This window comes from Pocillopora damicornis, chromosome 3 (genome assembly GCF_964200805.1).
Source record: "Pocillopora damicornis chromosome 3, jaPocDami1.2, whole genome shotgun sequence".
In the NCBI taxonomy this organism is placed as follows: domain Eukaryota; kingdom Metazoa; phylum Cnidaria; class Anthozoa; order Scleractinia; family Pocilloporidae; genus Pocillopora; species Pocillopora damicornis.
Window position 1 is genome coordinate 27,209,009 of NC_142672.1, and position 139,132 is coordinate 27,348,140.

The window sequence follows — 139,132 nt, forward strand, 5'->3', positions numbered from 1 at the left end:
TGGAAGTGGAAAACGACAGTAGATGCAATTGAGGTTCCTTTTTTCTTTACAGGTGAAACAATCCCCTAGCAAACGTATACTCAAGTGCTCTTCATTTTAAATTCAGCTCAGTAACTCTAATTTTCAAATGAATTGCACTGAAGTAAAAACTTAGGGCTCCGGCTCTTTTAAACTAAAAAGCGCACCCACACTAAACGAAGCCCTCGTCTTTTAGCCGCAAACCAAAAACTGAATTTTAGCTGGCGACTGACAGCTGTTCTCTTGCTCGTCAATTAGTTCGCTTAAACCATTTTTTTCGCGAATCTCGACTAGCCGACGTGTACCTGAACCTCCTTAATAAGAGTTATGCTGACCTGGCTATTTCGTTCGTTTTGAAAATAAAAGTAGATGCGTTGGGCAATAACATCTTCTTTACCTTAGAAAAACTTCAAAAGCAGCTCGACTTTGCTTTTTTTCTGTTGTAAGGCACTCGATCATGGGGTAGAGTATTCTGCGGTTTTATAAAAACACCATACTCTTTTTTCTTGCCAAAACCGTTTCCGAAGCGCTTTACAACAAAGCACTCAGGACTTTTTAAGTTGTTGAAACATGGTGGCAGACGCGACACTTTTAAACAAACTTTCCTACATTTTTTTCAATCGAAGTTTTTAGCAATGACAATGTACCAGCATAAATTATAGCACTGAATATTTTTGACCATGCATGATTATTCGAAAGATTAGTTTTGGAAGTTTGCCGACTATCGCTTGGCAGCTTAAAAAGGATCAATGACAGCTGCCATTACAGATGTAAGATGAGTTCTAAAATTTTAAAATTTATGACAAGAGAGAAAGATGCAAATACAAAGCTATCGTCAATAATGCATCAGTCTTAAGTCACTAAACACCTATATTTTACCTACTCCACTTTCTTCCTTGCACATTTATCCAGTTCAACTCACAGGAAACCGCCCAGTTATCGACTATCGTTACCATAATTGATCGGTTTTTTTCGCCGGAGAGGACAGTAATATAACGTAAGCAACGACATAGTGCGCTGCGAATTAACATGAGTTCCCTGAGGTGAGTAAATCGGATGAATATTATTACATCTTTTAGCACAAGAGCTTCTATGATGACGAGATCGGTCCTCTCTAGCGTGCATCTTATGCTTTTTGGAAAGATAATCTACATACATGTTCTCTCCGTTGGTTTAAGAAGAATGCGGCCGCGATCAAACATTTTTCCTTGTAAATTTAATGCACCGTAAGGAAAAAGCAGATGGCAGGCAAAAAAATTGAAGGTTTAAAACTCGCATTAATGAGAGGAGAGAACTGTTTTGACCATTTCAAGTTTGATCTGCGTTAACAAAGTCTCTATGTATATGTGTTAGTTTTCTAAGGTAACATTTGTCAAAGTGGAAAATATTGTTCCAACCACCATCAGCTACTTAAAACACTTTCCCTCCTTTTAGGTAAAATCGCGATGTTTGATGATTGTTTGCCGAGGGCGAAGTAGAGTTTGCCGGATAATCTGAACGCTGTCGAGAGGATATTTTAGCTTTAGGACATTAACATTCATTACGCAGAAAATCATAAGGGAAACTGCATTTGTTTTTGATGCTCTGTTCCTCGTTTCTTCTGCGCTAAGAGACATTGCCAGCTGAGGGCTCCAATTCGCATTGAGGTTTCTCGTTCAAGCGAAAGTGTACACAGTATCCCTTAACACTGTGGCTGGACATTTTATTCAAGGCAAAACCGCCTATTTTTAATTATTTTCGCAGGGTAATTTCTGACACAGAAAGTCCTGAGATGAAGAATATAAGCAGCAATTTACCTCCAACCTGGGAAATGTGGATTTGGAGCACGTCATTTCTGATGGGAAGCTTAGCCACTTTAGTAGCAAATCTGATCACGTTTCAAGTCTTCTGGAATCAAAGAAGAAATTTAAGGCAGACTAGCTTTGTATTAGTCAACTTGGCCTTGGCTGACCTCAGCGTGGGTTTGTCAGAGGGATGTTTTGCTGTGGAGAACTTGCTGTCAAGTTACATGGGAAAAAAGCCCACTGAAATAGGATGTTTGGCTGTTGACGTTTTCTCAGAAGGCGCTTCTTTGACCTTCCTGGGTCTTATGTCGCTAGAGAGAATGCATGCTGTGTTTTGGCCTCTCCGACATCGCATGACCAGACCTCGCAGTTATATTTATGCTATCTGTACATTATGGTTCTTTACCACCATGACGACCGTCCTGTTCATTTTATCTTACGTAGGACTTGTTAACCAGATAATAACGATTGGTCTATTTGTGTTTATTATGGCTGTTATTCCCATTAGCATCTGTGTTGTTTACTCAAAAATCTGGCTTCATTTGCGACACATAAAGAAGCAAAGCTTAAGAAAACACCGCAGCCCGACAACAAACAAGCTGACCAAGACTTTGTTGATTGCTTCTTTTCTTTCATTGGCTGCATGGCTTCCTTTAGGCGTTGCGTTACTGGTTAAGTTCCTTTGTGTCGGCTGCTTGTCGTCAGTGAATGTGACTCGATTGGTTTACGGAGGGAGAATACTTCAGTATGGCAACTCCCTTTTGAACCCAGTTGTTTATAGCTTACGGATCCCCGAGTTTAAAGACGAGATAATTCAGCTATTTTGTAAGCAGCGTCGCCGGAAATTACGACGAACTGCTCCAGAAACGGCATGCCAGGTGCACGCGTTAAGATCAGCAACTCCAGTGTTACTTTCGTTTACATCGTCAAACTCACCACTGCATCTAGAACGGTCAGGAGTAGAAACATGCTTCACGATGACAAGTAATTTATAATGGTAATGGGGTCGAGTGGAGCCCAATTGGGTCTGTGATCATACGAGTGATTGACAGACGGAATTGGACGACAGGAAGTCCTGTTACCAATTAATCATAACCATTTCAGTTTCCGAAAAAAACAAATACACTTAGAACAAATATCTCCCGTGGAGACAGTGCCTTGATATAAAAAAATTCCTCAATTTTGGAAATTCCCCAGTTTTCCTTTGAATAAGTGGTTTCTGCTATGGTTATTGCGATCAATTGAGATTGGTGAATATAGCTAAGTGGATTTAGTATGATTGGCTGCTTCAACTGTTCGATTACAGGTATCCGATTACAGTCAACTATCTGATTACACTGTTCGATTACAACTATACAGAATGATCAGTGAAAAATGAAGCTGCGAATGCATCAATAACATTTGAGGAATTTGTAATGGTTATGATTAAAGGAGTATCAAGGGTATAATAGCTTATCTCGAGTCCCTTCAAGTATCCTATCAGGTAAAATTTGGCTATCTTAATCGATATCGTACTGAGATTAGTGTTTACCGAAATAGTAGTTCTCTACAAGCATTTATTTGACATCTGATGATTTATGCTATGTGGTAGTGTGGAATTACAGCTTGATTGATAGACTTTAAATTCTCAAGGAAACGTGAAAGGAAGTCTTGAAGAGGCTTAGATCTGGGAGGGTAGAATAGACAGTTGTTGAATACTTTAGTATCTGTCATAACAGTCGTTGTTGGTGCCTCGCTTAAGAACGATGACTGATTACTGAGCAAAGAGTTATGAAAGAATTGGAATGAGAGTGAGTTTTTAACTATCAAATAAGGCTGAGCTAGCTGTAATTGCTATAATTCTGGCAACTCTTGAGAAGTGTGTCTGTAGGACGTAGCCTATGCCCACCATATGTCATTTGGGTCATGAAATAGTGAAGTATCAAAGATAATTACATATTCACTTAAGTAAACCCCTCCGCTTAAAGTGTTATCGTTAAGAATGGCTCACAGTTCCTTACACAGTTAATTACATTTAGCTTGCTTAAAAATATTTTCCAGGTCCCCCCTCCCCCACCCCCTAATGAAAACCCACCACTTAAGCGATATTTCTTTTTCTTACAGCGTTTTTAGTTTTATTTGGTTGTTTTTTTCCTCAACTTAATTCCTTTTCCATATGTCTACCATAGTTCCGTCGGTCCATTACCAGTTTCGTTCAGTTTAGACTGGAACCGTTCTTCGTTGATGAGAAAATGAGATTTATTTTCCAAAGGATTGGCTAGAATACAATTGATTTTCAATCAACTATTTCGCATGAAAAGAAAAAAACCAAACAACCAAAAAAAGCGTATGGCGCAAAAGTGGTTTTTTGCACGAACACTGAGAATTTTATATTTAAATATTCTCTGTTTTCCTTCTTCCCTTCTCTAATAACGGCCTAGGAACCAGCCTACGTGTATGATAAAAAGGAGAAAAGTCATTATACTCAAATTGCTAACTGCTATTGCTGATTTGTGTCAGTTTGAGGTAACAAAAAATATAATTCGTTAGAGGATTACATAGCTGTTTAGCCTAGAAGAACAGGAATAACAAAGGTACTGGCTGGCGCGCATTGTGCTCTCAATGCACAAAAAGCAGAATTTCCATTGTAAGTAGATAGAGATACTCCCTTGTTGAGATATCAATGGAATGGGATGTTAAGGTTCGCGAGGTGATAAACTCTGAAGGGAAGTGTTCTTAAGGGATTTTTAAAAGTTTGTTGTGTTCAGAGAAAAAGGAAGGCTAATTCAATACGGTAAAGTTGCTCCTGGCAACAGGACATACGGTAACCAATCAAACTGATCGCATGTTGTGACTGACTACATGCATAGTTTTTTTTTTTTATCTCTGCAATAAAACGCTGATATTGCAGCCGATGTTATATATACTTGAAGTAAGGCAAACTTCAAAATATTTTGGAACTGTAGTCTAATCAATTACTTTGCTTTTTGAATTTAGAAGGTCTCACCACAGACATTGAAAGGCGAAAGACAAACAATTATTTCAAGATTGACCTTATTCATTTCGTTCCAATTTCGTTTAAGCTATGTTATTTCCCACAGAAGGGCATCTGTTTTTGTCATTTATTGTATTGTCCGATAATTTTTTTTTGGAAAATATGGTATTTATTTTCATGTCGAGTTTCAAGTATTGTGATACCACTAATTAAGGATATCTTTTATAACGATGAAGCTGAATGCAGAGGATGTAGCCCCCCAGGACGGAAATCCACGCGGCAAATAGCTTGAGTTATTCACCCACACTAAGGGCAATATTGCTGGTGTTTCTCCAAATAATTCAGGGTGTATTCAAGTCATTGCTAATCAAAGTACAGCGAAGAAACACCGCCTATCTGCTGATGTGTGAGTTCCCCGATATTGTGACAGTGACACTTACCATCAGACAAAGTAAGCCTTGAATTGACTTTAGCTATATTTGATTTGTCATGAAATTATTTGGCATAAAATTGGAAACTTGTTTTTTGCTGGCAAAAGATTTCGACGGTACTTCAAGACTTTAACACGAGTTTTGTATTGCAAACAAGAGAAAAGAAACGCAAATTCAAACTAAAATTCGCTTTACATCTTATCAATAATTGATCCTGATGTTTTATGCTTGTTTTCTTCAAAGTTCAATGTTCTCCGTTCAGCGTATAGTTGACCTTCAAGCTTGGGAGAAGAGGTTCTAAGAGCTCATTTGTCATAAAAACAAGCTATACATCGATGTGTTTTGTTATCGCGAGGAAATAATATTTTGTAAGAAACGCATACTCTCTTCCCAATATTATTTCTCAGTTCGGCACGACTCTTTATGATTAAATTAATTTTCCTGCATTATTTAGTTGAGAATTTTAGAGTGAATAAAAACTGAGGAACACTTCTATTCGAAGAGAGCAAAATGCAGGGTTGTAACTGATGACTATCGGAAATATAATGGAGGGCAAAAGATATCATGTCGGTTAGGCATAACAACTGACGAATTATAGCGAAACATTTCTACAGTACATTTGAAATTGCGCTATATTGATAATTTTCAGTTAAACTAAAAAGGTGAACTATGGTAGGATTCCACGGCTCGTCTTTAGAATATATCAAATATTTAAAAGATTTGAGGTTTTCCTTACATTTGCCGTAAGTTTCAGGGCTCTCTTGGCATTTTTACTTCTATGAGATATTTTGTACGCACTAATGAAAAAATAAAACCTTAGGCGAGCTAAAAGGATTTTACCAGACAAAACAACGTACCATTTGGCTATGGAGATCATTCCTATCTCTTGACCGCAGCTCAGAATCAATGGCGTCATCCAGATGGACGCTGTAAGTAGTAATAATATATATATATATATATATATATATATATATATATATATATGGATAAATAATTGCTTTTCGCGTATTCTTCGATTCTGTTTCGGTATAAGTGTACTTTAATGTCAAGCTGCTGAATATTCTATAAACTTGTGAACATCAGAAAATATGAACATGACTAATTGATTTTCATGTAGTATAAGCCTTAAGTTCCATTTGCACTTGAACTAAGGCATAGATTTTGTAATTTCGATTGTTTTTGAAAGCAGAAATATAAAGAAATTCTTAAAACTTCTCATAATGAGTAGAAAGTGCAAGCACTGTAGAGAGCGAGTTGTTCTTGTTGACTTTTTCTTAATAAAACAAGTCATATCTTACAGGTTTACATATCATAAATCTTCGAACTTTATTACTAATCAGAATAAGGGGAGACGAATTGAAGAAAGAAAGTCATGCTGTGTTTTAGCGTAATGAAAATTGAAATAAACACCGGTTTCAATATAATACACTTTAACAAGATTTATCAACATTTCGACTACCTGAAACAAAAAAAAACAAAACAAAACAAAATAAAACAAAACTAAACCAAACTAAACAAAGCAAAGGAAAACATCAGCAAAAAACAAATATCCGAATGAAAGAAAGTAAGAAAAGAAAAACACGTAGCATTTCAGCTTGATAAGAGTGAAAATAATGATAGGCAGGAGACCATGACAGGCACAATGGTAAGATGATGAAATCGAATACTTATTTAGGATAAATCAACACTTGACTCATAAAGAGCAAAAAAAATCAGACAAAAACAAGCAGCTCACTACGTTATATATAGAATACTGATTGATTTGCTTAGAATTTCCTTTCCGTTCCTCTATACTGCTGGTAGGGATCAAGTAAGATTTATTTCAAATACAAATTAAAAGCGAAGCGAAGCGACGCACAACTTTATAGAGTGACCTTGGAAATGCAAATTTCAAGTTAAATGAAAAATAATTTTGAGACAGATGTTTCAAAAAGGTGTAAGTTTCCTGCCCTTGTCCTTCCTACGATGACACTTATCATCGTGTCATACTCTTCACAGTTTGTACACACACATGCAGTTATTAAGAAACAATAGTTATTTGACATATTTCTTTTGTTTATCTTATGTCATTGAGGACACTTAACGAGCAACTGGCAGACGGTTTCTTTTTTGTTTTGTTTTCATTAGAACTACATTAAAGAACTTTGAATGTATTTGCTTCGTTGAATAATTTACGAGGAGAACTTTGGTGTTGCTAGGACACGGATATTACTCACCTCAATTTTCAGAGTCGACGATAGCTCTTTTTACCTGAAATTTGCATTTCTATTAACGCTTTTCTAGCTTTCTGGTGTTTTTAATGGCAATACTCTAACAACCCAAGTGTGCCAGATTGAATCTATTACAATTTAACCTCTAAATAATCTATAACGGTATTCTGCAGATCTCAAGCCGTTAGTGGAATGAATAACAGCAGCAAAAATGCCACACATACCTCAGAAACAGCAGAAATTACGAATATGGAATTTTCATCCTTTATTTTGTGGTGCTCTGCTTTCGGAGCAGTGGGCATTATTGTTATCATCGCAAATATCATTACAATACTGGTTTTTTTCTCAAGCAAATACCTCTTACGCAAACGACACAACCATTTCTTGATCCTATTGGCAATCTCTGATATAATAGTTGGGCTGGTTGTGATACCGTTGTACATTTATCAGCTGGTGTCTTGGTGGACCAACGAACACAGCGTGCTGAGAAATACCCTTTACGACATCTTCACATCAATGGACATCTTATGTGGATTTGCTTCCATCTTCACATTGGCAGTAATTGCTGCAGATCGAGTGTACGCTATCGTATTTCCGTTTTACCACAAAGTCCCTCCTAAAGGAGTTTATCCTTGCATGATAGCTACTGTTTGGGTTTTATCCGGCCTATTAGTAGTGTACTTCTTTTTGTTTCGGATAAATATTCTCCCCAGAGAAGCTTTCGTTTATCTGTTGTTAATTAGCATATCGCTCTCCCTTCTCGTTATTTGCACTTCTTATTTACTAGTGTGGGCTCGTGTGAGATGTTTCGCAATCACTCATGGTTTGAAGGGAGCTTCATTCAGAGAGAGACGCTTAGCAGAGCTGTTGTTTTTAATCACTGTTATTTTTATGTTTACCTGGTTACCTTTCCACGTTGTGAATTTTATATTTCACTTTTGTGCAAATCCAAAATGTCAGCCTTCGACTAAACTTGTTTATTTCAGCAAACTTTTGCACTACAGTAATTCGTTTTTCAACCCCATAGTTTATTCTTACAGAAATATCGAGTTTCGACAATGTCTGAAACGGCTCGCGAAAAATGTAACGTCTCAGTCGAAACCTTTACTAGCAGAGAGGAAAGAACCAAATCTTAAAGGCGATCAGAGAAAAAGAAGGATGCTGCTAGAGAGGCAAGAAGCGTTTCGTCGCATTGTGTTGCAAGAAAGCAGAGTTTAGAATATACGATGATTGCGTATATAGCTATGAAACGGTAAAATTACTTTCTAGTTATAAAATACATAGTCCACAAATGATGACGTGTAACTCCTTAGGTGAATAATTCTTATCGTATTCCTATCTTTTAAATAATGGAGTAAAAATAATCTCGATGGAATATCAAAGCAACAATAACAAAAAAATACATGAATCTATCTATTGGTTAGCTGTAAAAAAGAAATAAAACATACCCGCTAAACAAATGCGGGGGTGGAGCCAAAAAACAAAGAGATAACATTTAAAATTCGCATTTTATCTGACTGTTTACAGAATGCAAATAGCACTTTTGGGTAGTAAATTACCATATCTGTTTATGTATTGTAAAAATAGAGACTTAAACATCATCAGATGTAAAATTGAAAAAAAGGACATGCACTAAACAAAAGCTATGTCAGGTAAATCACAACAATTTGTCGAGAGAAAAGGCACTTTTCTATCTCGACCCAGCAGGTGTTCTCACGCCAAAGGCAACAATTTTTTTTTCAACACCTTTCAACGTTTGTCTCCGTCAAACCTCCCTCGTGGCTCAAAAATTTCATTCTTCCTCAACTGACTGGATTGTTTCCTTTAAATTTTATTTCTTTTGTTCGTGATTATAATTCTTGCTTTCTTTTTATTTCTTCTATTTCTAATCAAACAATTTTTTAGCATTCCAGTCAGGCTCTCCACACACGTTCTGAATCTTAACGGAACGTTTGCAATGATATGCAAATTTCCTCAGCGACCACTGCCGTTGGACGCTCTAAAAGTGGTGTTTGACAGCGGGAGCATGTCTTAAGTTAGAAGCTGAATGGAAGGATTTGAAAATTTTTATGTAATCACTCCCGCCCGCTACTTTTAGGAATCTTAAGACGGGGAAATTGTAATTTAACCAATGTTGTGATAATGTTCAAAAGTTCTATGCTATTTAGAGCACACCTCTGCTTTAAATATGATACAGTAATTAGTGGATGGTTGTTTGTTTAATTCTTTTATTTCAACCACAATAACTAATAGTAATTGAACTGGGTGAAGTGCACTTTGTATAGGTAATCACATAATTTCGAGTGCAATTTGGTATAATTAAGCACGAATAAGTTTTTTCAAAGGCTAACAAAACTGCACGAGCCTGCAGGGCCAGTGCAATTTGTGGTTTTGAAAAAAATTACTGGTGCTTTTTTACTGTAAATTGCACGAGAAAAATCATGTGATTACTTATTGATAGTAAACATGAAAAAATACGAAATAGCTTATCATAATTACGCAGAAGCAAAGCGCACGAATCAAGTGCAAAATAATCTATTCAAGTGCGTTCGGCAAAAACAACCGCGTGCGATCAAAACAATAATATACAATGATGTTTTCACATCTTAAAGGCGCAAGAAAGTTTAAAGTCCTGCTAAACGGTTCAAGGAATTGTTCAGTCTGGTTTGTTACTTTTTTGCACTGAATTAACCCTCTTCTACATCGAATTACCCGAAAACTGTATTTATATTAACCAATCAGAACTGAGTAATTTTTTCATGTATCTTACTAGGTCTGAAATCATATGCGTGATTTGAAATCGCAAGTATTTTATCAGACCCAAACTGCATGATACAAAGTTCATTTACCACTTTATTACACCAATATTTAAATCGCAATATCAGTTGTTTAGACATGGGATTTTCTAGTCTGTTCAAATATTTTGTTGATACAGTAGTGAGCTGGTTTGAAGAAGTTGCAAGAGCTTTTGTTGTATTTTTATTATTTTCGTGCAATTTGATTGGTATCTTGAAACAAGCGATTGGTTTCTGTATTTTAATGAAGCTTCCTCATTGGCTGGGGAAAAGACACGATTTAGAGCAAAAAATTAACAAATAAGAGCCAATCAGATTGCAAGGATCACCACTGATTTCAAAATCAATGTAATAAATCAATTAATTAAATTGATTTCACGGTAATTCATAATAACTATGATTGGTATCATTGGTAACCATTGGTACAAAGTTTTACTACTAAATCGGATGGTATAATGGACGTAATAGCCCTAAACACCACGATATTTAACAAAGCTGATGTGTTACCCTCTTTTTGAAATTTATCCTCTTTTCTTAGTCTTAGCACTCTTGATGTAGGCACATATAATTATACTTCAATGATAGCCTCTCGCAGCCCAAATGCTGTTTGTTGATAGCAAAGATGACCACTGGAAGCTCAAAGTTATCTTCCTTGACTTTAACTTCACAGGTCTTCTGCACCTCCAATGTTATCCAGTGGTATTTCTTCAATTTTGGGCGTTTCCTCCACGACGACAAATGTCTCTTTGCACAACTTTCTACCAAGTGCTATTCTAAATTCAGGCATTTGAAACGAATAGATAATCGGATTTATGAATGAGTTGGCATAGTGCAGTAATTTACAGAAAAACAAGGCATTGTGAGGCAGCTTGGTCGTTAAACAGAAATCGCAGAAAAAGTTAATTATGTTCAGGAGATGGAAAGGTAGCCACGTAAGAACAAAAGTCAATGTGATGGTCAAAAGCATTCTTGCTACTTTTTTATCGCTCCCTGAAGCGCGGCCCTGAGAGGTAAAATAGAATTTAACCCTTATCCAAATGCCTAAATATGATGCACAAATGACGACCAAGCATACGCTTAACGATGACATCATAACATAAAAGAATACGTCGAAGGAAATAGCATGAAACTTGTACAATAAGTGAAGTATGGTGATAGCGAAGGAAAGAATCCACACCATTCCAATCATTAACAGGCATTTCAGATCTGTCAGAACGTGGACTCGGTAAAGCGGTCTGCAAAATGCGTAAAGGCGCTCCAAGCCAATGGCTGTTAGTGTGAAAACAGACGCGAAACCTGAAGCTATGTCCACAGAAGTATATACGCTTTGATATGTGACGTTGTCAATGTGATGGCTTAGCAGAATTATGTACATGGGAACGGTTATTGCGCCGACAAGTAAGTCAGCAGCGGCCAAGTTGAGTAGGAAGTAGCTTGCACGCATCTGCATCAGCTTTTTACAACCACAGAAGGCGACTATTGTTAGGACGTTTCCTGACACGATGGCAAAAGCAATCAGGCTAAATGCTACACTCCATCCAATAGTTTGCGAAGACATCATCGTAAATGATATCGATAATCAAAACTGCAAAAGGGATGAGGAAAAAAATATTGTTAGAGGAAGTAAAGCTGTTAAGGCCAGTACAGTGGTAGATCATTCACTATTCTCTTGGGCTGCACTAATAGATTCTAGACCCACGAGTCTTTCGCCCAATATAGTACTGGCCCTAGGCCGGGAAAGACTGGATAAAGGTGATAAGTGCAATGAAGGTTATTTTCCAGAGTTTCAACTAATATAGTTGACCTATCACACTAGGCATTAACACAAGGTACTCGAGCCTCCGTGAGAAGAAAAGAAAAAAAACGGCGACAGGTGATGACTGAGTATTTGGCTGCGTTGTGTGGTTCCCTGTCATCAAAAAGTTTACCAAAGCATCGAGAATAAACCTCTTCCTTAAATGGTGGTCCTAAATTCTACTCTTCTGTATTTGTGTGGTTTGCTTCTCTTGCCTCAAAGGGAAATTATTTTGAAGACAGTAAAAGTATCTCTCAAAATCGAGGCCAAAGTCTCATGTGCATGTACATGGATGAATAAAAATAAGCTCTGCCGTTATGAAAGAGGTTTGTGGAAAATAAAATTTTAAAGGCATATTACACTGACTCATGCCTATCAGAGGGCTCGAGAAAGAGCTGGCTGAATCTGTGTTTCCGTTATTGATGAGGGTCCTTAAAGCCTCGATCATAGTGTTTATTCATTCGAAAATTGACTGCCTTTTTCGGGATCATTAGAATATTCATTAAAATATTAAGGAACCTTACTGGGGCATCAGGTAAATGTGACAGGTAACTACTATTGTGACACAACTAAAATCCTACACCCAACCCCCCTCCCCCCTCCCCCCTCCCCCCCCTTTAAAATAATAATATTCATTTTCAATAATTTTAAAATGATAAAAGAGCCGAGTCAGAATCTTGACAATAAAAATGCCACGTTTCTTTGAATCAGGAAAAATGAAAAGGAAACTGTTATTTATTTACATGAAAAATGGCAACACCTGAGAGGAACAAATTGGATCATGCTCAGTAATTAGTCAGAAAGTAAGCCTTTCTAATATTCTCTAATTTTTCCTCCGCTATTCTAGTGTTTTTCCAAAACTGGACAGACTAACACGTTCATTCTATTACCAACTGTTCAACATCAAATTTTAACAACATGGAAATATCTTGACGTTTAGTAACGGAGCAATCTTTCATTTAGCATCGGAAATTTTGCTTCCGATGCAAATTTTCGAGTGACATAAACAGAAAGTATATTTAAATAAACTACATTGTATTCTGATCTGTATAGTCGATGTAGCGAAATGATTCTCGCAAGTGAGCCGCAATCGAAGAAATTGTAGCAAATTAACTAACTAGCATATTGGGTTTAGAAAAAAGTCTTTCTCAGTCTTTAAGTATCACTGTGCTGTTATTGAAACATATATTTTCTTTTTTTAAGTGTGCGTAAGTAATTGCGAAATTTTTCAACACAAATAAGAGCTTGAAGGAATAAATATTTTTGTCAACTCATAAGAATGCTCTAAAGATAGGGAAACAAATTAAAGTCGAAGTCGTAGACCGATACATTACTTATTAAAGGAATTTTTTCGGATGGTCTATTAGCCATAAGAGACTCCAAGGTAGCATCAACTAATATGCATTCCGAATTCAAGATATAAATCAGGTTTTACGCAAGAAAATTCAATTATGGTTTTCCTAAGAAGCAATTACTGCAGTTGGTGTTATTTTTTTTTTCTGTTTTTTTTTTTTTTCCAAGTAGCTTAGGCGAAACAATGTGGACAAATTACAGCTTCTTTCAAAAGCTTCGCTTTGGTCCAAAATAGTTCACCTTCAATTTCCCTCACAATTGACGGGAATCAAGATATTTTATTCAACAATGCAGTCTTTAGCAATTCATGAATAAACGGTAGCTGGAGGCACCCCTTCAAATAACGTCTTTTCGATGTGTTTTACTCGAGATTTCTAGCTAAAATAAAAATCAATGGATCAGGTTAAAATTCGGTTACTCTGTGTTTCCTCATTCCTGGCCAACTTCTTTGTAACACTGATCGATTTTTTATGTTTTTAAAAAATGCATTTTTGCTTAATTTCCAAATGTACTGAGTCAGAAGCTATCAGTCGGTTATCAATGACTTAAAATGTCATTCGGATCTACGACTACATTTAATGATAAAAAACCTTTCTATTAGAAAATCCCATCTTCTAGTTCCCGTTGTAAAGACGAAAAACCCAATATATCATTCACAGATCTAGAGGATCTTTTCGTCGACAGTTTCTATAAATATAAATGCCATGATCGTTAAATACGGTTGGTCTATGAAAGCAGAAGGCGTCAGGACGTTTTAAGCAATACATCACCTTGGAATTGTGGTTAATCCTTCTTAGGTAAGTATGGAGAAATTTTGAAACGGCGCTCAGTTTCTTGCGATCGAAAGCTCTCGATCTACTTTCAGCTGCAACTTCCTGTATTCAAGTTTAGAATGATTAGCTAAGTTTACAGTGTTTGGTGCCTAAAGGCTGAGCGCCCTACTGGGAAGAGAAAAGTTATTAAATCGATCCCTCATATTTGTGGGTAGGTGAAATTTGGATTTTTTTTTAATCTATCATAATTGAATATTTCATTTTGTTGTATGTTTCACACCAATCCTCTGATTTCATGCATTCTTCCAAATTTGAGCTAAAATGGGGTCGGAAATAAGCCAGTGTAAGGGATTTAGAGCTAAATTCTCATTAGGAAACAGCGGAAAAGGCCGAGTCAAATCCCGCTGAACAAATTAACGGGAAACGTTCAATCAGCGAACTAAAGGAACATTACTTCTTTCCAGCCGGCATCTTCCAAAAAAGAACTGTTTTACCAAGCACCCCCCCGAAAAAGAAAGATAAATTCAATGAAGTTTAGTTTTTTCTTCCTGCAGTTCCTGTCTAATCGTGTTTTAAATTTTAGGGGTCAAAATAGAATTTAAATCAAACTAAAAGGTTTGCGACAGCTGTTCTATAAATTAATTGACGCGATATATTTATGAAAATAGGGAGCAACTTATCGGAAAAATTGTTAAGAATAACAAAGAGTAACACTAATTAGAAACAGCAGCATCCTTTGAAAAAAGGCCTGATTTGATAAAAAAAAGCACATTATTTGGAAATCATATGACTTGAATAGTAGAGTAGCGCGTGCGTAAGTCAATATCACTTCTTTTTAAAGATTTTAAGTAAAAACTTACGAAATCAATAAAACAATATAGAAAAAGAGGCTACAGCAACATAATGACCGAGAAAAACCAACATAAGACAGTGAGGTGTCCTAAAGATGAACTAAGAGCTGGATTCTAGCATGCATAAAGATGATGGTATTAACAACAACAACGACGGCAAAAACATTAAAAACAAAGCAAATGATGATTCCGAAAAGTTGCACTGAGCAGTGGGTTCTTAGAATGGTAATAGGGGATAGTGGAGCCAGGGGCTGGAAGAGAGGGGGTGGGGGGTGGGGTTAGTTAGCTGTTGATTATTGCAAAGCTTTTGGACACGAGACAGGTATACGTTTCGATGAATTGTCTCTTAAATGTGTCTCCTGTTGTCATAAGATTTCAATAGAAAAACAGATGGTGGAAATATGGATTGGTACAATGTATACATCTAATTGCGGAAAATGATATTTAAGGAAAAAGGAAAAAGAAAAAGGAAGGAACCAAAAGCAAAACACATACGAATCAGCATATATCATAACCAAACGGTACTACAATATCATTCTTTTTTTTACTTTTACGATCGATGGAAGTTTCTAGACAAAATCCGATACCCTCACGCGGTTTACAAGAATTTACAAAATTATTCGGCTGGCACGTATATGGCCAACGTATATAGCTAGAGGGGAGTTTTGTATGCTAATAAATATGTATTTGGCTTTTTCCTTTTTTTTTTTTTAATTTTGCTTTTTGCTATGATAACGTTATTGCAATTGAGTACATATGTTTATGTACAAATGTTTTGTGAGAGTTACGTTATAAATCGAAAAGTTAATAAAGCGTTCCCTTTAGTACAGAATTAAGAATTCTATCCTTAACAAAGCGAGGCTTTTGACCAATCCCATAATTCCAAAAAGAAAATATTGATATCCAATTCCGTGTCCGATTTGGACAGATGTTACTAAAGTTTAAATAAATTACTGTCACAATCTTTAATGAGAATTGCAACATAAAAGGTTCCTTTCACTTTTATTAATCATTTCATGTATACCGTGTTCCTACATCTAAAAGGGAAAGTAGAATGAAAATTGCTTCTTAGCGGAAGACTAGAAAAATTGTTCGCTTTATCCAATTGTACGTGGGATTGGAATATCCCCCACACAACAATATATTTAAGCGCGACTTCCCCTTGTCAAAACCACACAAATTAAAGCTTTTTCCCACAAAATCACCGCAGGCGTTCCACTGATATGAAATGCTGTAATTTGAGAAACTTGGCAGGTGGTCCTATTGGTTAATTCTTACTACACAAACATATTTCGTTATTTGCGCGACTTTGCGTGAAAGAAACTACTAGAAGCTACGGTTATTTGCAGAAGTTGAAATATGGTTTTGCACAAATACAAATTGTGTTCGGGTGTCGTTTAAATAATAATCGTTGGTACAATGGAAATCAAATGACATGGATCCAACCGCAACATTTTTGCTTAGGGCAGTCGGCGTTTCAAATGAATTTGCACGTCTCAAATCTTTGATACCACGATTCATGTTTGTATTGGTAAAATGATTGTTGATTTTACGTGACAAAGTGCACCAGAACATCTTCTCAATTTTCTCGTGAAATTTTGCTAGGAAAATGTAGCATATTCAAAGTCCAACTGATTGACGGAGCTTTCCTCGTTTTTAATTTAAAATTTGCAGACAAGTGCATCATCAGATTTTTGTTGTTTTCTTTTAGACTATTTAAGCTTAATTGTCGAATTTCTAAAATAAGAATTACTGCTTTGCCTTGTATCAAAATATGATTTGAAGAGCTGTTTTGGCGAAGTTTTATCTACTATCTGTAATTGGCCTAAAAGAAAGGTGACTGTATTATTTAAGATGGTAGATGTAAGCCAAGCCCGACGCTGAATCATTTGCGACAATATTCAACAATTTTCACAATTAGCATATTCCTAATGTAAACATCCTGATATGAGATATGAAACATTGAAACCTCAAACTGTGGACTCCATTATCAGTTTTCCTCTCACAGCGAAGTTAAGGTCAAAAGGATAATGTCTTTTTGAGGTAAGTCTGCAAAGTAAATCTGAAAATTTGTATCAAATTGACTCGTAAATATGCGAAAATTACAAATTCTTGAAACGAATCAAGTAAGCAAGAGGATCAGGAGTTCGACCGATCGAAATATTCTAAAACAATGTTCTTCCTGTTTCCCCTTTCTGTTTTCGGAATTTCCCATAAATGAAAAGAATCCTGTCGATGTAAGATCGAGGCCTGAAACCAAAACATACACTTGATTTCTAAACACTTTTGTTTCGTGAATTCTCTTACTCGACTCCGTCTAGAAAAATGTAATTCTTCTGTAATTTATTCCCTCTAAAGACATCTTTTCAAATTTCGTAATACAAACTGCAGCTGTGGTAACATTACTGGCTTTTGTAAATCTACTTGTCGTTCAGCGAAAATCGAGACGTAATTCATGGTAATTTTTGCAGTGGATGCAGTTTAACCTATGTCGGCTTTGTTAATCTTTCATAATTCAAAATGCTCTAAGACATATTAAATAATTCGTTTTGCGCAAAAAAGTTCTAATTAGCGGTGTTTTGTATCTCAAATCTATTAATGCCATATTTGGAAACTTACATTTATCACTGAGCCATATAGGATATGTGTAACGTTTTCGAAAGAGACGATGAGAGGATAATTTAGTCTATTTTCACGGACACACAAAAAATAGCAGATGTTTTTCTTCGGTTTGCTATTCATTCTTTGGATCAACTGAGACAATTTGGCTGTGTCAAATCAATTTAATCATAGCTATGTTTAACTATGAATATAGTGTCATTAACGAGCAGAGAGGTAGATTGAGGAACTGAATGAGAATTGGCGACATTTTGTAATCAACTTATAACTATAATTGTACAGGGCAAAATTTGTCGCTTAAAACTTGACAAGCATAAAGAAAATAAAATGTAATAAGCGTGAAAAGATAGGCTAGCGGTGAGGAGAGAATTCTTGATTTTTGTCTGCGGTTCATTTCTTAATTGTTGTTTGCCAAACATATAAGGGATTTTTTTTTTTTGGTTTATCTTTAAAGTGTTCTCTTCTTGAACTGAAAGCTTTTAAAATTGGATTTTTAAGAGGTATCCAGGATATACATGGAGTTTATTCAAAACATCGACGTTATCATGCTACATACACCTGCTGTTAAATATTTGGTGCTTACTAACGGCAACCATTCAAAAATGGAATAAACATTCCCTGGGGACGCTTTAAGCTAACGAGCTAACGTTTCGTCGAATAAACTGACGTGATAGTTGAAAATCGGACTGTATCGAAATTTACACCCTATGGTAGATTACATAGCCTTAGCTTCGATTTATTCAGGACGACAGGTCTTTCTTTCAATTTCAGATATTTTAAAGGAAATATCAGTGTAGGAGGATGGCAGGTGCGGAACAAAAACATAATTAATTTGAAATGAAAGCATTTAATCTAAACGGGATTATTCTTCCATTTGATGGTTCTGTGAACGATATGTCTGACTGATTTTCTCGACGTTTAAATATATATTCTGTCTATATTCTCCAACGTAATCATTTGCATGCACCCAACAGGCAATTTATTCTCCTTGTGAGAGCTTCCAACTGGGATTCCAGTCTGAGTGCAACATTCATATGCAAACAGAATAAAACCGCTGAGTTTGTATTTGTTGGTAACGGCAATGAAGGTTGATTGGAATGAATGTATTTGGTAGCGGTAATTCGATGTTCTTTATAGTACTTTGAGCCAACGAATAAATAGGATAACAGGTGAAAATGTATATGTGAATTCCACATCTTACTCATAATTTTATGATTGAATCGTCGAGCTGAATTATACCATGGCTTGTAGCTGGCCTAACCATCAAGTGATTCAAAATCATCTTCCTTTTGGAAAATATTTGATAATCTTCTCCTGTTGAAAATATATTCTTTGTGCTGCTGTCAAAAATCTAACTCACTCTAACGCCAGTCAGTTTCCTGGTGTACAGTCTAACCCCTTAATGACTAATCCTGTACAAAAAATCAATCTAACAGACCTTTATAAGTTCCATGTACATGCAGCAGTTAGGTAATGATTTATTTCTTTTAGACTTTGAAGAAATAAGAAGAACACTCTATTGCAACTTCCGGAGTGCAACAAGGAATTTCTCAGATTTCACATTAAGCGTGGAATTTTACAAAAGGAGGAAAAATGGTGAAAAGCCACGATGCCTCCCTTTTAGCTCAATTTACTCCACGTTTGAATTATAATGGAGGGTCATTCTGCTGCTGTATTTCATCCAAGAAAAGTGAAAAACTGCACCGTGTTCATTTAGACTCTAAACGTAATATGTTTCGAAAAGTTAAATTGTTTGGGGAACCTCTTTCAGGGGCAGTTTCACAAAAACTCGCCTTAATCCTGCACGGACGGAGTGAGCGATTTCCCTTCCTCGCGCTATATTGTTTCTCTAACGCAATTTACTGCATTATGAGCGATGTAAGTTCAAGTTTAAGCTCTTAGTGGCCGTTTATCCGCCCTAAAAAGTGCGAACATTTCCGTGAGACTGTGTCGTGGAGTTTGCGCAGTAGTAGTGTTTAAAGGCTAGGAAAATAAATGATGCCAAACAAAGAAGCCTCGTGGCTCTCACTGAGCAAGTAAAGTAGAAAAGTAATCAAGGCCCTGTATTATCATGAGGTAATTTTCATCGACACTGAGAGGACTCACTAACTTTACATACTTCGACAAGCAAGCTTATGATATGACCTTCACTGCGTTACACATATTGCCTCGAAGCTTTTGATCTACTTTACATTTTGGAAGAACAATTAGCGCAGGGGGAGGGGGGGATTCAAGGGTCGGTTTATTCGACTTTCAAAGGATACCGCTATTAATCGTGTAAAAAACATCGCAATTTATCGATCGACACTCATACCTGGAGCACAATCGTGTATCCAGATAGCATATCAACAGTAATCGAAGAGATAGTCAAGCAATGCTATACAATTTTTCACCACTGAAAAGTGTTTTCGGAAAAATTTCGGGATTAAAATACAGACGCTGCAGGTCATTATCAGGTCTATCAATCATATTTACTTTGTTGAAGGTATATTGTTATTTGAAGTCCTGGGATTCTCGAGCAAAATTATGTTTATGTTAATTCTTTGTAAGAAATCTGACTATATTTCAGTTCCCCAGATAAGTGATGATACCTGCTCTTGTCGCGAGAATTTCAGTCTGAGAGTGAAAAATGTTTGAAACTTTATTTGTAATTAACAAAAATCAGTTCCAAGGCAAAATTGCACTTGAGCATTCTTTTGAGAAATTCCTCACCCTTTTACAATTTGAAACCTTGTCAAGTAAAATTTGAAATTACTTATGGCGCAAAGGCGGCGGGTCGAAACAAAACATTAACGGAGGACTAACTGAAGAACATTGATTGAAGATCCACCCCTGCACTAATCCTTTAGAAAAGGTTGCTGTAAATAATGAATCAACATATTGCTGTTTGGGGAAAATCTCTTATTTAGACAAAATGTCTCAGTTTTGAGGGCTATTAATAATTTCTCAGATCAAACCTGAACTTATGAGTGCTCAGTTCTACGTCAAAAGAAAACAAACAAGTCTACAGAAGTTTTATTTAAGTTATAAACGCAGCTGTCGATCAACGAGAGATGTTTAAGAGTCATTTGCTTGGGAACCGAACGATTCCGGAATTGGATGCTCTTCCACAGAGCTAAACAGACCTTGTTGGTGAGTTAGCTCATTCGAGGGGTGAAACAGTTAAAAGAATTTCCTATTTCTTATTACTTAGATTGTGATAACAATTTCATTGCTCTGCCACTATTTTGCCACAACATTTTGTGAGAAGACAATTTCGATATGTACAGCTGGGTTTTAGTTGAATATTATAGATTTCTGGACGTAACATAAAAAATATCTCTTGAATCCTGCCGAACGTACATGGTAAACTCATTATGCAAATTGCACGAAAATAACTAGCAAGAATTAGCAGCAGGCTGTGAATCATAATTCATGCAACTTACACGTTACGAATATAACTTTAGTTTCTATAATAATTATACTTCCTTTGGTACCAGTTTGCTGTTTTTAGACTTCGAAAAAATATGTGTTTTAGATTACCGATTTTTAAGCAGGTTGGCTTGATTGCTGATCGTGATTGGACAGGCACTTACACAAATTTTTCAAGATACTTTCGTATACATGACCCCATAGGTTTTGCGAGAGCCTAAAATTGATGAAATACAGGTAATTTAGAATGAAATTTAATTGCTCCTCAATCAAAAATATCTCAGTTTGTATTAAGAAAACTACCTACGCTACCCATTGAGAATATTTAAGTGAAAATGATGCATTCTTTGCTTGATTGAGAACAAAAATAAAAAGATAGATTGCGGGTGAAGTAAAACTAATGAACTATTCCAAAAGGGGTCCCTTTATTTTTTCTTTAGTGAGGGCAGGTGGTCTTAGCTTTGTAGAAGGCCTTAGTTGTGGCAAATCAAAAACAAAAATCTTCGGATAAAAAAAATAAATATTTGATGATGGCCTTATTGACTTCAAGCTGCATAATATGACAAATATTAATCACACACTTGTCTTATCCTACGTATCTACTTGTCAGGTATCTCTGTGAAGAGGTCATCTTATGCCGGCAAAATAAATTGAACTTGAACTTTGTTTACTTAATATTTAATATCTCCAACCATAACCCCAGGCTATTATTAAGATTTTTTTCACTGCTGTGACTCCTTTAGGTGAATAAAATCCAAGAATTTTTTCTGATTCAATGATTGGTGACTGAAAATATCCTAGTGGGAAAAACTGCATGGCGGACGCGCTATTTGTAAATTGTGTTTTTGTACACTTGGAGGGATGCACAAAAAGATAAAAATGTGGTTCCGCTTTGAACAATAGTGTTTACAAATAGGGCTTTTACGCTTTAACTCCAAAGCAATTTTAGGTATAGACTGACGCCTATTCATTCGACCACACGCAAATAAATAATTTTAACGTCGCGCGGAAGGTTAGACTAGAAGATTCGAAACAGTTTGGAGACCAACTGTTAAAACAACCAGCGATCAAGCAACATTGTAAGTCTCGGTAATAGTTTCACACGGTTTCCTTTACCTTGGTGATTTTAGCAGAACTAAAAGATACCACGGCACTGGTAAGTACAGATTATGTTGTTCAATCGTACACTGCTGTGTCCCGGTAGAACGCTAATATTATTTGGGAGAAAAAAGTTTTACACAGCAACCGTGGTAAATGTACTTCATCCTATGCACCCAGTGAATAATTTTTATCTTTTCTATTATATTTTGCGATTTACAAAATCGCCTAAAACTGCCTCATTCAAATAAAACAAGCCCCCCCAAAAAAAAAACTCAGTAGAACTTTTTCTAAAGATAAAAGAAAAACAAATTACAAAAAGTTACTTCAAAGCCCCCAATCGGGACCTTTCAATTTTTCGTTGATTTGAATTACAGTTATTTCACAGACTTACTTTCATGAATGACTAACAAAATTCAACATTTTGAGATACCAGCTTTAACATAGCTGTTATGACGATGAAATTACTGCTTTCTTCTCAAATATCAAATAAAATATATAAGAAATGATAAAGTACGACGAAAATGGGACTGCATATGGAGTTCCATTAGCAATGTACATATAATTCAAAATCATAAGAGATATTTGGTAAGTTAAATAATTAAAAACGTTTTAGATCTGCAATTTTTCGTCATAATTTGTATATCTAATGTATTGGCCAAGAAGTTAGCATTTGTGTTTACTGTCCATATCAGAAAATCCGAAATGGCTCTTGACAGGAGCAAATATTTTAAGGTCATGGTTTTTGACAGATTTAATTGAATTGAGAATCTACTGTCACGTCATTTGCTCGTTGTTTTGACTGCTGTCGTGTTTTAACTGTTTCTGTTCATTTTACTATGACAAGGAGAATAGCTGAAAGACAAAGGCAATAAAAGGCGTATAAAAAACACATATTACTTCTGCTAAGTTCGGGTGACATTATTTCCTTAACCGCTTTGAAGCAATCCTTAATTAAAAATAGACTCTTCATATTTTAAGATAATCGCATTCTAGTATCTGTGATATGTTCTAAAAAAAAAGACCAATGTTTATCACAAATTTGTAGTGGAGTGTAGAAATTTAAAAATTCAGATTTTACGTTTTTTGTATTGTAATTTTTCTAAGGAAACACCTGTGTTATTATTCAGTCTAGATCACGAAAACTTTTTGCATCCTCTTTTTATATATTTTATCTTTAACGTTTTATTGGGTAATGGTACTACCACTGTTTCCTTACATTGATTTTGTTACGTTTTCATTCCTCAGAATGTCAAAACATCTGCTACTATGGGAAGCATTTATCTTTACTACTTTTGTAGTCATGCGTAAGAACATAGTCTGTTAGGCATGCTTCGAAAAAAAATATTGGGTATGGTCTAGAAAATACGTAACGTGAGACATATTTCAGAATGTTTTCAAGAGTATGTTTTCCTGTATTAAAATTTATTTTGCTCTATGTTTTGGGAAACAACATGATTATTTTAGATCTTCATCATTATTATCATTATTATCGTTATTATTATTATTATTATTATTATTATTATCATTATCCTTATTATCTCTACATGTTATCACTGCCACTATTAAAATCATTAGTATTATCAAGCCACTTTCTCCTAGACTGTCCAAATTTCTCTGGTAAGGGATGCCAAATATCACACTAAGCACAGCTCCTTTTCAAGTTATGTTACTCGGCTGCACGCATAAATTAATGCCGTGAATGAAGTTTGGCTGAATATTTGTCTTGTATGGCAACGCTCTGAAGACACACGCCGAGATCTTTTGTTACCTTAGCGTCATTTACTAAATTCAAATGATATGCGTTGATTCTTGTATTTCCATCGCAGTAACTAATTAGTTTGCACCTTCACTTTGTTCTTGTTTGATCAAAAATGTGCATGACTGGAGCAAATATGGCCCTCTTTCACTTACTGTGCTCTACACTTCCTGAGAAATTTCGTTTTTAAAGATTTAACACGTTGAATGTGTTAACAATTATTTGAGCGTTTCGAAAGATTAGTATTATTAATGAATGCATATTGGAAGCCAAACATCCGTAACAGGCTGCTCTGAGAAAAACTTGATCAGAAATGGTAGGTAGAAAATGCGTATTCTTTCATTTGAGTTAGGGCACGTAGCTTAGAGAGTAGAAAACCGACTTTGACTTTGCTTGATATTCTTTCAAGCGAAAAGGACGAAAGTTATTAGCTGAATTGCAAACATGCTCGCCGGTCATGTTATTCCTCTAATTTGTGCGTTTCGTTTCTTCTTTTTTTTTCTAAATCTGATTTTTAAATTGGCACGGCTTTGATTACAAACAGATTCCAACGCTAGATGACTGAATAGAGCATTTCAGTCATTCATGACCTGAAGAAAAAAGATTTGAATCGTCAAACTGTTTGTAGCGGTACGATGGTCAAGGGTTGCTTAAATTTCACCCAGAAAGGTTTAACCATGTTCGATAAATGTCTTACGCGTAAAGCTGCCCATGCATGAACAGGCATTAATTTGAAGAAAAAAGGAAGGAAAAGAAAAGAAAAAAAACTTTACAACCTGTAAAAAAAGGTCCGATAAAAGCTAAGAAATTACAAACCTGGAAATGATTAGCGGGCGATTCCGATCGAAAAATATGTCTGAGTAACACCCTATTTCTGAGCGGCTTATAGCACTTCCACTGAACTGTATGCGTCACCTCATTTAGCGGCCGTTACTTCCCCTGCTCCGGTGGTTCATAGCCAGATTTTCAACACTGCATCGAGACGTTCATCTAACTCTCAGCTTTCTAACGTATTCATTATGCAATCATTTGCGGATGAACTGAGCTTATGCTTTGGAGAATGCTACCATACCACTTTACACCACTCCTCTTTATCAATTAAGCTTGTTTCTTATTTAAACAAATCCGTTCGTCGGCGGATATCTGGTTAAGAATTGATTAAACATGTAAAATTAAGATCCCTTTTCTATCAAATGTTTTATTGATCTTAGACAATACAGCCGACGGTTAACTCTCTAATTAATTTCCTCTCCAAATATATCTCAACAAAGATCTCCTCGAATAAGTGATTAAATTTGGGTTTAAAGATTTCAATGACCGCCCTTAAGGAGATTGAAGTGTTGAAATAATGATATGGTCAATCTTTATATATTAACAATTGAGAATTTTCCAGATCGTCGATAAGCAGTCTGTTGTTGTCAGGAAACGCATAAAGCTTTGCATAAGAAAAATAACATAAAAATAGCCATGAAGATTGTGAGAGAGGTGTAAATATAAAGTAGATTGAAAGACATGTCAGTCCAAGACACGAGACTGATCAAAGGTAAATGAATATGCGCAATGATTGCGCAATAAATGCGCAAACTAATTTTCCGCTTATCATACAACCACGACTTTCGTCAAATTGGTAGTCCCTAAGCCATTCGATTTTTGAATTTTAATCTGAATTCGCTTTGTTGACCTACTAAAGATTTTTCAAAGAAAAGAGACAGGGGAGGGGAGCAAAGAGTTGGCTCACATCAAGACGTTTAGAAAACGAAATATGAATTCAAAAGCCTGAGGAGGATGATGTCAATATAAGTATAGCTTGGGATGAAGTACTGTTTAAGTTATCAAATCATGGATAACAAGTAAAAAAGTCACTGATTTATGGAAGTCATACTGGATGAGGCATTGAGCAAAATCACCCTGTCGGCTAATGAGAAACTGAAATTTGTTTCTTATAGCGCTTAAAACACTGAGTAGGATGGGGAGTTTCAGGGTTTCTCCCTGGGTTCCCAAATTCACCCCCTCCCTCCTCCCCCCCCTCCTCTCCCCCTCCCTCCTCCCCCCCCCCCCCTCCTCTCCCCCTCCCTGCCTCTCATGGATATAAAACCGAAAAACAAAGACTTAAGCAAAAAAAAAAAAACATAAACAAAACGAGATGAACTTTCCAAATTCGGAGTTGATATGGAAAAAGGAAATGAAGAGCAAACTCGTTCAATTTCCTTCCGAAATCGAATTTAACGGATATAATCGTTTCACGGATATAATTATGCACTTATACGTTTAGCTGGCGACTCAACCGCCTCTCATGTTCGCTTTCTTTCCTTGTTCGCATTTTAATCTTGATCTTGTTTTCTAGACAATGTTTGCTTAAGGTTTCTCCGCTTCATGTTAACTTAGAAATGGTTTTTAATTTTTGTCAGTCAAAAGATGGTTTCGACAGACAGTTCTGTATTTAGTCAGCTACTGTCTCGCTCCTAGGGTCTTGGCAACCTTTCATCACTAGGCTGATTACGTCTGCCTTGTGGTTTGCGTGTGATATTATTTGCCGTTGAAAAAAGTCAGGAAACGACTAGTAGTTTTTATATTGATTCCTTAATCCTTTTTACGATAGACATGTAGGAAAACGAGCAAATTGTGAGGCTTTTCTTAGAGGACGCTTTGTCGTAAGAAGGTTTATTCACTCATCACGAAAAGATACCGAAACTAATTATTTTTCGTGGTATCAATGCATTTTTGTCCTTGTCCTTTTTGCCGTCATCAGACAATAGTGAACTCAAGTCAGTGTCAACAATTTAGCAATTAAAGTGGTCAAATGACTGAATTTATGTCTCTACAAGACAAACTTTAGACTTTGGGATGGAAAACTGTTTGCTTAACTATTCCCTCAATGTTATCTTTTTTTCTCTGTCATAATTGTTTTGCATATTTTAAATTCAGCGATGTATAGTCGTACGAAATTGCGGAAATCGCGTCACCATTATTCAAGCCGTGAATGAGTAATTCCAAAAATTTATAAAATGATCAGTTTTCATGATATATGCTCCGAAAGCGAAAGGATAATATTCGACAGCCAGTCAGGGTAAGTTTGGATGCGCCTCATAAGAAACAAAAGTAACAGATTTTGGAGGTGAAACAGAGAACTATTCACTAGTAGTTAGCGATAAATATTCGGAATGTTGTTTTTTTTCCCCAGCGCAAGTCCTATTGTGAATTCTAGCTAGAGATGTTTACTTCGCTAAAAATGCTTCAATTCTATGACTCTTGCTTGTTTGAAGAAATGAAATAAGTGATTACTGCGCGAGGTAATTCCATGGAAAAACAACTCCATTCATAAGTGGACCAAAGTAATTCGATTTTTTTTCAGTCAGAATATCTCCTTTCCGCTCACACTTCCATTGGACGACAATAATTAACCAGGCAACTGAGTTTTACCAAGAGATTACTAAAAATAATGCTGTGGGTATAGGAACATTACTAACAACCCAAATGAGAGGGAGTCAGATTACCATTGCGGAAAAAGCCAAAAAATTCAATTAAATTTTTTGAATGCTTGTTTGCTTCTTTGTCTGTTTTTGAACCATAGAAAAAAAATAAACTTCGTCGAATCGAACGTGACTTTAAAGTGAACCTGGTAATGTTGTCATGCACAGAATCAGTTGTTAACATAGCAACGAATGAGTAATTGATTCATTCACGCATTTTCAATATTACCTTTTTCCCTTTTAGTGGTAAACCATGGAATATCAAATTATAATTTAAAAAAATGTGTAGTATTTCTTCAAGTTACTTAAGGATAGAGAAAATCAAGAAAAATTTAGTATTTTATCAGCTATGTTCTTCTTTAAGTTTCAATCCGGAGGTAAATGATAACTTGACTTCATCGCAAAGTTTCCTCGGCTAAAAATGATTGTTTGTTTTGAAGATATTAACGATTATAATAAGTCCCATTACTAAGAATTTTACCTTCATTTTGCCAAACAGTAATCAACACAATAGGTTAGGCAATTTAAATAGTTTAAGAAACACCATCGTAGACAATTAAATATTCCCACACGCTACTTTCTCATTTAAATCATTTTCTCTCAGCGGCTTGCTTTTGTGCCAAAGTGTCGATTGCGCAAGAAAGTGAGAGATGATTCCAACAGCGTTAATTTTGTTTGCTTGTCTTTGCCCCAAACTGCTTGTTTGAATGGTACTGTCAAGTTCTAATTTTTCATTTCCTTCTATTTTTGCGACCTAGAAACCGGTAAGTTATCACCTCAAAGAAAACTTAAATATTTTCTCCACAAAAGGGTGCAATGTAGAATTAACATGATTTTTTTTCTTAAGTCAGGGTTTTAATAATCTAGTTAAATACAGCTTAAATCCTGCTTTAGTAGAATCCTCCAGGAGGCCGGGTTAACAAGTATGTAGTGAATGATAACATGTTACTGTTGTGCGCCAAAGTCAGAATTTGACAGCAAGCAAATGATTGCAGCTTTATCCCGTGAATGGTACAGAAGGAAAAATATCGATATATCCTGATATATGCACTTGCTTATATGCATTAATTTATCATTCAACGGAGTAGTTACTGATCAAGGATGCTTTACACGTACTCAATGTCATAACGGAAGCTACTTTTGCTGGGCGTCTTAATAATAATTTTGTAACCGAAATTAAATTTGTCATGAAAAGTTTATTTCGCGGCTATATTTTATACTTCCTTAATTTTTCCGCACGCACACAGTTTTTTTGAGTCGATTTATCTGATTTTTATTGTTGTCATTTGTAGTTCGTCTACAAAGCGAGGTTCATCAAAATGAACAACTCCTCCATCTCCACTCAGGGAAATGAGAAAGAACCAAACATGAAGTTATCAGAATTAATGGCATGGAGTTCTGCGTATGGATTTGTCGATGTTGTCATCCTTGTTGGCAATGTCCTTACCCTAACCGTTTTTTCTACAAACAAGAAGCTTCTTCGCATGCGTGCAAATTACTTCCTGATAAATCTGGCACTAGCGGATATGATGGTTGGTACGTTCGCTATACCCATGTACCTTTACCACTTAATTGCGGCGTGGGAAAAGGGTCCCAGCGTTTGGATGCAATATAGTTACAAGATTTACAAGGTGGTCGATGTTTTTGTTGGCTGCGCCTCCATATTTACCCTCACTGTTATAGCCTTGGAGCGAGCATTCTCAGTTTGTTTGCCTCATGTTCATCGTCACGTCAGAAACAACAGCTACTATGGACTTCTTGGCCTAATATGGCTGTTGTCTATTCTGGTCTCTTGTTTGCGATTCCTTTTTGAGGAAAAACTCCTTTCACTGCCGTTTTTTTTCTACTTCATGTTGGTTTCCTTTGCCGTCGCCCTCTCGATAATTTGCGTATCTTATGTGGTAATATGGTTCAAAATGAAATTTCGTTTCGCCAGGAGAGACAGCGTACATAAGCGGTCCGGTGAACATGACAAACGACTCGCTGTAATACTGTCTACAGTAACTGTTGTGTTTGTTCTCACCTGGATGCCATTTCAAGTCATAAACATTGTAGCATTTTTCTGCATGTCTTGCCAGAAAATGCCCAACGAGATCGCTTACTTTGCAAAGTTTTTGCACTATGGTAACTCGTGCGTCAATCCTATTATTTACTCATTCTTGGTACCTGAGTTTAGGAAGACAGTTGTCAAAATTTGCAGCAAAATAAGAGCTTAATTTACATTGAAAGTTGAAATGAATAATACATAAAACTTAGTAATCGCGAAGCAATTTTTCAATTTTGCCGATATATATTTCCAGTTCCTGTCTGAAGATAAAGGGTATTGCAGTCTGGTACATACAAACTATTGTAGGGGTGATATTTTAGTCAGTGAAACCACCAGTTCTAAACTAAACTCGACTCATGCTAGTTAGACGAAAAGTATTGAATGTCCGTCTATTATTTTAACAGCGTGAATTCCATCAATTTTCATAGCTGGAGAAAAGTTAACATTATCGATAATGAAAAAAATCATATCATAATTTCTTATGGTAGCCTACCTGCTGATTATTAAAATAAATTTGGAATGATATTTGGATGGAGCCTTCGGCAGTGTCCTCTGGTTTTTATTGCTTGTCTGTGGAAAGGTTATTGCCACAGATATATATGCAGAGTATTCAACAACTTGACGGCCAAATAAGAAGCCTCTTATCAACAGACACTTATCAAAGAAATAATTTTTAGACCAACCTTTCTGATTAACTAAGTTTTGTGTTTCTCTTGCCTAAATGTGGTTTCGAGTTACCGCTACCAATGTTTTAAATGGTTTGTTATCAATAGCTGAGACGGTAAAGAATTAAGCAGAAAACCGCGATTCGTTAACAATTATTTGGGATAGTTTTTAACAAAAAGATTCCCAGACATCACTTCTATGTCAATTGCTATAGAATGTCGAGGAGGGTTGGCCGAAGTTGATGACTTAGGGTCTTTTTAAATGGTCTCAAATACCTGAGATTACCCCCCCTTCCCCCCCCCCCCCCCCATAATTACATTTGCTTCCCCTCTTTCCTTGAGAATATTCAACCACCAAAAATGGCGCACTCGCCTGAGGGGGGAGGGGGGGGAAGAGACTATTCGGCAGAGCAAGCTGTCTCGCCTCAGCAGGTAGGGCAACCCTATCAGGCGGGACAACTTTTCCTCATATACGAAACATTTCTGCTCGCCAGCCCGAGCCAGTCTTAGCAGAGACATCAGCGGAAGACTGAGTGAAAGGAGAGCTGTTACAACCCACAACTCCATATAAACGCGCTGTAAAGTTGTCTCACATTGTTTTTATTTCCCCTCATGGAAACAGGTAACGACTCTCTTTAGTTTAGTTAGAATGATTTGGTGTATTTTCATTTGGCAATAAAATGAAATAGCCGTTTCGTGAAGATTCAAAATTTTTTCAGAAATTAAATTTAAGAAACTCAAGAAAAATAATATGTTTCGACAGGTCATGTAATAAGATAGGTTAAGGGGACCAAAACTTGTGTTCTTTTAAACATGCTGGGGCCTATTACGTGTGGAGAAAACTTATTGAATATTTTGGCTGTCCTAAAAGCATTGCATTGAGGTTAAGACAACGGTTGCGTGGCGGCAGCTTAGTATTTTTCTCCTTCCACTTTTTTTTCTTTATCATTATCACACTTTTATTTATCCGTCTTAGATCCAACGAAACATGGTAACGCAAGCTGGCATTCGTAGGATCCTTTCCCACCCCTCCCATCTATTCTCGATATAATGTTTTTACACACCATTGACGCCTTCTTATCTTAAAAATACATAAAATTAACATTTCAAAAATGCTTAAATAAACAAATTTTAGACGCCTACGTCGCCTTCACGGATAGCATGGTTTCAAGAATTCATGCAAAATGCCAGAAATGACCTTTATACCTACGAAGAATTGCATCTCAGGTGAAACAAGAGATATTTATTGTTTCAGAAGGTTATGTGAGTGCCGTACAAGTCGACCTATTATACTAGTTGCCAAATTTGAGACTACATGCTGCTTTGTTGTTCATTGAAATACCTCTCAGGGTTCTGAATGATCACGCACTTGCTAATTTATTAACAAACAATCTACAGATGCTCATCGAAAATTTGCTGGACATTCTTTGAATTGCGAAGGCCGATGATCAAAACACTCAAGTCACGGATATTGCCGAACGTGTAAAATGCTCTAAAAGCGAGGTAAGAAGAAGATACTGAATGTTCCGTTCAAGTTCACTTGATAAGCAATTGTCATCCATGTAATGAGTTGTGAGCGACAAAATTACGCTGGCTCTAATACAATCGTGTAGTAAGTCTTACATTTACACTAAACTTACGCCTCGCTAATCATGTCATCTCTAGTATAATTCCTGCAAACCAAGAAATTCCTTTGACGCGGGAACTAACGTTTTACATAGCTAAACAACGCCAACGACGGAATCCAAATACGTCACATAAGGAGTCGGAACTTCATACAGTTTATTTCGCCTATCAAATGTTTCAAGAATTTCACTTATCACGTTCGAAAAGATAATCTACCTGCGGCATTTTGCTCAACGATTAAGAAGTAATCCTAAACAAAAGTAGATTTGGACCGGTTGTCTTGACAAGCTCTTCAATTAGTGCGTCACGGTTTATGTTTGACAATCTTTGTTTTAACAAGGGGGAGGTGAGGTGCTGTAAGGCTCCGAACTCGACGGAAATAATATCAAAGGTTAACTGTTTGCCACCCAGATCTTTAAATCACGAGCCTCTTTCTTTTTTTCCACACCAATTTCAGAAATGTCCTATCTTGTCTTAAAAAATCCATTTCCTCGTTGACATCACTTAATTTATCGCAAGTAAAGTTGCAGTTTCAAATTTCCTCAAAGCCTTTGTTTTAAGCTTTCGTTAGCGCTGCGACCAAGACTTGTAGCAACTGAAAATTCTAGCAAGCTTCTCCTTGCAATAAGATTGTGGATGTTAAACACCTCTCGGTCATTTTTAGTTAATTTTCTCCATTTTGACGATTTTATATTATGAAAATGTCATATCGTGGTTTGCCACAAGCTGAAAGTAAATCTGTAAGTTACAAGTAACGGCTCATGATATCGTCACGTACGCGTAACACAGTCTGTATAAGACGTAATGAATTACGGAATCAGTGGACAGCCGCTGCACAGTGTGAGTTCAAACTGATTAAGTTAGTCGCCAGATCAGCAACAGTAAAGCAGTTTGAACGGAATGTGTAAGCAAGTTTAGGAGATTATTATTCACTTTTTTGGGAGGAAGAGAGGAGAACTTGACCAGGTCATCGACGTCAAAGAGTGTAATGTTCTTAGTCGAGCAATACAAGGAAAAACGTAGGGAGTAACTTGGAAGGTGATTTTTGCCGCTCGGTTATATCATCTCACACCTGCTTAGTTAAGACGCCAAAAAATGAAAGGAAAATCTTCGCTTGTGCCTTCATCGTAGTACTGCAACGACAGACCGAAGAGTTGATGTGATGATTTCTTACTAACGAGCGTGAGGACAGTTTTCTTGGGAATGTTAGCACGAGGTCGAGGCAATATGGGACGAGTGCATCAGGGTCCATGCTAAACGAGATTGAGGGGCTGATGTTCTATACATGGTTCACAAAAGCCCATGTATATAACAGTAAATGGTGGCGAATGCACTTCCGGGCACTTGAAGTCGAGGGGCTTCCGTGATGACGTATTTTTTATGACGCACGCAATCAGGAGATATCGGACTAGTACCGCTTGTCTGTGATCAGATTTACATAGGGTTATTTCATGTGGAGTGTGAGCAAGCCTTAAAGAACTATTAAGGACTTTCGAAATGAAATTTGTCGAAAGACCCAATGACCGTATGCTTTGTTGAAATCTCATGAAGGTTTTTGTCGCGTATTTTCTGAACAAAATTCAGGTTGGCAAGGTGCCCCATCTCGAAAACAGGTAGGCTGTCAAATCTTTCACTAGTCACGATATTAAATTTCATGAAGCAGAGAAGAATTTCGTATTTGTGTTTACCCGTTTGTCTTTCTAAAATCGCCCATGGTTCCCTGGTTTTCGTCTGCGCCTGTTTCGATCTCAACATAGAGAAGTTTTGAGATCTTAAGGATAAATGTATTTGTCACGGAAAATTCGTCTTCGTATTAAGCTTTTTTAAATATCAATGTTCAGGAAGATTATTTGCGACAAATGAGAGTATCTGTGATTTCATTTTAAAAATAAATAATATATAGTTATGGCCGCTTTCGATGAAATGATCTAACTGACAAAATTCCGACCAAGAAAGAATTGACTCTACTTAAGACTACTTTGCCAATTAAAAAAAATATATTCCATGGCACACGATGTGCAGGCGGGTGTCACTAGTGTTCTTACCACGTATCCTGTGATTTATTACTGAACCGACGCATGGGACAACTATTTCATTTACATAATAATGAAGCAAAAGGTTTTCAATGGTGACTTCGTCTATGCATTTGTCCTACAATCGATCGTTAGTAAGAATCATCTAAACTTGTATAAAATTAGTAAAGCAATATTTTATAGAACGAACGTCTGTTTTCTATTGGTTTACCAGTGCAATAGACGGTAGGACTTTGACCAATCAGGGTGCTCGTAGTTTCTCAGTTTTTTGATAGTATTTTAATTATGACATGATTTACAGAGCCCAAAAGAAAGTACCTTTACCTGTTTATTGCACCCGCAAGTATGGATCCTTTTAGATAAAATATTTGAAATTACCCCCACATTATCATGACCACCTTCCTCGTCCAGGGACCCCCAACCGAAGGGCATGACCAATACGCTGGTGAATACTTCGTTCTCTTAACTCTAGTTCCCTCGTGGGGCGGAAGGTAGAGAGACCCTGACTATTCTTAAAAGGTGGTTTTACAACCTCTTATCCCATTCCCTTGCTTCCCTGGGCCCATTCAGTGCAACATCAGGACATAAGTAGGTATGTAAATGAAACGTATTGAGCAGCAAAGCAAGTTCACTTATCCAGTATATTGCAACATGATCTCACCTCGAGCAACTAAAACGTTCCTTAAAACATTAACAGTTGACTGATGGTCTTATTTTATGCTTTATTCCACCAGGACAAAACGCCACCATCTTAATGAACAACTCTTCTTCACAACATGAAGGCAATGAACAAGCAGCTGGTTCGCTGGTGGCGTGGAGCTTAGCATACGGATTGCTGGATGTCGTCGTAATACTTGGGAATGTCATAACGCTCCTTGTATTCTTTAGGAATAAAAAACTTTTGCGCACACGCGCAAATTACTTCCTAATAAATCTAGCTATAGCTGATATGATGGTTGGTACATTCGCCATACCCATGTACGTCTATCATTTGATTTCCGCGTTGTATAATGGTGAAGGTGTCTGGAAACAGTTCAGTTCTAAGATTTATACGGCAGTTGATGTTTTTGTCGGTTGTGCTTCAATTTACACATTAACATTCATCGCCTTGGAACGAGCATTCTCTGTTTGTTTACCTCAGATTCATCGCCATGCAAGACTAAAGACTTATTATGGACTTCTAGGCTTGATATGGCTGCTGTCTATTTTGGTATCCTGTTTGCGGTTTCTGTATGAGACAGACCTCCTTAAATTGAAATTTTTCTTCTATGTTATGCTGGTTTTATTCTCTATTGCCCTCTTGATAATCTGTATCTCTTACGCTGTAATATGGTTCAAAATGAAGTTCCGGTTCGCCAATAGAGAGGGAAACAAACGTAAGAGGGAACAGGACAAGCGACTCGCCATTTTGCTGTTTATAGTGACTGTGGTGTTCGGTCTCACGTGGATGCCATTTCAAATCATAAATATTGTGGCGTTTTTCTGCCACCCGTGTAGGAAAATGTCAAACGATGGTGTCAATTTTGCAAAGTTCTTGCACTATGGCAACTCTTGTGTTAATCCTATAATATACTCCTTTTTGGTTCCCGAGTTTAGGAAGACTGTTGCCAGTATTTTTAGAAAACTAAGAAACAATGACGAAACTGGAATTTCGACGTTTGAAATGCATTCGGCTAAAACGTAAGTAGGCACTTACTTAATCTAGGTCATTATACGCACAGATTTTACATAGTGATCGAGGGAGTTGGGGCGATTAACAGCTGCAATCTTTCAGTCCCGGGTTAGCATTTGCAAAGGCCAGACTGGATGTCAAGGTGTTGAAAAGTTTGTTCTCACAAGCAATTTGCTTTGTCTGGTTCTTAAGAAACGTCTCATATCTCCGGCGTACACTCCGTTGCAATGCAAACTTTAACTTTCCAACAGCGTCGGTTCTCCCAGACTTTTCTCGAATTGTCGATCAGGTAACTTGATGCCTTACCCTCACCTGAATGCATCGTCAAGTGAAACGCTTACGCCCAGCTTAGAAAGTAAATTTCGCCTCAAGCTTTTACCTTCTTTATAGAATTGTTATTCAATACTTGAAAGTTAGACTTTGAGTCTCTTCATATATCATTGCTTAAGATGTCCCTGTCAAGTAAACAAATTGAATGTATCTCATCCACTATTTTTAGCTAAGTAATGATTGTTCTCGATGTAACTTCAATTTTGAAGGTCTGAAGAATTCTTTTGACGAAAACACATTCAACAATTAGAAGCGAAAGCAGGTGAACAGAATCGTCCGAAAAATGCCGTTGGACCCGAATCAGTGAAGTGACAAGTTAATTTTATTATGAGTCTTTGTATTAACACGTAACGAATAGACCTTTAGAGCCATCCATCATGATTTATTCAAGATAATCAGCTGCAAAAAACTGTTTGACCTGCTACGAAATATGTTGTTAGACAAAGGCACGAAGGCTTACAGACAGCATTAGCTGCCGAGTTCGTCAGAAACACATTAAGGAAAGTAAAGGTTTCGAAAATGGATTCTGATAACCTTATCTTTCTATACGATACATTAGGCAAATTAACACCTAGCACAATGTAAATAAAGATTGTTATAAAAATGTGAGTTATGAAGTCATCCTTATCGAAGTGACAAATATGGTATTAATTAAAATCGGCTTATTACACTAAATTGGTAAATATGAGAATCCTTGCTGGTTTTGTGTTTCTTTTCAAGTTTACGTTCCTTAATGAACTCTCAGCGGAGATTTCAGTGCTGGTTTTTCAGAATGATCCCAACCAGATATCTACCAGAAGTGCCCCAGTTTAAGAAAACTGACTGAGCGTTTCTAGCTTATCATTCTCTCAGAAGGTCAACACTCTTAGCTACCAAGGTGACAAAGCTGATGTCGTCATTCATATGGAACTAAATGATGCGAGTCGTACTTTTCTTCTTACCTATTGCATGGTGAGTGATCAGTCCCACTTATCTGGATCCTTTTGCAGAGATGCTGGAATTGCTTCACAGAGAACTCTAAACTTTTATCTGTCAATCCTGTAGGATAATATTTCTTGTTGCTTGATTTGCACCATTTTGGTTTCAATTCGTAGAGCAATCATTCCAACTGCGCGATAGAATGATCGGAACGGTGCAATATAACAAAGATTAATCGCATTAGTGCCTACCTCAGAGCCTATCAGGTTAGTGTCTACAGTTTTAGTTTGTAAAATGTGCACTGTTTTTAACGATGATTGAGGTGATTTCCCAGTGAGATTGCTTGTTCTATTTTCAGAGAGGTAATTTTTGAGAATGTCATGATCACTGAATTTAGATGATCTTGATGAGGTGCCTGGTTCTCAGACCAAGCAAAATAACGTTTACTTGACCCAAAAAATGGCATACGGCCACAATTTGATCTTATAATTTAGTGATTTATGTGGACTCGTAAAGTTGTCTTCATCTCTGACCTTCAATATCAGTTGCGTCTCAAAATTATGCCTTGATATTTTGATTTATTATGATCCAAGATCACGATATTTCCTAAGGAAACGATCTTGTTCTCTTTAAACCCCAAGAATGTTACTTTTCCTTTTAAATCTTCACTCTGTTACTTTAATGCAATTATGGCTGTTTTGTCGATTTTTTTTTTCTTGAAGTGTGATCTACCACCACAGCCGGTTTTATAATCAACTTAGCTAAGTAAACAATCTTTTTAAAACAAATTTACAGACAGACAACCTTCTAAACTAAATCTTACAAACCCATCTTTCCGGTTGATTAGCAGATGAGCGAGTCGAGGCAGGAAATTGAAACAGCATTCCTGCCAAACGGACGAAACCGAACACAATAGTATGACTCAGCGCGATTTGTTGACGTGTGAGTTAAGTGGCTATGACATACTTTAAGAAAATTCTTTTACTTTTTCTTTTCCCATGCCCCGCTCTGTTGAGGTTAAGGTTTCTTAGAGAAGTAATTAACCAGATATCGTAGAACGAACCTTTGAAACCAGATCTGTCGGTGATGGAGAGAAGATTTTACTAGTGCTTCAGCCATTCGGTGCAAAAATTTGTAGGTATGTTTTGGATAAGTATATTTTCAAACGTAAACTGACGTTTAAATTGCCATCATTCCACGCTCCAGCCCCACTTGTCACTCTCTTAAGTCAAGAAAAATAAGTAAACTCTCTTGATACAATATTTTCCTTAATCGTTGTCATTTTCTCCATGTAGTTTGTTTCTCACATTTATCATGTTATGGATAACAGATTGTTTTATAGTTTTCTCTTTAAGAAGGATAATGAAAATAATGATGATAATAATAATGGTTATGTCTTCATCGTTCTCTCGTTTGACTTCAGTTGATTCAGTGGCATATGTTTACCTGAAGGCCACTGACAACACAACTGTTCCTTCGAAAGTTCGCCACCAGCCAAAATTATAGTGACTGTGACATTTTTACTAGTTATACGTGCGTAATGTTATTCATATCTACCTTACATTTCGTGGGATGTTTTAAATGAACCAGTGGAAGGAAGATAATTTTAAAATAAAACAGCCCCTGGTGTTCCTCTTATGTTAATCATATTAACGTTGATGTGATCCTCCACCTCAGCGGAAGGCGAGCTATGCAAGAATGAGCCGAATGGAGTTCAACATATCATCACTTTGCTTAATTTTAACCTTTTTAGAGAGCACTCTGTTCCATTTGGATAACCATTAAAACAGTAAGGCAAAAAACAAAACAAAACAAAACAGAACAAAACAAAAAAAGCCTCTGACAGTACAACATCAACGGAATTTTCCAGCGCGCCACGAGTTTTGAAATTCGGTGTAGAACTCACCGGACAAGTCGAGGGGAAGGAGTAATTGATCTCAAAACTGACACTTATAAGTATATGGCGGCTCGGCAAATTATTGTTAGACTTAATCGCGAAACCTGCAATTAATGCCAGTACTTTACCATTTAATGCAGCACTCTGCGTTACTGCTACTATAAAATGAGAAGTTTTTTTTAAATACAGGCTAACGTCTCAAAGGAAATCTTGACCTAGCTGTTTGTTACGTGCATGTATACGGATCTTCAAATTAGTATCCGGGCAAAGGTTATAGACGTAAGTATTCCGTTTAAACCGGGAATTTTCAGAGTCTCTCCGTGCAACTATTGAACAGTATGTCATCGCATTGGTCTTTGGCCTTTCTTTAGTTCTGGAAAATCATATGGGGTCTAAACAAAATCAGCTTGATCGGATCAAAGAGTGTCAGATTAACTTTGCCTGTAGAGGTTCTAACTCTGTAACACGCGATATTCTTGATAGTTATTTGCTATTGCTGAATAAATCCTTTGGATATACCTACAGGTAGATCATTATGTACTGTGTATGATTGTCGACCATTCAGTCAAAAATATCTTCGTTCTGTAGCTCTAAAAATACGAACCAGTATAGCCTTCCAGTAAAATCCTTTTTAATAGTATCGTATATTTAGATGAGACACCGGCGTGTTGTTTAACTTCCCAGTGAGGAAACAGCTGATAAATTTTAGATTTAAAAAGTGCAGAGGAATGTGTTGCACACAGCAACAGTACAATTTAATACTGAAGTGATGACTATTTGACTATTTAACGGCAAGAACTCGTAGATCTCCAAAATGAAAAATACAATTCTTAGAAGTCATCTAATGACGAAATGCGCATTTCCTCCTGTCTGTGAAACATTACCGAAAATCCGGTGGCCAATCAAAAAATGGAGCAACAGAGATACTTTAGAATAATGTTTTGGTGTGAATTAACTGTAATCGATTTTCAAAGTCAAGAGCCCTACAACTGAAGTAAACCAATTGATCCAATTTGGTCCTACGCTAAACAGTCTGGTGAAGGTCCCTTGTAATTGATTTAATTGTTTTATCAGTACTTTATGCTTGCTTCTGAATATAAGCCTCGCTCAAGTTGACTGCCATTTTCCTTACAGAATGAACATGTCAAACACAAACAACACGCAAAGAGATTGGAAACCAAGTACCCCAACTTATGGAGTTATCTTATGGTGCATAACGTACAGCCTCACAGCAGTTGGCATAATCTGCGCCAACGTGTTCGCCGTTTTCGTTTTCACAATGAAAAGGCTTTTGCGTAAGAGGAGCAATATTCTCCTATTGAATTTAGCCATCGCTGACTTGATGGTTGGAAGCATAGCGTTCCCAATGTACATTTATATTTTCTATAATTCGCACAAAAGCTTCTTATGGAGAGACATGATCACGAACCATGTGTACCTCGGCGTGGACGTCTTTTCAGGATTATCCTCGATGTTTATTTTAGCAATGATTGCCTTAGAAAGGGCGTATTCTGTCTACCGACCTCTAAAGCACCGCTGTGTTTCTAGGAGGTCAAGGCTCTATTGGTTGTCTGCAGCTTGTGTTTGGGTAACATCGGGAGTCCTTACTTCCATGAAGATTCTAACATCACTTGGAGTTCTGACCTTCTCATATGACAAACATGTTATCTTCATATTCGTGTCCATCGCCTTGATGACCATAATAGCCGCCCACGCTTCTATCTGGACCAAAATCACAAGACGAAAAGAGAACCTCGATTTCATAGTCAAAGAAAAATCCATTGCCCTAGCAATGCTTATAGTAACTGTCGCCTTTATTGTGATGTGGCTGCCGTTTTATCTGCTTAATGTAATTTACAGTTTTGATCAAAAAGCTTTGAAATCCGTCCCCTTAAATTTCTTTTACTTTGCTAAACTATTGCAGTATGGGAACTCCGTCGTGAATCCAGTAATATATACATTGAAGCTTCCACAATTCCGTAGGGCTCTGCGAAAATTACAAAGCTTCAAAAGCTTAGTAAGAACAGACAAAGACGTACCACTGTAATAGCATCAGTATATTTGCAGGAGTCTTTTAAGATAAACTCAGTGAGATAAAATCGAAAACTCCAATCTCACTCAATCAGACGTACCACTGTAATAGGGAATAAAACTGTAATTTAAGATGGCAGGTAATTTAGAGTTAACAACTGAGTTGAAAACGTAAATTAGTCAATCGCTCTGACGAAGGGCTAACGCTCGAAACGTCAGTTTTTTTACCCTTTACGGTGGCTAATTTACGTTTTCAACTCAGTTGTTAACACTAAATTACCTGCTATACTCTCCCACCGACGCAGCACCACAGTTTCTTTAGAAACTTACCCCTTTATTCATTTGTCTTTTAAGATACACTCAATGAGACAAAATCTAACGCGTTAATCTCACTCTTTGCAAGTAACGTAAGACTCCCAAAGAACTGATAGGTTACCAGCGTGAGAAAATGTACATTTCATGGTCTTGCTTACCCTATTTCGCGATTCATTAGGCCGTTTCGTTGATTGGACATTTGAAAACTCCTCGATAAAACGACATCCCAGTTTTGGAATTGTCCACCCTTTTCGCTATTGGGTATGTTGATAGGAACAGATAGCCTACTTGTAGTTGTTCCCTCCCCCTCCCCCCCCCCCTCCTTAGGGTGAAACGGAAGCGAGGGGCGGTTTACGAAATACTACTATTAATAGATCTCTTTGTAATTTACATTAAAGGACTGCAATTATTGGAATATCTCGAGTTCTGCCAAAGTCGTCGATCGACCAATGATGATATAAGTGGAAATAAACTGACTGCACGGTGCTTCCGTCAAGAACCACAGGACGCTTAATTTGCTTGACTAGCTGTAATTTCTATTAAGTTTAGCTTTAATGTAGGTTTCACCACAGTACCACGTGCGTATTTTTGGTCAATTGTTTCTAAAACGAACATCAAAATTTTTCATGTGCGTTAAATCAATTTTTTCTCCAACGACTGCAATGATTGCCATCCAGTAGAATTCTCTCGGTGGTGTCGTGTTTCCAATATCCAAATGGCATAATGTAGAAACGTTCTCTACAACAGGACCTATGCAGACGTCCATAACGAAGAATATAAATCTAATTGCCATGTTTTCCTGATTTTGATATCCAATGTCAAAATTTGCTCTTCAGCGAGCTGCATTATTATACCGTGTAATCGCTAACTGAAGTCGGCCTATTTCTCACCGTCTTTGATTAAAAGGAAAAGGACCGGAAAAGTGTAACTAACAGTGATTTGAAAACGTGAATGACCTTATAACAATAATTGAATTGATGTTAAATTTAATGCAAAACATATCATCCCCACCTTTCTATTTCATTGTCTAAAAAATACACGGCTCCGTCAGAAAAGATTAAATTTTAACACATTCTAAATCCAATATTTTATTGGACAGTTACTGAGAAACGACGTATTCAAGTTTGGCATGAAATCGGTAGCAAAATAGCCGCTTTAAAGTTACAATTGGCAATTTGTTTAAATATCACGCAGCTTTTCTATATGACTTCCGACGGGACAGAAAAAAGAAAACAATCATGATAACATTGTTATTGTAGCTTTATTTCGCTCGATTGCTTGGACATTGTTTTTTTTCTTTCTTATTTTGACTGGCTGATCAACAATTGCTTCGATCATTTCGCCAAGAAAATATCAGACTTTTTTTTCTCTTTATTTTGGATAACTAAGGCATTGTGATATATTTTTCATAGAAAGCACCGAAACAAATGTTGTGTTACGTTTTCGCATGCATAAAGATTCGTCGACCCGAACTTGCTAATAAAAACTAAACAGAACGAAGATTATTTGAATAAAGTTTTAATTGTCAAAGGGAGCAATACATTGGCAAGGCGAAATACTGACGGAAATGTTCACATCGAAAAAATAAACATAAAGATATTAAACTTATTAGTTTATCACAATACACTCTCTTGATACGAGAGCGGTGTGCCAATTTGACGACGAAACAGGAGTCCTCGCTACTTACCTAGTCATAACACCTGCAAATCCAATTGCCAAATTTGCTTTTAGTCAAAATGTGAAGAGGCGATGCACTTTACTGGCCTTTCAAACAGCGCATTTAAGCCAAAAAAATTGTCGTTGCTATTTTTAACTACAGCTAACATACATACAATAACAGGGTTTTAGTTTGTGTTAATGGAAGCATGCCGCTGTGATGAAAGGACACCTAAAGGCGCTTTAGTCAACGCGGATACAGGGAGAAAAACATCACCGAAACACGACCGTGAAATTCTCATTTCTGGAACTAATTTCACCCAGGTATGTAAATATAGATTTGTTAGGAGATTGCAGTCGTTCAATAATGACGAGTTCAATGTACACTTTCACGCTCTTCATAATAAGAATTTTATTTTTTTTCTTTACCCACAATCCCCCGCTGTTACGGTTAATAAAGAAATATTTAAGGAATACATTTGCCGCAGTCTTGCATAGTTCGTAAGACGTTACCGCGTGAGCCAAACAACAAAGCACAGATGGTAACAGCTGCTTTAGTAATATACATGTGAACTCCGCTTAACGGATTGATCGTTTCTGTTGCCTTTCAGATTGAAGCTCGATGCTAACCTGAAGAGTTCCTGTTAGGCTGGCAAAGCGAAGTTGTTTGCACCATCCATCTAAATACGGTCAGTATTTGACTTGCTCATTTACACTTCTTTCGAGAGAAAGTTGTGAGGCGAGAAACAAAATATCAGAATGCATTGTTCATCTCCTTTATTCCTGTTATCTAAGCTTTGACACGTTCGGTGAGGAAATCGTTAACGATGTATAAGAACAGCTCAAGACAATTGGAACAAGTGAACTACAGTTTTGAACGCCGGGCAAGACAGAAATAAGAATGAACTTATCGCCGCTTGTTCTGGCAAACTCAAAATAGACAGAACCAATTGATGTTTATGCAAAATGTGTTGAACACGTCGACAAAATAACTCATTTAATGTAATGAATACCACTAATCTGTATTTTACTGAAATTTGTTCACACTTGTGTTTTAGCTTGGTTTGGTCATGCTTACTTAGTTAGACATGAACCGTGAATTTTACATACAGCGAGAACTTATGTTAAAGCTAAATCGTTAAAAGATAAGCCCATTACTGAATCACTCGTATCAAACTCAAGATAAATGTGTCTGCAGATTTTAATGTTTTATACAAGTCTAGTAATTTCGAAGCTTATCTTGGTCCACAAATGGTTATGTTAAAACGAGAAGAACAAAATAAACTAAATGACGTTGTTTCAACTCGCCATTTGGCGATCTTTGCCTTATTACGAAAGCAATCAGTATCTGCTCAAATCTTCATTGTGCAAAATGTGAATTTCTATTTAAACATTAGCCCCCCAATATAAATTCCGTAGTTTTGCTTTCTATGGACATTTTTAATTGCTAAAACTTTCTTCGGGTAACCAATAAATTTAGCCACCTCATAAATCATGCATTGTTTATTTTTTTTATAAAACTTGACCGAGATTTACGGTGTTATTCACGCTGAAAATTTGCATAAATCTTTCTTCTGTTAAAAATCGATTAATTTTAAGGAGGAATATTACCGGAGCGAAAGGTTAAATTTGTGCTTTGTAATAGATGAAAGGCAGGAAAATTTATTTATGTGGGTCATGCAACATAAAAACGTAGGGCGAAACCTTGTTAGAAGCCGGTGAAAAGTGACAATACTTTATCAAACAATTCCGCATAAACTAGTGAACAACATATCATCCTATTGAAAAGAAAAACACACAGACTTCGTAGGTGAAAGCTGTCACAAGTGTTTGTCGCTACGTATACGACATATGAGTTTCATTAACTAACTTCTCCGGAGACTGCGTTTGAACGTCGTGTTTTTTTTTCCATATTAAAGGAAACTTCTGATTCAGAATATTTACGTTTATACGACATTTAATTTGATATGCGTCAAACCAAATGAAGATTTAAAAGAAAATGTTTTTGCCATTTGTTTCAATATTAGAACGAGTGAGCAGTTCTCGGAAGCTTTTGTGAAGTGTCTCTGAAAATTTTAAAAAGATTTTTGTCTTGTTGACGCACTTGATGCAAGAGTGCAACTTGATCCTTCTGTGATCCTTCCTCAGAAGGTGTTACAAAATTTGATGCATTAAAATTGCACGAGACAGTAATTGTTAGAAAACGCTTCAGTAAACTGAATTTCGGTATCATTTTGCGTTATTTGGTGACAACTAAGCTTTGGCGATGCCTCAACTGTGAAAACAAGACCGATATAAGGTAGTACAACAAATATTTATAGCCTGCCTTGAGCCTGAGCATACATTTACCCAAAGGTATCAGTCATACATGACATGTTTCACTCCCGTATCGTGAAATCTTAGACATCAAAATCGGATGCTGAAACGAACCTTGAAAATAAGGTTCTTTTATTACTACAAAACGAGGCCACCCCTTCAAACATAAAAATAAATGATAAAAAAGACCTTATTACCAAAACGAAATGCTTTTGAGGATGATAATATAGGTTGTCTAATGTAAAACCACAAAGTTGCCTATCACAATTGCTTGCTTGCGTAAGTAAAATATCAACTAAGATTAAATCTCACTCGTTACCTTTCAGGAAAACAATACTCTTATAGAGGAATGAATAATAACACTTCAGGGCCAGGTAATTCCACATCCACTGGGGAAGATAAACAGGTCATCACCTGGTGTGTTGCATATGCACTCGTAACAGTCACTATCATAGTGAATAATGTGGCAGCCATATTGGCATTTACAAAGTCACGCCTTCTAAGGAAATTTGGAAACTATTTCCTTGTTAATCTGGCAGTGGCGGATTTGATGGTCGGGACAATTGCTTTGCCGTTGTATATACATTTAATCTACATATCACCGCCTAAAACATCATTATCAACCAAACCAGGGCCTTTTCAGATCGTACAAATTGCTTTTGATGTGTTTTCTGGAATGGCATCTGTCTTCATACTCACCGTTATTTCTTTTGAAAGGGTATGCGCCATATTTTGCCCTCTACGATATCGCAGCCTTTCAAAAGCAACCTATCTCATTGTATTAACAGAGGTATGGATTCTTGCGGGAGCTCTCACAGGAATATGGCTTTTGACTGTGTTTGACTTCATCCATCATAATATCTTTGCGTATAGTTTGGCTATTTTATCTTTCACATCGCTTACGTTGATGATAGCTTCTTACGTCGCTCTATGGCTGAAGATCAAAATCTGGAGCCGCAAAACTCAACAGCGAGCGACAGGAGAAAAAGAACGCAACTTAGCAATGGCCATCGCTATCATAACTGCAGTATTCTTGTTAACCTGGTCACCATTTCATATCATGAATATCTTGATAAACTTTAAAAAATCTCTCCTAGATGGGATTCCCTATGAAGCCATCTATTTTGCAAAGTTTTTACATTACAGCAACTCGATTGTTAATCCAGTGATTTACTGTTATAAAATCTCTGAATTCAGAAGAGCATTGAAGTCCTTGATTTCAAGAAAACAAAAGAAAAGAGAAACACGAGTTTGATTCAAGTTCAGTAAAAGTTGAAGAAATATTATAATAATAAGCCCTTGATTTCAAGAAAACAAAAGAAAAGAGAGACACGAGCTCGAGTTTGATTCAAGTTTAGTAAAAATTGTAGAAATATTATGTCTCACGAAGAGGAGGATAACGATACGATTCAACGCATATATTTATCGAAGGCAGTGTAATAACTAAGTTATTTACTCATGAACTTACATTTACTCATTTCCCAAATGTACATACCATACGCACGTTCCTGATCTATACAATAAATTTAAAACAAAGGCCATTTTACTTTACCCGGCTTCAGAATTTATGCTTGTTTTTAGACTTGGCTTTTGCAAGTTGTACCTGATTTGCCAATCCATCAAACTTTGCATGATAAGCTGAATGGCGTTTTAATTTGTTCTTATCCATGATTCGTAAGAGGACAGACGCAAAAATAACGTCACCATCAAAAACTCCGAAGCGCTAACGTTGGAAACGTCAGCTTTAGAAACTCTTACGGTGACCAAATTACATTACCAACACAACCGAATTAAAATTAAGTGGCGAGAACTTCACAGACTTACTTTACTGCGCCTCGTGCATTTTTTGTTCTTACCAAATTCTGACGTCAACTGTCATCACTGAGCAGACGCTCGGCAACATGGAATTACAAAACAGACGCACAGCATCATGAAATCTATTTGTCACTCGTTAAAGTGCAAATAAACTTCTTATCAGTGCCGAAGTCAGGAATTGGTAAAATCTTCTCGAAACTCAGCCCGAAGAGATATCCTCTGGTTACTCCTTTTTCTCTTTCTTTTCATTTGGAGTTTTAAAGACAAATTCGCTCACACGCTTTCGCGGTATCGTTTAAACCATTTTAATGGTAATCTTAAGAGGATTATCTTAAGACTTTAAGGGGTTACAAATTATACTTTATGGGTGGCGGAGAGACCCAAGTTCTACTGACTCCGGATCCGTCTTGGATTAACTTACATCCTCAATATTTAAACTCCAAGCTTCAGAAATTCGGAATCCGAACTTTAAAAGCTTGTATTTCAATCAGTCTACTTTCCTCAGCTAAAAAAAGTTTAATTACTAATGTTGATGAAGGTAATTTGGTTTTATCAACTAGTACTGAGTTGATAATGTAAATTGGCCACGGTAAAGAGTTTCTTCAGCGGACGTTTCGAGCGATAGCTCTTTGTCAAGGTGAGGTGATGACGAATATTAAAACTTCAACTTTGGAGTTTCATCCCTTTGCATTCTCTGTTGGTTGCCAAAGTAACTTAATATTGATTACACTGCAGAATTCAAGAACTCTTCTGTTTCATAGGCGCCAGATACAACAACGTAATGACATAAGAGAATGGATAGACCGATCACAGACAAACAATTCCGATTTCATAAACCTGAGAACAAAACATTTAATTCTCCGCTTTCAAGTGATGGAGGCATTCATGATTGGCCGAAAATCACTTTATTGGTAATTCATAAGGATCCAGCCAAGTTTGATATTCCACTTGCGAGCGCGTTGTTTCACCACCTACGTCAAAAAGGAGAAATATGTAGGTATGACAACAATAATTTGGTGATTTATTAAGTAAAATCTATCCCTTATAAACATCTTTTTGTTCACACCTCATAATCAATCAGACCTGTTATTTCGAGGTGATAGGTTTACCAACAAAGACTTCCGCTCTAAAATTAATTTCCTTTAAGGTAATTGCTCAATCAGGAGTTATGAAAGCAATTTCTAATGAAAAATACACATTCGTATTTGAATAATGCTTGTGTTCAGACGTAAAATAACTCTAGTCGTCTGTTTGTGTAATCAAGTTGTCTCTAGAACATTGTCGATAATAACATCAACAATAATAGAAATAAAGTGATGCCCCAGAAATCCGTGCGAATCAGTCATATTGCACTCCTTCAGGATTAATCCATCTGATTGTTTATTAATTGTAGTAAAACATGTCCATGAAACACCTGTGACATCTAAACCCTCCGACTGATGAAGCACGATTTACCCTAAACTATGCTAATTAAAAGTCTCAGGGCGGCATTATTTGGGCACGATTATAAAGAACTTGTAAGAACAAATAAACAGATATAGAAATACAAACAAATAGCTGCAGATTAATTAGTAACTCGTACACCTTTAATTGGAAAAGCAAATGACACAGTTTGGTGAATCATTTTCTCGGCGAATAGATCCTTCCACGGTTTTAGCGGCCATATTGGTTGGGGGTCAAACAAAACCTCGTTGCTAGGCAACGAGTCCTAGAATCTCTTATGATAATAAGACGCGCATCGCTACCCTCGTTAAATTTTCGCTTTGTTCAGGAACAAGAATCAATATCCATCGCTAAAAAAGATAAGACATTGATAAAGGTGAGTGACCTTTTTTCTCTAGGCGAAAAACCTTTTATTCTCTGCGTTTTATGGGAACACTGGGATCGTTTTCTTAGAATGTGACCTCGCAGCTGACATAATGCCAGAAGGTCACAGTACTGCTTTTTCTAAAGACTTTTTGCGACTTAATTGGGCAGAGGAAAAATTGAAATAAATATGTTTACGTGCCCTTAAAACTTTTTCGTCCAGACAGGCTAACATACTATTGAAAAACAATTAACTCGGCAAAGAGAAACCCTTGGCTAAATGGGTTTTGGAGATAAGTGTTGTGTCGGCGGCTGTAACAACGACAGAAGATATCCGAAAAAATGGGTCATCCACTCGCATGTAGAGAAGTTATCGTTCCACAAGCCCAAGCAATCGTTGATTGAAGCATGGTCTCGACAGGTTCAGAAGGGAAGAAAAGATTTCTCAATAGGAAAGTCAAGAGAGAGTGTTGTCATCTGCTCTAATCATTTTCGAGACGGGAAGCCTTCTGTAAGCAACCCTATACCTACTCTTTTTTTGACTCCTTTTGAGCATTCAAATAGTAAGTCACCCAAAAAGCGGCGTCGATTAGTGTATCAAAAGGAGACTGCAACGTCAGCAGTAACTAAGTCAGTTGTACATGCTGGCCCTTCAGAGGTGACACCGGTTGATAATAGTGGTATACCTGCAAGTGATGAATTGATGAAAAGTGGAGACGATTCCTCGGGGTTAACACTGTGTACAGCCTGTGCACAAATAACCAGAGATGCTGATGTTCGACTCTATACTGGCATGCAAAATACAGATGCTTTCAGAACCTTATTTGAATATTTACTCCCTAAAGCTAAGAATATGAATTACTGGAAAGGGGATAAGCAAACTGAGGCAGAGAAGCCCAAAAGGTACTCTGATATGACCATGGATGAGTCCCCAAATGTCAGGAAACCTGGCCCCCAAAGGAAACTAAAACTTGAGCAGGAACTTTTACTGATAATGATGAGGCTTCGCTTAGCTTTGTCTGTTGGGGAGCTGGCATTCCGATTTGCAATATCATACACTCTTGTCAGTTCAATTTTTATCTCCTGGGTAAAGCTAATGAAATGTGAGCTCTCATGGCTTATCAAGTGGCCCTCTAAGGAGCAGACGAAGAAAGTGCTACCAAAGTGCTTCGAAAAATACTACTCTAAAGTTCGGTGCATTATTGACTGTTCAGAAGTATTCATCGAAACACCATCAAGCTTAGAGCTACAGGCTATTTGTTGGTCTGACTATAAACACCATTGCACTTTTAAGTTTTTGATTGGAATAACTCCAAATGGATTAATTTCTTTTGTGTCTGATTGCTATGGGGGTAGAGCATCAGACAAATTTATTGTCATGGACAGTAGGTTCATGAACCACCTTGAGCCATTTGACCAAGTTATGGCAGACAGAGGCTTTAAGATTCGTGATGACTTGGCCATGTATCAGGCTACCTTGGCCATTCCCCCAAGTACTGTGGGCAACTTCCAAATGCCATCACAAGATGTGTTAGAAACATCAAGGTTGGCAAATGTGCGCATTTATGTAGAGCAGGCAATAGGTAGGGTCAAACACTTCAAGATTTTAAGTCATATAATGCCAATGAGCTGCCTTCCTTTGTGTGATGACATCCTCATTACATGTTGTAGCCTATGCAATCTTCTTTCTCCCCTATGTGAGTAATAAATATTTTAAAGAGAACCAAAAATACTAGTGCCTGTATTCTTCCTAGACAGTCTTGCAGTGATATGTAAAGTTGAAAACTGTTATGCTCATTCACTGCATGTAAAGTAAGCAGAGAGCTGTTCAGTCGCTAAGAAATATCCACCATAACTTTTAGATACCTTTATAATATAAAAAAATTCAACAAAAAGGACTAGAGCTATAGTACTGATATCTGTCTTACATATTAAATGACACTGATTGATTTATTCGATTAAGTAAAGCTGTTTGCAAGAGGAGCATAGCCAGTGAAGTTCTTCTGGTTCAATAGTGAGGTCTTCACATTCCCAGTGATACCACAGTGCACACTGATCACAGCATACACTATTTTCACCATCCTTCTCAATTTCATCAGGTTCCAAGCACAGGCATTCACATTTTGGACAGTAAAAGATACCTACCAAACCCAGCAAAACCTTAACAACATAGCCTTTGTAAAAGAAAACTAAATCCTGCTCAACTGTTTGATAAAAAACCTCATCTCGCTGAACTTCTTCCACTAAAGGGTCACCTACTTGTGTCCACACAACAAAATACCCCTTAAAGCAATTTGATAGGACAATTTCCCCTTGTAATTGGGTGTAGTACTTATGTCCTTTGTTCAGACATACTTTACCACTATCCATCTGTAAAAACTCAGTTCGATTCCAGGCATCAAGAACCCTTTCACCTTTAATGCTGTATGGACATTTGCATTCAACAACAAATGTTCCACAGCAATCACAGGTGCCAATAGCATCAGGACTTGCCCCAATGTAAGGGAGATCCCTTTTTACAAATAAGCCAGCCTCAAAAATCTGCATGTTGGTATGCTTAGGTCCCTCTGTTGTTACAAAAGCATCTAATGCCTCCTTCTCATGTGCTCGCCCCCATTGCACAGCTGGAACATTATTTAGGGACTGGTGATGAACAATCCTGGCAATAAGGGGTTTGGTCTTGACCACCTTTTTGCGTCCAGCTAAAAGTGTTTTCACTTTGGTATGAACCTCATGAAATTTTGAGGCAGTTATCCTTCCTTTCCTCTGCTCCACCCATTCTGTACATTGGCTTTGAGCCCTAGTGGCCTTTTCAATTGAATCACACTGATTCTGGCTCAAGTGAGGTGACTCAAGAAACCCTGTCACAATGGTTACTTCCCCTTCCCCCTTATGTTCTGAGGCAAATTTCTCTGCAACTTGGTTCAGTGGAAGAGGTAAGTCTTGTGCATCATGACTTTCTTCTTCCACTTCGACAGCCTTAAAAATCACTGACTTATCAGTAATTTTTTTCCATTTTGCAAGAAATCTATTTTTGCTTTCTTCAGTGGCAGCTCGTTCACACTCTCTGCGAGGATCAAAAGTTTTCTTTAAATCTGAGTTGATTTCCCTCCTTTCTTGGTTTGTGTTGTTGTGTGAATCAGTTCTTATTTTTAAGTCTCTGATTTTCTTAGGCTCAACTTCTCTAAAGGTGCGATCATTCCATCTGCATGGTACAGATGTACATGAAGGATTAGTGAAGCCCATAGAAACTGCATGCTCCACTTTGTACAAAAGTGCCATAACATGATTGCAACTTTGGGAGTAGCCTGCTGTACAGCTACACCATGCAGACAGGACACCCCCCTGATTTGTATCAATGGCTACCCACACCTCCCGTGGCTCATCTCTGACTCGTTGGGATGGTGTAACTTTGCACTTTAAAATACACTCTCCGGTAGAAACAAATGTGTGTGAATACACCGTACCCACGAATCCACTGACAAAGTAGGAATAAGCTTTACAAAGCTTGTACTTCCCTACATAATCCGAGTCAAATTCTTTCTTTGACAAAATAAAAGAGAACACTTTCCCAAGGTCTAAAGCTGGCCATGTTGTCATATCGTTTCTCCATTCATCCTCTGCAATATGCCTGGGGTCTCTAGGAAGACTCTTAATTCGTTGTTGGTACTCGACTGTGAGTCTCGACCTCAACTCCTCGTCGGATACCACAACCCGAACATTACGTTCACAAGCAGAAAAGGCTCTGGCGACAAGCTCTCTTTTTTTACCAGTTACACTTAACCCCCTTAAACTTAGGTAATCTTTTAGTTCACCCAAGCTTTTCTGGAGGAAATTTTCGTAAAGATCTTCTGGATTTACACTAGAGGGCTCTTTCGGAACACGCGTAGCCATGGTTCGAAATAAAAACAACTATTGAGCTTGAAAACACCTAAAGTACAAAAACCAAAACCAAAATTTTAAGTACGTTGTAATGCTACCACCGTAAAGCCTAAAATTTAAAGCTACACAATATCGATGGCTAAAAAATATATTCTAATTTCTCAACCGAAAGAGGTGCTTTTTAAAATGCGATTTTCGCATCATAGCGGCCGCGAAGTCAACTTCGAACAACATATCAATCTGCCCATAAAACGCAGAGATAAAACGGTATTTCGCCAAGAAATTCGGCACTTACTTTCAGTAACGCCTTATCTTTGTTCCCGCTAGATTTGGAGACGAAAATAAGCAATTTTCCTTCAATAAAGTTAAGATATTGAGCGAAGGTACCGAAGCACGTCTAATAATTACAAAAGAATCTATCGCTCGTTGCCTAGCAACGAGGTTTTGTTTGACCCCCAAACAATATGGCCGCTATAAACCGTGGAAGGATCTATTTGATCAAGGGGTTGACGGTTTTGCAACTTTTTTTCATCCAAGATACGAGACGCATAATTGACTGAGCCAAAGGATTATTTTTACCCTCGTATTCACAGCGGGGCGTTTATAATGACTATACCTACCCGTATAGTATAAAAATAGTCGTTGTTACCAGTTTGGGCGCTCAACCCAGAATGCTGCGTCTCAGCTGATAAGACTAACGCAAGGTATGTTCAGTCGGGAACATATTGTGAGTGAGAAAGTTAATCGAAAGGTAGTAGTAGTAGCCATTGCTTAAAACTAATACTCCGCAACACTGCTAGGTAAACAGTGTGTTTTGATATTACACATCATACGCTTATGTAACCTATCTGGCTTCCGTTCGTTTGGAGGAAATTTGGTAAGAGAATCTTGATATTTGTTCATAACCTCTTTGTAATTCTTCCTAACCCGTTCCTTAACGATAACAAGCATAGTGGGCCAGTGCGATACTCTCAATTTCTCTATGATAAATAATTCGTTCATTCGAGACTGTATTTATTCCGAATTGCTTTTGTCTCCTTCACTAATTGGCCATTTTACGGATGTCGTATAAGTTCAACTCCTTGCAAACAACGAGAGTTCATTTATCCGTGCGTATTCAGTCGCACATGGCTAACTCAGAGAGAAGGATACCTGGATCTACTGACATTTGCATCTTCTCAGACTACGTAAAAAATTTAATTCTGATTTACAATGAGATAAACTCAGAGGTTACATGTTCTGAGCACTTCGATGCAAGAACGAATTTGTAAGGCCTTCCGGCGATAAGTGAAGGGCGAATTATTTTCTTTCCACCGGATACAAAATTGCTTTGCCTTCTTAAGTTCCTGAGAAGTGTTGAACATATGTTTAGTTTCATTCGTGAGAACATCGTCATGTCAAAATGCTACCGTTTGAAGTGCGTGTTTATCGCTGCACTTTTCAAAATAGTCTAAATATTTAAGTTGATCAAATTATTCCATAATTCCACTAACGTTGGTCTAAATAGTCAAATTGTAATAACAAAGAGCAAGATGGATTAGAAGTCCTTTAACTCTAAAAGGAGTAAATAAACTTGATTTCCGGTGAAGAAAACAGAATGCATGCAATAGAATTTAGTCGTGTGTTGGTTAGGCCAATATGTAACTCCCAGGCAATTATCTGATACGAAAGCAGGCATCAGAAGAAAGTATGGAAAGTATAATAAGAGGTATTGCCGCTTAAAAACTTCAGTGGCCGTAAATTTTGCTTTAAATCAGTTGATTACTTTACCGTGACTAGATCTTGGGAAATGTTACCCCCTGCGGTTGTTTCCTTGAAGGGTATCAATGCTGACCGCGAAAAAGAAATTTAACGTTTTGAATTTAAAACACCAATGTAATTTTAACAAATACATATAAATAGCTCTCAACATAGAAAAATTTCTGACTCCTGTTGCCATTCGTTAATCCGTTTTGAAGTGAAGGAAACAATTGTTATATTTAATGCTTAAATGCGAATGAATAAATTCCACTCTCAAGTTGTCAAAACAGATTTAAAATAACGACAGTACTGAATCGGCCAGACTTAAGGCTAAGAAAGAATTATAAAAATTGTTTACACCGAACCATTTCCTAGTTGATGTCAAATCTTGCAACGGAATGGTTCGGTTAGAAACCGGTTTATTTCTTGTGATGGACTTGATATCTCGCATAGACAATGTCGCCCGGCCTGCATAGCGTAATGTTATGTGTTAAATGATAAAATTACAATTATAGTTAATCTACAATATCGTAAGGGTTTCCTTGTTGGAAAAAAGGAATGGAAATATTTTATTATTTTAAGTCATTTAATGCAAATTATAATCAAAGTGCTCTGTGAGCAAACTCGGATTATGTTTAATGTTACCTGGTTTAGGGAATTTTGTGGTTGATTGTCGTATCAAGAGTACGAGCAGTAGTTCAGTGTTCGCTAATGTAGCAAAGAAACAAAGTAACGTTGGGATAAGAAGGCATTACAATTGAAATGATCATGCTATTACATTTGACAAGGGTGAATGATGTCATATGTTTTAAACGTATATCATTTTTGTTTCTGGTTCAAAAGAAAAGGTTGGAAGTAAATGTGGGTGAAAAGTGAAATTTACTGTCTATTATTGTAAATATTAGAAAATCAAGGCAATACTGTCTTAATGAAAACATTAACGATTCCCTCTTTATCAAATGAGACAAACGGGAAGTTTTGATCGACATAACTAAGCCAAGACTGCCACCGTCATTTTGGATCTCCGCCTGGGCAGATTTTAGTCACGTGCTAGGCATCTTATAATCAAGAACAAGATAGAATTTCATTTCAGGCCTATTTATCAATTTTGTGGTGTATAACTTTCGCATTTTAGTACGTTATATTTATTTTGAATCTTCAAACTGTCTTGAAACTTTAAAAAATTTTGCTTTAAAAATTCGCTGAAAATCGGTAGCTAAAATTGTTTGTTTAGGTGTTATTTGATTTTCGTGTAACTTGTACTTTCGTCAGTCGCGGCATCTTCTGTTGCTTCACAAAGGAAAAACACACGATACGAAACGTAATGATCGATTTTGTCCTCAATCTCACGCCATAACAGAAAAAGCTTTTGAACATCTGTAAACTCAGAGCGCTTCGCAGTAAGTGATATTTTCAATGAATCTTCGGATTGTTTTCGAGTTCAAGGATTGTAAATTACAATTTTATGAAAAACGAAGGTTGTTCTGTTATTTCAGTGTGAACCCTTGCATGCCTGCCAGTCGCTGGCGCCGCTTGTTGAAACTAAAACGAAAAAAAAAACTCTTTTAAGATTATCATTGGCTTCTTTTTCAGCCCACCACTATTCTTAGCAACAAAGGTCGCCATTTCATTTGTTTATTGCTCGCCAAAAACTATCAAATGCACTCAAAATCCTAAAATCGAAAAAAAGTTTACAGGAATCGACCAATCGAGCGAGCGCCATTCTCCACATCATATCTACGACTCGCTCTTGCACATGCACGCAATTCACGAGTTAAAAAAGGGCAGGTTGATTACTTCGTACTCCTTCTTGGTAGTCTTATCTCAAAGGTTGAGTTTGGTCACGTTCTTCTTGTGAGTTTGGCCACGTTCTCCCAGTGAGTTTAATCACGTTTTCCTCGTTGTGATCGTGAGGTTGATATGGAACTCGTGATAAGCCATGTTCTTAATTAAGTTAATTTGTTAGTCCAGGAAGAGTAAATCTCCCTAGTAATAGGTCGCGTTCGACACCTTCTTGTTCCCAGAGGTAATTTAAGGTGTAAACAGGTGATACCCCTCATGTTTCGCGACCAAAAGCAATTTGGGGGCGGTACTTGTGAGCGTTTTTCTTCTTTAACTCTTGTGACCAAGATGCTGTTATGTAACAATCTTTAAAGGTGATTTCCTCTTAAGATACCCTTTCAGGTATAAATAATACTCGGAACCAAGGTTATTTGTAATTTTTATATTCTCGATCTCGTTTCTGTTCTGGCCGATCTCAACCGTAAGGATATGAAAATTAAGGTAGAAATTGATTTTGTAACTGCGTGAACAACTCGAAGGTGCATACTCAGTATGTGGGAACTGTAGTACGTAGTTAAGCGTGATTCGCTAGTTGAGATGGTACGATGACGACACAAGAAGATTGACGGCTTAGAAACGTCATCCGTAGTGTCACCTTTAGATGCGGAGACTTATTTATGTTAAGAAATATGTTAAGAAACCACTGTGATCAAGCCCTAAAATTCAGTATCTTGAGCTTATGTTATGGAAGCGACAGTGAACTCTGAATTAAAAGAATCTTTTGATCACTTTCGAAGAAAACTTCCATCTTTCGGATGGCATTCTTGAGCCTGAAGGCAACTTTGATCTTGATCTTTGAGAATGTTTCAATAGCGTTGATGCCAGTTTGATTCATTCAAGTCAGAGCACGTTTATATGAAATCAAATCTTAGCTATGCCTCATCAATGTTTATACCATTCGATAAATCATATTATCTGCAAGATGCATACCCCACTATCTCTATTGACCCCCCCTTTAAAAGAATATCGAAGGCAACTTAAAGAGAGTTTAGAGTTCTATAAAAAAAACGCTAATGTACGAGTAATTATACATATATATATATATATATATATATTCTTTCAGTCATCCCAAGTTTGATCAAACGCTATTCGACCGTGTTAATACTTCGACAACGAGTCATCTTTGCTGGGGATTTCGTGTAACCCAACGTGACACACTTCTTGTTTGTCACCTAACTCATCAATATGTTCATCTTTAAACGATTAATGCCTGCCCCTGAATTACTGAAATCATTTTATCATGTTTTTTCCTTTCAGCAAAATCTCCCTGGTTTAGCCACATACTAACATGAACTATTCATCAACAGTGGAACTGCCATGAACAATTCAACAACCGAGAACTCTCTTCCCACAAAACATCTTCGAGTCATTGCATGGTGTATATCATACGGAATCGTAGCAGTACTCATTACCATTGGCAACAGCCTTACCATTGCAATTTTTTCAAACAAGAAATTTCGAAGGAAATTCGGCGGCTACTTTTTGATGAATTTGGCTGTCGCTGATCTAATGGTGGGTTCTTCTGCTATGCCAATGTACATCTATATTGTGTACGCTCTCAGTTATTCGTCAATCGACAGAAGTCTTTTGCTCTTCCAAGAGGCTTATGTGGTTGTAGACGTCTTTACTGGTCTTGCTTCTGTGTTCACACTGGCTTGTATCGCACTCGAGAGACTCTATGCCGTACTTTACCCAATGACATACCGCTGGAAAAAAACCAAGACAGGTTATTACAAGGCTATAACCATGGTATGGGTTACATCAGGAATAGCGTCTGTTGTTTACATTTTAAGCTCTCGAAATCTTCTTTTCATTCTGCCTAGAGCAACTTTCATCTATTATTTAACAATTTTGTCTGTTCTGTCTGTTTTTGTCATTTCTGCTGCCTACGTGACCGTTTCCGTTCGTGTTCATCTATGGAACAAGGCTAAAATGGATATGTGTGTTTCCAAGCAGGAAAAACGCTTAGCAACCGCGTTGTACATAGTTACGGTTGTTTTCGTTTTAAGTTGGACTCCTTTTCATGCCATGAACATTATTGCGAACTTTACAAGCACAGCTTTGGAGAGAATACCTGTAGACCTTGTTTTCTCTGCAAAGCTGCTTCACTATGGTAATTCACTAGCAAATCCTGCCATTTATTCTCTGAAAATACCTGAGTTCAGAGTAGTAGTGAGGCGCATGTTTTGTAAAAACTGGGTCAGAGAGACTCGAGTTTGATTGATTGTATTGATTTGATAGTGGTTGACTTTACACATAAAGGAAACGGAGCAATAATTAGTTGGGGCCAATATCTGAAGTGCCAATGAAGAAATTAACAGCTTCCTTACAATTAAAGTACCAGTGGGTATGGTGACACCTGTCGACGCCTGACGCATGAAAATAGAGAAAAAGATTGAATATTTAGTGGAGTGCCGCACGCACGAAAGAGTCACTAAAAAGAAAAAAACTTATTTAAAAACAGTTAAAAAGAATGTCAGTTTAAAATACCTCAGTCATATGGCATGAGATGAGTCTTTTCGTCTAAAGATGAGGTAACACATTTTGAAAGACCAAGCAAACGAAAGCAAAGCTTAACTTCTATTCAGTAAGCTTTAATTTTTTATGAAAGTCACGTTGCAATTCTTGTTTCATGCATTATACAATCCCTATGGGATTGGGAAAACCTGAAATGAACGTTTCGTGCTTCCTACTGAACTTTATTGAAACAAACAGTAAGAAAATAAAGATATAAATTGCGTGCTTTTGTTACCAAAGCTGCTCGTCATCTCACAATGATAATTTTTCTTTTCAAAGGAATCAATTTATATTACGAATTGTCATTGCGTTGTGCGTTTGGAAAAACCTTTATCAATCGGTATCAGTTATAACGTTTTTAACTAAGACGTTATTCTTTGTGGGAGTATAATCGAGGCTATTGAAATTCAGGTAATTTGGTGTTAACGACTGAGTTGAAAACGTAAATTGGCCACCTGAAAGAGTTAAAAATTGAAATTCAATCCGGTTGATTATCTTTCATTTGGAAAAAGCTTTAGTAAAACGCTTCGTTCATAATTAATAAAGTAGCGGAACACATAATTTGGGAGTGCCAGAAAAGCAGTGACCCACATTTCGATAACCTGAACGGAAGTCATCACATTGACTTCCGCCAAGGTTAGTTGCTAGCGACAACTGTCGATTAGATCGCACGATTAACTGTTACCGCGGGATGAAATAATTAAATTTTGGGTGTTAAATAAGATTGATGTTCTTTTTTTTTACATCTATTTTCTTTCTGGTAGCTGGTTCACCTATTTTTTGGAATTTTTTTTGGAGCAAGCTTCAATTTTTGACAGACACCTCCAAGTGTGTGAGAGCAAATAGCCGCAGCTCGATATAATTAAATGAACGTAAATTAACTGAACCTTTGGATGATATGGAATCAACGGTTATTCAAACAAATAAAACGCTTTACGCTCAATGTCATCTATCAGTTGTTAATAATCAGTATCTAAAAATATAGATCCTTTGGTCAGAAATATCTGCGCGGTATTATTAAATATTCGATTGTTTTTGAGTGTGCAGATGATCTTGTATATTTATGAATTAATAGTTGCAGCGGGCACAGGGCTGTAAAAGAGCGATCATTCGTCTGCTTTGTGCTTAGCTACGGTTTCTAGAACGACAAACTTCTTGTTCCATCAAATCTTGACCGTCCAAACCTCCAAAAGGTACATAACCTCAAATCAGTACTTTGCCATACGGTAAAACACGTGCCGCATTAGCTATCGGTGATTAACATCAGCAGGCTGCAAGTGGCGACCAACTGCGTCAAAAGCCAAATTCCCTAATAGGAGACCGGGTGCATAGCCCATACAGCTAGGTGATTATCAGCCAAAAGCAAATGAAAAATGCAGACGTCATTACTTGAAGTGCAAAGGCGAGTAACGCGTTGTTAGTTTAAAAGTCGGTCTGCCCGGGGCCTTTTCCCCGCCCGCGTAAATCGCTTGCGTTCACAATGGAAATGGATCAAACTTGTTCAAGTTGGACGAGAGTACTTGCATCTTGTGGGTATCACTAGAGCAAAAAATTTAATCATCCAAGCATTAGCTGATATTGCCCCAGGTGGATAACGCTTACACCGTTACGTTCACCCTTAAATTTTTTACTATATCTCGCTTACTTTGAACCGAGGAAACGAGAACAACTACCAACAGGTGCTAACGGTTAACTGCGCTTCAAAGTTGGAAAGCACAAGCGTCTTGAGTCAAGTAAGGAGTAAAGGTAGTGCTATAAACAACTTTTTCAGGTATTCAATCAGCCTATTGTCCACGTACGTAAACCAACACAAAAGTATAAAAGCGGCTGAGCGATTTGCATATGTCACGACGCGGTCGAGGGTCCATTTTAGCACAAAGTGACAAGGCAAAAGTACATGAAGTGTTTGCCATACTCAATTTAGATGATCACCCGAGCGGAGGGCAGGAGGTATTAACTCTTCCTTTGATAAAGTTTAAGGTAAAAATTTTTGATAACTAAATTTTCGACGCTCATTATCCTGCTTACTGTCGAGCCACCGCTGCGATCTTCATAATTTCTAGAGCCCGCCCGCGTTGTGCCATGGCAAGTGAAAACGATTGTGTGGTTATCATTACAATTGTTCTCACCAAAAGGGATTTGATTGAAGATGCCACAGCGATTGTCCATCATTTGGCGTTCTGATTCATTTTCAACTGATCATGACGAGGCCATAGGCTGCACTGTAGTGCTTTATATTTATCTTACTATTTAACTGCTATAACGTGAAGGTTGTTATCGTATGAAATTGCTCGGACACCCCAGAGTTGCCATAGAAATGCCGTAATTTCTAGGTTCCCTTAAATCGTATTATTTCTGGTAACTTTATGTAGCCGATATATACCTTTTGGCTTTTATTTGAACTTACTGCATGGCTTAGTCTCAAGGCAGGGTAAGGTACAAAACACGACGCAAAATGATGCAGCAAAATTTCTTGCCAAGGATCAATGTCTTTTAATTAAATAGCCATAACAGACCCAGATAGACAAAATTACCTGCAGGGTTTCATATTGGCGAAACATGACGGGTAGCCTGAGAGCGGGATATTTTGAACACATGTTAAAACCTCGTAAACGAAAACCACAATCGGTCTATCATGTCAAAATTCACGCCACGTCCAGCTGTTTTGTATGCATGAGTTCCATTTGTTTCAAAATAGAGCGGCACAATTAACTGTTAGTGTTCTTACTTCCACGACGTGCGACACCTTTTCGAAAGTAAAACGAGGGGAAAGTTCAGAACAGATCTATAAAGAAATTAAATTCATCAATGTTTACAAATAATATACAAGTTTTTGATACCAAAGTAATGAAAGGTGAAAACGTCTGTGACCTGGAGAATGCTAGCATCGTCGTTAGACAGTATAATTATTCCTAAAAAAAATTGAAAAATAATACAGATAATACTAACACTAATGATGAAATCAAATCTTCATTCAGAGGTTCTATGTAACACTTGGCTTAGGGGCGATGTACCATTTGCTCTTTGGAAGTAAATACACAAAGCAATGTATATACCATGATTAGTCTCTTTGAATGGGCAACGATTTTAATCAAGTTTGTAGTTTTATGGGCACCGCCGACGTGAAATCATGGATCATTACCAGACAAAGATGCTCAAATGCGAATGTTTATGAAGCAGTACTCAGAGAGCACGTATACATAAGCAGTCACCTTTTATTCCGCACTGAATTTTCACGCAAATTTTTTATTGCCTGTTTACAATTTGTAAGTTTATAACAGGCGACATTGATAAAGCCTGCGTCTTTTAATCGTAATTGCATAATAATAGCGGTGTATGAATAGTATTCTGTCGATGTATTAAACTTTTCCGGAAACCCTTTCCTGGAACTGTTTTCTTACTCATGAAGATTGCAATTAAAACTGCTAAAGTCATGCATAAAGAGACTGCCAAATACACACACGAATTTTAAAATGCCAGGTTCTAGAAGAAGACTTAAGACCCTTAATTGAATATTCATAGATGATCGGCTCACTTCTGCATCCAAGCTTCGTCGATCGAAGATTCCAGTCGTGTTTTTAATTTCGTTCTGCCAACCTATTGTTAGATTCAAGCACGTACGAAATACATTTCAGTTTGTCGACTTTTAGATGTTTTAATGCGTTTAGAGAAGTTTCTTTTACGACTGGTACAAGTGTGTTTACTTCAAAGACGTTCGCAAATATCCGGCATTGCGGCGATGTTATTTTCGAAATTTTGATAAGACCTCTTTAGGTGAAAATACACAGTTTATGACAACAAGTAGAAAATTGAAATTTTTCCTAATTTGTGTCATCCTTAGAACTCGATGTAGTTTTCCGAGACAACGTCACATTTGGAGGAAAATGATCAAAGTTACTACAGATAAAAGGTTACGAACATGTTATTGAAAAAGTCATTACAACGGTAAACAAAGAAATCTTATGTCGAGTGAAATTTGCATTGTTAATGTTCTTTGGAAAACCGCGAAACTGATAAGCTAGCGTAGCGTGCACAAACATCGCCCTGGATACATCATGTCGTTCTCTTAGAATAAATTGTCTCTTAGTACAGGCGCGTTTTGCAGACATTAAGAAGGCTTCCTACTAATATCTGTTTTTAATCAGTGAATTATGTTGGTTATGAAGTTCCACAGTCAAGTATTTTTCTCCGTTGGTTTCCACCGGAAAAGGAAACGAGCGAAGTTTATAGCATAAGATACACTTTACTTAGTCTCTGACTAAGTGCCCATCAGTTGCAGAGCCTGAGCACGGATGGCAACCATTAGTTATATCATATCACCCATGAGTAGGGTTGAAAAATAGGCTGAAAATTGATACTGTTTTCTCCTGAACTGGTGAGTATAACATTGATTCACTTTGTATTTTCAAGTAGAGCGTTTACCGAAAACAAACGGGAAAAATGAACTCTGACTTTACCCAATTTCACTATCAATATTACCGAAGGAAAATTTGAAAATATTTCCTGCTCAAATTATATTCAAATATTCTCAATGAAGTGCAAAGACAGCTTGAAGCATTCGAAAAGGAAGTCATTTTTTTGCCGTGAGGCGTTTGCCTTTTGATAAAATTCCCCCTAAGAAAATCCAGAAATAAAAACGCCCTATCCTTTCGTGCATTTTTTAAAATTTTGTCGTTGTTAAAGCCAATAACCAGCCGGCGTGGGTAGTCTGAGTGGTGAGCCAAACCAATTTAATAAAAACCGAATAAAGAACTATCTCCATTTTGAGAGATTGCAGATGGCGGGAATGTGGGCGACTCGCAATTGATGGTCACCGCGGGCTTACATGTAGTTAAAATTTAGTTTTCTGTCGCGTTTCGAAAAAGCGAATGTAAATTTAATGGGCCTCTAGTGATAACTAGAATTAAATCGCACAATTTAGATAAATTGCTTATTTTCTCTGAATACATTTAAATTCACCCGCTTCTAAGCCATTTTTTTAGTGCGCTTTTGTCCTTTTACTGTAGTAGGTGTAGTTTCAAACTGATTTGCAAGCAGATTAGACTTTGATTAGGCCATAGCTGCCTTTACAAACTTCATGGTGATTTTTGTTATGGAAATACTTATCCAAAATTGTCTCATTTTTTTTATATCATACATCATTATTTAAATATATTTTTAACGATAAATATAGTAAAAATTCAATCATAATAGCACTGAAGATCCTTTCGTGGATTTGGTTTAACACCGGAGATGATAAAATTTTCATAAGTTTAATCAAGAAAAAAAAGTCAGACAACCACATCAGATGAAGGTTTTTAAGGATTGTGTTCACCTGCAACTGAAAATAGAACACTGGGCAGATAAAACATGCAAGGAATACAAATTGTAGTTGGCGTGGCAAATGGTCTTTTTCGACAAAGCATTAGGACGACCGCAGGTAAATTGCATAAGATAAGTTCATTTTAATGCATTTACACGGCAAAGAAAATGAAAACAGGAAATAAATTGGGATGCCGCACATTAAAGACGCGTCCAGTTTCCCTTAAAACTTAAACAAAAACGAGAGATGTTAAAGAAAAACAGGACCACTGCGCTGGCGCTCTTTTTTAATGTACCCGTTGGTAACTAAGAGGTTCACGAACGGTTTCTTAATGCGCGTTTTTCGTAATATTTATGGAGAGTGACTCAATGCAGTTTTGTCTGATTTGAAATGCTGCTAAAAACTAATTTTCTTGAAGTTTCACTGCCAAGGCCTACAAAGATCAAATTGAGATCCATTTTAATCTCGGTTTAAGGTTCAAGTAGACTGCTTTATTCGAAAGCTACTGAATAAATATGTGAGGAACTGATGAGAAATATTGTTTTAATTATGCATGCAGGGGGCATTGGTCAAATCATAGCCTTCAGCTATTCTATGAAAGCTATAATTAATAAAACAGGGCAGTCCATTCATTTTTCTAAACATTTGAATGTTCTTTTTTCAATTCCTTCATAAAGATAACAGAAGCAGGTGTCTAAGATGAACAAAGCTCTTTTAAATAATAACTTCGACCCATACTTCTGCAGGATTTTTATCGGTTCTTCGAGCTGCAAATATCTTGAAGTCAATCTTCTTTATCGATCTCATAATGTTAACCATGTAAACCAAAGAGATTAACCAAAGACTTCGACTGTGAGCGCGCGTCTAGAGTCGTTGGTGCAATTGAAAAAGAAATCGATTAAGGTTCCTCAATCTCAAGGTAATTCAGACTCAGTTGTCCTCAAGAGAAAACGATCTTGTATAGTTTTGTACCGTTTGCAAAAATTATGAGACAATCTCTAATTAGCCAAACATAAGTTTGGTAGAGCATTCATAAATATTTCAGCGCCTCATAGTTAATCAGTAATATTTTTTCTTTTTGATGAAGTACTTGTTACCAATGAATAATTACCTGTAAATCCACGTATTTGGATTGGTTTGGCTGCGTATTTTCCTGAAAAAAGCAAAGATAACGGCGTGTTTCACAGAAAAAAAAAAAAACAAAAACAATCTAAGCAGAGAAAAAGGGTGATAAGCACGAGAATCGATGAGAATGAAAACGCAATAATATAGGCACGGGCGGGCCACCCATCGTGGCTGTTGACATGCATGAACGAAACGAACTGTGGGAATCAAGAGAACCATGCGAGAGCTGTGAAAAAAACACTGAATAATGCAAATATTACACCTGATGCGTCATGTCTGGCTAAAAAACTCAAAAAAAGCTTCCTCCTTTTACACATAGACTTAACACCAACTCTCGTACTTTTATATTAAAATACAAACAAACAGACAAACATTCAGATAATGCGCATTAGTGGAATAAAGTTCACTATATTATACGATAACCGAAATGTTTAGACCAAGAACAGCGTATATAGATGTCATTCAGGGCTGTCTTCATAACCGTCAATTTTATTTCTCTTGATATCCACGGATTGCTTCACTTTTAAGGAACGCGTAGGGTGGCTCGCCTATGGCCTTCGAGCTAAGCGCCCTCTCTAAAGATTAACAACTCAAATCTCAAAACAATGCAAGGTTAATCTTTAAGAAGACACATAGGAGAACTTTTTTATTAATCGGATCAAATGAACCGAAGCCGTCACGTAATCGCTCAGTTCCTGCTTTAGCAAAGAACAGCCATCGCTCATCTACTCTGTTATGTAAGATGCAACAGAATTCTCGTGAAAGCGTTGGATTCACAAGGGGACATGTTGGATTGGTAAGTTGAACCCGCTCATAGATTCACTTAAAGTTTGGGCAAACGTGAAATTCTCCAGATTGTGTTATTTATCAAACTACAGCTGTCGATACATGGCAGTGTGCTGTTCTATAAAAAGCTTAGTGCGCGCATCACACGGACGATCTTGGCAAATGAATGACATTTTCCTCAATCATAGTTTTTTTTTCGATGCTTTTTACCTTCTTCTTGTTTACTTTCGCAATTATCGAATCATCAAGTGAGCATTGAAGCCATTTCGGTGGATTGCGCTCGAGATATCTATATCATTTCCATCGAGTGAAACACGAGATGAAAACACGGTACGGCCGAATATTGATAGTGTCTTCGCTTATGGTTCACAGTATGCGACAGTGTACAACTAAACATTCCGTCGAGTGCTTTGCATTCTTCGTTGACCGTTTGAAGACAACCCTGCGAGCCTCATCGCGATGTTTCTGAAAAGCAATGTAACCAAAGCGTATTATTTTGGCTTGCGAATACCCTTAAGATTGAATTTTCCGTAGTATTAACACGAGAGAGACGTAAATAAATAGACGACATTGCACTCACCTTTGGCCCTGAAATCATTGGTAGGCTTTTTTTCCTTGGGTCGCTTTTGCTGTTTGAGACACTCAACACGGTTTTCTCCAGTTTTAAATGTTTGAAATGAACGACAAGGAGTGATTCTTAGAATATGCAGACTATGATCATATGATCGATGGTTTTTTTTGGAAGGTTTCACCCGCAGAGTTCAGATAATAAGACTAAACATGTAGGCCAGCACACCTTGTTTATGATTTAAACTTTCACATAGGCGTTTGGATTCCATTTGCTTTTTTAGTGATTGAAGATAATGATAAAGCTTGTTTTTAAGTAGTAACACGAGGTATTAATTCGTAAAACAACTTAAATGTTAAAATGAATTTAATCGTCGTTTGGTGTTGAATTTCTCCGCTGTCAATACATCTTGATCGTCATCGCCAACAGGGTGTAGACTAAAAATTCGAGTTTTGACCTTACCTCCACTAGCGTAAACTACGATCTTATTATTTACAGGAAAACTCGAGTATCTAACGCTTAACTTTAAAGCAAATTCTTCATGTCAGTTATCACGTAAATCTATTCAAAGGCAGAGCTGTAGATTATCAGGAAAATAACATAACTTCAGCGTGTCTTAAAATTGTTTACGACCAGTGGGTGAAATCTGGAGAATAAATGTCATTCAACGGCAAATCGTCTTAAATATATTAAAAAAAACTTATCCAAAAAAAATTATCCATCGAAAGTGGTGTCAAATTCAGCTCCGCGAAAACGGCTTTAATACTCTATTGCGTGCTTCGGATCTGATTGTTTCATCAATTTTCTATTGTGCAGTATTGGTTTCACGTTCAAGTAGTCAGGGCTTTTTCATTTATATATCAGTTCACCTTATGAAAGATAGGAAATATTCTGCGCTAAAAAACAAATAAGTAAGACAAACATAGGTCTATGAAAAGGGGGCCAAACTGCACCAACGCAATATAGGAGCCATTTATTGCTATCTCTTCTTCCTGTTTGGTTAGGTTTAAAAAGGAGAAGGGACGTCGTCAGTACAGTCTTTTGAAGAGAGAAGAAAGCGTGATCATTATAATGTTTTGACAACTATAGAAGCTTATCAAACCACTTATATTCGCTTTACCATATTTCATTTTGCGGCTGACGGAAATGGTTACAATTTTAATCGTTTCGAACTACAAACAAAAAGCATACTGACTCAGTAAAAAACCCAATTTTAGCGTGGTCGCATCATTACTTAAAGTAATTAGGCTCTTGGTGACAATAGAAGCCTTCTCTCTTTTGAGGAAGAAAGGATAAATTTATCACGGAATAATGTGAAGATACGTCAAGTGATTCAAACAGAACGTCAACAATCTTGGCATGATTCCGGAGGTTAGAGTGCAAAATATGTTTTTGTACCACCGACGCCACAAAACCGTAACCTAAACATTCTTGACTGCTTCTTTCGTAGTTTGCTTGCCATCTGAGGAACAAATGTCTAATCTAGTGGCTTTTTGGGCGTATATGTATACGAGAGTAAATTCTTAATATGCTGCGACGGAAAAGGCACGTTTTGCACTGTAAGACGGGCTGAAGCTTTCTGCGTAGGAACAAAGAAAAGCTTTTAGAAAAAGAATGGCATCTATCCTGAATCTACGATAGTCAGCTTCCTGAGGTAAATTATTTCGCATCGAAGTGATTTCTATTGATATTTCTAGACAGATAATCTATTAAATGTTAGTTGTTCCGTATCTCGTGGACATTGGCAAGCATTACAATATCCTGAATATCCGGTATTACTATATGTAGTTCGCTCTTGTGACAACTCGAGGCAGCTTAAATTTATCCCATTAAGAAAGTGTCTTTTGACTTAAAATCGAAAGTTTGTATTTTTACTATAATTGAAGCGATACTTAATTTGTGACGGACCAATTCTCAGTGGTATCTTGAGTTGCATTTCCTGTCACGCTTTTGCTTATTCCTAAACATCTCAATTTGCTCTCAGCTTTCAGTATTATTCGTTGGGGTCCTTTAGTTCGCGGAGGTTTTTTTTTTTTCGAAAGGAGCTTTTGTTCCTGACGTTGTGTCTTCACCAAGCGATATGTGGCAGTTAAAATGCTAAAAATTCTTTAGAGAAATTGAACTTTGCTTCCTGTTATCCTGTTGCTGTCACGTATCCCTCTCGCAGCTTCTCTTTAAGATAAAAAGAATCTCCAAAACAATCATTACCCGAAGAAACATACATAACTGTTGTCATAATTCATAACAGTTCTAAGTTCAGCCGTAAATTATGAATATGAGAGTTGGCCTCGATAATCTTATTTATAGGTCTCTGGCTAATCAATTCAGTTCCAAAGAGACCCTTGATTAAACATGGCTTTAAAGCATGTCGAGCTGCCGTTACCTTTGCATACCCCGAAAAGGAGAAGGAAACTAATAATGCACTCGAGAAAGCAACGGAAATCGAGCGTAAAGCTCAGAGGAACGTTTATTTCCGTTTCAATTTAACTACCAGTTTGTCATAATTGTATTTCTTAGTGACAATACTTCGTTGCTGCGGAAGCTACAAATATAATGCCATGACGAAAATAGAAAAATATGGGAAGAATAATCCAAATTGGATCGAGGATGGTCCAGAACGGATGAGATTGCCGAGAAATGCAAATTACCAACTTGTAAAACGCAAGCAAACACTAACAACTTTTGAGTTCTTAAAATTTGAAGACGTATTCAATTTGACGGATGCTAGTAACCCAAGCGCACAATACTCCTGCAATGGACGGTGATGATGCATTTGTAAAGGAGTGTCAATGAGTAACATTTCAAATGTTACTTCGTGACCCTTGCAACAAAATTGCCCGCCTGTAGTGTCATTCATGACGTGAACTTGGGAGGAAATTGTTTTATGCCAAAAGAATAGATGGCGTGATGACCTAATGGCTTACACGCTGGACTGCAGTTTGGCAGATTCGGGTACAAGCCTTTGTCAGGTTGTTGTATTGGGCATTTCGGCAAAAAAATTTCACTCTCGAAATAGGGAAGATGATTTGGGATCAGTTGTAACCGATGATGAACAAGCATTTCATTTAAAAAAAACCACTTTTGCTTCCAGTTGCGTCATGCACACTCCTCGTATTACGTTAGTTTCAGGAGCTTCAAGATTGGGTCTCATCTATAACGATTAAGAACTTAAGAAAAGGCGTCATTCCAACGAACTCTATTAAACATTTGTAGCTAAGAAATACGATAAGGAAAAAAAGCAATTCCAAGAAATCAAAACACTTATCGACAATTTCGTATTTTTCTTTCATTAGTGACTCATTGCCATGATGGTTAACGATTCCAACGGCCATGTGAATAACCAGAGCCGGGCAAGAGAGGCATTCTTCACACACACGGAGGTGATAGGATGGTGTTTTGCGTTTGGTATTGTCGATATGCTCATTGTGATGAGCAATACCCTCGCTATAGTCGTATTCACGCGGAGCAAGTTGCTACGGAAACGTACAAACTACTTTTTACTGTGCCTGGCGATTGCAGATATGATGGTTGGTACAATATCATTACCGATATTTGTACATACTCTCGTTCTTTACACAAGAGGTGAAGAATTGGATAGCGCGTGGATCAACGTACTTCATAGATTATTGGACATTTTTTCAGGATTTGCTTCAATCTTTGCACTAACAACTATTGCATTGGAACGTTTATACTCCGTGGTTCTACCAAACTGGCATCGAACTACACCAAGTTGTCTGTATTTTATCTTGATAAGCATGATCTGGATTCTGGCGGGCGTGCTTGTGTGTGTAAAAGTGCTCGTGAACGAGAAGATGATCTCAAGCAACATATTCTTGTACCTTATGCTTGTATCTTTCTTCATTTGCGTGGTGGTGATTTGCTTGGCTTATATCGGCATTTGGTTCAAGGTTAACCAGAGGATACACGAGAAAACGAAGAAATCGTTGGAAAAAGACAAGAAACTAGCAACAACACTTTTTCTTGTGTCAGCTATTTTCATCTTGACTTGGTTCCCATTCCAAGGCATCAACATCTTCATTCCAACGTTGTGTGAAAATGGATGCACTTTATCCATTCTGACTCTCGTTTTCCTCACTAAATTGATGCAATATATGAACTCGTTCATCAATCCTATTATCTACACCTTCAAGATGCCTGACTTCAGGCGAGGTCTTCTAGCTTTATTTGGAAAGAAAGTTTTATATGGGGCATCGACCCGAGCTACTTCGAGGATGTTATCTGAGCGACGCCGAAGAGCAAGCACGTTACGATCTAGTGAAACAGAGGCAAACGGCAACTGTGAGTGTGCGCTGTAACATTGTAGTGTGATCTTGAAAGACTGGTCTATAGGAGCAGTATCGTTTCAGTTACTATCCTGAGGGATGAAATGTAATGATTTGTATCTTAAAGGATTACTATCCAAGACTTCGCCAAGGCACGCGGGCGATACCATTGTGTCGAGATCTTTGTACATGCGCACAACTGGGCTATCCCAAAGTCTCCACAATCTATATAATCAATCTTCCACAGGGATCATCGCTCAAAACCGAGGCCTTACAATGTTTGAAATCTTTTTGTAGTCTCTTTTCAATTTGCGGGTTTGACAACTTTGATGAGGTTTGCCTTACTCTCGAGCTGAGTTAGAGACAGTGGTGTTCCGTTCAAAGCGGACACTGTACACTATGCATTTCTAAAAAAAAAAAAAAAGAAGCAGTGAAATAAGTTCGCAAATTCCAATGCCGACTTTTTCGTTCTTAAGTCTTGCTTTTTTTGACTTTGCTTTTTGTTGAAGAAAGAAACCTCGAGGTAGAATTACAGCCTTTATAATCAAGAAACTTTTCCTCCAAAAGGCGTGGATTTTGATTGGTTCTTCATTTACAAAAGATGTCCAAAAAATTTATCGAGTAGCATAATACAACATTCTTCATTCTTGAAGGTACGTTTTTGTGTGGACGCTTACCTGCATTTCGGTTTCGTACAAGAATTTTCCGTCTCAAATTACCCTGAATAGTTCCTTTGGGTCTTTAGCAAGAAGTTGTGCAAACTAAAGTAAATGTTTGGTCTTTCGCTACCAAGAAATGATTGTGAGGCAAGCGTTCCTTCAATTTACATGTACCTTCAGCAGCTCCAAATCAAAGACGTCTTTTCCTAAGTTTTATGTCTATCATCTACGGTATTTTGTCCTTGTGGACGTACTCAGTTAATGAAAATAATTTGCACTTATTATACAATTTGGAATTTGTTTACATTTAAAACAAAGGTATAACTGCACTATAATAGTTCAAGGAGGTTCCACTCTAGGAGTGAATTGATTAGGTCATTTTTTTTGGAACAAAACTGACCTTTCTTTCATTAGTCAGGTGTAGAATCTCGTCCTTTGAAATCTAACGGATTAATTTGTAATACTTGGTCGAGTCCACGGTTTATGCGGGCGAGAATAGAGATTCAGGGAGAGATTAGAATTAATACTTCTATTATCCTTTTCACCCTGACATCAGTATGCATATCCTCCATTCTGGTCACTATACACTTCCTAAGGTGCTGACAAGGAGAATTTGTTTATCAATCAAGAGCTACTCTAGTTGGAGATCATTTCCTTTATTCTCGTGACCTCAGTATATGATTCAGAAGTATTATAGCGAGGAGAATTTAGATGCTGGTCACTCTTAGGGGTCAAAGGCTAAATGTACACGGGAAGTTAGATGGTTGGCCTCGCTAAGTGAAATCAAAATATACATGGCTTAATGTACATAGCCGTAGCAATGTAGCTAAAATATCATTCTAACACATGTTAGTGCTGAGAATTTGTCTACTCTCCAAGTTTTAGACCGAGGAGGCAAAAGACATAAGCAATTTTTGGTTGCAAAACTTTAAAATTTATATGTTTAATGATATTTTTGGAGTAATTAATTTGTCATCTTAACTTGCACCGCTCAGCTGTTTTAGTCAAGGGGAGGATCAGCATACTGTTTCCTCTATCTTCGAAATAAGTTTGAAACATGAGTGTCAAGGTATGCTTCAATTTTTTGAAATGTATTAGAATTGAATTATAGTATATACGATTTTAACTTTGTAAATTTATTGAATTCGACAACGTAACGGTAATAATGGAGTGCAATGGTACTGTTATGATGAAATATTACTTTGACTTATCTGAATTAAAAATAAGATTATAATGTACGTAGGTGATGTTTCCTTTTTTTTAAATAATATTGATTATGCATATTATAGTTCCATAGCCTAGTTTTTTTTCTCTAATGCGTCCTTTAATTCGTCCAACGGGCTAAGAAAATGGATGTTGGCATGACCTGGATTTTTTCGCCAATCGCTGTCCTTCCATAATTACACCTTTAAGTCCCAGAGGTGATTAACTTGTAACTTCTCCCTACAGTATCCATAGATTATCCAGCAAACAGGTAGTGAGATTACGCAAATTTATCTTGATTGAACGCCAAATTCTCGTAACCAATTTATAAGAAAATGTGTCGCAGCTGGAGGAGAGCATTAATAATCAAATCATGGTAATTAAAGGGTCAAATGATAAGCTGAATTCATAAGTTTTATGATTGGTTCTTACTAATGAAATATCGGAGGGAAGACACAATGGACGTCCTTATCAACTTCTCGTGTTTCTTTGTTATATAAATCAAAAATAGATTCAATGTTGCCGTGTGTCTGTTAATTGTTAGATCACTGCTCTGACGTACGTGGTGCTTTCGAGCATCTGTGCGCCTCATATGCTGCCTTTTTTCCTAAACCTATGCCAGGCGACATGGAATCTTTTGCTAACTACGACACTAATTTCAAGGTCGCCCCTTCACTTACGGCCACCTCTCTACAACTGCCACTTCCTGGTCTAACGTTTCGATTCGACTCAAGTTAACGGTACAAGATTCAACAGAATACCATCATTTACTTGATATTTTTCACGAGTTCACCATAGTATCACTTTGATTTCCTTTTTCCGTCATTATCGGTGAAATGTGAAGTTGATACCTGGCAATAGGCCAGTCAGAGGTATCTCCCAAAAGAAAAAGATGATCTCAACTCTACTACTCAGCATGTTGCTCCTCAACCATAATGACAGAAGTTTAGTCGAATGGCGCGAGAACTGCGTTGTACGATAAAATAATTAGTACAACTTTTTCGCCATTGCAGCTAATTCTTTCTCTTCCTGATGAAAAGCAAAGTCAGTGTGTGATTTACAACCTTAACAATCTGACCACCGGACCAGAACTTCATGAACTTCATGGCCTACCTGGTGCAGGTGTTACATGGTATCTTGTTGGAGAGATTTCTTAAGTCATCAAGCAACTGTAATTTCATAAAAGTAGGCTTGCAAAAATATTGTGCAATTTGCCTGAGTTTTTATAACACACTTCGAAAGCACGCTTAGAGTATTAGTATATTCTAGGTACGTAAGGGCTCGTAAGGTAATTGGGCTCGTGCAATGCCGAGATTTGCTGTTATTGAATCAAAAATCACTCCCCTATCAGCCTAAGCATCTAAAAATTCCACTGGAACGAAGACTGATTGGCTGGAGATGGGGAAAGAAAACATGCCTCCAACCTTGAAAGGTCCGGCGGCTGGTTTCCAGTTCCGGTTTTGTCTAAATGAAAAAAACCTTTAGTGGTTCTAGACTGTGGTTGATTTACTTCGAACCCAGCCGTCAGTAACGGAAGTCGTTTACAGATTGTCTCGATGATACATCACTCACGCTGATTTTTCTTAATTCAAAGCTGCGCTTTGGTTAAAATCATCCACTTACATCAATTGTTTTTCTCCAAAAATTTCACTCTTGATCGCTCTCTGTTGAAATCCCAGCTGGAATATACCATTACCTCAGATATCTCAGAAATTATGAATTCAGAAGATTGCAGGATATAAAAATTTTCGGTGTGTAAGCTTCTAAGGGTTAAGTCAGCTTTGAAATTTTTAAATCCAGGGTAATATATTCTTACCAGAAAATAAAAAACTCTAAATGAAACAAAATAATTTGTGCCGTGCTGGATAGTAAAAGAGAGAATGTTCTAGAAGGAATTATGGTGTACGCTCCATGCCTTCCGAACTCTCAGATTTGGCTGAAGTTAAGAACGCATAATATAATCTAGGTTTTCGAAATATTAAACACAAACCAGCGAAGAAACAGGAAAACCCTGCCAAAAATTTTCGGTACGGTGTACGTAAAAACAGTAATAATTAACTGTAAACAAAACTACATAAAGACAGCGAAAAATTCCGTTGAAAAATTAGACCGGTTTTCAATAATAATTGTAAGTCAGATCTGATTACATTCAGGTGACCAACCAAAACCGCTTGAGATACTTAAGACAAAGGATTGTATAAATACCGTGGGGTTGAAAACAAAAGTCGAAGCTTGGTCACAGTGTATGCAAATAAACATCGCCAGCGTCAATGTAAATTAGCAAGACTACTTAATCCTTGAAGTTCATCATTTGGCGATGCTCCAGCGCGACACTAGAAGCAGCAAGGAAGCTTGAACTCTTCGAAGGATCAAGAAAAAGAAAACAGGAAACACTACACTGGAAAACGAATCTAATCGACCAAAATTCAAGTACGTGCTATATCACTAGATATTTCCGACTTATTGAATGATTTATAGGGGTCTAGAATGGGAACTCAAACTCGCCAAGAAACCGAGACACTCAAAGTAGTAATTTTGCACGCAAGATCGATTAACAAATCTTGAAACATTCAGAGTTTCCCGAGACCGATTCTGAGAATTTAAAACCTTTGGATTAAAGGATATGAAGTGCAGTTCACACGAAGTCACGGGGGAAAAGTACCGTGAGCATAGGCTTCTAATACAGTCAATACAATCGAAAGATATTTCGAATACCGTGGAGAAAAGTAAATAGTTGTGAATGATCGTTCGATTTATGATATTCAAAACTCCACATCCATCGACAGATTTGCAATTTTGATTTTTTTTTTCGGTTTTTCAATGTGAGAAAGAAACTTTGGTAGATCATATATCTGGTATTATAAGCAACTTTTCTCGAGTATTCCATATTTACTCTGGTACGTTTTTGTGACCTGAGAGCAAACGAAAATGATTACCTGCCTAATTAATTCTTTATTATATTGGCTTTACAGAATTAAAATTGTTTGGGTCAAATCCCAATTATGATCCATAAAAATTTAATTGTTCGATACAGCGAGGGATTCAAGCCAGACTAGTTTTATCTGATTTCTTGATGATCTTAGCAATAAGCTTTCAGGTGCATGGACATAAGAGTATTTGCTTCTCAAAAACTATACGCCAGACTCATTTTAATTCAGCCAATCAATCTAACCTATGCGCACAATAAATTTTTTATCAGCGTCTTGAAAAGATTTTTGAAAAGCGTTGAATCCTGCTGTTGTCTTCTGCCAGTGATCAATGAATTTTCAAAAAGGAATCCCGTCAGGTGCCAATCTTAATGTGAAAGGAGTTGAAAGCGCTATTTACTTAAAAAAAAAGTACGATATATACATATTTGTATTCTAACAGTCACTATTCAAGACAGAAAATTTAACTTTTGGAATCATCTTGATTTCATGGTCTAAAATTCAATTAAGCGTCTAAGTTCACCCTCCAATGAAAATACCCAAAGCCACTATGCATCACAATGAGAGCTATACAGCTGTAAGTGTGATCTTGAATTATGCACTTTCACATAAATCATGGCCTGTATGATGCTCTTTGGACGTTCAATTAGTAAAGTTTTACATTATTTTCGAGACTATGACATTCAATTGCGCAAGTTGAGGGGAAATAATTTTTCATTTTGTTTGTTATTAGGACAGGAAGTTTTCTATGTTTTTTAATTAAGCTTGCTTCAAAACAATTTTTTTCGTCAAGCTTACTTGCAATCTTTTAGAGTCTCTTTTGAAATATTTATTAGCAAAAATAATAAAATGACATCTCGGCATGGTTCTCCTTTCATCTGTCAACTTTTCTCGCGAATGTTCCACATAAGAAATTCATTGCAATAAGGTTTGTTTTTAATGATCAAACACTCCCTTACAATTTTATTTGATACTTATATTTGCATCTGACAGGCTGAAATTGATGTTGTTGGTTTTCAAGTGTTAAAGGAAGTCACAAACCATTTCTGACTGGGCTCATCGAGCTTCTGATAATTTTCCTTTCAAATAATCCAGAAAAAAGGTAATAGCAATTAATTTTCAAGAGAATCGGTCATTCATTTCTTTTCCTCGATGTCTTTATTTGGAGAATAGAGCCAGAAAATATTCGCAAAAAATAAAACAAAATCATGCTTCTCGCTGAGGAAAAACCTTGAGCAACACAACTTAATCCATACTGCTCATTCCGAATTCGACCAGCATCTAAGAAAAAAAGGACATTTGTTTATCCATGTTAGTCAACTGCTGTTGAATCGTTTTCTTTCACTGAGTCATCTACTGACTTATGAGCAGCTACAATAATTCATTGATCATTTATCCATTTATTCAGTTGTTGGGCTATCAATCCATCTACTCCTTATCACTTCCTCCGTTCATCGATCGCCCGTTTACTCGTTTCATGCTAAGGGAACCTAACCTGGAAATGGTAAAAAGTTTTCAAGAGAGATTGTTGCTGCAAAAACTATTAGCATTTTTAAAGTTGAACCGATTAGAGTCAAAAGAGAACACCTCTGGTGTAATTTAAATAGTTCGTGTTTATTTAGGCAGTTCATTGGATATATGATAAATACTTCAATCTTGCTCATCTTTTCGTCCCCTAGGGTTGAATATGGTCAAGAAGTTGATTGCGGACTCGAATGGCCTCAAAAGTCCACCTCTTAAAAGTTAATTTATTCTTTACTGTGTATTTATCGTTTCAGTATGAACGTCACACGAGTCACCCCAAATTTGCGATCTGTCAATAGCACCTTTAACCAGGATCCAGGCATGGAAACATACCAGCTGATAATCCTAGTGGTGTGTTATTCCATTGTGTGTCTCGCCATTTTGACCGTTAACTACCTCATGGTGCGAGCCTTTATTACAAATCAATCGCTACTATACCATCAGAGATACTTCCTGGGCTACCTCGCCTGCGCTGATCTTGTGGTGGGACTGGCATCGATACCAACCTTCTTGTACAACATGACTAACTGGCCAAGTTACAGCTTTTACATCTATGAAGCATCTGACTGTGCCTCTGGGTTTGGCTCAGCCGGCATTCTCGTGGCTCTATCAGTACAAGCATTACGTTCAACATTCAGGTCCCCGACTCGGTACGCAGGTTATCCTAAAAAGCGCAATTTTTATCTCGTCATCGCGGGCTCGACGTTTATTGCTGGTGGTGCTGTGGCTTTTAATGTTGCATGTCTAATGGATTACGTTTCATTCTTCGTTTACTTCTACTTAGCAGTTGGTTTACTCGCTATAACCGCCCTCTTCCTTATCTTCACGTGCACAGTGGTAATGGTTTCTCAGCTGTATGGCAAAGTGCGTGAAACTGATCGCGACGAAGACAAAAAAATTGTAAAATCAGTGATAGCATCATGTGCTGTTTATGTAGTTTTATGGGCCTTACCTTATACAGGTTTTACATATTATAAATTTTGTAACTTTTGTGTCCCTGTTTCCATAATGTTTCTGTACAGTGTTAGAATCGTTTTGTATCTGAAATCAATTTTAATGCTCGGATTTTATTTCTATACCATCAGTTCACTTCATAGAACTGTGAAGAAAATCCTTACTTATGACTGTCTTGGAATACCGAGATATCGCTACACCAGAAAAAATTAATTGTAACTGATCTTTTACAATGTCTCAAACGCGTTTTACTGAAACACTAGCGTTTTCGAACAGGTCTCGAGGCAAATGTGCTCAGCGGCATCAGCATATAGCGATAAGCAAGTATTGAGACTGATATATTATTTGGTTATAATTCACGTTTGTAACAAGATCACAGGCACGAAAAACCTGTGAGGACTTTGCAATGTTGAGGTTTCCTTATATCCCCTTTTTTAATATAAGTAAGTGCTTCAGCACAGCATGTCTAATAGAAACATTCAAAAGAGCTGAGTGTGCGCCCTTAAAAAAAAGCAACAATATAACCAATCATAACACATTTTTGAACACTAAAAATGATCTTATCTGCCTCGGTCAGAAGACAATTTTCAATCGTAAAACTAAACTTTACTTGAGCCAAACTTTTGGCTTGACTGCAGAGTGAGTCTTGCAAATATAATTCTTCTCGATTCTTCAATTCAATCGTAAGCTTTTGACATGTCTGATGGATGCTTAATTTTACCAATAAATGTGGCCGAATAACGGTTCATAACGATGTTCACTTATCAAAGGATAATTGAAAAAAAGGTACAGATTGCGGTTTAAGTTGCTGAGCCCGAACTTGCGTCGGCGTTGCTTCTCATCAATCAGAGCTAAGATCAAGAAGAGCAAAGTTTTCACCTCCTAACCCGACCAAATTTTAAGCTTTGTAATTGTCCTGTGAGGCTGGCGTTGTTTAAGTGGTGACCTGGACTCGCCACAAGAACTGTTTAACCAACTTCTTTACTACCTTTTTAATTCCGCAGTCGTTCTTCAAGATGTCCCGCTGTTTTTTGAAGCACTGGCATATTTGTTTCCTCGACAAATTGATTTCATACTCTTAACGGCGCCTTTTTTCAAACTCATCTCAGCAAAATTTATGAATTTTAATGATTGCTCAAACGCGTCTATCACAAACCATTTAAATGGAACAATACGATTTCTCAAGAACAGCTGAAATTAAAAATCATTCATAGATAATCAGTGAAATTGCTGGTCTTTGTTCCCTTATTTAAAACATTTTTAGTTTATATTTCTAAATCTTACTTCTTTTGGGGTTCAAAAATAAAATATGAAGGACAAAAACAATATTGGTTCAAATTCAGTTTTTGATCATTTTTTCATACTTCGAACAGTTGAGATGTCCGATTTGATTTTGAAATCATGGCGAAACACTAAATTGTTCTGAAAAGCAATATAGCTATAGCTGTATTCTTGTGCGAAATGATCAGTGCTTTTCATTTAAACGGTGTTTAACTTCGTGTTGTGAAATTAAGCGGGGTTTGGCTAAACTCACTAACTCTCTTCTCTCTCCCTCCCCTCCCTCCCCCCCTCCCACAAAAAGTTAGACTTTGAAATGTTTAGAGTGAATCTGCAATTCAGAATATAATAACAATCGTTTACGTAAATCACTCCTCTCTTACACTTTGCCACCAACCAAAAGATTAGAATCTCTTGCTCCAATATAATTATCACTGACCTTAATGGAAATCAAGCCTGTTCTGCTTAGTCTTAGAGAGGTTGTTTATTACATTTTGATCTGTCAGAGGAATACAAACTAAACAAGGTTTGTCGCACATTTCTTACCTTTAATATCAAGTAAAAATTAATTTTATGTCGTCATTATATAAGCAGTTCGGGATTGAAATCATGGATTGAACTTATCGACTTAGAACGATTAGCGAAAAGTTGTATTACCTTAAAGTAAATGATGACTTCAAAGTGGATACCTCGTGATCAGTGTGAAAACTTTTGAAAAATACGGTTTTAGTTCAGGGTAGAAAACTTTCGGTCATCACATGAATCGTGTTGTTTAGGGTAATGCTTAAGATCATATTCGTATTTTCTCATGTCTGTATGATAAGCAAAAAAAAGTAAGGTTCGCTTTAATTAAATGGGAGCTGAGGAATTAAAAAATCAAAATTTCCAAGGACTAAGGCTTGGAAGGGCTAAGGGCTAAGACTAAGAATGTTTTTTGAAAACGCAACTTTATTGTTGCGGATTGGCCTTCCGTGCGCACGTATCCGGTGAATAAGGTTGAAAAATCCGCAAATTTTTTAACGCTTTCCGGCGTGGATTTTGTTTTGAATACGCATTATAAACAGCGTCGTGTGCACTAAAACGATTCGAAAACTTTACTAGGGGACGTCAATGTATTGAAATAAGCATCGTAAAAGTTGCGGTTTCAAAAATATCCATATACGTATGGACAGGGCCTTAATTGCAGTGACTATCTTTGCCATAGAATTACAACGTATTGAATGGTAGAAGAATGGGAAATAAATTGGTACTTTGTTGAATGGTACTCAGAAGATTTAAAACCCCTCGAAAATGGTTGTTAATTTCCCTCTTTTTTAACTCTTTGTCCGCTTTAACAACCTTTCATTAGGGCATTTTTTCATTTCGAGAAAACGATGCGAAATGAAGAGATGTCAATTTTTTAAATAGGGTGATAAGCTGGGGGAATTATCAAAAAACCCTTTGTTTGAATGATTTCATGATATTTGCAGCAAACATCGTTTCAATGTACGTACTTAAAAAAAAACCAAGACAAGGTTTTATCTTTTGTGACAGAAATCCAATAGAATCATGGATTACTACCGAGCTGCAGAGATTTTTGGATTGGGATCATCTATTCGGAAGTTTTGGGGTACAGTTTCCGCTACAATGAGTTTCATTGTCGTGCTAGTTAACACCTTGTTGCTGCATACTTTCATTAAGAATCCGTTGCTCAGGAATCGGAAACACATGATGGTTGTCAATCTTGCTGTTGCTGATCTTATTTATGGACTCCTGGGAATACCATCACTCATCTTCTCCATATTCAATCCAACGCCTATCTCTATTATTGTGTCAAGTGGAATGATCACGTTCACGAAATCCGCTTGTCTGTTTACTCTTAGTGTGATTGCAGTGGAGAGGATGTATTCAGTGGTTTGGCCGATACGTCACAAACTGATGAATAGCAAAGCTTACAAAGTAGCTGTTCTGGCAATCTGGATCTTTTCTATGGGCAACACCACTCTTTCTATTTATCGGCGAGATAAGGTTTCCAAGTTTTCTCCTTTTTTGCAGCCAGCTGCGCTGTTTGTGATAGTTATAATTACATCTACTTGTTATTTACGCATTTGGATAACTCTTCGACGCAGAGGACAGTGCAGAATCGGCACAGCAGCCAGACAAGACAGATCATTGGCCCTAACTCTATCGCTGGTCACGGGAGTTTTCTTGGTCACGTGGGGAATTCCCATGACCTGTGAGCCAATCTTCCTGTTGTGCAAAAGTTGTGACCACTTTTCTGGTTGGTATTTCATGTGTGCAACGCTCCTACTTGCGGTACAATCTTTGGTGAACCCAATAATTTATTGCTTTCGAATGCCTTTGTTTAAAATGGGCCTGAAAACGAGGTTGCAAGAAATAAAATCTTTCCCACATATCAAACCAAGAAGATCGATAAGATCCAGAAAAGTGGTAGCTGGAACAAAACTGCCTGAAAATTCCTCGGTAATTGAAGTAAGTGCGAGCAATGAGCCCCTCGGTTGACTGAAGATAGTGTCGACCAACTAATGACCGGATTTCTGTTCCTTGGTGCTTTTGAGATGCAGTGGAAATGTGGTGGGAGGTTACTTGTTAAACAGCTGAAACTGGTCATAAAAGACCTTCTACCTGAATGAGAGTTAAACCATTTTGAGTTAAATCACTTTATCATCTGAAAATTCGACAGCTCTCTTAGATGAAACAAATAAATGACAAAACCGGGAATTTGATCAAAAGAGGCAAGGTAAAATTGCTCTTTCCCTCTCCGAAGGGAAAACAGTCTTGCATGGTGTATACCGTTCCATCCTTTCTTAGCGTATTTTACTTGAGAAGCCTTCGAAATGCCGCTAAATCTTGCATTTCTGAACTGATCCGCTAGATATGGTTGCTATTTTGCCAAGATAATTTTGGAACTTGAAGTTCACTGTGTTTCAGTGACGCCCATGGCCTGGTGACCTGGAGAACTTCTTCTCCACGTTCCTCGATACTTACAGACACTTAAGTTACATCTACAGGCTCTTATTTTTTTCCTGATCTACAAGGATAAATGAATCCAACAATGAACTCTAGAAAACAAGATAAGTTATTTGTCTTTGACAGTCAAATAAGGCAAAAGTAAGAAGAGAAATTCGTCTGGTAAGAACCAACAAAATGACCAGTTCACAGTTGGCTTGTTAGCTCAGTTTGTAGAGCACCGCACCAGTATGATAGAGGTCATGGGTTAAAATCCCGTACAGGCCTGAGTTATTTCCAGGCCATATTTTCACTCCTGTTTTAGTAGTGTTCATTATTGGGAAGATCACTTTCCTATTCATTTCACAATCCGCAATTCACATATACGACTTTCATATACTCACAGTCATTTAAGCAGGTAAAGATTTAAACAATAGAGATGTTATTTGATCGAACTATCATAATTGATAAACGAACGGCATCTATATAGCAACAACAAAACGCTCTGTGATTTTAAAAAAAAACTCACCGAAGTTTTCGACCTTAATGACGCAAGGTTTCAAAGCAAGGGAATTTCCCGTCATTCTTTTTCATCTTGACCATCAATTTGGTATTACAAATAGTAGGAGAAACCTGTCTATAAATATTTCCTGTGGATGCATCTCTTTTTCAAAAGCACAATTTTTTTAATCCTCTTTTTCTTCCCTTATAATGGCTAGTTCTCGTTTCTACAAATTAATTTTTAATTAGAAGAAACGAAATTATTTCTGTTGACAACAACAGGAGAATTAATATCTCACTTACACGAGCTGTTATCCCAAGTATAAACAATAGACTTTTCTAACAAAAATATCACACTTAATTCGCGTTAGGCAATACGGTTACAAGTACACACAACATAATTGTTTTTGTATCTTTAATACTCGCTTGACTCTACTTGATTTTTGTAGGCATCATTAACATCTGTTCACGCACTCGCACGTAAGGTATTTAGAATTAATGTATATTTGGAGGTGTAACAACAAGTTAGAACTGGTTAGTGGTTTGGGCACGAATCGACTGCATTTGGGTACGAGAGGATCGCCGTCACGAAGTGACTGGATACCTTTGATGTTCTGACACGTGCGTCGATTTTGCCCCCTCTTTTGTCTTGTATTCAATTAAAACAGAGTTCACATTACTATTGGTTGATACTTAATAAAATAAAAATGTCCATCATTTTCCTTTCAGAAAGTTGCGTTTTCCATTGGACATCCCATCCAATTAATCTTTCTATATTCTTTGAATATGCGTAGAGGTTGCAATTTATAACAAATTATAGGTAACATATTTTTCATTTAAAGTGAAATCCTTTACGAATGCCGCAAATGAGGGAAGGAAAAAAAATTTTCTTTCCTATCCGGCCCTCTATCCCTAAGGGCTTCGAATTCACCATTCCTGGTTCAGATTGTTTTCTGCACTTGGCGCGGTACTTTTAGAAAGAGGAATACTCTTGTTGCTTTTGCACTTCGCGCGGGGCTTTTAAAACTAGAAATACACTTGATGTTTATGCACTTGGCACAGTACTTTTGGAAAGAGGAATACTATTGTTGTTTTTGCACTTAACGCGGTGCTTTTAGAACGAGGAATACACTTCATGCTTATGCCCTTGGCGCGGTACTTGTAGAAATAGGAATACTCTTGTTGCTTTTACACTTCGCGCGGGGCTTTTAGAACGAGGAATACAATTAATGTTTACGCACTTGGCGCGGTACTTTTAGAAAGAGGAATACTTCTGTTGCTTTTGCACTTCGCATAGGGCTTTTAGAACGAGGAATACACTTGATGTTTGCGCACTTGGAATAAGAGCTTGAAAGAAGTGTTCACGTGGGTTGCGACATCATCCAACAAAATTGCAGGCATCGTCAACAAAAAAAATATGTCATACCTCGAAGGTCTGATTTTAAGCAGAGTTAGCCGAAAAATTACATTTTTGATACCAGAATCATAGTGGTCTTAAATTCCTGGGTTGCATCCAACCGGGTAAACGAGAGCAAGACTGGACAATCCGGATCCATCGACTCCGCAATTGCTAATTGATTCTGTAGACCCGACGCATCTTTATTGCGTCGTTTGAACGCAAAAAGATTGATAAGTCTCTCTCGAAATTCCGGCATTCGGAGACAGTATACGATCGGGTTTACATAAGAATTTGCCAATCGACAAAATTGACCTGCAAGGTAGACTTCTCCTTCTACATCATGTGTTGTGAAGCGCATCACATTTGCAATTCCATGCGGAGTCCACGTGATCAGCGACAATAATGTAACTATGAAAAGAGTTTTGGTCAGTTTATTATGGTTCTGTTCCCGATTTAACTCGACCCTTGGAACTCTCTTTTTAGAATAAATGAATATTGTAAGATATGCCGCTGTAATGATTATCAAGCATGTTGCCGTGTACGTTGATATTACGATAGGTTGAAGTAAGATATAAACTGCAAAGTACGAAAAAATGGGATACGTTATTATAATCAGCATGGCTGAGACGGTCCAGGTTGTTCCAATAACGAAGAAGTACGTTTTCGTAGCTATCGTGCGGTGTCGTAAAGGAAAGGTAACGGCGTAAAGCCTTTCTAAAGCGATTACGACTAAGAATGACAACGAAGCCATTCCAAAAATGGCGTCAGCTACATTTGTTTTTTGAGTCACCTTGCAGGCGTCATTTTTGTAGCGAAGAGCGAAACATACAATATCCTCCATTACTCCGACACCAATGAACAAATCAGCAACGGAAAGGTTTATCAAAAAGAACCGGGTCCTATTCAAAGTGGATCTTTTCTCCCAAAATATGGCGATAGTGACAGCATTTCCCACAATGATTGCTACACTTTCTACCGCGAACGCTGTCGTCCATAGTGCTAATTTAGAGTGCGTGAAGTTTGCTGCCATCTCTTCACTAGCCAAAGCTAGGGATATCGATGTTGGCAACGTTACTCTTTCAATGCAGTTTCACAGTGTGCTAGTCTTAAATGCGGTGAATCCGCTTTGTTTTGTTTTCTAGCAGCAATTCACAGACCTTGGCCGGCAAATGCGACTTGATGATTATTATGGATAATAAAGCAGCTTTTCAGGCAGGTAAACAAGTTATTGCTTTGCTGATGCCAACGCTGTGTTTGATTAAAAACTCATTTCAAAAAAACAGGTAATCTTGTTTTGGCATGACAGCTTGCAAAAACAGCTGAGAGGTTACATCGGAAATTCTGTACTAAACTTCTGCTAATTACATATGCTAAACCGCGTACGCGAAAATGAGTTCTTTACCGTATTAATTCTGAAAATTAAACGAAACATTTTCTGATAAGTTAATTTCAAGAAGAAGTTTTTTTTTATTTTGCTCTTTACATCTCAGAACTCTAGCTTCCTGAAGTTTTCATATATGTAAATACAAATGGCAACCAATGTTTAATAAATGACGAAGGACTAACGCTCGAAAGGTCAGCTTTTTTACCCTTTACGGTGGCCAATTTATGTTTTCAACTCAGTTGTTAACACTAAATTACCTGCTATACTCTCCCACCGACGCAGCACCACAGCTTCTTTAGAAACTTACCCCTTTATTCAATGTTAAATAAAATCGTTTTAAAGGAACTATCAATGAGTTGAGCATGAGTTTCGACTTTCCCTTTGTTATTATTTTTAGAGTAGCCCTTTATGTCTTCTCTCGAAGACATAATGCCTTCATTGTGAAAAATGACATAAGCTGAAAGAAGGCCAGTTAGAACGTTTACATTACCGGGGAAAATCAGCTTGTTTCACAAGGATCTCTTTTCCTTGATAAAGAGGATTTAAGACGCAGTCTCTCTAAAATAAAGCGGTACGGTGAATTTCGCTTCGAACAATCGATTTCTTTCAAACTTTGCCCGTGAATCTGTCTTAGTCTGAAAGTATTCAAAACCACTTCGGTTTTTCATATGTTTCAAAATAATTACTTCAGCCCTCAAAGGTCCATATTCAACAGCGCCGATCATTAAAGTCTAAAAGTATTCAAAACCACTTCGGTTTTTCATATATTTCAAAATAATTACTTCAACCCTCAAAGGTCCATATTTAACAGCGCCGATCATTAAAAATGGTGCAAATTGCCTCGCTCGTCTAACAACCTTCTTAATCCCGAGACATGGTGCTGATATTCTTTAATTTCATAGCTTCAAGTTACAATCAAGTAGAATCTTTGGAGTTCAAGAATGAAGACAAAAGCAGCTGCAACAGCGGGGTAGTTCGGCGAACGAAAGCTGAACGAAAGTATTGGGTAGTAAAATTGAATATGATTGCAGATCGTTAGCATTGACACCTTGGCAAACATTTGCCTCCCAGCTCGCTTCGAGAAAATATTTGAATGCGGAGATTGGAGACTGGTCCCATGGGAAAAGGAGGGCAGGGGGGAGGAACCTCAGGTCTGAATATTAAAAAAAAGTTTAACCGTTGTTTAACACAACCGCGTCCCAAACAATCTACAATTTAGCTGAATCTTTTATCTGAACATTCATATTTGTGCACAGTGTCAAGAAGACCGAAAGCTGACAGCAGAAGAACATTTATTTAATTAAATCAACTCTCTTATAGAGAAAGTCTGAGGCCCGCTGATTGCGTAAAACCGTCGTCTGGGTAGACCTCTCGCAAATAACCGCCCTAGTGCTCCTCAGCTTCGCCTGGGGAAAACGAAACTCACTGTGCACTGGGCCGGGAGGCAGCTATTAAGCGCTTGATTGTGACTAATTAGGAGGAAACCTAGCTATTGTCCAGTGAAAAGTTGCTGTCCACAGGTTGCTATCGGCGAGTTAAAAATCAAGCTTTTCCTACGGTCAGGATTTAACCTTCATAATTGGCGTTTTTAACGAAATTAAAACTTTTCAATGCCAGGAAAGATGTTACGTGCAAGATCAGTGTTCAACCAAAGCCAACATAGCTAAAGAGGTTGGTAGCATGAAACGAACTGGACAGAATCTTAAATCACGGCCCTGTCAGAGGGTGCTGACAGGCGTAGCAAACAAAAAAAATCGTTAACCAACGTGAGTTTTCGTATTCTAGGCGTCATTTCGGAAGAAGCATTTTTTTCATGCAATTGTTCTATGCATACATAGTCACAATAACTTAAGTACAACGCAACGCCCATATGTATAGTGTCTAGGTGTCTGCGTTTAGAGGGAAATTAATTTTTTTCCTCCTTTTTGCTTTGTTTCTTAAAGACGCACATCTTTTTCTCCGGTCAGTACAATAAAGGTGGACATTCTGTCTTTTCCCCTTTACTCGGCTAGACCCAGACACTGGAGTCAACTATTTAATAAGGTCTACCGTTATCATTTCTATCATCATGATTACTATTGTACACACTTACACACTTTCTTTTTCTTTTTCTTACAAAATAATTTAGATCATGTTGACCCGCAGATAGCAAATTTGCTATTCGAGGCGGGTCAATCATCAACAAACATTATTTACAATATATAAAGAAAATTAAAAGCTAAATAGTTAGATATTGTTAAATTATAAAAAGAAGCATAACTGGCAAATACATCAATAGTTGTTCAATAAAGTATAGAAGCAAATAAATTAGTACTGAAAGCAATCGGATCAATCTGTTTTAATTATGCAGTCCTTAAGTTTAGAGGAGATCTTTTCAACATCAAGATAAGAATCTTCATTATCTAGTATCTGAAATAAAGACGTTTTAATTTGTTTATTAAAGGAATGTTTTGATAACGTTTTGAATTCTTTCGGTATCTTATTCCAAATTTTGACACCAACACGCGAGAAAGCCTTTTTTTGTAGGTTAAGTCTAGAGTACTTTGTACTAAAGAGCTGCGATTTGGATGATCGAGTATTGTAGGTATGAATATGAGATGTTTTAGTAAATAGTTTCAAAATATTAATGGGAGCCCTCTGGTTGTGCACGTCAAACATAAGTTTACTTACGGCTTCATAATATAGGAACGTAACAGGCAGAATTTTTGCTTTGGCAAATAAAGGGATGGCATGCTCTCTTCGATCGGTGAAATAGATTAAGCGCAAAACTCGCTTTTGAAGAACTAAAATCTTGTTTAAATAAGCATTTGACGCATTGCCCCAGGCAAGGAGTCCATAAGTTATATAAGGTAGAATTAATGAATTGTAAATATTTACAAGGATAGTAGAGGGAACGAAGTACCTCAGCTTTGCAATCATCCCTATTGTTTTACTTATTTTTACGATAACAGAGTCAACATGGTTTTTCCATGACAAATTTTGATCAATTAAAACGCCTAGATATTTGATATAACTTTTTTGCTCTAAACTAACTCTTCGGTTTGTCTCACAATCTAAAATACCTATTTGTGGAGAAAAATGCATTTTTTTCTGACGAGGACGAAAAATTAAGAAATTTGATTTTTTTGTATTCAATGTCAACCTATTTGTAGTTAACCAGTCATGTACATTATTCAACTCTACATTAACCGTTTGCTCGATCGCCTTAAGATTCTTATCAGCATAAAGTATATTAGTATCATCCGCAAAGAGATAAAATTTTAGTTTATCAGAACAAAGGTGAATGTCATTTATGTAAAGTAAAAATAGAAGAGGTCCAAGGACTGATCCCTGGGGGACACCACAGGGGGAGATAAGTTTTGTTGATAAGTGCTCTCCAATCTGAATTGTTTGTGTTCTATTTTTTAAATATGATTGAAACCAGTCATTTATCAATCCACGGAAACCGTAAAAGTTCAATTTATCGAGTAATATTTCATGATTGACCGTATCAAATGTCTTTTTCAGGTCAATGAAGACACCGCATGAGAAGTACCGTTTATCCATATTACGTAGTATATCTTCGACAATATCAAGTACTGCATGCTCTGTGGAATGTGACTTGCGAAAGCCATACTGTGAGGAGTACAATAGGTTGTTTTTGTCAATAAATTCCTTCATCCGGTAGTACAAAAGTTTTTCAAAAATCCTATTAAAATTAGACAAAAGAGATATTGGTCGATAGTTTGAAGGGTCGGTCTCGTCGTCACTTTTATATATTGGCGTTATTTTAGAAATCTTAAGTTTTGAAGGATAGACACCAAGGATAACAGATAAATTGAAAATATGAGAAAGAACTGGAGATATGATATTGCAAGAAGATTTAAGCAGTTGTGTAGGGCAGGAGTATAAGCCACAGGATTTACTATTTGGTAGGGATAATATTTCCTGTTTAACTTCTTCTGGTGTAATGGGTTTGAAAAAGAAGGAAGAATCAGGTGATTTCAATTTACCAAGATAACTCATATAGTTATCTTTCTTTGGCAATTTACTTGTTAGTAAATTACCAACATTTGCAAAATGCTTATTTAGAATATTTGGTAATCTGGAAGGATTTTGTGTTATTTGATTGTTATTGCTTGGGTCTTTCAGCTTCGTTAACACTCTGCTTTTTGTCCTTTGGTTATTTATTAATTCATTTATTACTTTCCACGTCTTTTTCATATTATTTGTATTTTTCTCAAAGAAATCATAGTAATAACGTTTTTTACTCAAACGAATAAGGTTTGTAATTTTATTTCTATAATATTTATATTTGCTGTGTATTCCATTAACATATAGCTTGTTCTTTATTTTTATTGATGTCCTTATTCCTTTTGTTATCCACGGTTTTGCAAGTTGTTTAATTTTACGTTTGGATAAAATTTTAACAGGCGCATGGTTATTCACGACTGAATTTAATTTTCTGTAGAAAGATGAGAATAGTTCATCAATATTATTTGTTTTTGAGGCAATAATAGCATCCCAGTCGATCGCGGACAAATCATTATTAAATTCCTCAGAGGAGAATTGAGAGAAGTCGCGTTTTTTAATTGTTTTCTTGACAGGTTTGTCTCGCTTAGATTTCAAAATACAAAATTGAGAAAAATGATCAGAGACATCGGTAATAATGTTTCCACTAATTAGAACTTGATCAGGATTATTAACGAAAATATTATCAATAAGAGAGGCTGAGTTATTACGTACGCGTGTTGGTTTGTCAATAGTTGGAACAAGATAAAAACTCTGTAGGGCCAGTAGGAAATCCTGACTATATGAAGATGATTCCGTCTTTAAAAGACATAGGTTAAAGTCACCCATTAAATAAAGTGTTTTCCCAGTGGAAGCCAGCTTTTCGATCGTATCATTAAAATATTCAATGAATTGATCTGGGGAGTTGTGTTGACGATAAATTATTCCACATATGACATTTTTTTGTTTCTCATGGGAAATTTCTATCCACAATGCTTGAAACGCCTCGCAAGAGACCCTTTCAAGCACTGTGTAATTAAGGTCTTCATTGATAAAAAGCGCGACGCCTCCTGACGCCAATGGTGTGGCTACGTATTCAAAAGTGTAACCTGGAATTTCAAAGCTAATATTACCAGTCGTTTTAGTTATTTTCGTTTCTGTAAGTCCAATAATATCAAACTGAAAATCCATTTCTGATAAGTAGTTGGTTTGGAGTTTTTCGAGATTGTGATTTGAACTGATGATATTGTTATGAAAAATCGAAAAGCTCGTTTCCATCACGTCTCTTATTTGGGTATTTAGGTTTTTATTAAAATTATACGGAGAATAATAACGGCTGTAGATTTGTTGATTGAATAAGTTATTGTTGGTATTTAAACTGTCATCAAGATTTGAGTTTAGTCTGAAAAGATCAAGATCATGCAAACCATTTAGGTTTTCGAGTTGTCTCTTAGTTGGTAGCTGATTTTGGATCAGAGAGTTGTTAAATTGCCCGTGGTAGAGAGTTAAGTTGCTAGTGAAGTTATAATATGGAAGTTCTTTAAGAAAGAGTTTTCTATTTCGGTCCTGTTCTTTGTATCTTCTGGTTCGCTTTTGCATCTAAAGCGCGTTTGAAATCATATCATAGGTGAGATATTAAAAACTAACAATAATATTGTTACTGCGTTACTTATCTCTATCCTTGGGTAAATGCGTTTAGGTCCTCCATATTTGCAAATTTGCGGATCGGTGAATTCTCTGATTTCCTGAGAAATACGGAACCATTTTTCGCCCAGCAGTTCTTATTGTTCTTATTGATACCAATTTTTAGGCGAACTGCTTAACTCTCAAGATTAACATTTTATACAATTGTCGTCATGTGACACGTGTGAGGTTCCTAATTAATTTTAGAACAAACGAACATTTTTCAAGAACTCAAAATATTTTATATTGTCGCCTTGCTCAATTGTCTCTATAAACAGGTGTCCATTGGTTGATCGGTACCGACCAACGGAGAGGGCCAGGAGAGCTCTAGCATCAGTTTGCCACCTCGTTTTACTCAAGAAGGCCTCCACATGACTCGTGAGCCAAGAAACGCACTTGCAGCGGCGCTTATATTGGGACCCGCTCCAAGCTCCAAACTTGATAGCTCTAACCCTAGTTCAAACGACTTCCAGGCTGCCATGATTTTCTCTTACTACTGAGGTTGGCAATTCAGTTCGTGTTCCTTTCTTTCTTGACTCTAACGAAAGCCTCTGCAGAAAACAAACAGAATGTTTCATCTCTCGCAGCCTCGCTTTCAAACTCATCCTAAACATAGGCAGCCTGAAGCAATAAATTATTGGGTTGAGAAATGATTGTTGCGCTACCAACGCGTTAAAAAGGTGGAAAAGAAGCGGATATGTAATCTTGTAACAGCTGTCACAGATCTTTGAAGCTGAAAAATAAGTTATAGGAAGTGCCCACATGAGCACAAAAACCCCTGTAATAAGCAGCAACGTGTGCACCAATGATTTATCCTTTCGGGTCGCTGCACCGTGCACGCTCTGTCGTCTGCGTTTAACTTTTATCCAAATGCACACGTAACAAACAATTGTTATGCTAATTACACCAAAAATTGTCATTGGCAGGAAAAAGACAAATCTAACAGATTCGCCAAATGCATCCGTATTGTACAATTCCAATGCAGTCACGATGCCGGACAGTATCCAAATTCCCACGAGAGCAATTTTGTGGACACGACCACTCATAACTTTGTGACGTAAGGGCCAGACGATTGCATGCATTCGTTCCACTGCAATCACACCCAGAGTAAAAAGGCATGCTGCTTTCGGAAACGTGTACGACGCATTTAACACATAAATGGAAGTAATTGTTGGTTTGAATATCAGGTAAATAAGAGACGATATTCCGAGGGCTCCAAAAATGAGATCAGCGACTGCGAGATTGACAACCATCATGTGCTTTCGTGTCTTGAGGGACGGAGTCTTGTTGAAAGTATACAGTGACAATGAGTTGACAAAGACGATGATGAAACTTTCAACAGCATAAACTCCGGTCCAAGCCCGTAAAGTTCCAGTTGATAACGTTTGAACAATCTCTTTTGCTTGGCGAATATCCATTGATGATTGTTCAGATTTCTATGAATGAATCATGGTAGGAAAGAAATAAATAAAAGGACTAAGTGCAAATGAACAAAAGCCTTAGCATACGATATGCAAATTCCAGACTGAGAAAAAAAAAACTGGAACATTTCCCGGTGCAAATCGTAATCGAATCGGCCAGTTGCTCATATGCGTATAGACGAATAAACATTGTTCTGACTCGTGTATCGAGTAGTAAATAACTGTGTTAAATAGATATGATGCAGGAAGTAAGTTTTGAAGGGGTTGTTTAAGTTGAAAATATAGTAGGACAGAGCTAACAGACCACGCTGATAGACACCCTAAACATTTTAAAAGTCCAAAAAAACTCTAAACTCTGGTCTAAAAACTCTGTCCTACTATATTTTCAACTTGAAATGGCCAAAATCTAAGATTTATTGAGCTACTTATATAAAACGGTCAGAGTTTGCTCAATGAATAATTTGCATAATCTGCTGTCACGCTAGCAAAATCGCTAAAAGTTTGAAGTCACCACGGCGAAGAAAATTAATAAGTGCAAGATTTTTTTATATTTTTCTGCTGCCAAACATCTTATTAGAAGAAATCAAGCGGAGTTTTCAATGGTCTGGTCTGGACTTGAGCAATATCAACCAAGAAAGAAAGAGTACTTTTGATCAATTTCAGAAAGCTGTCTAACGTGTGTCATTAAATAAATCATGACGAACCTCTGACTAAACGAATATCAAAATTGAAATGCTTTTTATACACCTTACATATCATACAGTCTAAGAATACAAAAGATCTTTTGCTGCATGCGGTGTGATACGAGAACCGGGCTTTTTAACTTTTGAAATTTTCGATGTCGCAAGCAGTCAAAAAAGTGAGTTTTGCAGCTTTGACTATTGAGAACTCTAAAAAATTTTATTTTAACGTATTTCCAGAAACTAATGTGGTTTTATTTACTTGCTACCAAAGATAGATCATTGGGCAAAGTTTTAGGGAAACTTTATTCCGATGCGAAATGCCCTGGACCGCTTTTATAGAGATCGCCTCTTAATTCGCAATAAGGTAATTTTCTAAAGAAACTGTGGTGCTGCTTCGGTGGGAGAGTATAGCAAGGTAATTTGGTATTATCAACTGCGTTGATAACGTAAATTGGCCACCGTAAAGAGTTTGAAAGCTGACGTTTGGAGCGTTAGCCCTTAGTCAGAGCGACAGGCGAAGGGCTAACGTTCGAAAAGGTTGGCCAAAACGAAACGAAATCAATTATCCTGTTAATTTTGAAAAGGTTAGTTTAGGTGGGTTACAATGCGAAACAAAAGAATCATTTTGGTCGGGATTATCGCTATAAGTTGTTTCGTTTTTGTGAAAGAAATGTTGTGTTTTTGAAATCATTATGATATACTTCTTTCCTTATGAAGTAGTTTGACACTTTTTCTTATGAAGTAAGTTGACACTTTTACATTGAACGCGAGATAGAAGCAATTTTGATGTCGCTCAGAGTCAATAAAGTGGTTTTTTCATCTATCTAGCTTGGATCATGGGACATTTAAAAAGAATTCGACCTAACAGTCGCACTTTAGCGATCGCAGCGGTAAAATTGAAACCACATAAACATTCCCAACCAGAAAAGAAAAGATTTTTAAAACTCAAAGTTTTGAAAGCAATTTGTTCACGTCTAACACTCTTTCTGTATCCTACAATAAAACAAATACGCAAGTGTCCTTAGCAACTGTCAAAATAGCGTTCATATTCATATTTCAAATGACCCTTGAAGTCTCTTTTACAACAGACTTACACGTCTCGCTATAGTCCTTCACTGTACATGGTTTCGTCAGAAAGGCGAACAGGCCAAAAATGACCGGCAAAATCAGAATGATTATTTTAATTAACCGAACAACGTCTCTTGGAGGATATATTTATTTGACATTCGCGATGACTAAGAAAACCTCAAATTAAAAAACCCTGTGTCAATGAATCATTTAAGCAGGCTGCGTTCATAAAATTTCAGAATGATATTGGAAACGATATGTGTTCCGCTCCTCCCCGATTCAGCTGATTCAAATGAGACTTCGTCCAGTATGGTCTTAAAAAAAAAAACAAAAAGGACAGCTTTGATGACATGTTTTTTTTTTATGCAAACCTTCTCTCTCAAATTAAAACAGCACACCTTAAAACAAATTCTGAATATGAAATTTTATGGTGTTTATTTGAGCTTCGTTGAAACTTCAGACTAGAGTAATTCGAGTGAACTTTAATAAATGGCTTGGATTGCTGAAATAAAACGTATAACAAACACTAATCTACTCATGGGAAACAGTATTAGCGGGATTAAGTCTGTTGCAGTCGAGATAAAAAGAGCTAAGTATCACAAGAACTTTAAGGTTATTCACTGAGTTATGAAGGAGAGCAGTTTACCTCTAAAACTCGTTATAATCATACTGCGGTCATGATAATTAAAAGAGAATGTCTTTGGCGTGTCGTATGAAAAACTTTCATCAGAACTTCTTTTCAGAACATCTGTGAAATTTAAATATTAAAAAAAAAAAAATGAGCTCAGATGTCATTCAGAGAAAGTCTTTAAAAATCCTGTTTTAACATCATAGTATCAAATCTTTAACCGTTTCGTAGAAAACTTTCAAAAGGATAAACTTAGTGTCTCTCTCGCCAGTCAAAGTCAAACCGTTGATAATTAGCAGCGTCGATCGCTCAAGTAACTTTTCTCGCTTATGCGGTAATTGAATACATCTAAGAGCCGCACAGTAGTTTATATCTTGCGTTTTACTGAAATGCAAGCAGTTATATTTATCGAAAACGAATGTTGTTTTCTGAGACTAGAGAGGTTCTTCTCGTTAACTGCATTCAGCTTACGTGCGCTGACGCGACACTTTTGAATAAACCGCAAACGACATATTTTTCAGCTGCTATTTTCAGTTGGGTCGATTTGCACGAGTGAAATCAAAGATCTTTTTCACCGTTGCTATTAACCTCAAGCATAAACCTATCATTCAAAGTTGTAACTCTTCAGAGCGCAGTCAGTAAATTACTGCACCACGATTAGACAATAATTCAACGGGAGGCTGTCGTTGACCGCATTGTGCGGTACTTATGATCGTAAAAATTGCCAGAAATTAAAATTGAAATTACCTCTGCTCAAAGGATAAGATATACTCACGAGCCAATGATAGTTCCTCCAGTCTTCACTCCGTTGACAATCGAGTCAAACCAAATCCATAATACAACTGGAACTAGTGTGTCATTGGTAACTAACATGACTGCTATTTTGTCAAAATGATGTTTACAGATATTAACAATTGTGACGTTAATGACGAATTAACGAATAATTTTCCTCTACTAAAAGGAAACACAAAACAATTCGCTAATGACCCATAAACCAAAATTCTAAATATCAACTTCCGCTACAATGTTCGATTTCAGACATAAATGCTCTTTTAAAAAAAATTTCGGGGAGAAAAAGAAAAACGTTTTCTCTCAGGAGCGTGAGAAAACTGTTATGAATTTCCAACAAAAATAATGAACTAAAAGTCCCCTCCCAGTTGGTTTAGGGCAAACAAAACTTTTGCGTCAACGTCTTTGTGATTTAAATACGTTGAAAACAATCAGGGTGGCCCACAACAGCAATTAGGAACTATGCCCATCTAATCTCTAATTTTAGATCACTTAGTGAAGACTTTAACCCTATTATTATAACGAGAAATGTTTGAGTGCTCAGCAATCAAAGTTCGAGGAAACGGTATAAGTGATTTAACGGCATTTTAATTTTTGTAAACAGCAGTTTCTATAACCGAGTGTCGATCGCGTACTGCGCGAGCGACATTTTCTCAAAGAAAACGATAATTTGCAAACCATAACACTACAATAAAGATTGCAAATTGTGCAGCAGAAAAAGGCAGTCACTTTCCGACAAGTAAAATGGTTCAGTTCTGACTATTTTTAATCCGACATGGTTCAATTCGGATATTTGAAAAAAAAGATTCATTTTCAACAAACACATCTTCATGGATCCAAAGAGATCTTAGATTAGGGTAGCAAATATTGTGCATCGCGCCGTTGTATAATTTACCCTTACGGACACTCCGTGCCAAGAACTGCATAATTTCTTCATGTCATATATTCAGTGCCCATGAGTTCGTGTTCATACTAGTTTGTGTCAAGCCGCGTATATATTCCAACCACCATGTTTTTTGTATCGTGCGTTTGTAAGAGATTTGTGGGTTAAAACCAACTTTTTTTTTATTGGTAAACGTCTTTTTTCAGAAACGCGAGAGACGCGTGACTAACACACACAAAAAAAATAGTACGTGAGGCATTAAATCAGAACGTGACGCTCGTAAATTTAGGAGCGCGTGGGAAGTGTGATTTTTTTCGTAACAGACTCTCGGTCTAAAAACATTAACATAGCGGACGACAAAACGGAAAAAGGATCTGAGCACCAGCTTTGAGTAAGCACGCGCTCTTCAAATCCGTTTTAGCAATACCCATGATAATGTCTTGTGTTATAAAGAATTACAAGAAAAATTGGGAAACAAGAAAAAAATATAATTAAGCAAGAAACAAATACACGAAATGTTGATGTTACATTTCCCAGTAAGCGCTATTTTGGATGCAATGACGAAATACGGATGCCATTGTTCTAATCAAACAAGAGCTTCTTGGTTTCCGGTAGTCCCAAAGCCGGATCATGCAGATAAATGAGAAAAACGGTATTACATCATATGATACAAAATAGCGGTGCGAAAAAGACTCCAGTTTCAAAACAGCTGACATCTTTTTCGATTTCCTCCTTCACAAGAAAGACCTCATGCCCATCTTGCCAAGAAGTTGTAACTTTAAGCATTATTTCTGAAAATTTCGGACGCAAAGGGACACAATTAATGTCTGCACCGACTTGATAGATACAGGTTTTACTTTTCGTATCTATATCTATTTACGCCTTCAGAGGGTGATTATCTAGTTCAGTTTCGCACTTGAACCCGCTGTCAGTAATAACGGCCTCCTCTCTCAGCCACTATAACTAGCAAAAGCTTTAAGAGCAAACAAACAAACAAAAAAAAACAAGAAAAGTTACTACATGTAAACGTGTTTTTCATTGTTTTTCCCAAAGCACCTCGGCTTAATGGGGGGATTGCAATATTACAAATTTCGATCTCTCTTAGGCTCAGTGCGTGTTAGTTGTGCCGCCTCCCCCTGAGTTCTTACTGGCTGTTTCGGCGTTTCTTTAATTACCGAGGTCCTCCACAATTCAGGTTTAGCAGTCACCTTACTTGATCTTCTTGGCGCAATGCCTCGGCCTGAACTTTTCAACTCTTGTAATCTCATTTTTAAACTTATTTTGAACGTTGGCAGTCGAAAGCAATAAATAATTGGGTTGATCAAAGATTGTAATGCAAAAAGCAGCTGCATGCATTTAAAAGCCACAGTATAAAATTGATAACATTTTTTGCACATTCTGGAGACTGACAGAAAACTGATAGGAATTCCCCAAGTGACCATAAACACTCCGGTTACTAGTAACAGAGTAAAAACCAAGTTTCTATCCTGTTTGGTGGTTGTTCTCTTCCTTCTGCGTCTAGCTTTAAACCAAATACACACATAGCAACCAATAGTTACTATACCTGCTACCAGTAATGCGATAAATAACACAGGGATAAAAGTTTTGGGCTTTTTGCTAAATGTACCCCGATTATACATCTCAAATGTGGCCACTCCAGCAGAAACAATCCAAACAGCCATGACGGCACATTTGTAAACATTAATGCTGATAACTTTGTGATGTATTGGCCAAACAACGGAATACATTCGATCCATGGCAATCGCAGTAACGCTGAAAAGACAAACCAATTTTGAAAAAGAGGTAAGAACTGTTGAGACGTTAAAGGAGATTAATGTTGGCTTGAATACGTAGTAAATAAATGTAGGTAATCCCAAGGCTCCATAACTGAGATCAGCGACAACAAGATTGATGACCATGATGTGTTTTCGACACTTGAGCGATGGAGTCTTTATGAAAGTGAACAGCGCCAAAGTGTTGACGACGATGATGAAGAAACTTAATATTCCATAAATTGAACACCAAACCTTCCACGATGACGATTCCAAATCAAGATTCTCCTCTGCTTCGTGTGAATCCATTTATGCTAATTCAAATTTTACTGTAAAGATGATAAAATCATACTGTTAGTATCAGAAAAGAGATATGCTAAACTGAATTGAATTTGACTTATATTTGCACATGACGAAATATATGACAAAAAATGTCGTCAAGCAAATCACCAGATTTCTCGAAAAGAACTTGTCACAAGTTTTGAATTGTTTCCTCCAAAATGAAATAAAAGCCTTAACAGCTTCCTGAATTCTGAGAAGTGGAACGTTAAAACTTGGATGCTAAAGAGAGAGGCTCCCTTCAACTCGATTATACAAGGCAGAACTGTACAAATGAAGAAAAGTCATCACTAGTATTGTCGAAAAACCTCAAGACTCAGTAATCATCAAGAAACAAACGATGCAATCCAGTGGGTGACGATATTTAATTTGATATATGATAAAACTAATCAGACCTTTGCTTCAGAAGAAAAGAAAATTTCCTGCGAGGATCAATAATCAACTTTCATATAAACCAACGTATTAAATAAACTTGTTTTTGGCTTCGAGAATAATACAGAATAACCATTGTTATGAGTATGGGCTCAAAACCAACAAATGAGACGAAGATCGCGGTCGACAAATTGCGCTATGCGATCACTGCGATCAAAGGACTGCAAAGGTGCGCGAGCTCTACTTCAAATGAAGCGAAGACATACTCACCACGACCCAAGTTCTAATGATTTATTCCTTTTTTTTCATTCCATCTCCGGCTGCGTCAAACTGAAAGCCGAGTTCTGCTGTAATTGCCTCTAAAATGTTGTTTACGAGTGACAATATGACTGTAATGTCAGATGAATATTAATTGACCTTTGCAGTAAGACTGAAACTGTTGAAAAAAATTATCCTCATTGAACTGAAAGCTAAGGCACAAGTAAATATCTTTCGCCCAGCAGCTAAATTCCGCTTTAAAACTTTTGCTTGTATTTTTTCGAACAAAGGCTATTGATTGAATTTTGCGAAAAATTTACATGAGTTTCCAAACAACATTAATGACTAAGCGTCCCAGAAGGCTACAAGCAAACAAAGGATTCTTTTCAACGTCTCAGTGTAATTATGAAACGATCAGGGCGGTTCATAAAAGTTCTAAAGAGCGTTCCAAACCACGATTTTACGCCAGCAGTGGGCCTCAGGTTTTCTTCATAAGATGGTCGATATAATAAAGTAATTTCGTTCCCAGTCTTTTAGTCTTCGTCCCTCTTTACACTGTTCACAAACTTAAATGTTCAAATTAAAGGTCCTGCTAAAATAAGGATGGTTTAGGACGCGGTTTTGTTAAACAACTCCTAAACTTTGGTTCAATAAACTTCCCTTTATGTCGAAGATTCTACGTTATCACGTAGCCGTTTTGTAAGTTTACACTGTCGGTTTCAGTATCGTGTGTAGACCTCAATCAAATCATGACTTGAAGACAACAAAAATTGCGAGGTGCATTAGCAAACAGTAGACATTCTTTGGTTCACAATTAGAGCATTTTACTTCTGAAACTTCCATAGCCGGTTGCAAAGTATTATGTGAAATAAAAAAAAGAACTCAGCTTGTTTTGAATTGAAAGCTCCCTCCCATGTCAATAGCAATAATAGAAAACAGCCAAATGAGATGAAAGTCCATGATAATATTTCTTCGAAATGCTTCCGATTGCCACCTGAATTAACACTTCTACCGATAGATAAATTAAAATGAGTTGTTGACATTATCTTTTTAACAAAGGTCTTCAGATTAAGAACATACGAAATTTCTAAATACGGTTTAGATATCGTCTACCTAGAAAAAAAGCTCATATACAATGAATTGAGAATTTTTTCCAGTTCCCGAGGCTCAAGTAGGGACAATATATATTGCGCGTGTTGCATATCAACCTAATATTGGCCGAATGTTAGCCTACAAGAGCTCACCATAAAACAATAATTCCCTGTTCATCGGAGTGCGGACCTGAAATAGAGATTCGATTTCTCAGGGGAGAGAGGAGGACCCGTTAATTTTTTTGTGTGTGTCCACTTTAGTAACATCTTTCTTCGCTCCACTAGGATAACATCTTGCCCCGGTACCTAATCTTGATGCGATGAACTTCTGCTGACAGGCAGTTACGATCTAACACTTTTAAAAGACGGTCTAAGACATCTTTGTAAAAAAAAAGTGTTTACTTCAACATTATTTATTTGAAATCCTTCTTAATAACCATTAAGGTTAAAATGCTCAAGTTTTTTTTGTGCAGTCATTACCAAATTTGTTGTAACTGTTTTTTAATTTGACATACCTTGCAAAAATTGAGCGAAATTCCATTTTTCTTACAAAATAACTGAGTTTCGACAAGTTTAACTTTTCTCGAAAGGTACCATAGTGAAATCAAGAGTCGAAACCGATTTCCCTCTAAAGTAGCATAATAATCCATCTTATATAGATACATGATGCTAGAAACCAGTTCAATTGGATGTATTTTGTACATTTAGTTTACGAGGGCTGAAGATAGCTTGAAAAATGGTTGATTCTTTGTTGTGTTAATAATTAATCAGGATTAAACAAATACGGCGAAGTTTTCACATTGGCTGATACAAAGAGCCGTCCACTTGCTTTCTGTTAAATTTTAACAGTTTAATAAGAACAGTTGCGATGCTATGATCAAATCACTAGTGATCTCTTCTTTTAATGGATTTCAACCAGAGGGTCCCCTTATAAATGGAAAATGAGGGTTATCACAAAAATGTCTATGTAAGACTTCTAGCCTCTATTTCCACAGCGATAGAGCCTTCCAAAGTCACTTTCATATCAATTACACTAAACCTTTGGCTGTTTTTGTAGTTCCTGAACCTTTTGGTCACCGGGACGAATTGAGGAGTTTTTGGGTGCCGTATTGCAACACGGATGGAAACACTTCACAAACACTCTTTTGATAACCGCTTTCAAACTGACTTTAAACAGAGGCAGTCGATAGCAATAAATGGCAGGGTTAACCAGACACTGAATTCCAAATACCAATACAAACCAGTCTAAGATTTGTATATTAGGCTGGATGCAGTCTATGCAATTCGGAATAACTGATAGATATAGTAAGGGAGGACACCACGTGACTAGGAAGGCACCACTGACCAGTAGTAGCGTGAGAGCCAACGAACGTTCCCGAATGGTTGAAGGATTGATCGCATGAAATCTTCGACGCTTGTAGGAGACCCAAATGAAGATGTAACACGAACCAATGACTAACACCACAGTAATAGTCAAAACGGGAGTAAATACAGAGGCAAGTGAAAGAAAGGTTATAATGTCAACGTTACGAAAAAGCACAACCAACCCGCTCACTGTTAATGCAGATGCACAAATCCAAATTGATGCGATGGTGATGTTAAAGACCAGCCTTGAGAGTGTTTTGTGCCGCAGAGGACATACAATGGCATGCATCCTTTCCACTGCGATGACACCGAGAGTAAAAAGTGAAGCTACTTTACAGAACCTGCTCGCCATCACCCATACGTAAAACAAAGTCAACTGTGGTCGAATTAGATAAACTAGGTAAACTGGTATTCCAGTGACTCCGAACAAAGCATCAGCCGCAGCGAGGTTCATGATCATTACATGCTTACGAGATCTGAGCGCTGCAGCTGAGAGAAACGTGTACAGTGTCAAGAGGTTTATGACGGTTGCTAAGGCACCCACAACAGCCAACGTCACAATCCAGGCAATTGTTTCAGCGTCTGTTTGATGATAATCCGCTGCATGAAACATTGTATCTAAAACCAGAGAACGGGTATACTATTATTTATCATCCCGGGCAAGATTAAATATTTTAATCGAGGCGGGAAGTCACCGGGACAGCGCTTCTGTGTCATTAGAACACACGTAATTTTAGTTACATGAGCCTGCAACTCAAAACCACCGGAGTTTGGTGTTCCCTTTTTATTATTTAATTGCATTCAGCATGTTGTCTCCGTAAAGGAAGCCTCCAGCTATGTTTTTAACTCGCGTTATTCAACAATTTTACCTGGCGGTGACTTCGTTTAAAAGTTACGGGATGTCAAGTACGGTTGACAACAAATTATAAAGTTACAAAACACAAAACGTTAATACAAAACTAGAGAAAAGTAGCAGTGGATTTAACGAGTTTATTATTCTTCTTTATTGATGTAATTTTTAACCTTACTGAAACCTAACTCTATGAAATGAAAACAAATGATTTGAATTATGATTTTGAATACAAATAAGAACAGGTTACACAACATTTTTGCACTGACACACTCCACAAGAGCAATTTATATTATTAAACAAAACATCTTCTAAAAGGAAAAACAGTTTTTTAGGGGGCTTTGAACCCTTTCTGCAATTTTTTGGGGGGATTTTTGTAATTTTCTTTTAATCTCGATATGCTGATTACAACCAAATAATTGACAACAGGGATGTCAAACCCACAAAAGTTATTGGGCAAAAATTAATTTAGGATTTCTTTTGCTGGATGTGCCGAGGGATGAGATTTATTTAAGTATTCTAAATTACATAAAAATCGAAGACTTCGTGTTCTAATTGGTTTAGAAATCCTTTCTATAATTTGTTACATATAATCAGCTGTTTGTGTTAGGTAATCATGAGCACAGCAGGTTCACTAAAATAAATGACCAAACTGCCACCATGCTCTTTGATTATGTTTCCGATCGAAGAGTAAATAATTGAAAAGAAAAAAATTATTTAAATTCTAAAAACTGGGAAAGATTTCTCCTCCCTTTTTCTTTGGTGAAACAAAATTATGCTTATTAGAGTATGTTCACATAAATGCCACTGATTTTACAGCCAAGGGTGAAAGTTGTTGGGATCCTTCCAGCTCAAGATTCTGTATTTTTAAAAGACAGTTTAGTTCACAATTATTATACGTATGTAATTTGATTTTACGTAGTGCAAACGTCCTTCTTCCTCCCGGGTTATTGTGAAATTGCCCCGAATATCATCCTAAACAAACTCTTAACAAAAGTGAACCACACTGTTCGTTTTACCTTGATTTCTAGTGCTGTGTTCCGCCATCAATTTTTCTGAAATTTGTAAAAATAAAGACAGAAATTAATTCGATTTGGAAAAGAAGACTTCTCCAAGAAATAAATTTAGTGGGTTTCAAAAGTTTGGTGCCGTCTGATGTGTCGCGGAGCCTTTGGGTAAAATGGAGTTGGTGGACTTATCACATTGAGACAAGTCTTCGAGCTCCCAACAGCAACGGGCATAAGAGTGGGAAGATTTTTCTCGAGAAGAGGATGTGGACCAATTTTGTCAAACAGCTTGAATCAATTGAATATTTTTTCCCAAGGTGAAATCTTAAAAGGCAAGTGTCTATAGCAACTGTCAAAATATAGCTCATATCAAAACACGCGCACAAAAGCTGGTAAATACAGATTGATCTCTGTTTTAACAAACCTACCGAATTCGCGTTCCAATATGCCAAATAAGTCTCACATCATTTAAAAACAAAAAAATTTCCGTGAAATAAAAATGTTTTATGGATGGAGGAAAACCTAATTTAAAGATGCAGCAACAAGATTCCAAGCCATCTTTTTCAGATTAAACCAGAATGAAAACCCTATGTTAATAATGACATCTAATATCAGTCTAACAGCACATAAAGGTAAAAATAAACTGATTAATTTTTAACTGTCTCCGAATTGCACTAAATGAAATTTAACCTTATAAGGACTTAAATATTTTTCTTGACATTAACTTGTTTTAGTACTTAAATGCCTTAAACCCTAAGAGTGACTTGCATATGATTCCTCCTTACAGGAAGGAATTCTGCTGAATCATTCATTAAAATCATTGATCGTCAAGTAAGGAAGCTCTTGATTGTTATTCTCCTTGTCAACAGTCCGGGCCATAACCATTTCTGGATACTTGATGACGTCACCAACATGGATGTCATAGTGGGACATCGAGGAAACTCAGTCATTACTTTATTCCAGCCCTAGCGACTTAGTTCCCGACCCATATCCCATGAAACCTTGCAAAATTACAGAAGACAAGCAAATACACACAACAAGCAAAGAACTAATGGTGGTTGCGATGACGAGAAGGAAAAATTCAGATGAAAAGTCGGGTGGAGGTCCATGTTGCGAAGGGCTCGATCGAGGAATAACCAATACTAAAGGAGACGTTCTAGAGAAGAGCATGGAGAATGTGGACAGTAATGTTAGGATGTAAAGGATTAAACGAAGGGGCATTAATAATGGGCATAAATAATTTCTCACATAACACGAAGTAATCGTGTAACACAGAGTCTCCATGTGGTTAATAATTTAAGACGTAAAAACTGAAAAATTTCAACCATCAGTCGTACAAGCAATCGCCTCATTGAGAGCCTGGTGTAAGAATAGCACGGACAGTTATTCAACCTTTTGATTCATAGAGACCAAAATATGATAAATAAACACATTTTCAGAAATAAGGTGATGAGAGGAGAGTGAAAAATCAATCGAGGATGCTGTTTGATTCAAACCACAAAATCTCGAAGCAAGAATTATAAGACATGTTTAGCGGACAGTGCAGAGAATTCATCTTTCTGTCCCTTGTGTGAAAAGGTAATTTTTTCACTTCTTGCTGACGTTACACAACATGATGGAATCGACCACAACCGGCTCAAAATCACTTAGTTAACGACGTTAAGCACTTCAAATACATAAAACTAGGGCAGGTTAAGCTCGTTTCACATAGAATAAGACAAATTTTAACCAGGACTACAAAGTGGCGACATCCAGTGTCTTACGTGAAGTCGAACGGGCCAAACCTTCCCCTTTCAATCAGAAAACATATATGAACTGTTATCATCCACAAAGATGTTTTTTCATCAGGTAGAGAGGTTTCACCCACGCAATTCTGAGTAAGTGATGCGTACAGGTTCAGTTTCTGTAGCGCTCTTTTCCGATGTTAATCTCGTAATAATGATTGTTTATCCCAGAAATGGGACAGAATGCTTAGATTTGTGTGTCAAAAGAAGATTAAGATCCGCCTAAAACGCATCTTCGCATGGCCAGAAATCGAGGACAACATGGCCCCTAAGCATGCGCACTCCTAGCAATTTGTGGACTTTAAATATGGCAGCTTCATAAAAGCTTTGTATGAGAGAAGTAAGAAATCCATTTGTAATTAAATCGTACATGTGAAAAGTCAAGTTCCACACATCTAAAACATGATAAAACACCCTAAACATACCTCACGCAAAGTCGCTCGCAGTAACGACGTGCCAAAATTCGGCAGCAGTGGACCATCTTTTGGGCTTTTCGTGGCGACTTAGCGGTCTTAAATTGGTAATTGATTACATACTTTCATTCCCAACAAGTTTGCCGTACGTGTCCATGAACCAACTCCACACATCTTAACTTCCTCTACGAAGGTTGCTCCTCAATTCCACAGCTATTTGAAAGCTCGTAAGTTCTCCAACATTCGGCGAAATAGATCTGAATAATGCGGAAATTCAAGTTTCGAATGAGAGCATCTCGCTGAGAAAATTTGGCTGCAAAGCGGTGCAAACATGTGTCTTAATCATGACAAGAAAACCTCCGAAATCGGTGTCAACAAACCGCCATTTTGTGAAGCTTTAATAGGCAATTACCGCTGTTTAAGAGCCACTGAAGGCTCCAGAAACGTGATAAAATGCAAATTTTTTGCTGTTTATGGCCTTCGCACAATTCCTGTAGTGTGAAATTAAGTCTCAGAACATTGATTTGGCTTGGAACTAATTCGTTTATTAGTAGACGTAAAATTTAAAATTATAGAATGTCTGACAGACCTCCACTGGAATCCTTTTTAAAATGGAAATTGAGCATCGAAAGCCCCTCTTTAAATTATGCTGCAAAGGCAGTCACAAAAAATGTCATTGTGGCAGTGGATATTCCCTATCCATTGATAAAGGCTTGGCATGAATTCCTAGGGTTGCAGAAGAAGGTTAGAAAGACAGCTGCTGTGGCAAGTCAGCCTAATCAGTCAGCATCAACTAGCAGTGATCTAAGTCCTGCAGCAGTCCAGGAATACACCTATGTTGACCTTTTTGAGTATTGTATTCCTCATCATACCTTTGCCATAACTGCTGATGAGCAAATACGAAAAGAAGTAAACAATACCCTTGCAAAAATTGCTGGAATGGTCCAGAATTTATATGCAAAGGCCAAAGGAGGTAGCAAGAGAGAGGAACTTAACTCAAAAGTGAGAAGATTCCACATTTTTGAAGGACAAACACTTTCAGTAACTTGCTTGAGGGAAGAAACTGAGGCTATTAGAGATGAACTGGAGGAGTGGAAGCAGAATTACCAGCATCTTGAAGCAGAGAGTAAACAGCTATTTGCAGAAATGTATTTAGCCATTCAAGAGAAGGAACAAAGTTTGTCTAACCTTCAGTCAAAGAATGAAGAACTCCAACATTACTTCGAGAAAATTGAAAATTCAGACAAAACTTATGTGGGGAAAGATATATCAGAGGTGAAGAAGAAGTCTCGCACTTTAAAGGAATTTATGTGTAGAGCCAAAACTGCTTTGTGGTTTGCAAAGTCATTTGGACTGGAACTAGAGTCAATGACTATGAATGAGCAAAAGACTGGCATCAGTCACACAGTAATGGCTGAAGACCAGATGTCAAATTACAATGGGAACTCAAATGCATTTGACTCACTGTCTGAAGAGGAGAAGTCCAAAGTAGAAAAGGTGCTATTTTTATTAGATAAATTTTGTGTTGGAGACAACTTTTATCATGAGCTTACAATGGTAGTTGATGGCTTGCCAAAGTCATACCTTGTAAAGCAAAGGAGAAGTCAGCTGAATGACATCTGTCATATCACCTCCACCCCCGGTGAGACGGAAGGGGCACAGACATCATTCACTGACCTTCTGAGAGACAGGGTTCAAGACTATGTGGCAAGCCATCCACATGTGGATCATGTACAAATCAAAATTTCAGGGGATGGGGCGAGAATGACCAGAAATTCTAGTTTCATACTTATGAGTTTTGCCCTACTCCATTCAGATGATGAAGTTATGGCAGCAAAAGGTAACCACACCATAGCTGTTGTGAAGGGTAAAGAACACTACAATACCTTAAGGCAGTCATTTGAAGATGTCTTCAAGGACATCAATTCTCTTATAAGTAAGAAGAAAATAGAAGTGGGTGGCAAATCAATTAATTTGGAATTTTTCCTAGGGGGCGATTACAAATTCATTTTACTTGTGATGGGTTTGAAGGGTGCTACCTCACACTATGCATGTGTATGGTGCAAAATACACAAAGACATGAGGTGGGACACAAGCTTCAATTTAGACCATTATCAATCTCCAGATCTAAGGAGAACTCTTACAGAGATGTTTGAACTAGTAAAGAAAAAGAAACAAAATGACAAATATTGCTGTGAACATGAGCCTCTACTTCATATAGAGCTCGATCATGTAGTGTTGGATGAACTGCACCTTCTATTAAGGATTTCAGATGTTCTCATAGAAAATTTGGTTCGGGATGCCTTAGACTGGGACAGAAGCAAAAACTGGGACAAGAGGAAATGTCAACAAAAAAATGAACACCTAAAAAATTTGCAGGCAGCAATTCGATCATGTGGGGTCTCCTTTGACATATGGGAAAAAACAAATGCTGATGGGAAAGGGTCTGGGCAATACGATTTTACTAGCCTCTTGGGGTCAGACAAGAAAAAATTGCTTAATGAACTTCCAACCAAACTCAATGGGATTATTCAGCCAGATACAGTTGAAGTAGTAAAAACTGTATGGGAAAAGTTTAGGGAAATATATAGCACTGTAACCTGCAGGAATCCCTCCACAGAAATGATAAATGACTACTTCTGGAAAGCAAAGGAATGGGTGAATCTGTTTACATCACTAGGAGAAAAAAGGCATGGCTATAAAAGAGCTAATGTAACCCCATACATGCATGCTATGGTCTACCACATTCCCATATTTCTGCAAAACTATAGAACTATCAAACTGTTTACAGGGCAAGGAGTTGAAAAAAACAATGATATGGCCAGGGCTATAGTTCACAAAAAATCTAACAAATGGGATGCTCCTGCTGACATTCTTAAGCTTGAGTCCAGACAATGGAATCTACGCGACAGTGAGCGTGCAAAGAGAACCTACAGTAAAAGGAAAAGTTCCTATTGGGAACATGATCTCAGGGAAAACAGGAAGAGCAAAAGACTACGAGAGAAGAAAAATTAATAATGCCACCTGTGAATTGTAGTAGCATATCTTGTATATAGGTCAGAGATTTATTAATGGTAGGATTGACATGATAGTAAAACATTGTCATTTATTCTTAAGGTACAGGTATTTACAATTATATTGAGACAGAAAGAGTATAAAAACTGATTTGTATCAGAATTATATATACTGATATTGTACACAAAACCATTTACACATTTATAAATAAACTAATTTGCAGAAACACGCAATGGCTTTTTCTTACAATTAATGCTTAGTTTTTCAATAAAATACCTAGGCGATGATATTATTGCTTTTTCCTTGCTCACAGTATGGTTTTTAGGGCTTCTTGACATAAATAGCCGCACTTTTATAGGAAATTCAACTAGTGTTCCATCCCCCAAGCTATCTAAAAGTCTGTCCCAATCAATTGGAAGGGAGCAGTTGGAAAAATCCTGTTTTTCCAACAGTACATTTCCAAAGTCTTGGCTTTTTTTCCCCTTTCCCCTGAAAAGATACTGGAAAACATCATGCCTGAATGGAATGATTGTTGGAGATAAACTCTTTGAGGCAAGGTTTTCCAAAATTGCAGCATGCAAGGCATCCACACTTGAACTAATTAACTCCTGGGTAGGCTTTGGGTTTAAATATGCTCTAAAAAGGGAAAAAATCAATAAAGACAATTTATTTTTGGTCAGATAGAGATAGATACCTGTACAGTTGAAAAATGTACTTGAATTTTATATACAAAAATGCCAAAGATTAACCATCAAACAGGGAAATTGAATCACTAAATATTGCCTATGACAATAAGACAACAATCGGTTTATTTAAAAAATTAGAATTTTCAAAATATTTGCTTTCACGGGTTTTAAGATTGTAACATCGGAACTTGTGACTAAATTATTTGATCAAATCGTAGAATCTCAGAAATGCTACTGTCAAGTTCCATATTAATGCCCAATGAGAGAACTTATCTTAATCAAAACACCGTTCTCACTTCAGTGCCAACGAATTAAGGTTTTCTTCTGGTTCCCAAGTGTTGGAGAGGGAGCCGTAGCCCTTCCACTTCACAAGATATTCAACCTAAGGCGTAATTGAGATATATTTTAGCCTGATTATTGACTGACTCCATTTGAGTACATCAGATCGGACAAACAAAACGAAGCAACTTACCTTGCCTTTGCGGTTTCTCTTTGAAATCACACGTTCCACCTCATAATATGGTCCCTTGGCTGATGATTTCAGCCTCTTTTGATCATTAAAAAAATCGGCAGTGCTCAAATTATTCAATTCGCGGTAAAAGGAACACGTCTTCTTAGCCGCCATTTTTAGATCGAGGCAACCTTAGCAGCTATTCAACATTCGCATAAAATGAGCCTACGGTCGGAACCGCTGGCTGTCCTTGATTTCTGGCCATGTTTATAGTATGAAACTCCTAAAGTATTAGTAGGTTGATACATTTTGTGCAGTGAGGCGAATTTAAGCCGCTGGGAATTAGGGAAATTAATGAAAACTAAGAAAGGCAAAGATATACTCACAAACCCATTCACGAAAGCGATTTTTTCCGTATTTGTTCCTTCACTCTTTCAGTATTCACTCCTGAACATCTGACCATAAACAACTGAGTCTAAACTACTACACGTACTTAAAGATTTTTTTAAACAATGTTTTCAACTAAAAACAACTATAGCGTTAATGACGTATTGATGAGTATTTGAATGACTTATTCAACTTATTTGAACTTCAAAAGAAGGGATTCGCAAACAAACATTCAATGAAAGCTTAACAAACAAGTCTGATGCAGTTGTTTGGACAGAAGTTTTCGCTTGCATGAAAATACCGAAACCTCTTCAGTCGAATATTAAGAGATCTTTTACGAAATCAGTGTAAACAAAAGTACCGATTGCACCTCCCAAAGGGTTCGGAGCCAACAAAAGTTCCTGAAAAACGTCTTTGTAATTAAAAAACAATCGGGGCGGTTGATGTAAAGTGCGTGAGATAATTGCACATTCAATCGTCGGTTTCAAAACAGCGGTAGCTATTTATGACCATGAACCGTCGACGGACTATCACAACAGAATTGCGTCACGCTATAACTTAGGATTCAATGATTTAGAATAGCGCTTCATTTGTGCAACACACCTTTTTTTCAGTATGATGTAGGCTGCACTACATGTCTATATGACGTATGAGGATGCATGGGCCGACTACAGTCAGATCATATTTTTTAATTTTACCAGCACACTATAGACTGAAAACTACTGTTCCCTGTTAGGCCGACGTCACCGTTTAAAAGCAATGAAGATAAGTTGTGTATATGAATATGTTGTTGACTGCCGCTTACAAAGGTTAACAACCTTCTTATAGAAGAAAATGGTTGTTCTTTCGATTTAGATACTTTTTTACCGGTGTCAAGTGAGGCTCATAGATGCTGATTTTTACTTACATAAAGAACAGTTTGGTCCTCCAATCAACTCTCGTGATTACTCATCCGACTTAAAACAGTTTACTTACGAAGGAATCTAAACATAGGATGATATAAAAGTGTCCATGAGACCTATAAAAATTTATTTGACAAAACCCTCGTGAGTTACCACGGATAGATGTTTTGTTTACAAACCATGCAGTGGGAAATTAGATATACATGGTCCATTAAAAGGTATGGCAGATCCATTTAAACCCAGAAGTTAATTTCCTTCAAGACCTTCGGCTGAACAATGCTTTGTCCCACTATTGTGGGATGAGGAAAAAGTTTGAGTCCCTATGAGAAAACGAACTTCAAGACTCCGAGCTCCAAGATTCTATTTCAGTGAGCCACCGAGACATTACCGTTAGCTGATCCGACATCACAACTTCTACCGACAGAATTACCCGTTCGCCGTGATAATAAGAGAATATTAATATATGCATCAACCCAGCGGTACCAGTTGATACCGCTGATTCATTGGAACAGAGACAATCTCTGCAATAAAATGTTAATTTTTCATTTCTGCATTTTAGCAACCTCTAACATGTTGCTGAGCAGATTTAATCACGTAACGGTAGCTTTGATGTTAAAAAGGCATATTCAAGCTGAATACTGTACTGGAGCGTTGACCATTAGCTGTGAACCATTGTAGTTTAACGGCAGTTTTGATGTTAAAAAGGCATATTCAAGCTGAATACTGTACTGGAGCGTTGACCATTAGCTGTGAACCATTGTGCGAAAAAAAATTGACATTTTTTAAGAAGAATTTTTTTGAGTAGTTTGCAGCCTTTGAGCCCGCGATGGATGATAAATTGCTTTGCGGTCGTAAGCCGCGGTGGCCAAGTGTTTATCGCGCGTTGAACTCCAGAATGAGAGACCTGGGTTCTAGCCAAGGCCGGGTTACTACGTTTGCCTTCTCAGGCAAGAAGCTTTATTCGCACAGTGCCCCTCAGCACCCATGATTTTAGTGGGGGCAACAGCTTACTGCAAGGAAAACCTGGAGCCATGCCGTGGGATTGACTGCAATGAGCTAGGATCCTGCGGAGAAGAAGAACTCCTTGTAACATCACGGTACAGAAGGAGGACTCGCCGGCATTTAATAGGCCATGAAAAACCTTTTTCGCGCAATTTCTCGGACTTTCACTTCATTGAAGAAAGTACCTCTTCCTTTGTGATATATTTAATGAGAGATCGATGAATATTTCCCACATTTCTTCTGAAAATTTTAAATGTGATATTTTCGGTGTTCTTTAGCAACATCGCCTCGTAAACAAAACCGCTCAAGATAAACCTTCAATATAATTTCAGAAATAAAAGTTAAAGGGATCGACAACAGTGGAGTCACGACAAACTTCAGAGTATCATGATGGAAGTTTTGGATCCTATTCGAGTTAATTTGATGGAGGTGTTCAAACAAAATGGACCAAAGTCGACTTCTTGAAGGCAATTTTGGTGAAACCGATGTTTCTCCGCGACGTCCTGCTGTTTGAGCCAAGACTAACATCAACCTATTAGTTATATTTTCTTATTTATATGCATAACAGATCTGTAGGAAGGACGTAATTCTTTGGATATTCTCATTTAGAAAAAAGAAACATTACTTCATTGGTCAAAAGAAATAAAATTACTTCCGTGTTTCTGTAAATTGAAGGTGTTTGTGTTTAAAATGTTACAACTAATTATCTCTCCCTTATTCAAATGGTCTCTTTTACATCGTATTTATCATTAATGCCAAAAAAATTAAATATTAGACTATATGTGCGGTTCAGAAGTTTAAACTTTTTTTCATTACCTACTTATAGCTTTTTTTTTAGCCAAGCTTTTTTTTTCCTTTTTTTTTTCGTCGAACGTTCCCAAGAAACAACTGTGGTTGAATTGCTTAATTGAAAGCATCATGTCGTCTTGAAAATTAAACTGAAAAAAGGACACCACTCTCCATGAATTATAAATAGATTCAATAACATCTTTAAAGAAGTGATGCAAATACGACTCTATTTAAAAAATCTTCTATCCCGACGATGGCTAACTATAGCCAAATGCACCACATAATTCTTAGAGCAATTATAGATGATGGAGATAGTCTTCTACAGACAGTAAAATTGCTAAACGCAAGATTCGTGCTTCGAATTAAATGGTATTAATCCATTAAAATGTCATATATCAGAGATTGAATCACACGATCGAGCAACAAAGAATAACACAAAATAGCCCATAATAATATGTTTTGCAAATTGCGTAATTGTTTCCGATTGCGTGGGATATCTTCAACCAGAATCATATGCCAACATTTGTATGTTTATTTTAATTCGCGACAAAATACATTTGTCATCATCACAACAGTGTTTCGCCATCGCTGTCTCCAAGTTATACTCAAAGAATCGCACAATTAAAGGGGAGTTTTCCTTTTTCACTACTCAGGTTACGTTGAAAATACTTCTCTGAAAGAAAGAACCTTTGCTATTGCAGTAATCGGTAAGTAATAAAACACATTTTTGCAATTAGATCACGAGCTAATTAGACGGCAAACGTGAAATCAAACTATTCCTCGAGAGTCGTCAATTGTTACACATAGTCAAAAGGATACTTTTGAAACAATTATGGTTTTATTATCAAGGAGTTTAAATCATAAATTCTTTTTTTTTCGATGAAAAGAATTGCTAGCGCTTGATTGGAAACTCTTCGCATTTAAGTATTAGTCACTTTATAGTTGTAAGTCATATGGTAGGGTGATTGGGCAAAGAAAACGATAGAAAATTGCGCAACAAATCCGCCTCCGAATGATCAGGTTTTCTTCGCAAAGAGCAATTCTAAGTAAAAGAATAAACAGGCTGGCATGAATATTTTTGAATAGGGCAATTCATTTCTTTTCTCAGCAGGTAAGCATTTTGAAAAGAAAACATTGTATTTGATGAGAATAAAACGCATGAGGTTTTTGATGGATGTACGAGATTAAGATAACTGATGCGGCAACTGATGTAAAGGGAAGCGCAGAGAAAATTTGTTTCTGAAAAACAAAATTGACCTCATCTAATAGATTGCATACACCCTAGGGTGACAGGTAAAATTGAATCTATTCGGCCAGAAGAAGAAGAAAATTTAAAGTCTATCTCAAAGAATTATGGAAGCTCTCATAATCAAGCCGAGAATGTTTCTATCTTAGTAAGGCTTTATAATGAATTGAAAGCCAGCGTCTGCTTCATTGCTATTTGGGAAAAGTTTTTCTTTAGGTGATGATAAAACTGTCATGAAAATTGAGGAAATAAAAAAGAGAAGACAATTTGACAGTCACTTCTTTGTCTGGCCAATAAATGGCGAGCAAAATTTAAACCTAAAACAAAAAGGCATGTAATTTTTCATTTCGCCAAAAACTCTGTTGAAAGTTCTCCTTTGTGCCCAGCTATGTGCGTGACTTTGGTGTCGAATATATTTTGTGGTTGCAAACATGTTTTTACTATGTGAATCCCGAGATGTTGAAGTTGGCTGGGGGAGCTGTCCTGGTTGCCAATCTGTCTTCGTATCAACGTGAGATCATAGCAGATCTCAGCATGCTAGGTTAAGTAGTATTCATAATTGGTATCTCAAACACTTGCAACAGGGAATAAGTTGTCACGACAACAAGCTGTATCTGGAAAGGAAATGAAGAGGGAAGAGGTAAGAAATTTATCAGACCTTGCCATGATTTTGTACAATTTGCACATGCAGAGAGAAAGGAAGACCTTTTTCTAATTGCTGAAACCAATATTCACTGGGTTCATGAATAGACAGCAAACATAGTAGGATATATAAGCAATGATTCAATTGGTTCTCATTTGCTTTAAACTGGGAACTCGAGACTTTTGGAAACTTGGAACTTTTTTAGGTCACTGGCGTTAGCAGACGGTACTAGCATATTGCTCAGATTGTTTTGAGTGAGGGGATGTATGAGGGTATAGCGAGTAGGCAGGGAGCTGCAATAGAAAGTGAAGATGTCTCTGCGGGCTTAAGCATGCTGGAAAGCTTAAGCGTAAACGAAAACAATTTATCAAGCCACAAACCACCAAAAAAGCCATCAATTGGATTAATTACGGGTGATCAAATATAATTTAGCCTTTGATTGGCTAGTTCGAAACCACACTCTTTGCAATAGAGTGAACAACATAGTTTCACTTTAAAGGGATTTGAAGATTTGTAGGATTCTTCACGGTATTTCATTTCAGTACTTTCCATTATTGCATGTGGAAGTAAATTATATCTACATTAAAAAGTGAACTAGAAGAGTACTTTTTTTGCTTGGGGCGATTGAAGTCGGAGCTGGTAGTTGCGTAGGCTAAGCTTGAAGACTCGCCATAAAGACTCGCCATACTATCAAGAGCATTTGGCGGAAATTGCTCAATTGTTTGCCGAAATTTTATTGTCACCCCTTTAGCTAATAGCGTAAATATGGAAATTTCTAAAATAATTGCTCAATTCAGTCGATGTTTGCCTCAACAACCTATCTTAAACCGTTTTTTGCTTAATCCCAAACCCAAATAAATGCGATCTTTTCCTGCTTTTTTACAACTGGCCACAAATTGTTCTTTGCGTCTGAAAGCTAAACATTACTGCTATTACTCCGATAGCCAAAGGCAAATTCCGTTTCTTGAGAATTTCTCCTTACCTTTCATACGACAATACAACCGCCACTGCAGGTGTTTTTCTTATGTTGTTTCTGGGGAAGGTAAACTCGGTCCTTCTCATCATTGAGTAGAAGTTTCTCGAGTGTATGCCTGCTGGTAACTTTTTTGTTCTTTTATATTTTCGCCGACGTTAGATTTATCGTTTATAAAAAAAGATGCTCTGTGGTGTCAGTCTAATCAATAGTCCAACAGATAGAAGGATTCAGTTGTCGCACTGAACTTACCTCTTCCCTTATTGATATGATGATTGTATCTCGATAACAATATTCTAACGAGCAAATAACTTGCAAGAAAACGCACTCATGTTCACTAGATTCTTTACAAATTGTCACGTTCTCATATCTGGCGACTGGCAGTTTCTCAGTGGGTAAGATAATCAGTACTGTTCAACTCAAAGAAGTTCAAAGGGATAATCTACTTTTTTTGAAAAGAATTTGGACTAAGCTGATTCGTGTGAACCTAACACAAGGTGAGAGAAGGTCGGTTGCTTGTAACCGGCTCATTGCAACTTGAGGACCACTAAAAAATTGATGTTGCAATAACCATTTACCCCAAGAAACAGAAAAGCTGGTAAAGCACGTTTCATTAACGCTGATTTGGTCCAAGGAAAAGTAATAAACAATTAAATTTAGATTATAACCAAGCACCTCAGAAAACAGCCCGCTAATACAAGTAAAACAGACCAAAATGGGTCTCTGAATGGACGCATATATTCAATATTTCATAGAGGTTTTTTTTTTTTGCGATGGAAATTTTCGTTGACATATTTTAGTGGATAATGAACATTATAATTAAATTAAAGATACCTGTTTCCCTATGATATGGCTGGAAGCAAAATGTAAAAAATGCTCAAGGTCATGGTTGCAAAAAAGGGAACTTGTCTAATTATACAAATGAAATTCATCAAACTCAAATTGAGTGAAAAATAAGCAGGGTCTTCTGAGATCAATTAAAGTACAAATGACAGAAGGAGATCAAGATAATTCAGTTCCTGAGAAACCTTATAGACTGAAAATTCACAAGCCTTTCATGTCAAATCTCGTATTTTGACAAAACACACACGCCGACGGCAAAGATTGCAGCTTACCGATCGCTTTAGAAAACTTTGTTTGAACTTGAGGAAAACTCCGAGAAATGAAAAGTTATTGAAAACATGTTTTGGCTAAAATTTTACTTTTCTCCGGCATAACCGACGTTTGCTTTTTAATACACTTTATTCTACAATGTGATTCAATAGCTTTGCGTTCTTTGTTATTCCAAGTGAAAATTAAGATAATCTCCTGAGATATCTTTTGAGGTACTTTGCGACGCAAGATTCCTTAGCATAAATGAATTGGCGATGAAAAACACAAAAAAGAGCGAGAGTCAAACTAGCCTGCACTGGCCTCAGTGCATTATTGCGCCCGCTAAACTGTCTTTTCTTGACTCAGTACTTTGGAGGTTCGGCGCTGACGATCATTTTTTTAAAGTTAAATTCGATGGACTCCTTAGGACGATCCTGGAAGTTTTCTCGTGAATTCTTTAAGGTAAATGACATAACTGGAGATCGGGATAGTATCCAGGTGCTTGGGGAAAGTAGCTTTAAATGGGATTAGGTTTAAAATCTAATGGCAACATCATGATAACAAAATCATTTGGGGTACAGTTACTACAGCACGGCTGCATTGCAGTGGAAAACATAGCTACACGAACATTACATTTCTGAAGAATATAAATTACTGAAAATGCCGGAAGCCGGAGGCTAAAAGTTTTTAACGAAAGTGAATCACAACACGCTTGAAGAACCATTTGGGTAAATATTTTTCAACTGTTATATATAATTTCGTTTACTATGTCAGTCATCATAGATGTTTATTTTTCATCACTATTTTTTTAGGAGCGATATTCTTCAGTAGGAGCCTTAGTGGTGTTTTTTTACATGTCTTTTTCTCCAAATACATATGTAATCGATCATCGGACACAAACCGCATATACATCACTTCGTCGCCAGAAAGCTCGTGGCATTCAGAAACACTTTTGCCATAAGATGACGCTAAACTACCTCGATTCGTGAATCAGCGGGACCATTTTCAAGAAATCTCATTAAGTTGAGAAAACATATCAGACAACCAACTGAGGTGGCGGAATAAATTTTCATTAAGTATTGTCTTGTATCTAATAGACTTGTCTAATAGCATGTTCCAATTTGAATAAATATTGAACGATTTTTTCGCAAATGAAGAGGAAACATCATCGACAGTACAAGTTTTAGCAGTAAACATGGAATATTATTTGTTGGTTCTAAATCCATTTAATAATCAGGCATACTGTTATCAGCACATATTCTTAGCGGTCCACAAAGGGCATGTTCAAGCTTTGTTCATTGTGTTTTTTTTTAAATAAAATGCAACTGTGAATTTTCACTCCTTTGTTGACAGTGGAAGGTCATTGGATGTTATTAGAAAAGATAAAGGAGGTTGTGATCCGTTGAATATCAGATAAGGCCTGAAGCAAAAGTTTTAGTCGGTGTAATTGAAAAAGCAACCTAGCTCTTCTTACTTCAGAGGGGAGGTCTTCATCTCTTGATGTTATCTAATGAAATTATCCCTACAACGACGCGTTTATTTTTCAATTGGAGAAAATGAGTTTTCATCTAAAGAAAGACGACTTAGGAGTCAGGTGAATGATAAAAATCTCTCTTTCTACATTTCTAAATATTTTCAAGCGGCAAAACCGTCATCAAGGCCACAAAATAATGATTGTCCTTACCAAGCTTACTAATTTCGAAATAGAGGCAAGTGGTTTCAAATATTATACCTCTTAGGAAAAACACCGACATCAAAATAATATATCAATTCGGAGAAATGGAAATAACGAGTTTTGTGGTCCCAGCCAAATATATATCACAAGGGCATACGATCCATTACGCATCACATTGAAGACTGCCGAGTTTTCAAAGCTGAACAGAACCAGGGAAATGAGCAGTTACTTGAAGGACTTTCCAAGCAGCCGCGTGCAGGACATAACTTGTTTTTGGAGAAATTTTTAGTCTGATCATCGAAGAGTAATCGTTCCGTTTTCGTAAATGTAGTGTTGCCCTGAAATCATCCCGACAATCGTTACCTGATATTTCTCTTTAATAGTTACCATTGTAGCATTGTGCTACCATAATAACAAACGTAATGGTATCGTTTTACCAAAGTCAACGTCTTTCAATGATGCACTACAAGTAAAATTTAAATTAGATAAAACCTTAGAAAAAAAGTAAACAAAATCCAATGTTGTAAACAAAAAAAAATTAGCATTTCATGTAACAAAAAAAGGTGAAGGTTGAAGATGGTGGATAATACCATGCTTTGCAATTAACTAGTTTGAATAAAGGGGTAAGTTTTAAGAGAAACTGTGGTGCTGCGTCGGTGGGAGAGTAAACAGGGTAATATAGTGTTATCAACTGAGTTGAAAAGGTAAATTGGCCACCGTAAAGAGTTTAAAGGCTGACGTTTCGAGCGTTAGCCCTTCGTCAGAGCGATTAACGAAGGGCTAACGCTCGAAACGTCAGCCTTTTTTAGTGTTATCAAATGAGTTAAAAGGTAAATTGGCCACCGTTAAGAGTTTAAAAACTCTTAACGGTGGCCAATTTACCTTTTAACTCATTTGATAACACTAATTTACCCAATTAATTAGTTTGAGACACGAAAGCTGAAATTTAGGGAGGTAAAACCCATAATGTAACAACTTTGAATTAATCCTGATTTACCTTCTGCTAACAGTCTCGCCACGTGGCCTGTTTAGTTGTTTTGTTTTGTTTGTTTTCTTTGCAGGTGTGATCACTCAGTATGAACAGGACCATGAATAAAAGCTCTAACAGCTACGACTTCAATTCAACCCAGGGAACACCAACTATGAATGGCGCCATGCCCATGTCTGAGCAGGTCACGTGGTGTGTAGCACTCGCATTCGTGGCAATAGCTATCATCGTTGGCAATTGCCTGACCATCGCAGTCTTCACTAAAAGGAAACTTCTACGCATGCGTGCCAGCTACTTTCTTGTAACGTTAGCTATTGCAGACCTCATGGTTGGCACATTTGCAGTTCCACTTTATATTCATCAGTTGACATCCTACTGGAAAACAAATGTGAAAGGGACATATATTGCGTATAAGGCCATTGACATTTTCACAGCGTTTGCTTCAATCTTTGCTCTGACAGTAATCGCTCTGGAGCGACTGTATGCAGTGATGTGTCCTCTAAGACATCGTCTTACCTCCAAAAAAACCTACCACCAGCTCATAGCAGTCGTATGGATGTTGTCTTTGTTTGTAGCTGTGTTGTATTTTATGAACGGATTCGAAGTGTTCAAGTTCAGAATTTTCTTCTGTTTTATTATTTTCTTCATATTCTCATCACTTTTGGTCATTTGTGTGGCATATGTGCTTGTATGGGCTAATGTTTCCTATCACAAGAGAGAGAAACCAAAGCGGGAGAGCAGATATAAGGAAGAACTTGACCAACTGAAGCGAAGTGCTCAAGAGAAACAACTCGTCACAACCCTTTTAATTATAACACTTGTTTTCGTTTTAACCTGGATACCTTTCTACATTCTTAACATCGTTGTTTTCTTAAGTGATACTTGGGAGTCATCTCACATTCCTTATGAAGTCTTCGCTTTCACAAAGCTGTTGCATTATAGTAACAGCTTTGCCAATCCAATCGTATACTCCATAAGAATACCAAAATTCACTAGAACTCTTCTTGGATCGCTGAAACGGAAAAGGACTGCGCTATTTGAATCCCTGCAATTAAGGTGATCAGTGATTTGTCGTGTAACTCTATGTAAAAAGAGTCTACAAGGCTCCCCAAAGTCTTAGGAAATTTGGGCCATTTAATACGTAATGGAAGCTTTACTGAATAGTATATGTAGGGGGGGTAGACCTCTCTGCTAAATGACAACCTTTCTGGTGGACAAGTTTAACTTTACATTTAACTGAGGCAAATCCAACAAACCTTAATTAACCAAATTCGGCAATTTGATTTACGAGGCCCGACTTACACCGGTCGATCAAAGGAGTGCCACTGCATATTCGAACTAAACCACTCAAGAGCAAAGACTGATTTTCCTCCACAATAACAACAATTGCCAGGCTGAAGCAATTGTTATCTCATTCAGTTTTCAACATCGAAACATGACATCATCACAAAAAAATTCTTCAATTCATATGTACATATATAGAAGAAAAGTATTTGCAGAGAGCTGCTTAAAAAGGTTAGGAATAGACAAAGTAATTGTAAGAATAACAACTGGATATACATCATAATAAACTTAAGTCAAGGATAATGACCAAAAATTCAATCTTATTGGTTTAATAGTGCATTATTACCCTTAAATTGATAGTATCGAGAAGAATGTCATTTGGTCTTTCCAATTGCTTGCGGGACCTACCGCTAACAGGTCCTGATAAGGCTGATCGCGAGAAGGCAGGTCCTAATAAACCACTCTGAAGTCCCCCTGGAAAGTCCATAATGTGACAATAGGTAATATCAAATGAAAATCAAACGATCAGCGAGGAGCTCTGCGCCGATTCCCGGCGAGATTTTCACTCTGAATGTCAAGCTCAGTGAACGCGAAAATAAACCTTCCTTTAACTAGTTGCTCGAGTTGCTCGAACATGCCCATTTCCTGAAAATGATTGGCCGTAGACTTAAATCATCAGAGAAGAAGTGTGATGCAAATACAATATAGCTTTTTATCAAACATCGAAATAGTAAAGAAAATGAGATGAAAATTCGACTGTGCACATTCGAAGACACGTTTTGAAAGGCTCGTTGGAAACTGAAAACGCCCTCAGTGTTATTCATTTATAACAATGAGTTCCTTCCTCCTCATGCTGACAACTAAAGGGAACAGTTTAATCAAAATGTTCTCACAATTCAAGGCGAAAAACGCCTCACTAATGCATTCTAACATCCAAGTGGCCAGGAAAAAGGGTATACAACTCGCGTTTTTTAAATACATTTTGCCTATAGCACCTGCTCATTATTTTATGATTCTAGAAGCGCTAAAAAGTTGCATCAAGTAATTTTGACAATAAGATAAGTCAGAAGAGACCGTTTTAGTCCATTCTCGCCGAAAAAATTGGAACTCAGTATTGTAATGATTCGTATTTCAAAGAAAGAGATGTATCCTGCTAGACTTTCGTAACCACCATGCCGTCAGCTGTTAGTTTCGATGAGTGGACGGAGCTTTCCTGGCTGATATCACTTCCGGCTGCACCGTGTTCTGATTCGCCGTCATCATCAAGGTATGAGTCGATTTTAGAATTTGAATCCTAAAGAGTACAGAGAGAAGTTGTCAAAACTTCGCCTCGGGATTGGGACAAAGCGTCCCTCTGACATACTGCTAGAAGCAGCCGAATGGGTAGGAAATATCGCAAATTTTGAGCTTGCCTGAATAAGTTTAGATAGTATCAATTTTTCATGTGCATGCAACGAAGAGAAAACAGATGCCAGATATTCTGTTGGACGAAGAGAAAATGACGTTTCATTATTTTCTCAAGGTTGAACTCATTTTCGCATTAAATCTTTGCACCTTTAACTACAGGCGCAGTTATCACTTAATATTACAACATTATCTTTTTTATAGGTCAAGATACTAATTTTTGAGGGCATTTGTAACCTGTGATAAATAGCAGTCAGGCTCATCATCCCAAATTCTGTCTTCCAATGAGCTGTAAGAAAAAAAAGTGTCTGTTAATCCTAGAGACTATGGAGGGTTGTGCTGTTAAATGCCCCTTTCTGCAAAACTTTAAGAAATTTTGCCAAACCGCCAAACCTAAAAGGTCCCCATTGGTTCATGGCAACTTCTACCATAGAGAATATTAATTTTTAAAGATTAACTGTGTGTTGGAATATATACCGAATGTGAAAAGAAAATGGTAAATTACAGGTGAGTAAACACCGTGCACCGGTAAACAAGAAACAACGTAATGGATAAAACAGTAAAATAAAGGTACAAACATTTGCTTGAAAATCCGATACCAACATTGTAGTATCTCTACTTCGGGACAACTCTACTCAAGGGACACAAAGTTAGATCCTAATCAGTGCATTACGCTCCAAGCCCTCGGTATTTTTCACTCTCGTCTAAAAAGACCTCCATTCAAGGGACAGTTTTTCAAGCCTGGAGAGTATAACCTAAATGAGGGTCACATTGCGTTAGTAAATTTCATTGTCAACAACTTACCGTCCTTTCTTAGTGAGCACATAATCTGAGCCGCTGTACATTCCTGGGTCGCTTCCATACGGATGAGACATCCTGCGACAAAAAACAAGTTCGTAATGAAAAAGTTAACGAATTCACAAAGATAAGCAAGGCAAGAAACATATTATATGCACCACTCAGTTAGTGAATGATTTTGTCCGGTAAGGACTAAAATTCAATCAGATATCGGAGAAAAGTACGATTTTAAGCAGTGGGTAAACGTTAATACAGCTTTATTATACCTGACAGAAGCTACACTCTTGTCTTCTATAGTTCCAATGACGTCATCATAATACGGCCAGGAGCCACTGGAAGAAGAAAAAATATAGAAATAATTTTTATAATGCAAAGTATACCTGAACATGAGAAGGCCATGAGATTTTCATGGTTTGCAAGCTTGATGAAATAGGAGGATAAGGAACGTTTACACATAAATAAAGATACCTTTGTGATTATCACAAGTCTTAGTCCACCAAATAAAATTAAAGAGAAATACTGATAATTTATAAAAGATGGTACTCTTTATTCACTTTCTTCTAAGAAGAACTGAAAAGGAAAGCTTCCAGTTAAGGTAGTGAAATAATTGTTCAGTTGTTTTCCTGTTTCAGCGTGATTGCACATTCTTTAAACATAGTACCGATCGATGGCATGGTCGTATTGAAATATCAGGAGCTCCATTTAAAACACCTACTTGCGATTGGTGCTACCAAGCTTTCTTCGAGCTCTTGGCGAATTGTACATTTCACGTTTCTTTACTCTAAAAAAGAGACAACGTAGAGGATTATGATTCACTTTGAAAATTAAAATGGTTCTTAGGCTGGTATGCGTAAAAGAGTGAGCGTTGCTCCTCATGACGGAGACAATTAGGCATTAGAGAGTTGTTACAATCATACTGAAGGAAACCTTAATTTTGCGTTTTCTTTCGACACTCAGTTGAAAATTGTAAATGCATTGAATATAGTTACCTGCAACGTGTCTTTACGGCAAAACACAGACCCAGTAACAACAGCAGCCCAACTACAGATCCAAGGATGATAAGTGCTAGTTCAGCGTTACCCAGGCCACTGTCCTCTGTTGGACGTTGTGTGGTGGAAGCGATGGGAGCTCTGATTTTCCATCTGGCGTACAAGGTCTCCAACTGGTCAGTGTGCTTTTCAATAGTGCTGGAGTAGCAAAAACGTAATAACGTTTAACAATAGCCTATTTTTTTCGTTGTAAAAAGGAAATAGTTGTTCCTAATGTTTTGAGGTTTCTTTGGTAGTAAATGGATAAATAACAAGGAGGAACTTAAGAAAAACAGTAGGTAGCAGTTCAGCCTGGTGTAAATTGGCATAAACATTTGCAAGCTCTTTGAATTTCTACAAACTAAATTGAATTCGCAACCTTGCGATTACCTAAACATATTGTCTAACGTATGAAAAATTATTAAGAGAAAGCTAAGCATTAGTTGTCTCTCTTAAAGTAAAAAAAAAAGGGTTTTAGTAACCTATCTTTACATTACCATAATGGTGAAATATTTACCTGAGCACTTCATTGCTGGTCATGATGGTCTGAGTATTGAGGTCAACAGCGTGGAACAACACCTCAGAATTTGCGATCTGCTTACCCTCAGAGTTCTCCGAAAAAACTTTGAAAATCGCCTCTATATTCACCTCGGCCTCGGTTATGTTATTCAACACACTGAGGAAACAACACAAAAAAATTGATTATAATTAAATAAAATACAGGATTCATTATCTGTAAAAGACAGTCTATTGAACACAAGACGCAGTCCCCTTGATAAGAATAAGTAGGGCAGCCAATCTCAGTCTGAAATTTATTCAGTAGAAAAATATAGGTATGCTAAGTGATCAGGCTGAGAGGATGAAGATATTGAAATGAGTTTGCCGAGCCAATTAGGAAACGTTTTGAATCCCCTCGTTTCATGAACGGATTCACAGATCGGATCACATAAAAGACACTGTTAATGTGGATAGGAACACAATTTAAATCTAATGAATAGAAGAGACAAAAGTGACGGAATAAAGACGAAAAAGAATTCACAAAGAAGGAAAGAAATGTGGGATAGAGGAATTGATGGAATTGTCCATGGATGTGTTTATAGATAATATGATAATTTCTAAGGCCTCTTCCACTAACGTTCGAAACAAAGCCGTGAAAACTGGAAATTTAAAACTTACAGTAAGTTAGATACGTCAAAGTAGATGTGGGATGTGCAACTTGCGACATGCGAATACAAATACTTTATTGAGAATCATATTATAAAGCATTAAAAAGAGTAAAGAACTAATTTCAATCATGTAGTCTCTAACCTTATAAATTCCTCCTTATTTCTCTCGATAAGAGATGGGTCAACTTCAGCCTTGAGAGTTACGCGTTGCTCGTCAACAAGAACAAATATCTGTAAGACGTGTTATCGACCGTATAAATGATAGCTGCACGCATCAACAATTAATTCGATTATTTTACTTTCATATAAAATGTATATCTCATACCCAGCTGAATGTTTATGGAATAATTATGCTAACAACTCATGGACGAGTTCGATAACCCCATCAGCATTCTACTATCTTTTTCTTAGCTTGAGTTTAGTAACTAATTCGTTGTTCTTAATTTTGATCATTCTTTTTTACTTTTCAAAACCAATCAGCTTTCCATTAAACAACTTTAAATACAGACTTACATAGGTGGCATGTACAAGTGTTGATATGCTAACTATATGTTGGTGCGTGTAGAAGTGCTAATTACATTGGTTGTAACCACCTCAAAATAAAGTACCTGAACCGTGGCCTCTCCATCAGCTTCGTTTGTAGGAGGTTTGCCGTAGTTGTCATGAGCACTGACTTTAATTTCAAAACGTTCGCCCTTCTTCCCTTTAAAGTTGCTGGCTGTTGTTATAAATCCAGTGTCTTCGTCTATTTTGAAAAAGCCGCCATCATTTCCCGAGGATATTCTGTACTGCACCGCACTAAAATTACCCGCGTCTCTATCTGTAGCCTGAAATAATTATGAGAAAATTTATCGAAAATTCAACTTTGTACATGCTCATAGCATCAGTGCGAGTCCCTTTATTACAAAGATACGAGGTTGTTCGCGGTTTTTTCCAGGTCGAGGAAGGTTTAAATTTTATCTCATTCATGCCAAAGTCGTAAATGTGTCTATATTCAAGAGCAGTAACTAATTCAAACACTTTCAGATGGTTTTAGAAAACTAAGATACCAGCTCAAAGATATTTTATTTTGCTGGCTGTTAGGATAAAAATTTTATGTACAACATATTCTTCTTCTCATACCTTGACTTTCATGATGTACGAGTCAAAACCTGCAGCTTCTGCAATACCTGAAAAAACAGATATTGCTATTCATTTTCCCGATGTTTACTTTCGTATTAAATCATCAGGGCAAAAGTGGATTACCGAGAAAAAAATAAACATAAAATAAAACGAAGGAAATCAAACGAGGATACGTACAGGAATAACTTGCCTTTAGCCATGATTACATGGCTTACGATTTAATCGACCCCTGTGGGGGTAGGGGTAGGGGTAGAGTATTCCTCAAATAACAGAGTTATGTCCGCAGAGTATCATGATGATTTTATTCGGCCTGATTTGATGATCTTACCTCCAGTGAAGAGCGGTCTGATGAACCTAGGAGCGTTATCGTTGATATCAAGTATAGTTATGATGAGGGTTGAAATGTCATACAAATAACCTTCAGCTGAAACAAAAAGGAATATGAAAACGAGACCAAAAAACATGGGGGTTTTAACTATGTTTTTATGGGACCTTTATCACCTTTAATCACAGAGAAAATTCGATGAGTTGCTTTCATGTGAGATACGTTTGCAAGCTGAAAGTCCTTGTTTTGAGGAAAACGTTTGATCCTGAAAACTTACAACAGGATCTACAATTTTCCTTATGTTTAATTCATGTAGTAACGAAAGAAACAAATATAGAGTACAATTCAAAACGACGATGCCTACCATCTACATTTCTCTGCCGCGGTCGACTGGTTTCATTGAAAGCCTTGGTTCTGTAATTATAGGCTCGAACCTCCAGCGTGTATGCAGAATGCCTTTCTCGATCCAGACCCTTGTTTACGAACACAGTACCACTGTTATCGATACGGAAGTCACCTAGACGATATTAAAAAAAAACACACAAAAATTTATAAATTCTGTGGTTCAATATTTCATTATTTCGTTGCAAGGTTCTAACACTAAGGTGAGCAAGGAAACAAACCAATTGCTGGAAAGAGCTCGGCATTGACCAAAGATAGTGAAACCAGTAAATCTTTCTCCTATTACCATTTAAAAGGTTTGGCCACGAACATTATGTAAAAAAATTCCTCGACATAGTGTTCTGAATTCTCTCAGTAATTGTTATGAAACGTTTATGGACAATTTTATTCGTCCACTTGTACAAACTTGAAGCTGCAAAACAAAACTTAAACCAATTTAGTACTCCAGGATAGATCGTAACTCTAGCGACTTACTCTGATCATCTCCTCGTGTTATCTTGTAAGTCATTTCGGCATTTGGTCCCATATCTTGGTCTGTGGCTCTGACCTTGATAACTGACCAACCAATAGAAGCCGTCTCAGACACTGACGCACTTAATGAAGGAAAGAAGGAAAAGGAAGCAGTATGACGTACCGAGTGAGAGAAACATTTCATTGGTTCTGTAATTTAACAAGTGAATGGTTTCTTTGTTATGGCTGGCCTTTCCGATAAGTGAGCGAGAGCGAGGACGGTTTCATTTTACACAAAAGTACACGTAAGTAAATACCTGTAAAACTTTTTTTCAAACTTCGGCTGATTGTCATTCACGTCATCAACGATGACATAAACAGGAACAACAGACGAGAGGGGCTGGGGTGATCCAAGGTCCTTTGCCTCTACAATAATCATAAACCGTCTGTATTCTTCTTCGTCGATGTTGTTTTTTAACGTCATTATTCCGGAATCTTGATTCATGCCAAACACGTTTGCAGTGATCTCATCATACAGAATTTTGTATAGTACACGACTGTTAGTACCCTAGGACAGAAAGTTTTAAAAAGTAACGTTTACATCGTAACGAAGATTAAAACCTATCCATAGCAATGTTTAAATTTTAATTTGAGTAATGTTCAAGAAAAATTTTCAATCAAATGAAAGAGCTGCAATTATCTACCATTTAAATCAGAATTGAAAAGTACAAACGTCAAACGTACAAGTAAAGTAATTTAGTTCATTCTAATTTTCTAATGTTCTTAACCTTAAATCATCGATATGGAGTATATAGAATAACGTTCCCCCTTAGAAATGTTCTCGTCTTTGATCTTGATTTATAGCGTGTCGAAAAAGAAACCCAATAAATCAACACTGAATCTCTTTACAAACACGAACAACTCTTGGACGCTTCAGTTTCTCAAGGGAACAGGTGTATACTGTAAAGTTCCTTTGACAAAATGACTCCATTCAATGGGTAAATCCACTCAAGGGACATTAACTTTAATCTCGACAGAAAAAAAAAAAGCTACTAAATTGTGTCTTTTTCCTTCAGTTGAGTGACATCTCAATTGTAATTGTTTAGCCCCGAGCGTGGTTTTGATGGATTCTTCAATAATAACCTTTCTATCTGGTACCTTAATGGAACAAACACCTGTATACAGGGGACACTTTTTCTAGTACCGATCGGGTCCCATTGATGTGTAACCTTGTAAACTGGTACGTTAATCGAAAGCATACTTCTGTACAGGGGGGCAATTTTTCTAGCGCTTTGCAGGACGAAATTTAAAACCAGGTCTGACAATCATAATTCTACATCAAGCAGACCTCTTCCTTTTAACTAGAGGTATAGCTGCACTAACCAGATCTTTATCTTGAGCGGACACTTTCACAATGGATGTTCCTGCCTTGGCTCCCTCGGAGATCGTCTCGTTGTAGCTAGGGACACTAAAACGAGGCGCTTCGTCATTGGTGTCCAGGACATTGACTCTCACTATTGTCTCACTGCTCAAGGGTGGACTGGATGCGACATTGATTGCAGCCACTGAAAGATCGTAGTGCCTAATCCTCTCGCGGTCCTATATGAAACACACCAATTGATATTTGGATAGAATTCCAAAAAACAACGTAAAAATTAATCGAAATTATATTTTATGACTAGTAAATGAAAATTTTTACCAATGGCTTGTTAGTAAAGATTCTTCCGGTAGCTCCATTTATTTCAAAACAGTTGTCAGTGTCTCCCCCTAGTGAAGGAATAAAGTAAATCAGGATGTAGGAAATACAGATTTCAGCCATAAATGGCATATTAGCGATAACAGCGCGAAGCACGATAGAGGTTTAGCTACGACCTGTCCAAAATTCTTTTTAATCCTTGAAAATTAACTGGTCATGTTATTAATAACAATAATGATAATGATAATAATAAACTTCATAGATGACACGTTAGGTGATTCTAATGATGAAACACTAATTTGCATCATGAGCAACGAGTAATTATCTATCGCGAAGATACAGATAAATAAAGATGAGAAGGCGGCTGCGCATGCGTATTTAAACAGCACTCTTTTGTTTCTCGCGTGTTTAATGAAGGTAATATTTTTAAGTGCCCTCCTGAAACACTTAAGAAAAGGAAAGCTCGAGTGAGACGATGAAGTGCACCTGATGCAGTAACATTCCTCTGTAGCATATCGCACCCTGTCTGACAGTTACTGTTGATGCCTAGCAATTAAACTGAATGAACATGTAGATTGTAAGCAATTTATTGAACTAAAGCGTACCTAACTCTTCATAAACGACAATTTCCTCTCGAAAATGACAAGTACGAACTAAACTAGGATATGTGATGTAAATACCACTAACTGATTCGCACCAGTTATTGAATATGTTATTTCAGCATGTTTTCCGATGTCTTTGTCCTCAGCAAAAACCTTTCCTATCGGTGTATTCTCGGGTTCGTTTTCAGTTGCCGAGAAGGGCCCGAAAGTCTACAATAGGAAAAAAAAACCAACGTCTCCATAGAAAACTAAAGTACATCATTATTGAATTGCGAAATTAAGTTAACAAGAACAAAACAATAATAATTATCATAGTACTAACGATATCAATTACAGACCGATTAGAATTTAATTTAGTTTGAAAGAAACCTATTTATGAAACAATGCATAAATTATTATCGATTCTTGAGTGACCTACTTCTACTGGACGGTAAAAGATAATGTGCCACTCACGATCCTTCTATTTTTATTATTACTTTTTCGTCTTAAAAGCAAACAAAATTATGGACACACAGGTTTCAAGATTCCGAACCCAAATATTGGGATTAGGGGAGAAAACAGACGTGTTTCCTCGCTTGACTATAAAACTATAAAGCCCGTGCACAGACTTAGGTGGCAATGGTGACGCCTTTTCACAAAGGTTCACGAAAGGCCTTCTACGAGCGACACTTCCTTATTGAGGCCACCCAAACTGCTTTTTCTGAATCTGAATTCTAGAGGGACATTCATCACAACTTGCAACACCACAAACTTATACAACAAAAGGTTGAAGGAAATAAAACCGAGGTGGAAGTAATCTAGGTAGTCTAAACTTCTGTGCAAAAGTCCCACACAACTGATCGGCTAGGAACAAGAAAAATGATTAGAAGTTAACTTACGGTAGTAAATAGCGGTGTGTTGTCATTCATATCAAGTATCTTCACCTCAACTGTACCGAAATCCATGTATGGAACCGTACCCTGGTCACGTGCCATGACGATGAGCTGAGGCAATGAATGCGATCGCTAAGTCTTAAAATCATCACAGTCTAACTGATTGATTGTATTCATTTACAAAAGAAAAATTTCGGTAAAACAACCAAAAAGAATACCTCAAATGTATTTCTTTCATTTCCGAAATATTTCCGATTGAAAAGACCATTCCATTTGATTCCCCCCAGAATCCCGCTTTACGTGCATATGAAAGGCGTTCCTCGGTGTGGATGGCTTAGCCATTGACCCAGGCTTAAAATCCAAAAGCTTAAAAAGACATCACACCGGAAAGGCTTAACAACACCCAGACAAGCATCCTGGGATTAAAAAAGGTTACTTACTGAATACCAGTCCTTTTTCTCCCGGTCAAGCGCACCAGCGGTTGTTATAACTCCGGAAGTAGCGTTAATAACAAACTTCCCTTCTTCGCCATGCATGATGGCAAATTCCACTTTCCCATTCATCATAATGTCGTCATCAGTGGCATTGACATCATACACAAACGACCCAGTGTTAACATTCTAAATAAGCCCAAGAGAAATTTCACCGCAGTTAATGAACGAAATTTAATCAATGTGATAATAAGAACTTAAACTCTTAAAATTTCATGATATCCATTCGTTTCAATTAGGTACTTTTATGTTTTCATTCGAGAACTCTACTCTCCCTTCCAAATTCAATAACTTTTTTTTACTGAATAGTCAAATCCACAATTATAATACTAGGAATGCTCAGTCCTTCCGTTTGCCACTGTGCAGAACGAACACCAGGAAGTTTTCAATTTACTTTCAAGGTCCAAACTTTTATAATTCGTTAAATTCTGACATAACTAGTTCTCCCTCCTCCGCTTCTTTTAAAAGAAAGCTTAAGGAATTTCTTCTCTCTAAGTATTAGCTTCTGTAAGGCAGTAATTCTTAACTAACTTACTTAATATGTGTGTGCGTGTGTGTGTGTACGTGTGCGCGGTCAAAGTTAATTACCATAAGTCCATATTGTAATTCTAATATAAGATTAGTTATTTTAAGTGAGAAAGCCTGACTTGTTATAAGCCTCGTGGTTTCTTTCAGGTTTTCTCGCCATTTATTTTCTGTCATCAATTTTCTTCATTTTTTTTTCCATGTGTAAATGTCGTATATGGCAAATAAATATTGTATTGTATTGTATAAGTTTACTCGCAAAACTTAGCCAACAGTATTGACAGTATTGACGTAAGACCCCCCACCGTCCATTCTTTATGATATACAATATGCTTCTTCTGTAACTTTTGGTGCTTATAACTTTACAAGTTATTTAATTACCTCGAAGACTGAGGCTTTGCTCTTCTTCGGTCTTATGACGGGTGAGTTGTCATTCACGTCAGTCAAAACAAATTCAACTTCGGATTGGTCGGTTTTCTTAGGTTCCCCACCATCCTCAGCGAGCACGCTAATTTTTAAGGAATTGTTCGCCTCACGATCCAAGGGTTTTGCCACACTTATCTCTCCGGTAATTTCATGAATTGAAAAGAGTCCTTGAAATGAAAGTTAGAATCATTACTGGCTTGTCATTTTTAACCTTTAAGTTAATGAGTATTCATCACCGGGCTAAAACGTTTTGGAAGGCAATGATGTAATGGTAAGCGCGCTTCGTCTCCGACTCAGAATCCAAAGCCAGTCTCGGCTCAATTCTTAGCTATGTCATTGTTTTGCAGAAAAATGGTATGTGGAATCCAAATAATTTATCAGATTCTCTGCACTAGCTCTGAAGCTTAAAGCAATTAACTTGCATACTACAATATATATATGTGATAAGCAGTATCAAATTATGCGCTCATTTTGAAATAGAAACTAAAAGTCTTCTCTCACAATGATAGGAGCAATTACCAGCTTCGTTTCCGGCTGTGATCATGTACCGCACGTTGCCATTTTTGCCTATGTCAGCATCATTTGCTCGCACGACTTGTACAACAGTGGCGACGGCTACGTTTTCTACCAACTTCCGCTCATACAAACGGCGAGTAAACTTCGGAAAATTGTCATTTACATCCAAGACTTGGACAAACACCTACGAAAAGAACAAATTCTGACGTTGGAACCCACCATTGACTTGAAAATCAAGGCCAATGAGATTTAAATTTTTAGAGAAGATCATAATAATAACGTGTTTGTACGGATAAGACAGCCATATAAGTGACAATTACCTCTGCTTCAGATGAAAGCCTATGGGCCCCATTATCAGTGGCCACAAGAGTTAACCGATAAAGGTCCTTTTTCTCTCGGTCCAGCGACTGAAAAAGCTTTAAATGTCCCGTTTCAGGAGAAATGAAAAATGTTCCCATGTCATCCTTGAGAGAATAGGTGATCTAGGATTTAAATAAAGAATAATAAGGGAATCGTAATGTGTCCACTCCGTGAGCTTGAAGATTATCGATTTTGACTGAAATGACATTTTCCAGGGTAAAGTCTCCCTTCCTGCCTGCATTGTTTGGATTCTTCCTAACCGCTAAAAACTTGAGAGAGAATCACAGACAGTACATTACTAACTACATATTGACTGAAAGAGGTTTAAATGCGGTTGCACATGCTATCAATTTTTCCAAAGGGCGGTACCAAATATATAGTGCAACAACCGCGGTCTCTTGAGAGTTACCTCACGAGCTGTGATATTTAATATTGCGCTGGTGATACGTGGCTCTCGACGGACAAACAACTGACATACTGAGCTACAAATTGTAATAAGAGGTGATTCAATGATAGAATGATAATCTCTGAGATTCGTCGTCAATCATATCATCACGTGTTTGGCGAATTGCGAAGGTCTCCGATTTGAGTCCGCGGGGCCTACTCTCTCGATCTAACTTCAGCGTAAATTTTCAAGATTATGGGTCTTCTTTTCTAAGAATCAGAGGTTTATAAACACTGGTTAGCTAAGCTTCACGAAAGGAAGAATGACCAGTGCTCTGACTACAAGCCGCACGTCACCTTTGCGTTCGTTCCAGTATCTTCATCGGTAGCAGTAATCTGATCAAAGTATGAAGTTACATTAGTATCCTCTGACACACGCAAAGTATAGGAATTTTGTGAAAATTGAGGCTGATTGTCATTGAAGTCCGTGACGGTAATGTTCAGGAGAACATAGGACGTGAACTGTGGCTGACCGTGGTCTCTGACAGAAATATTCAGCAAGTAAAATTTGTCCCCCATAGATTCGTAGTCAAGACGACCGGAGGGACGAACTATGCCTGATGATTCTATTAAAAAAATAAAAACTTAAATAAATAGTAGCAGCAACAACATTTGAGGCGTCCTCTGTCTCTTCAAGTTACTTTAAGCTAAAATTCTTAGATTATTTAAGAACAAATTAAAAAACTACTACAACAACAACAAAACAATCAAGCGACGCGGTTTACCATCAACTGTCAAAGTGTGCAACAGAAGAATATCAAATTTAAGCGCACAATTTGCCAAATTGCCTTATATTTCTGTCAAAAAGTCCTGCGGTTTCAAGGCCAACGGTCCTTCGAAGGCAACTTTTGTCGCATTTTTATCAGAATGCTGAAAGAGTGGCCTTGAAGATCTACAGAATAGAAAATTTATGCTCTAAGCGACGGCCGCGTGCAATTTTTCTAAAGGAAATTTTCAAAGAATTCAGTTGATGAAAACTCAAACTTCCCACCACTTTCACAAGAAATTAAGTTTTAATCTTACCTTCAATAATGAACTTGCCGCCCGCACCATCGACGATGTTGTAAGATACAGCAGCGTTGTTACCTTCGTCAGCGTCCAGAGCTGTGACTCTTATCACCTAACAAAACGGAAATAATTAGGTCAAAGTTACCTTGCACAACCTGAAATCACATGTTGTTAGTGCAGCTGTTCTTGATAACAAACCTGATATCCACCAAATGCGTTTTCAGAAACTAATGCAGTATATTCTGGTTGTGTGAATACGGGTGGATTATCGTTGGTATCTATCACTAGGACTTCAAGAGTTGTATTGCTTCTCATAGGAGGGCTGCCTTTGTCTTTGGCCTGAGGACAACAAAGCAAAAATCTATTACAACGTGTCTTTTCTTGATGTCGTGCTTCTCGATGCATATTTAAGCACACGGGAGGCAGATGAGAATGCAGCCGTTGCTCATTAATTTATTTTTTTATTCATAGATTTATATATTCATTTAATTATTCATTTGTCGGTCATAATTATACAGGCGTGTTCAATTTAGCTGAGGCTAGTAAAACTGAGGCCTTTGAGATTGACAGTAGTACTGAGGCTCTCTAAATTGACCATCCGGTCTCGTTTCCATGCTAGAATCTTAACGTTAGAACCTTAAGCCTCCATATATTCTATTTAGCCCTTTCAAAGTTGCGAGCGTTCGACCATGCTGTCAAAGTCTTTCATAATCATCACACTTCACTCTTACCTCCACAGTCAGGATATACTTTTCTTGCAATTCACGATCCAGACTATATGAAGTACTAACATAACCAGTGTCTGGATCAATGATGAAAGGCAGAGTAACTATAATTGAAAAAAAAATGTTCACACAACGTTATTTTAATCGATATCGTGATATTTTTGCATAAATTGAATCAATTTGAATGAAATTTATTCCAAGGGATCCAAATAAACATTTGCACTGACCAAGAGGGTTTGACGACAGTGCTTTTAAGAGGCCAGGTTACCTTCGTCTTTCCCGGTGGACTCGCAGCCGTAAAGTTCCAGTCTCATGCAAATCCTGACATTCCATGACTGAGGATGAACTCGCACGTAGCGCGCGTGAAATGGAGGAAGAACACGATTCGTGTTGGTACTATCACCATCTTTGTTGCCCTGAAAAACCTGCAAAGGAAACCACGATATCAGAAACGCTGACCTTGAAAAACGTACTTGCACATGACTGTAAATCACTGTCTCAAGTTTTACAAGAAAACAAGTTGCATATGATGTGAGGACGTTGTGGTAGCTGCTTTCCCTTTGACTTTCTGTCTTACCTCTCTGTGAAATTCAAATGAGTTGCCGTCCAAACTGAACGACAGTTTGTAAGTTTCAACGTAATCGTTGGATCCAGGCCTCCCCTGTGTGGCAACTTTTGTAACTTTTCGCATTCCACGAAAGTCAATCTGCAGATATTGTTGCTTGTTATTCGTGGCTGCACACCAAGCCCCTGGAAAAAATGAGACAAAGAGTAGCTACCTCACTCGATTATTGTTGTCGACGTTGTTGCTGGTTTTTTTTTCTTTTGCCTTTTTAATAGGTAGGTGATACTACTATAGACTTTGAAGTAAACAAAGTTTACTTCTTATTATTAACATAGCCTCTGAGATTTTATTTTTATTTTTTCGGAACCTAACCCGAAAAGCCTTTGACTCATTCAACTCATCAAAAAGTTAAAAGAAAATCAACAATATTTAAAGTTTGTCAGTTGAGGGTATATTCTTTGGCGCTCATTGATACTCAATTTGTTCCACATTCTTTTCTTTTTTTCAATCACAAACGTGAAGCAATGCTACTGGTGAACAATCCTTATATATAGTCTTATCACCTTTGTAAGATATCCCAAACTGGTTAAAAACTTTGTTATTAAGTCTCCCCAGTGTTGGTGAGTAATCCTCGTTAGGAAGAGTGTAAGTACTCGTGGCTTGGGTGTCGCTGGCTTTGACTTCACCATTCTCTAGTCCCAAGGGAGTTTCACAGTCTGAGTGAACCGAGATCATTGACTGCCCCGGGCCTGAAAATAATATGAAAGGGCAATCACTCGCCGTAAAAAGGCACGTTCAGTACCACCCGAATGTAAGTTATTAGTTTCTATCTGGTAAATGTCTGTCTTACCAATATTCGCATGGGTGATAGCGTACTCAAATACAGCGTTCTCCCCAACGTCGCTATCGAGCGCTTCCACACGACAGACCCTTGTTCCGAGAGGGGCATCCTCCTTAACGGTCATTTTGTGAGGAGAAAGGAACTGGAAACGAGGAGCGTTGTCGTTTTCATCAGTCACATGGACGGTCACCTTAAAAGAGAAAGAAGCTTTAATACAAAGCTTATAGTAGGCGTAGACTTTGAAATCTGGATCAAGATTTCTAGAGATCTAGTATAATGCATAGCTTTATTCTCACGAAAATAGAGATATAGTACCACCTTTACACGGACAGCGACGAAAAAAAGCGAGAAAATTTATTTTGTTCCCTTTTGAATAAAGTTTGATAACTTTGAATTATCTTCTCAAGCCATAACGATAGTCTGGAAGCTAGCTTATACCCTTTCTGTTACTAAACTAAGCCTGGAGTCGAATACAAATGTAATGACTAGGAATATTTTGGTAGAGATAGCGGCTATCTAAGACTTAAAACACAAATTGTCTACCGTCTGTACGTCCCTTGATTGTTTTCTTACCGAAGTGTAGCCACTGAGCGGAGTGTGTCCGTTATCCATGGCTTGAACGGTGAACACAAAATCCTCTCGTACTTCTCTGTCTAAAATAACCAATGTTGAAATTTCACCCTGTAAGGAAGTTAGCAAATGCCATTTTTGTTAGATACAAAAATTTTTTCATACTTTCCATGTGTGTAAAGGATAGCTGATATCTCATTCTTCATTTGTATAGTGTAATAGAAAGAGTAGCCTTACCGTGCTTTGGTCAATCTGGAATTCGTCCTGTAAGGATACAATACTGTATGTAATGACCGCTCCTGGTCTGTGCTTTGAAACCATAATTTGCAAAATCGCGGTCCCCGGTGATTGGTTTTCCGTAACATTGACTACATAAGATGATCTACGATGCAAATAAAATAAAAACCATCAAGCGATAATCACATTCAAACGCAAACTCACAACTACTTTGTTGATTAATTTTTTCTTTTTTTTTCATTAAGTGCGTCGGTCACTGAGATATAAAATCCGTCGGTCAGTCTGTAACTGGATCACTTTTCGTTTATCAGTCCGTCAGTCTACTATTTTAGAAGTCTAGTAAAAAACTTTTGCCTCGCTTAAATGGAGGGCAGGTTCTTGAGGTATCCCGGGAGCTTTTACCGTCGGTAGTTCGCCAGCAGATGGAATAATGCTCCCGAGGCAGGCAAATTTCCCAAAACCAGCCATGAGCCCCCCATTCCAGGTACCCATCAACACCGATTTGATCAAAAGGGAAGAAGGAAACGTGTGGGTGAAAATTGAAAACAACCGCTACAGGACTGCTGAAAAAGCGGCTTCCAGATTGCTCGTAAACTCGAAAACCTTACATGTGAGCCTGCATTCAAAAGATTTACTGCTGAACAGAAATACCCCCTAAGCTCGTTGCGTTTAACTTTCTGAAACTGTAAAATTGAATCATGTCTGTCAATAGGTGCAGTCAGTCCAAAGTTTAGTCGATCGATTCTGAAGTCGTTAAGTCAATGGCTTACGCTGACTTTACCTGTTAAACACAGGACTGTCATCGCCTGCATCGACTATGTTCATCTCTACAGTGATATTGGACGACCGAGAAACTATTCCGTGATCATGTGCTACCACCTTGAAAATAAAGGAGCCATTGACGTCGATCACATCACGTTGAAGAAGATCGATACGATTGATTTGCTTGTGAACCCTGAAAGGAAAAATGAACCTGAAATGTAGTTGGACCGTCAGGGAAGCTGGATGAAAAATAACAAGTAATCCAATTTGAACCACATAAGATAAGCCCGAATATCATTAGTAATTCAGAGAGCAACTGTGATCATATGGCTGTAGTTTGAATGCCTTTGGACATCTCAGTAGAGCTAAATTCTTTACGATACTCTTGGGAACTTTCTTTGTGTTCCTAGAAATCTTTCGTTACTTTTGGGTGTTGAAATATCATTTTCACTATTTCAAGTGTACTCCATTTGACAAAAGCAAGAAATACATGATTAAATAAAATGACATGAGGTAAGATAAAATGAAAAAATTATCATTTAATCAATGACTGCTTTCCAGGCCAATCACTGATATTGTATGTAAGCGTTTGCGGGAAAAAATTTTTAAAAAATATGTCTTCAACTCACTTTATAAACCCGTCTTCTGAGTCGATACTAAACAAGTCGTCCTTCGCATCAACAATGGTATATACAATACGGGCATTTTGATGGACATCCTTATCTTCTGCAACAATTGATAACACTATGGTACCAACTGGTGTCTTGTCAATAACGTCGGTCTTGTACCTCTCGCTTAGGAAATACGGAGAATTATCATTTGTGTCTGATATCACCACATTTACAGCTACACTTGATTCCAGACCTCCACCATCTTGAACACGTACGATGAATGAATACGTGTCTTTAGTTTCTCGGTCCAGTTCCTTTGTGGTTGTCACGCTCCCTGTTTTGGGATCAATCTTAAACATAGGGTGG

At 37.2% G+C, this 139,132-nt stretch overlaps 19 protein-coding genes and 1 long non-coding RNA gene across 57 annotated transcripts in view; 12 read left to right on the forward strand and 8 right to left on the reverse strand.

Annotated features, from left to right (window-relative positions):
- Positions 1-857: 857 nt before the first annotated feature.
- On the forward strand, positions 858-8,889 carry LOC113685852 (somatostatin receptor type 5-like). Of its 2 annotated transcripts, XM_027203427.2 has the most exons (3): positions 858-1,061; positions 1,762-5,227; positions 7,591-8,889. In XM_027203427.2, exons 1-2 carry the CDS (start codon positions 1,048-1,050, stop codon positions 2,795-2,797), a joined length of 1,050 nt encoding a protein of 349 aa, XP_027059228.2. In that variant the 5' UTR covers positions 858-1,047; the 3' UTR covers positions 2,798-5,227; positions 7,591-8,889. The 2 variants fall into 2 exon arrangements, with proteins under 2 accessions (XP_027059228.2, XP_089058082.1); XM_089201956.1 differs by lacking the exon at positions 858-1,061 and having other exon boundaries at positions 2,343-5,227.
- A 741-nt stretch (positions 8,890-9,630) lies between these two features.
- Positions 9,631-36,794, reverse strand: LOC113685855 (5-hydroxytryptamine receptor 4-like). Of its 3 annotated transcripts, none has more exons than XM_089201974.1 (2): positions 36,656-36,794; positions 9,631-11,797 (listed from the first exon to the last, which is right to left on the reverse strand). In XM_089201974.1, the coding sequence occupies exon 2, from the start codon at positions 11,771-11,773 to the stop codon at positions 10,877-10,879; it is 897 nt and encodes a 298-aa protein (XP_089058100.1). In that variant the 5' UTR covers positions 11,774-11,797; positions 36,656-36,794; the 3' UTR covers positions 9,631-10,876. The 3 variants fall into 3 exon arrangements, with proteins under 3 accessions (XP_089058100.1, XP_089058102.1, XP_089058101.1); XM_089201976.1 differs by lacking the exon at positions 36,656-36,794 and adding an exon at positions 24,688-25,479; XM_089201975.1 differs by lacking the exon at positions 36,656-36,794 and adding an exon at positions 14,131-14,237.
- Positions 16,310-29,919, forward strand: LOC113685851 (adenosine receptor A1). Of its 5 annotated transcripts, XM_089201961.1 has the most exons (3): positions 16,310-17,027; positions 18,375-18,411; positions 28,634-29,919. In XM_089201961.1, exon 3 carries the CDS (start codon positions 28,661-28,663, stop codon positions 29,555-29,557), a length of 897 nt encoding a protein of 298 aa, XP_089058087.1. In that variant the 5' UTR covers positions 16,310-17,027; positions 18,375-18,411; positions 28,634-28,660; the 3' UTR covers positions 29,558-29,919. The 5 variants fall into 5 exon arrangements, with proteins under 5 accessions (XP_089058087.1, XP_089058086.1, XP_089058088.1 ...); XM_089201960.1 differs by lacking the exon at positions 18,375-18,411 and having other exon boundaries at positions 16,311-17,027; XM_089201962.1 differs by lacking the exons at positions 16,310-17,027; positions 18,375-18,411 and adding an exon at positions 21,875-22,170.
- LOC113685844 (somatostatin receptor type 1) lies at positions 30,472-36,318 on the forward strand. Of its 6 annotated transcripts, none has more exons than XM_089201964.1 (4): positions 30,472-30,675; positions 31,452-31,556; positions 34,447-35,392; positions 35,924-36,318. In XM_089201964.1, the coding sequence occupies exons 3-4, from the start codon at positions 34,467-34,469 to the stop codon at positions 35,940-35,942; spliced, it is 945 nt and encodes a 314-aa protein (XP_089058090.1). In that variant the 5' UTR covers positions 30,472-30,675; positions 31,452-31,556; positions 34,447-34,466; the 3' UTR covers positions 35,943-36,318. The 6 variants fall into 6 exon arrangements, with proteins under 6 accessions (XP_089058090.1, XP_027059214.2, XP_089058095.1 ...); XM_027203413.2 differs by lacking the exon at positions 30,472-30,675 and adding an exon at positions 31,159-31,280; XM_089201965.1 differs by lacking the exon at positions 30,472-30,675 and adding an exon at positions 31,298-31,316.
- LOC113685845 (adenosine receptor A2b) lies at positions 36,419-41,377 on the forward strand. Of its 9 annotated transcripts, XM_089201950.1 has the most exons (5): positions 36,422-36,665; positions 36,809-36,898; positions 37,649-37,770; positions 38,719-38,808; positions 39,664-41,377. In XM_089201950.1, exon 5 carries the CDS (start codon positions 39,665-39,667, stop codon positions 40,574-40,576), a length of 912 nt encoding a protein of 303 aa, XP_089058076.1. In that variant the 5' UTR covers positions 36,422-36,665; positions 36,809-36,898; positions 37,649-37,770; positions 38,719-38,808; position 39,664; the 3' UTR covers positions 40,577-41,377. The 9 variants fall into 9 exon arrangements, with proteins under 9 accessions (XP_027059218.2, XP_089058076.1, XP_089058078.1 ...); XM_089201952.1 differs by lacking the exons at positions 37,649-37,770; positions 38,719-38,808 and adding an exon at positions 37,480-37,574; XM_089201949.1 differs by lacking the exon at positions 38,719-38,808.
- Positions 41,378-43,018: 1,641 nt separating this feature from the next.
- Positions 43,019-46,394, forward strand: LOC113685841 (adenosine receptor A2b). Of its 2 annotated transcripts, XM_027203409.2 has the most exons (3): positions 43,019-43,073; positions 43,143-43,220; positions 45,174-46,394. In XM_027203409.2, exon 3 carries the CDS (start codon positions 45,197-45,199, stop codon positions 46,100-46,102), a length of 906 nt encoding a protein of 301 aa, XP_027059210.1. In that variant the 5' UTR covers positions 43,019-43,073; positions 43,143-43,220; positions 45,174-45,196; the 3' UTR covers positions 46,103-46,394. The 2 variants fall into 2 exon arrangements, with proteins under 2 accessions (XP_027059210.1, XP_027059209.1); XM_027203408.2 differs by having other exon boundaries at positions 43,023-43,220.
- Positions 46,395-48,489: 2,095 nt separating this feature from the next.
- Positions 48,490-52,362, reverse strand: LOC149049124 (uncharacterized). Its single transcript, XM_089201947.1, has one exon. The coding sequence runs from the start codon at positions 52,360-52,362 to the stop codon at positions 50,419-50,421; it is 1,944 nt and encodes a 647-aa protein (XP_089058073.1). The 3' UTR covers positions 48,490-50,418.
- On the forward strand, positions 48,749-50,173 carry LOC149049125 (uncharacterized). Its single transcript, XM_089199596.1, has one exon. The coding sequence runs from the start codon at positions 48,749-48,751 to the stop codon at positions 50,171-50,173; it is 1,425 nt and encodes a 474-aa protein (XP_089055722.1).
- A 4,887-nt stretch (positions 52,363-57,249) lies between the features above and the next one.
- LOC113685842 (adenosine receptor A3-like) lies at positions 57,250-58,713 on the forward strand. The gene has a single exon (XM_027203410.2). The coding sequence runs from the start codon at positions 57,250-57,252 to the stop codon at positions 58,150-58,152; it is 903 nt and encodes a 300-aa protein (XP_027059211.2). The 3' UTR covers positions 58,153-58,713.
- A 1,329-nt stretch (positions 58,714-60,042) lies between these two features.
- Positions 60,043-72,410, forward strand: LOC113685839 (somatostatin receptor type 2). Of its 7 annotated transcripts, none has more exons than XM_089201958.1 (2): positions 60,043-60,182; positions 69,524-72,410. In XM_089201958.1, the coding sequence occupies exon 2, from the start codon at positions 69,536-69,538 to the stop codon at positions 70,544-70,546; it is 1,011 nt and encodes a 336-aa protein (XP_089058084.1). In that variant the 5' UTR covers positions 60,043-60,182; positions 69,524-69,535; the 3' UTR covers positions 70,547-72,410. The 7 variants fall into 7 exon arrangements, with proteins under 7 accessions (XP_089058084.1, XP_089058085.1, XP_027059204.2 ...); XM_089201959.1 differs by having other exon boundaries at positions 60,176-60,195; XM_027203403.2 differs by lacking the exon at positions 60,043-60,182 and adding an exon at positions 60,288-60,429.
- A 2,160-nt stretch (positions 72,411-74,570) lies between these two features.
- LOC113685838 (uncharacterized) lies at positions 74,571-78,894 on the forward strand. 4 transcript variants are annotated; one of them, XM_089201970.1, is made up of 3 exons: positions 74,616-74,805; positions 76,296-76,404; positions 76,982-78,894. In XM_089201970.1, the coding sequence occupies exon 3, from the start codon at positions 77,082-77,084 to the stop codon at positions 77,991-77,993; it is 912 nt and encodes a 303-aa protein (XP_089058096.1). In that variant the 5' UTR covers positions 74,616-74,805; positions 76,296-76,404; positions 76,982-77,081; the 3' UTR covers positions 77,994-78,894. The 4 variants fall into 4 exon arrangements, with proteins under 4 accessions (XP_027059203.1, XP_089058096.1, XP_089058097.1 ...); XM_089201971.1 differs by having other exon boundaries at positions 77,081-78,894; XM_027203402.2 differs by lacking the exon at positions 76,296-76,404 and having other exon boundaries at positions 74,571-74,805; positions 77,081-78,894.
- A 4,351-nt stretch (positions 78,895-83,245) lies between these two features.
- LOC113685867 (adenosine receptor A3-like) lies at positions 83,246-85,435 on the reverse strand. Its single transcript, XM_027203444.2, has one exon. The coding sequence runs from the start codon at positions 84,935-84,937 to the stop codon at positions 83,972-83,974; it is 966 nt and encodes a 321-aa protein (XP_027059245.2). The 5' UTR covers positions 84,938-85,435; the 3' UTR covers positions 83,246-83,971.
- A 5,622-nt stretch (positions 85,436-91,057) lies between these two features.
- LOC113685837 (adenosine receptor A1) lies at positions 91,058-95,905 on the reverse strand. Of its 5 annotated transcripts, XM_089199249.1 has the most exons (4): positions 95,512-95,845; positions 94,783-94,884; positions 91,727-92,400; positions 91,489-91,515 (listed from the first exon to the last, which is right to left on the reverse strand). In XM_089199249.1, exons 3-4 carry the CDS (start codon positions 92,380-92,382, stop codon positions 91,503-91,505), a joined length of 669 nt encoding a protein of 222 aa, XP_089055375.1. In that variant the 5' UTR covers positions 92,383-92,400; positions 94,783-94,884; positions 95,512-95,845; the 3' UTR covers positions 91,489-91,502. The 5 variants fall into 5 exon arrangements, with proteins under 5 accessions (XP_027059200.2, XP_027059201.2, XP_027059198.2 ...); XM_027203399.2 differs by having other exon boundaries at positions 91,058-92,400; positions 95,540-95,905; XM_027203397.2 differs by having other exon boundaries at positions 91,070-92,400; positions 95,512-95,841.
- Positions 95,906-96,903: 998 nt separating this feature from the next.
- On the reverse strand, positions 96,904-99,451 carry LOC149049126 (rhodopsin, GQ-coupled-like). Its single transcript, XM_089199120.1, has 2 exons — positions 99,190-99,451; positions 96,904-98,537 (listed from the first exon to the last, which is right to left on the reverse strand). The coding sequence occupies exon 2, from the start codon at positions 98,515-98,517 to the stop codon at positions 97,519-97,521; it is 999 nt and encodes a 332-aa protein (XP_089055246.1). The 5' UTR covers positions 98,518-98,537; positions 99,190-99,451; the 3' UTR covers positions 96,904-97,518.
- Positions 99,452-100,648: 1,197 nt separating this feature from the next.
- Positions 100,649-103,790, reverse strand: LOC113685853 (beta-2 adrenergic receptor). Its single transcript, XM_027203428.2, has 2 exons — positions 103,503-103,790; positions 100,649-102,251 (listed from the first exon to the last, which is right to left on the reverse strand). Exons 1-2 carry the CDS (start codon positions 103,528-103,530, stop codon positions 101,302-101,304), a joined length of 978 nt encoding a protein of 325 aa, XP_027059229.2. The 5' UTR covers positions 103,531-103,790; the 3' UTR covers positions 100,649-101,301.
- Positions 103,791-105,513: 1,723 nt separating this feature from the next.
- Positions 105,514-108,923, forward strand: LOC149049127 (uncharacterized). Its single transcript, XM_089201977.1, has one exon. The coding sequence runs from the start codon at positions 106,264-106,266 to the stop codon at positions 108,700-108,702; it is 2,439 nt and encodes an 812-aa protein (XP_089058103.1). The 5' UTR covers positions 105,514-106,263; the 3' UTR covers positions 108,703-108,923.
- LOC113676674 (uncharacterized) lies at positions 108,774-110,107 on the reverse strand. Its single transcript, XM_027193362.2, has 3 exons — positions 109,861-110,107; positions 109,685-109,770; positions 108,774-109,338 (listed from the first exon to the last, which is right to left on the reverse strand). The coding sequence occupies exons 1-3, from the start codon at positions 110,011-110,013 to the stop codon at positions 108,915-108,917; spliced, it is 663 nt and encodes a 220-aa protein (XP_027049163.1). The 5' UTR covers positions 110,014-110,107; the 3' UTR covers positions 108,774-108,914.
- A 1,956-nt stretch (positions 110,108-112,063) lies between these two features.
- Positions 112,064-112,799, forward strand: LOC149049128 (uncharacterized). The gene is made up of 2 exons (XR_016185297.1): positions 112,064-112,225; positions 112,463-112,799. It is a non-coding gene; the product is annotated as an uncharacterized LOC149049128 (long non-coding RNA).
- A 673-nt stretch (positions 112,800-113,472) lies between these two features.
- Positions 113,473-121,123, forward strand: LOC113685846 (beta-4C adrenergic receptor). Of its 4 annotated transcripts, XM_089201981.1 has the most exons (3): positions 113,474-113,626; positions 114,750-114,805; positions 119,610-121,123. In XM_089201981.1, the coding sequence occupies exon 3, from the start codon at positions 119,625-119,627 to the stop codon at positions 120,594-120,596; it is 972 nt and encodes a 323-aa protein (XP_089058107.1). In that variant the 5' UTR covers positions 113,474-113,626; positions 114,750-114,805; positions 119,610-119,624; the 3' UTR covers positions 120,597-121,123. The 4 variants fall into 4 exon arrangements, with proteins under 4 accessions (XP_027059221.2, XP_089058107.1, XP_089058105.1 ...); XM_027203420.2 differs by lacking the exon at positions 114,750-114,805 and having other exon boundaries at positions 113,473-113,626; XM_089201979.1 differs by lacking the exons at positions 113,474-113,626; positions 114,750-114,805 and adding an exon at positions 114,814-117,601 and having other exon boundaries at positions 117,686-121,123.
- The window catches only part of LOC113685866 (protocadherin Fat 4), a 59,260-nt gene continuing 41,248 nt past the window's right edge, over positions 121,121-139,132 (reverse strand). The window contains exons 54-87 of the mRNA XM_089201978.1: positions 138,785-139,132; positions 138,175-138,348; positions 137,394-137,538; positions 137,160-137,267; positions 136,596-136,776; positions 136,309-136,494; positions 135,758-135,930; positions 135,449-135,605; positions 135,187-135,284; positions 134,654-134,794; positions 134,471-134,567; positions 133,745-134,013; positions 132,964-133,125; positions 132,647-132,827; positions 132,083-132,294; positions 131,126-131,305; positions 130,692-130,796; positions 129,909-130,023; positions 129,215-129,282; positions 128,899-129,114; positions 127,833-128,083; positions 127,540-127,658; positions 127,028-127,180; positions 126,667-126,762; positions 126,339-126,385; positions 125,825-126,043; positions 125,359-125,447; positions 124,568-124,726; positions 124,012-124,209; positions 123,738-123,803; positions 123,289-123,354; positions 123,029-123,100; positions 122,462-122,513; positions 121,121-122,114 (exon numbers count right to left, since the gene is read on the reverse strand). The exon at positions 138,785-139,132 is cut by the window's right edge and continues 701 nt beyond it. Coding sequence (XP_089058104.1) covers positions 121,974-122,114; positions 122,462-122,513; positions 123,029-123,100; positions 123,289-123,354; positions 123,738-123,803; positions 124,012-124,209; positions 124,568-124,726; positions 125,359-125,447; positions 125,825-126,043; positions 126,339-126,385; positions 126,667-126,762; positions 127,028-127,180; positions 127,540-127,658; positions 127,833-128,083; positions 128,899-129,114; positions 129,215-129,282; positions 129,909-130,023; positions 130,692-130,796; positions 131,126-131,305; positions 132,083-132,294; positions 132,647-132,827; positions 132,964-133,125; positions 133,745-134,013; positions 134,471-134,567; positions 134,654-134,794; positions 135,187-135,284; positions 135,449-135,605; positions 135,758-135,930; positions 136,309-136,494; positions 136,596-136,776; positions 137,160-137,267; positions 137,394-137,538; positions 138,175-138,348; positions 138,785-139,132 — 5,044 coding nt within the window. The 3' untranslated portion in view covers positions 121,121-121,973. The remainder of the gene's footprint in view (positions 122,115-122,461; positions 122,514-123,028; positions 123,101-123,288; positions 123,355-123,737; positions 123,804-124,011; positions 124,210-124,567; positions 124,727-125,358; positions 125,448-125,824; positions 126,044-126,338; positions 126,386-126,666; positions 126,763-127,027; positions 127,181-127,539; positions 127,659-127,832; positions 128,084-128,898; positions 129,115-129,214; positions 129,283-129,908; positions 130,024-130,691; positions 130,797-131,125; positions 131,306-132,082; positions 132,295-132,646; positions 132,828-132,963; positions 133,126-133,744; positions 134,014-134,470; positions 134,568-134,653; positions 134,795-135,186; positions 135,285-135,448; positions 135,606-135,757; positions 135,931-136,308; positions 136,495-136,595; positions 136,777-137,159; positions 137,268-137,393; positions 137,539-138,174; positions 138,349-138,784) is intronic.

Bases quoted from the DNA above. Each gene is read 5' to 3' on its own strand.
- LOC113685855 (XM_089201974.1), bottom strand. From the start codon at position 11,773: ATGATGTCTTCGCAAACTATTGGATGGAGTGTAGCATTTAGCCTGATT.
- LOC113685851 (XM_027203426.2), top strand. From the start codon at position 26,897: ATGCTCCGAAAGCGAAAGGATAATATTCGACAGCCAGTCAGG. The intron at 26,939-28,633 runs GTAAGTTTGGAT...TGTCATTTGTAG, and splicing joins ATATTCGACAGCCAGTCAGG to TTCGTCTACAAAGCGAGGTT.
- LOC113685844 (XM_089201964.1), top strand. From the start codon at position 34,467: ATGAACAACTCTTCTTCACAACATGAAGGCAATGAACAAGCAGCTGGT.
- LOC113685845 (XM_089201948.1), top strand. From the start codon at position 38,915: ATGGGGTCTAAACAAAATCAGCTTGATCGGATCAAAGAGTGTCAGATT. The intron at 39,055-39,663 runs GTAGATCATTAT...TTTTCCTTACAG, and splicing joins TCCTTTGGATATACCTACAG to AATGAACATGTCAAACACAA.
- LOC113685841 (XM_027203409.2), top strand. From the start codon at position 45,197: ATGAATAATAACACTTCAGGGCCAGGTAATTCCACATCCACTGGGGAA.
- LOC149049125 (XM_089199596.1), top strand. From the start codon at position 48,749: ATGGGTTTTGGAGATAAGTGTTGTGTCGGCGGCTGTAACAACGACAGA.
- LOC149049124 (XM_089201947.1), bottom strand. From the start codon at position 52,362: ATGGCTACGCGTGTTCCGAAAGAGCCCTCTAGTGTAAATCCAGAAGAT.
- LOC113685842 (XM_027203410.2), top strand. From the start codon at position 57,250: ATGAACAATTCAACAACCGAGAACTCTCTTCCCACAAAACATCTTCGA.
- LOC113685839 (XM_089201958.1), top strand. From the start codon at position 69,536: ATGATGGTTAACGATTCCAACGGCCATGTGAATAACCAGAGCCGGGCA.
- LOC113685838 (XM_027203402.2), top strand. From the start codon at position 77,082: ATGAACGTCACACGAGTCACCCCAAATTTGCGATCTGTCAATAGCACC.
- LOC113685867 (XM_027203444.2), bottom strand. From the start codon at position 84,937: ATGGCAGCAAACTTCACGCACTCTAAATTAGCACTATGGACGACAGCG.
- LOC113685837 (XM_027203399.2), bottom strand. From the start codon at position 92,382: ATGGATATTCGCCAAGCAAAAGAGATTGTTCAAACGTTATCAACTGGA.
- LOC149049126 (XM_089199120.1), bottom strand. From the start codon at position 98,517: ATGGATTCACACGAAGCAGAGGAGAATCTTGATTTGGAATCGTCATCG.
- LOC113685853 (XM_027203428.2), bottom strand. From the start codon at position 103,530: ATGGCGGAACACAGCACTAGAAATCAAG. The intron at 102,252-103,502 runs GTAAAACGAACA...CTCTGGTTTTAG, and splicing joins ACACAGCACTAGAAATCAAG to ATACAATGTTTCATGCAGCG.
- LOC149049127 (XM_089201977.1), top strand. From the start codon at position 106,264: ATGTCTGACAGACCTCCACTGGAATCCTTTTTAAAATGGAAATTGAGC.
- LOC113676674 (XM_027193362.2), bottom strand. From the start codon at position 110,013: ATGGCGGCTAAGAAGACGTGTTCCTTTTACCGCGAATTGAATAATTTG. The intron at 109,771-109,860 runs GTAAGTTGCTTC...ATTACGCCTTAG, and splicing joins AGAGAAACCGCAAAGGCAAG to GTTGAATATCTTGTGAAGTG. The intron at 109,339-109,684 runs GTGAGAACGGTG...TTCCCTTTTTAG, and splicing joins CTTAATTCGTTGGCACTGAA to AGCATATTTAAACCCAAAGC.
- LOC113685846 (XM_027203420.2), top strand. From the start codon at position 119,625: ATGAACAGGACCATGAATAAAAGCTCTAACAGCTACGACTTCAATTCA.